Consider the following 144,179-nt stretch of genomic DNA (forward strand, 5'->3'; position numbering starts at 1 on the left):
CACGCCACACACTGCTGCACGCCGCACACTGCTGCACGCCGCTGCACGCCACACACTGCTGCACGCCACACACTGCTGCACGCCACACACTGCTGCACGCCTAACACTGCTGCATGCCGCACACTGCTGCACGCCGCACACTGCTGCATGCCGCTGCACGCCGCACACTGCTGCACGCCGCACACTGCTGCATGCCACACACTGCTGCACGCCACACAGTGCTGCACGCCACACACTGCTGCATGCCGCTGCACGCCGCACACTGCTGCACGCCGCACACTGCTGCACGCCACACACTGCTGCACACCACATACTGCTGCACGCCACACACTGCTGAACAGCGCACAATGCTACATGAAACACTGCTGCACGCCACACACTGCTGCACTCCACACACTGCTGCACGCTGCACACTGCTGCACGCCGCACACTACCGCACGCCGCACACTGCTGCACGCCGCACACTACCGCACGCCGCACAATGCTGCACACACTGCTGCATTACATACTGCTACACGAAACACTGCTGCATGCCACACACTGCTGCACGCCGCACACTGCTGCACGCCGCACACTGCTGCACGCCACACACTGCTGCACGCCGCTGCACGCCACACACTGCTGCACACCACACACTGCTGCACACCACACACTGCTGCATGCCGCACACTGCTGCATGCCGCACACTGCTGCACGCCACACACTGCTGCATGCCTCACACTGCTGCATGCCTCACACTGCTGCATGCCACACACTGCTGCACGCCGCACACTGCTGCACGCCACACACTGCTGCATGCCGCTGCACGCCGCACACTGCTGCACACCGCACACTGCTGCACGCCACACACTGCTGCATGCCTCACACTGCTGCATGCCTCTCACTGCTGCATGCCACACACTGCTGCACGCCGCACACTGCTGCACGCCACACACTGCTGCATGCCGCTGCACGCCGCACACTGCTGCACGCCACACACTGCTGCACGCCGCTGCACGCCACACACTGCTGCACACCACACACTGCTGCACACCACACACTGCTGCACACCACACACTGCTGCATGCCGCACACTGCTGCACGCCACACACTGCTGCATGCCTCACACTGCTGCATGCCTCACACTGCTGCATGCCACACACTGCTGCACGCCGCACACTGCTGCACGCCACACACTGCTGCATGCCGCTGCACGCCGCACACTGCTGCACACCGCACACTGCTGCACGCCACACACTGCTGCACGCCGCACACTGCTGCACGCCGCACACTGCTGCACGCCACACACTGCTGCACGCCACACACTGCTGCACGCCGCACACTGCTGCACGCCGCTGCACGCCACACACTGCTGCACGCCACACACTGCTGCACGCCACACACTGCTGCACGCCTAACACTGCTGCATGCCGCACACTGCTGCACGCCGCACACTGCTGCACGCCACACACTGCTGCACACCACACACTGCTGCACGCCACACACTGCTGAACAGCGCACAATGCTACATGAAACACTGCTGCACGCCACACACTGCTGCACTCCACACACTGCTGCACGCTGCACACTGCTGCACGCCGCACACTACCGCACGCCGCACACTGCTGCACGCCGCACACTACCGCACGCCGCACAATGCTGCACAAACTGCTGCATTACATACTGCTACACGAAACACTGCTGCATGCCACACACTGCTGCACGCCGCACACTGCTGCACGCCGCACACTGCTGCACGCCACACACTGCTGCACGCCGCTGCACGCCACACACTGCTGCACACCACACACTGCTGCACACCACACACTGCTGCATGCCGCACACTGCTGCATGCCGCACACTGCTGCACGCCACACACTGCTGCATGCCTCACACTGCTGCATGCCTCACACTGCTGCATGCCACACACTGCTGCACGCCGCACACTGCTGCACGCCACACACTGCTGCATGCCGCTGCACGCCGCACACTGCTGCACACCGCACACTGCTGCACGCCACACACTGCTGCATGCCTCACACTGCTGCATGCCTCACACTGCTGCATGCCACACACTGCTGCACGCCGCACACTGCTGCACGCCACACACTGCTGCATGCCGCTGCACGCCGCACACTGCTGCACGCCACACACTGCTGCACGCCGCTGCACGCCACACACTGCTGCACACCACACACTGCTGCACACCACACACTGCTGCATGCCGCACACTGCTGCACGCCACACACTGCTGCATGCCTCACACTGCTGCATGCCTCACACTGCTGCATGCCACACACTGCTGCACGCCGCACACTGCTGCACGCCACACACTGCTGCATGCCGCTGTACGCCGCACACTGCTGCACACCGCACACTGCTGCACACCGCACACTGCTGCACGCTGCACAATGCTGCACGCCGCACAATGCTGCACGCCACACAATGCCGCACACTGCTGCACGCCACACACTGCTGCACACTGCTGCATTACTCACTGCTGCATGCTGCACGACACTGCTGCACGCAGCACACTGCTGCATGCCGTACACTGCTGCATGCCGCACACCGCTGCAATCCGCTGCACGCCACACGCTGCTGCACGCCACACGCTGCTGCACGCAACACGCTGCTGCACGCCACACGCTGCTGCACGCCGCACACTGCTGCACGCCGCACACTGCTGCATGCACACACTGCTTTTATGCGAGTTTATGCTACTGACATTGTAAATGACAATGCCTTTTATTTGTTTTAAAACCAAAGCATAAATAAAAGGCATTGTAATTTTACAATGCCAATAGCTCAAACTCTTATAAATGCGAGACCTATTGCATTGCAAATGCTTGTTTTTAGTTGAAGCACAAAGAGTTAACTACTGGGCTGGGAAGTTCTTGCTTTTAAATCTAACTGCATTTACACAGCCCTTAGTGCCCCTAAAGAGGTGTTGAAGGGATAGTTATGTAAAAAACAGAAAACTGCATTACATACGCTCTGGCATTATTAAAACATACATTTTGAAAGCACCATTTTATTGTAAAACTATTCACACTTTTTGCAGCATTGTATCTTACCCTGTGTGTAATGCAAGTATAACAAATGTACTTACATATTCACAGTGCTTTCCGTCACAGGCTGTGAGTTTGTAGCACTAAAAATACACATCACTATTCTCCACTGCACCAATCAAGATTTAATTCTATGGTTCTCTGGTTACACACAGACCGCTGCAGTGCATTAACTAATAGATGTTTCAAAATGTACTACAGTCCATTTCCCACTGAGCAATAACTTATTATATTTATTTTTCATTTACACTGCCCATTATTTTATATGTAGGTACCTGAAGGTGAAAGACCTAAAAACTTACAGAATATTTTGGGCTTATTTATGAGAAGTTTGCATTGCCAGAGCATCACTTTTTGTTGATTCTCCGGTGGCGCAACCATCTCAACCATACCTATGAGGCAGTGCAAAGTCACCCTGCATGGCTTTGCATTGCCTTACCCTGCGTCAAGGATCACGTAAACCTGGGGCAGCTCCAAAAACTGACGCCTCTCCAGTGGAGGCGTAACGAGGAGAAATGTTTTAATTTCTCCTCGTTTTTTCCTCTTTCCATGTGTGCTGCATTCTGCAGCTCTCATAGAAATAGGAAAGCGCCCCTCAGCATTGTTTTGGTGAAGGAAGGTGCCTCTTCCCGTACAAAAACAATTCTGCCTACGTTGGTGCTAGGCAGCAATTTGGGAAGGGAAAAGGACTGGAATGCACCGTATTTCATAATTACAGTGTATTCCTGCCCTTTCACATTGGCTACACCCCTACACTCAATGACCTTTGGTTTGCTAAACACTGTTTAATACAATTTCCCCACCGTAAAAATATTTGCTGTGGTAATTGGGGGCTGTTAGAAATGGGGGTCTCTAGTTGGCAATGGTTTGCACCTTTGTCCAAGTAGGGACCCTTCCTTCTAGTCAGGGTAAGAGGGATATACTACTGAAATAACCCCTGCTCACCCCCTTGGTAGCTTGGCATGAGCAGTCAGGCTTATTTCAGAGGCAGTGTGTAAAGGATTTGCACATAACCAACAGCAATACACTGAAAACACTATGAAAGGACACCACACCAGTTTAGAAAAATATCCAATACTTTATATATTCAAAACAAGACTAAAATGTTACAAATCCAACATACAGTACTTAAAAATATGCACTTTGCGGGGAGCTGGCGTCGGTCGGTTGGTCCGGACTGCGGTGTGGGATGGGGCACCGTGTCGCAAGACTTGCGAGCAGTGCTCCAAGCCACGGTGTGGTCACAGTTGTCGAAGTCAGTGACTGCGTCGGTGAGACCAGGACGGCGAAGTGAATCGAGGCAGTGCGGAGTGCAGTGCCCACAGGTCACGGTGCAAGCAACAGCTTGGCGATTGTCATCAGTGAGACCAGGGTTGCGGTGCAAGATGCAGCGGTGCCCTCTGCGGTGCCTTCAGGGCATGGAGCCAGCGGCAGTGATGGAGTCGGTTGCTTTTCCCCCTCTGTCGCATCTGAAACCACGGTTCCAGAGGCGGTATTTTCGAACACAGAACATAAAAATCATCTTTTACTAAAAGATGCATTTTTATATTCTGAGTTCAGGCATGCTAAACCCCATTTCTCTATCTTGTCCCAATGGGAAGATATGCTCATAAGATGTTATAAGTAAACTCCCATTATCCTATGAGACAGATAGCCTTTCCATAGTGAAAAATTGAACTCACTGTAATTCACTACCAAGACATGTCTCACACACCAGTATATGACATACCCTTAATATACACGGCACCCTGCCCACAGGGTTACCTTGGGCCTACCTTAGGGGTGCCTTACATGTAAGAAAAGTGAAGATTAGGGCTTGGCAAGTGGGTGCACTTGCCAGGTCGACATGGCAGTTACAAACCGTGCAGACTCTGCAATGGCAGGTCTGATAACCCTTTTCAGGGCTGCATGGGTGAGTGGCACAATCAGTACTGCAGGCCCACCAGCAGCATTTGATTTACAGGCCCCGGCACCCTCAGTGCACTTTACTGGGACTTACTAGTAAGTCAAACATGCCAATCATGGAAACACCAATCCATAATACAATTTACAATAGGAGCACTTGCACTTTAACACTGAACAGCAGTGAGAAAGTGCACAGAGACACTGAACCAGCAAAAACAGAGCCAAAACTAGGTGAGAAAGGAAAAAAACAGGGGATACATGCCAAAAGATGGCAGGTATAACAGGGGCATTTATAGTTATCGATAGATTTTGATGATGAGGAGAACCAGTTTCTAGAAAATATTGTCCGAAGGGGTCCTTACACCTAAGAAGGTTTGACAAGGGGGTCTCGATATCAAAAAGTTTGAAGACCACTGGGGTAGGGGGACCGGGGAAGAAAATGAGGTGGGGTAGGTGCGGGACACCCAGGAGAGGGAGGCTGGGGAGCCCCACGTGGTTAGGGAGGAGGAGGAAGGGGAGGAGGGGCGGGGTCCGGGGATGTGGCGGGTGCGGTGCTGGACATCAGAGGGTGGTTAGACAGGGCCCCCTGGGGGATAGGTGGTCGGCCGAGGGGGGGTGGGCGCAAGTGACCCCAGGGGGTGCAGGGGTGGGCCTTGGGAGGGGTTTGACAGGAGAGAAGGTCTCCGGCCTGGCAGGCAGAAGGCTAGCTTCACTGCGAGAATGGAGCGAGGAGGAGGGGCCCAGGGAAAGGGGGGAGAGATCACTGCCAGCCCGGGCATTTGGTCGAAAGGGGAAGAGGTTGGGGGCAGGCCCGGCAAGAAGGGGGGCACTGAGCCGGTCTGGGCAGGGGAGGGGTCGGTCAGGTGGGGGGGTTGGGGGTGTAGCAGGGGTCCTCTCAGGCACCCACAGGTGTTCCTAGCTTGGGGGGTATTGGCAGTGGTGCCCGGACCAGGGGCCGGAAGGGACAGATAGGGACACTAACCACAGCCTGCCGGACCTTGAAAGCAAGGTCCAGGGCGGCCAGCTGGAACACGGGAGGGACCATGGTGGCAAAGATGATCAGAGGTCCGAAAGGGTCACGTCTGGGCGACGGCCCAGTGGGGCGGAGATGCCCTCTAGGGTGGCGGTGACAGTGTGCGGGCAAAAAAGGAAAGCTGAGGCAGGAAGCACTATAGAAAAATCAATACCAGAGGCAAGGCACTGGGTGGTACGAAAGAAAAAGGTCTTGTCTGGGCGACAGCCCGGTTGGGCAGAGGTGCCCTCCAGGGCGGCGGTGACAGAGTGCGGGCAAAGAAGGAAAGCTGAAGTGGAAGGCACTATAGGAACATTGTTACAAGAGGCAAGGCACACATGGGTCACAAGAGTAGAAAGAAGAGGGGGATTGGGAGGACATCCCATTATATTATGATGACGATTATGATGACGATAGCTTGGAGAAGGGGGAAATAGTGGATGAAGAAAAGTAATTTTGTGCCTAGTGCATTACAGGATGCGGGACAAGCTGGGGAGTGCACGGCTTAGCCTCAGACAACCCAACCCTCTGCGACACTGGTTAGGCGGTTGGATCCGGTGAGGACACCGACCTTGACGCCAGGTAAGAAAGGAGGGTGGTGTAGTGCTGTTAGCCCACAACGGAGGGTTTCCACGGGGACAGATGCCAGAGGTGACAAGGGACACAGTGAGATAAAATTATGCAAGGGAAGATACGTTAGGGACACAGGGTTGGGTACAGAAGGGCAGAAGACCGAAAAGGAGGTGGAGAAGGGCAAGAAAGGGGGAACAACGGATGACAAGGCACAGAAGGACTCGTAAGCGGGAAAGGGTTCAGGGGAGGGCAATGGTGAAGGGGGGACTGGTCAGTTGACGGAGGGCAAAGAAAGTAAAGAGGTCAGATTGCCGAAAATGGCGTACATGGGAGTGACAAAACCATTGGGAGCACACCTCATGTTAGCCACAAAAGAAAGGTGAGTATGTTGACATGTTGAAGCTCCTCCATAGGGAATTGCGATCCAAGGAGGGATTGAAAGAGGAGGAGCTAGAGTTATCGCGATGGCTAAGGGTGCCCATGACAATAGAGAACTGGACGACAGACTTGTTAATTTTCGCAAGTGTATACTGCGAAAAATATCCAGATAGGTTTGTGGCTTTGTTTAAATACATGGATGTAGTTAGGAGGGTGCAATTGACGTCTGGGGGTTACGAGTGGTCACACTACCATGAGGAGTTCTGCGCCAGGCTAACATGGGACCCCGAGACAAACTGGGGGGAGATCGACATGGATTTGTACCTACAGATAATGGGGGCAGCTAAATTCGGGAGGACAACATACACGGCCAGTGGGTTGCCTTTAGTCTATTACCCCTTTCACAGTCACAGGGGGGGGAATAATGCAGATTTTGGCACAAATGCCCATAATGCACAGGAAGGCATCCATTGGTTAAGTGTTTCGGGCCAGGGTACGCAGGACAGAGCCAGGCAGGGGGGCAGGGGCTGCAACACCAGAATGCCAATAGCGGACAGCAGGGGATGTGACTCAAGGGAGGTCGAGGGGCACAGAGTTACAGGGTTACATGTGCAAAGGCTAAAAAGGCTCATACACATTTAGCTGGATTGCTTAGAGGCCTTGCTAGCACAGTACCCACGGGAACAGGAAGCGCAAATTCTGAGTGTGGGTTTCAGGGAAGGTTTTAAATTGGGATACGAGGGACCAAGGTTGGCCAGGTTGGCAAGATAGGCAGAGAACCTGAAGTCAGTGGCGGAGCACAAATCAATCATTTGGGAGAAATTGCAAAAAGAGGTACAGGAAGAGTGCATGGAGGGGCCATTTGCAGTTAGCCCGCTAAAGGACTTAATTCTTTCTCCGTTGGGGGTGGTGCTAAAAAATGAGAGAGGCCAGTATCGTCTAATTCAGCACTTGTCATGACCGCAACGGGGGTCTGTAAACGATTTCATTCCTGATGACTTGATGTCAGTGTCGAACTCCTCAGTGGACGTAGCCAGGGCTCTGGTGGAAAGGGTAGCAAAAGGGGCCAAGATGTCAAAATGTGACATCAAGGCCACCTTCCGGCTGTTGCCAACATACCTGGAGGATTTTCATTTGCTGGGCATTCAAGTGAATGGGAACATCTTTGTGGATAAGGCTCTACCCATGGGCTGTTCGAAAAGTTCAGTTCATTCCTGCTGTGGGTTTTCTCTTGGAAAACTGGGAAAGAGACGGTGACACACAACCTTGATTAATTTTTCCTGGTGGGCCGGCCTGGTTCGATGGACTGCCAGCAGCAGCAGCTGGACACTTTCCAGAAGCTCATGGGGACACTGGGTGTCCCTTTAGCGCTGGGGAAGACCCAAGGTCCAAGCACTGTGTTGTCATTTCTGGGGATTGAACTAGACTCCGTGGCTATGGAGGGCAGGTTGCCGGAGGATGAAAAATTGCACATGAGGTTGTTGATTAATGACATTCTGGCCAAAAAGAAAGTGACAGTGAGGATGGTACAAGTGTTACTTGGGCATTTGAACTTTGCATGCTGAATAGTGAGAGCGGGACGGACATTTGTAAAAGACTGAGCAGGTCACTGGCAGGCCGCACGCTGCCACACCACCACTTGCCCCTGTTGGCAGGGACAAAGGAAGACTTAAGAATGTGGTGCAGGTTCAATGGGATACCAATGTCCGCACCAGAGGAGTGGGAATGGGATGTTCAGATATTCTCGCCGCCGCTGGAGCATGCGGGTTCAGTCTGTACTGGCAGGGCAAATGGTGTGTGGAAGAGTGGCCGCCTCATTGGAAGAGTGGGGGCAGGAGCATTGCTTTCTTAGAATTGTTTCCCCTAGTGGTAGCGGTCAGACTGTGGGGGCAGGGGCTAGCACACAAAAGGGTCACATTCAGGGTAGACAACATGGCAGTGGTACAGGTGGTCAGCAGGCAGTCCACAAGAGATGAGCAGGTCTTAAAGGTATCAAGAGTATTCATGTTAAGTTGCTTAAAGTACGACATTCAGTTCAGGGCAAAGCACGTCCCGGGTGTAGACAATGACATTGCGGGTGCTTTGTCTCGTTTGCAGTGGGAGAGGTTCCATGGGCTGGCCACAGAGGTGGAATCTCACAAGAAGCCGGTACCAGAAGGGATTTGGTCCGTAGGAGAAAAAGGATGCTGCAACTAGTGGTAGGGTCATTAGCACTTTACACGAGGAGGGCTTACGGACATGAGTTTCAGGAATTTCTACAGGGGGGTGTGAAGAGGAGCCCTGGGACGTGGGCCAGGGAAGAGGATGTTATTCAGTTAATTTTGGACTTGATTGAGAAGGGTTTGTCGAAGGTTACCATAGTGGCGAAGCTGGCAGGGATAGCGTTCATGGGAAAGTTAATGTGAGAATATGCCCCAACAGCACGCAAGCTAGGTAAGCGGTTGCTAGAGGGTTGGGCCCGGGAGTCGGGTAGGGGACAGCGAGTCAGGTTACCGGTGACTAAGGTGATGTTGGGCAGAATGATAGAGGTGTTGCCAAGTATATGCATCAGCCGGCAGGTGGCGGTCTTTTTTGCTGTGTTAATGTCTTGGTTGTATTGCAGAGCATTCAGAGTTTCGGAGTTGTTGGGAAGGAAAGGGGCTCCAGGGCTGCAATAGAAGGAAGTACAGGGGTGCGAAAAGTGGAGCGACGCAGTCTACATCTTCCTCAGGCACTCGAAGACGGATCAGAGGGAGGTGGGGAAGTCAGTGGTGCTTTGGGCTAGTGAGGATCCCCTGATATGCCCGGAGCAATGAGGGTGCGTTTTGCGGAGAGGAACAAGGAGGAAGGGAGGGACGTTGTTCACACAACCTCAGGGCGGGAAGTGACGGCGGCGCAGCTGCTATGGGTCATGAGGCGTGCATTAAAATCCCTGGGGGAGGTGCCAGAGGCATTAGTAACTCATTTCTTCAGGATAGGGGTGACTTCTGATGCAGCGAAGATGGGTTGGGACTCAGAGAGGCTGAAGCAGTTGGGACGTTGGTCACCAGACTGTTATAAACGCTATGTCAAAGCTGGGAGTGAGGGGGTTGGGAGGAATGGGGAGATGTGATCTTTTCTCAAATATGTGTCTTTTCAGGTGCAGTAGCAGGGCCAGAATCAGAGGTAGTATTAATCTGGATAGTCTGGCACTCTTTCGTGAAATGGGTGGAAAGACACGAACAGCGAAAAGGAAAAGGCGTAAATCTAGGATTGGACCCGGCATTGTTTAAAGTCAGTTGGCACAGCAAAGGGGGCATGCGTTGGCACAAGCTTTTCCCCCTTTTAAATAAGTTACTTTATCACCATGTTTGCCCGGATGTGCAGATAATTTATTTGGGAGAGAACGATATAGTGGTGTGTAAGGGTTGTCTCTTCTGAAACAGATGAAACGGGATTTGAAAGAGATTAGAAAGCAGTGGTCAGGGTGCTTCGTGGTTCGGAATGAATTTATTCCCAGAAGGCACTGGAGGGGGCCGAGAAGAAGGTAAACAGAGAAATTAGGGATTTTTGCTGAGAGGCAGGTGTTGGCAGGATAGAGCACCCAGGGCTAAAGTATTCATTGGTGTATTTTTTTAGGGATGATGGGGTACATTTGTCTCGCTTCGGGATGGAGCTGTACTTGATACAAATTAAGGAAGTCCTAGATGTGGCTCTGGATATACGACGGTACCCTAGAAGTGGCCTGGGGGTTGTGGGGTCAGAAAAGTCATAGGGACTGTTTCTGAGTGGCGTCGGGTAGCTATTTCTTCCAGTTTTGTGTTTCATTTTATGGTTGGGGACAAGCAAGTAATGAGGTTAGGATAGGATATACTTAATAGATAGATCTTTAGACCGGTAGAAAAGAGGTTACAGGGTTTAAAGGGTGAACAGTTATTGATCGAGTAGATAGATCTTCAGACGGGTTGAGAAGAGGTTACAAGGTTTTAAAAGGGAGAAAGTTATTGATCAAGTTGGGGTCTGTTAAATAAATTGCAACTGTGTTTGGGGGAAACCTTAGGGGTGGGGGGAGGAGGATACGTGAATGAAGCATGTATAGCTAGTTATAGTTTTTGTAAGGCGCACCTGTCTTCAATGAAGCGGCCTTTTTCACACATCTGGAGAGTCAATTGTGGTCTGTTCTGCGCCCTGCGGCCCAATGGGTTTTACTGTAGTTGGAAAGGAAGAAACCACAGCGACCCGAAGATAGAGTAAGAAAGAGCAGTGGTAGCTGCTATTTAATGCCGGTGGGGAGGGTCGCGGGGGACATGGGAGAGGGAATGAAAAAAAAATTAAACACTTACCTGTGTGTCGAGGCTGCCTCTCGGTACTCTTTGCCCGCCTCCAGGGCAGGCACAGAAAACACCAAGACTTCCAAGGTCCTCCAAGCCAATCACAATGCTGCAATGCAGCATTGTGATTGGTTTGAGTGCCGTGGTTCAGCACTTAGAAGGGCACAGGGAGCCTGGGCATGTTCTCCACCCAAGCGGTAATGCAGCATGGGTGGAGAACATGCAAAGTGCGCATGACGGTTTGGCCGTGCCGAGACTCCTCTTCCAGCTTCTCTGTCAGAGCCCAGCCCCGCCCCGCCACTAGCTGAGCAACAATGGGAAAATATAATGATAATAAGAATGAGTTATTTTCATTTAATTTTTTCCTTTTTGACCTGCTCAGTGGGGCGGCACTTCTCAGCCTTAGCAGAGAAGCCGCCCCAGAGAAAGAGTTCAACATCCTCAAAGATACCATCCATAAAATACCAGAGCATGCACATTGCACTCGCCCAGTGACTGGCATGAGACCGAAATACAACACTGTTAGTCATCCGGGGATAGAGAGACATGAATGAATGGGGAAAGCTCCCTCTCACCATGACGGGCAGAGGAGCACTGTTTAAAAGGTTAACGCTTCAACACTTTCTCTACATATTACAGAACTACCTGCATAATATGCCACTCTCCTTTTTCTGCTCCCTACCAACAGACATGGTAAAATGTATATGGGCAGGAGGACTGCCACAAATTTCTTTCTGCAAATGTGTACTCAACTCCTAAGATGAGGGACTGGGGCTTGCTGCTATAAAACTGTACTACTTGGCCAGTCATCAATTAACAATTAATGATTGGTTCTTCACAGGAAGACAGGAACACTCCACAGCAGAAGAAATACATGCCCTGGAGTGCCATGGCATTCTAAACCTATTATACGGTGCCACAAAACCCACATTGCTCCCATCAGCAATGCATACATCCTTAACTAGTTGACACCAAGCAGTGTAGAGTGTCAGATGGCATGGGGTACTGACGGCGGAAACCTCACTGTGGGCTGGAAACTGGTCGAGACACACCACCATACTTGAGGGCTTTCGGCATGGGATGACATTGGTATATCCAAATTAGGGGATGCCTGGACAGGCAACGCCATGTGCACATTCCAGTAACTCATAGATACCTATCCTATGCACAAGAGGCATTTCTAGTGTTACTTCCAACTGAAACACGCACTTGAGTCCTCCCACAACCCCACTCACATTCCTCCACATCGCTGTCCCATGGAGACACACATTACAGACTCCCAGATGGACAGGGTGAGCATCTCTACTCTATACAGCTCCTTGGTGAACAACATTCCTGATTCTATGGAACCTAGATGGCTCCCAGAACTCTAGCCATTTCCATGAAACTATGACGAATCCAACTCAAATACTTGCATTGTGTTTACTATAGCCTAACAAGGATGAGCAGGATGAAGGGACACTTAAACCCTCGCTGCCAGCGCTGTCATCACCCCTTGGGGACCTTCTTTCACATGATTTGGGACTATCCAGTCATGCAACTATACTGGAAGGCCATATGTAACACCCTATCTAGAGTGATGGGTAAGACTATGACGTTCAAACCTAAACTGATTATACAGGGGCCGGTAGATGAATGAGGAGGGAGCACTTATACAAGACTATTTGTTACCATGGGGTTTATTATTGCCAAAAGAGGCATTGCACGGCAGTGGAGAAAAGAACAAGCGCCTACCATGGCTGAATGGATACGTGGGATGGACTACTATACAGCTGCAGAAGGGCTAGTGTATACATTCCAAACTGACCTGAGAAACACCGCAGTGTGGCGGACCTAGATGGACACTGCAACGGACTCTACTGCATAGAGTTATCCTGGGGCGGTTGACACTATGCCGACAGACATTTCTTCCTACAGGGGTCTGATAGCTATGCAGCACTGTTATGTGCCAATGTTGTTCTTTTCTGATATGTATGAAAAATTAAATAAAAAGTACTATAAAAAAGAAAGAGTGCAACATATAGTCTTCCAGACAAATAAATCTTTTAGGAAATACAACTGTTGAAACAGAGCAAAAATAGTGTAAAAAGGCTTTTAAGGTGGGCAATTAACATGTCAGAAAATTGGGGATTCACAAACTTTGCATAGCATACCCTTTCAAACCAACACCCCCTTTTATGGGCATTAGACAGGAAATGAAATCATAGGAAAATGATTGGGCACCATCTTTGACAAAGAAGATCTGGTAACATAAACTAGAATGAAGACCAACTTGGTCAGAAGTGGATATAAGGCTAACCATACCTACCATTTTAGGAAAAGGAGGTTACACATATATGGCAAGCACAAGAAGGGATACCAACTCTTTGATATACTGCCCTTCAACCACCTGGCATCTCTGATCCTCCATACCCTTGTGCTGCTGTTTCTGATTCCAAAGTCCAGTGTCCTGGAGCATGTGCAGAACAGCCCACTACTAGAGGAAAACCTTTGAAGCTGCATGAACTGGCTGGTGGTCCAAGAGAGGCAGACAGGGAATCTCTCCTGTGTACAAGTCACAAGGAGCTTTCCGCAAGAGGTCAAGTGAATGAGAGATGGGCTGCTGTCCAGCCTAATGATACAAGTCTCAAAGAAACTGCCTGGTGAGTTCCTTATATAGGTATAACACATAGTGAGCCTATCATCTGTAATGTCTTGCCCAATTTGCCCCTTGCCTCACCTATGCTTTGCAAGCCCCGAAGGCTCCTTGAAACACAGAAATCTTAGGGCCTTTTCAGAACTTCAGATTTTCCTCCTTATTGTGGAAAGAAACCAATAGGGCATTTTATGACTGGTCGGTGAACTGCAAGGGTCCTGTCTTCATTGCTGGAGCATGAACAATAGAGGGCTCAAGCGGAAGGCCTCCATTGTTGTCTAGTTGGAATGTATATTTTCACTCGATTTCTTAGACACAAGAAAACATTATTCCATATCATTTCATTCTATTTTTTAAGTTCAAGAGGTCATTATTATTTATTTTTTCTGTGTGTAATGTAGATCTATTTTTTTTGTAAATTCTGTTTATTTGTTTTTCATTGCGTACATGCGAAGGACAACATCATTATCAGTTGAGGTTTACATAAGAGCGTATACATGCAGTTGGATACATTATCATATTAGCTGTAGACATTGCTATAGTTTAATGTTCTGTTCTGAGTTCTGCTCTCTGGTAGAGGATGTTGCTTCGGTTTGTATGTTGCAGCTGTGTCTGATTTGTGTCCTTGGTATTGATGGATTCAAGAATCAGTTATGCAGTGAGGAATATAACTGTGACTAAACTGGGGAGTGAACAGAACTGGGGTTACACTGTGTACGGAGCATTATTGAGAGTTTTAGTTTGTGGTTACTTTGAGAGGGCATCAAGGGGGTGTGCATCAGTGAGGGTTGAACCATAGTGTCTATAAATGCCCTGCAATCGCGACCTGTGTGCTGTGCCTGCTAGGGTGGCCATCTTGCTCGCGCTCTGGATGAGGGACTTGTGGGGAATTTGGCGATGACTGAGGGGACTTGGCGTGTTCTGTTGTTTGCTTGAAGGTGTGTAAGAGTGTCACCCACTGCATGGAGATGCAGCATTTACAGATGCCTCAGACTTCCTCATATCGTAGCGCCTCTTCCTCCGATGCTCCCCATTTTGCAACTGCTCCTTTCCAGGCGGCTAAACGGGGTCTCGCCGGGGTTCTCCAGTGCATGGCGATTCTCCGTTTGGCTAGTAGGATAGCCAAAGATGCAAATTGTGTTTCGACTATGTGTTGTTTGCGGCGCTTGAAGATGCCTAATGCGCTGGCTTCCTATGTTGCAGTATCTGTGAGCCCTATTACCTCATGCACTGCAGTGTGTATTATATTCCAGTAAGAATGTAGCATTGTCCAGCTCCAGAACATGTGTAGAAAGGTTCCGCTGGATTCTTGACATCTTGGTGTGTTAGGGTTGTATCGCTGAAGCCTTTCTGGCGTCAAATACGCTCAATGTAAGATAAAGTACTGTATGTTTTTGAATCAGTAGTTTCTTGATACATTTTTGGGATACTCTAATGCATGTTCCCATTCTTTGTCATGAAGTGGCCTCTGAAGTTCCATCTCCCATTTTTCCCACAGAGGGGCGAGTGTTACTGCATTGAGTTCTCAAATCGACTTGTATATCCATGTATCTATATGATGTCCTGGGCCCATTTGCAGGACTGGATTTGTAGCCGTCTCGCTATTGATTATGTGCAAGGCTTGGCAGAAATCCGCCACCAGCCGCCCGTACATAAGGAACTGAACACTAGGAAGGTTGGTGTCGGCCGTCAGTTTCTTTCCGTATTATAAACTTGATACAGCCTGAAAGAATATATGCTGAATACGTGGATTGGACTGACAAAACACTTATGTAAAGAAATTGGATTGAACATTGGCTGTAAAGAAATTGGATATTGTGGGACCCGAACTGAACTCTTGGATTAAAACTGGACTATAATTACACCTGTGCTTACTATATTATTGATTTTGGACTTCTCTTTGTGTGCTTGTATTAAAGTTTTGTTCTCTGCTTTGTCTCCTTCCTTGAAAGGCTAAACTGGGGTTGTATTGGCAACAGACCCTTCCTCTCCTAGCAGCACAGATTATTATTTGTTCTGTCTATTTTCGCCAAAACATTTGCTGAGCGCCCTGAGCTGTTCCTATTCCTGGCTAACAAGTGTGCTAACTAATAAAGTGGTGTTGTCTGTGACGTCTGATGAATGCGTTTCATGCAGGTGAGCGCTACTGTCACTTGCAATGGATAGGTTGACGTGGGTTTGGACCCTGGTAGCAGCATGCGTCAGATGGCAGGAGCAGATATTGGCCCGGTGCTAATGTGGGTCTCTCCTAATGAGCGTCCCGCAGTCCACTGCGACATCCACTGTAATTGAGCCGCTAGGAAGTATGCTTCAAATGAGGGGGCTCCCAGTCCGCCTCGGTTCATTGGTAGCTGCATTTTGGCCAGGGCTACCCATCTACGACCCTCACCTCATATTTGGGGGCTGAGAAAAGTATCTAGTTCCTGAAAGAAGGATCAGGGAGGGACTATCGGAAGATTAGCAAAATGGTAGAGCATTCGATGGACAAGAACCATTTTGGCCACTGCTATTTTCTCTATAGGGGTTAAGGGTTTTTTTTTTCAGAAACTGACAGAGGAGTGAATGCCTGTCAGTATTTTTTGGTGGTTACCCTCATAGATCTCTTGTGGGAAATGATACAAGCATACACCTAAATACCGTGGTGCTCACGCACGCCATGCAAGGTCAACTTCTCCAACGTGCACTATTTGTGGAGGGAGGTTGGCAGACAACGGATATAGTGTGGATTTAGCCCAGTTGACCTTTAGACCGGCTACTGTCTCAAAGTCTGCCAGGGTGGCAATGATCAGAGTGAGGTCTGAGGTGATGTCCCGTACATATAGGAGCAGATCATCTGCATACATTAATATGCTATGTGTCGTTCCCACGAGCAGGATACACCATTGCTCGCCCTCTTCTCAAAGACGGACTGTTAACGGTTCCATGGCCAGGGCGAAGAGCAGTTGGGAGAGCGGGCAGCCCTGCCTTGTGCCTCTCAACACCGAAAAAGAGAATGACACATGCCGTCCTAGCCTGACCCTGGACGTTGGTCTTGTGTATATTATTTTAGTGTATGCTCATAATCATGGCCCGACTCCCACTTTTCGGAGCACTGCAAATAGGTATGCCCATGACAGCATATCAAAGGCTTTTTCAAAGTCCAAGACCGGCATGCAGCGTGGGGAATCAGCCCTGTACCTGATCCTGTACATGGAACAACTGTCAAATGTAGTGGGAGGTACTTCTTCCCAGAACTAATCCACATTGGTCTGGGTGTATTAGTGTTGGAAGAATTGAGGTGTATAGCTCTGCTAATATTGTCTTGGTGCTGAATTTTATGTGGAACATTAGTCAGTATTTCTGGAATTTACGCAGGTGCTTCTCTCCTTGGAGCATTTTGCAAACATTGCTTTGCTTCAAGTGGACCTTGGTTTAATTGGAGGTGGCATTGTGGTTCACGGAACCCCAGTTACAAACCTTTGGATTACAGCCTTGCATCAGGTCCGATTCAGTCTTAGTGGGTGCATGGCGTGGACCATCACATCCGTGCCCCTGGATTAGGGTGTGTGAAGTGGATCTGGTCTGTGATCCTTCGTATTGGACGTAGAACTGAGCCCCGTACTGTGGCAGTAGGGCTGTGGAGCAGAACAGTTCGGAGAGGTCTCAGACCGTTGACAGCAGGCCGCCAGCTGAGAGCAGCAATGATTATCTACCCTGTTATCAGCCTGCTTCTTCTCTCAACATGCTTCATGATAATGGCCCATGCCAATATTTCAGAAGATGAATCTTAAGAGGACAACTTGCACCTGTACATTCCATGATGTCATACCCAGCTCCATACTGATCTCCTGGTCAGAGACCTGCTCTCCCCCCGCAGCTCTGCTGTCAAGTGCCCAAGTAAGTGTTGAGGCCCTCCTCCACCCGCAGGCTTCTGCCCGTGCCTCATCCTTGGTGGTCCAGTGGGAGAGCCTGTGGTCCAGTGGGAGAGCCTTGCTCTTCTGCTGGCCGCTGTTGTCTCTGATTGTCTTTGTGCCACCTAACTGTTTATTTCTCAGTGCCCGTGTCTGTCTTTGTGCCACTTTGCAGTTTTTCTGTATTTTTTTCTGTGTCTCTTGCGCCCGTGTCTGTCTTTGTGCCCCTTCTGTTTTTTCTGCCCCTCTTGTGCCCGTGCCTGCCTTGTGCCTTTTTCTATTCCTCTGTCTCTCTTGTGTCCGTTTCTGCCTCTGTGCCCTTCCCGCCGCTGCTGCCCCCACAGCCCCTACCCCCTTGCCGGTTCCCACTTCCCGCCTCCCAGCTGCACTTCGCTCCCCCTCCTCTACTTAAGGGCAGCCGTTGCGCGGCCGCGCGTAGCGGGCCCGCCGCTGATGCGCTGAAGGGACACCAAAGGCAAGCCCATCTGCACTTGTCCGTGACCTATCTGCGGCCAGCGCCAGGAACCCTGGATCTATGACCCCCCACCGCTACAACTCCGCACCCTCCTTGCACTCAACCCCGGAAGAAACATCAACTGCCAGAGATCGACGCCGAACACCACCCATGGCCAGTTCTCTTGCCTACACTGCAGACAATCCTTCAACAACAGCCCCCTCACGACCGACGAACCCACGCTGGACTTTCGCACCACCGAAGCCCTGACGTGCATCCTCCTCAATGTGCGCTCCCTCCACAGACACGCCACGGAGGTCTGGGACCTGCTCGACACCCTCTCGCCTGACGTCGCCTTTTTCACGGAAACATGAACCAACGCCACCTCCGCCCCAGACATCGCCACCATCATCCCTCATGGATACAAGATCCAAAGAAAGACCCGCCTCACCACCCAGGAGGAGGACTCGCCATCGCACTCAAGAGCTTCCTCCAGCTCCCCACCTCCATCACAAGCGACCCCCTATCCAACACAGAGCACCTCCACTTCCAGATCTAAACCAGCCCCAGATCCACGCTGCGCGGGACCCTAGTCTACAGACCCCCTGGACCTCGCACTACTTCCGCCACCACCATTGCCGACCTCGTCGCACCCCACGCCATCGCCTCCACGGACTACATTCTCATCGGAGACCTGAACTTCCACCTCGACAACTGCAGCGACCCCAACTCCACCACCCTCCTGGACCACCTCGCCAACCTCAGACTGAAGCAGCTCGTCACCACCCCCACTCACAGAGCCGGACACACCCTCGACCCCATCTTCACAGGAGGGACAAAATTCACTTCAGCTACACCACGCAGCCCCTCTGGACTGACCACTACTGCGTACACTTCACCTTCAACACCACCACCGCACCCAAACCCGCCCGGCACCCACCACGAAGGAACTGGAGCAAGATCACAGAGGAACACCTCAACACCACCCTCCTCCACGACCCTCGCTCCGCCATGACCGACGCCAACTCTGCAGCCAAAGAACTACACTGCTGGATCGCAGGCTGCGCCGAAAAGCTAGCACCCCTCTGCCACCCCATCAAACAACTCCCCCTGAAGGCCCCCTGGTTCACCACCGACCTCCAAGAAGCCAGGTGCCCCTGCAGAAACCTCAAAAAACTCTGGCGGAACAGGAAACCACCAAAGACCAGAACAACTACAGGAACGCCATGAATGAAAAGCACATAAGAGCCACCAAGCGGACCTTTATCAAGAACAAAATCCACACCAACGCAAGCAACACAAAAGAAGTATTCAACGTCATACAGCAGTTCACCAAACCCCCAAGCGAAGCCACGGACGTCACACCCTCTCAGAACCTCTGCAACAAGCTCAGCTCCTACATCCACTTGAAAATCAAGGCCCTCTATGACAACTTCAGCGAACAGACTCCAGACACCACCCCACTCTCCACCACCGACAACCAGCCTACCATCACCACTTGGAAACCTGCCACCCCTGAAGACACCACCATGGCCATGAAGAACACCCACTCAGGAGCTCCCACGGACTGCTGTCCACCGCACATCTACCACAGAGCCGCCGCCGCCATACCACCCTAACAAGGCTGGGTCATCAACGCCTCCTTCGAATCCAGCATATTACCCGACAAATGGAAGGGGGTAGAGATCAAGCCTCTTCTCAAGAAACCCTCGGCCGACCCATCGGACCTGCAAAACTACCAGCCCATCTCTCTCCTTCCCTTTGCAGCCAAAGTCACCGAGAGATTCATCAACACCCAGCTGACCTCCTTCATCGAAGAGAACTCCATCCTCGACCCATCCCAGTCTGGATTTCGCAGCAACCACAGCACCGAGACTGCCCTCCTCGCCACCACCGATGACATCCGCATGCTACTCGACCAGGGCCACACTTCGGCCCTCATCCAACTAGACCTCTCCTCAGCCTTCGACACAGTCTCACACCGCATTCATGCAGCCAGACAATTTAAAAAGATTAAATAGCAGTGGTGCAAGAACGCACCCTTGTTTTAGACCTCCCGTCGTAAGCATCTTGTTGGTTAATGTTTGCCCGTCACCAATTCTTACCCTAATCCAGGTATCAGTGTACAGAAGTTGTATCATTCTCAATAATAAGTTTGGAATGCCTTGGTCTTTAAGTTTTTTCCACAGATGATGCCTGTTCACACAATCAAAGGCCGATTTGAAGTCGACGAAACAAAAATACAAAGGCTGTTTAACTAAGAGTGCCTTATCCATTAATACAGATAAAATCAATATATTTGTGGAGGTTCCTAAACCTTTGATAAACCCAGTTTGGTTCGGTGGCAATATCCTTTTATCCTTTACCCAGTCTGTCAAACTGGATAATAAAAGCCCCGCAAACAATTTTGCATCAGTGTCTTGAAGGGTAATCAAGCGGTAATTCTCCGGTTGTTGCCAATTTCCTTTTTTAAAAATTGGAGATATTAAATAACCTCTCCATGATTTTGGAACCAGCCCCGTTCGTATGACTTCATTAAATACCTTTGTCAAATATATAGCCCAGTAATCTGGTTCTTCCTTATAAAGAGAAAACGGGATGCCATTGGGTCCCGGTGCTGCATTTTTTTGGTTCTTTATTAATTTTGCGACTTGGGTTTCTGTAATATAAAGTTCTGCGTCACATTCTACATCGGTCTTATCTGTCATTAAGTGTTTGTTTTCTTTAATATTCAATTTGGCTTCCTCAATATTCACTTCTATATTAGGGTTTAGGATTTTTATAAGATATATGAACCATTCATCTTCACTTAACGAGGATGTGACTACAGATTTATTTGGCCTAGTTAATCCATTAATCACTTTCCAAAACTCCCTTGAGTTCGCTTGATTATTGGCATAGAAGATTTTTGCACACAATTCCTGGTTAACTTTGTCTTTTGCATTCCAAATTAATTTTCTCAAATTATTGTTGGCATTTTTTTGTTTTATTTGTATATCTTCATTATTTGGGGACTTATTTAGCTGTTTCCTATGTCTATTACGGGTCCGTCTGATCTTTTTAACTGTGTATGGGAAATTGATAAAAGTATCGTTTTTTTCTCTTTGAACCGTGTGATTTTTTTTAACATGAAGAGAGATATCGTATGGTGCAACTATTTTTTGTGTAAAATGTTCCCATTGTTCAATTACAGACCATACAGTGCCATCTTTAAAACATTTATTAACTAGTTCTCGTGCCTTTTTCTTCGTGCTGTCCATATTATTTGTTTTCCATGTAAGTTTTCTATAATTAGCAGTGCAGATCTGACCGTGCATGGTTAAGTAATTTTGATGTTTCGAACCTAGCAATTTCACTTGTACTATTTGTTGACTATGGTCACTTTCAGATGCCTCTTTTAACTGATATGAGGTAATTTTGTCAAAGATATTTTTGGATACCATAGTATAGTCTATTCTAGATTTATACTGGTGAGACTGGAATTACCACGCTGGGGGTACATCTGACTCAAATCTACCATTTAACATTCTAAGACCCAAAGCTTCCATGTCCATCATGAAGTTCCTCCCAATTAAATTTTGTTTAACGTTTTTTGAGTGATCAAGTACTTGCTCTGGGATTAACCATTGGTGATTTTGGGATTGTATAAAATCATCCCATATGAATTGTATTAGTAGATTTATATTAAAATCTCCTGTAACTATAAAATCTACAGACGGATCTTCCATTATTTGGTCCAACAAAAAGATAGTAAGAGCAGCACACGTCTCCTTCTTTGATATCTGTTTAGGTGGTATATACATATTAATTAATATTAGATTTTTTGGTTTATTTTCCTTTCTTATTAGGTAGTTCAACTTCACAGCTTGGAAATTAGAATTATTTGTGTCTAGCTGCCTATGTTCTACTTTCAGGTCAATCAGTAAAAGTTTTGCCAGGCCCCCACACGGCCGTCCAAATTTATAATATCTTATTGCAGGAACAAAATATCCTTTATATCCTTGTAACATAAAAGGGTTCATTTCCCAAGTTTCCTGCAACAATATAATTTGATAACAATTTGTTAGTTACTCTATTTGAGCATTTTTTATCTTTTTACATAAACCATTTATATTCCATGAACAAACCACTATTGTGTTTGTTTCATCTGTTATATCTTGTGATTTGTTCTGTCATTGTTTGCTACTGCCATGTAAAGCCATCAAGATCCATTTCTCATTTACTCCTTTATTTTCTTTTATCTTTTCTTTATCTTTTCCCTGATCTACGGATTTTTCACCATCGCAGTTTGTTTTTCCCAGGGGATTTTTTAATATAGAATAGACTAAATCGTCTTTCATCCCGTTTGGTCTTTTCATTGGGCTTTCTTCTTTTATAAATGGAGTTGGATACACCTTTGGGGCTAGTTGGCTAATTATTATTCCCCAACTGTGAAAAACTTCATGTTCTTGCAAGATTTGGTCTACTATAGAGTCAGTATTTAGAGTTAACAATGTTATTGATTGTTTGCCATCAGAATTTTGTAAGAAGCTTACACAATCGATATCTTCTGTTGTCAATTTTTCCAATGATGGTATAGATTTGAAAAGTCGAAGAATATTTCCTCTATTCAGGGTATCATGATTGCCACGTGAGTCAAATAATGGTGTAAAAGTAATTTGGGAAGGTCTTTTCAAATTCAACGTTCCTTTCTTTTTTGCCTCCCAAGGTTCATTTTCTTTACATATAATTTGTTTACCTTGACAATTTCTTATGATTACTATGTCATCCCTTATAATTTTAAGGATGTTATCTTCAGTCGATTCTTTTGATTTCGTAAAGTTATTCTCTGTTTCCTCTATCCATTTTTTTCTTCTAGATAGACTTTCTTTTTGTTGTATCGGATTCCAACGTGTTTTTGATGTATTAGGTGTGTTGTTTTGGTTGTGAACGGGCTGCTTTTGTTCTTGATTTTGACTAATTAATGAAAAGGAGGATAGAGATCCTGTTTTTTCGATCGGATCGTTTTCAATTTCCCACGTAAGGTCTTTTGTTAGTACACATCCATTTTCTTTTAATCTAAATAGTTCATTTGTTTCCCCTGAACTTTCCTCCCCTCTTTTTGAACAGTATTTTCCGTTAATATACTTGTATATGTGTTTGTAGGGAGTGGTTTTAAGTCTGCATGATGTTTCCCAGACTTTGTGAATATGTCATAATATTTTCCATTTCTTTCCAATAGTTTTGTAAACTGACTGTTTAATACATCACAGTCTTTCTTTCCAACTTCTTTTTCTTTTTTTCCTTCTTGTATTATCAGATCATCCGGTATTTCTAGTATGGAATATGTTTTTAGTGTGTTTTCCTTTTTTCCTTTTTTCTTGCTTTACATAGTTTTTTTCTTTGTCTCTTTGTTATTCCAAAGGCCATAAGATCTTCATTATCCTTTCCTATGTCATTCAACTGTACTGGGTGATTGAGGCTATTTATTTCTTCTTGTTTCCTCTGCATTGCTTCCAAGTCTGGTTTGTTCACAATATTATAATCTATTATGCCACTGATTTTTTTCTTTTTCTTCAACTACAGATGGCAATGAAGTTTTTTTTTTCAATGCAACCTATCTCCGCTTTTTGATTTTCGTGTTTTTTTCGCACAGTGTTTTTAACATCTTCTAATATGCTGTTTACTACATCCGGAATAGTAGCCAGTTTATTTATTATAGGTGCACATGTGCACATGTGCAGTCGAAGTAATTTGAAGCTGCTTCTTTTTGAGCTTTATTTATTAAGTTGTTTAACTCAGCTAATTTGTGATCAATTCCGGTGACTGCTTTAGCCATAACTCCAAGTATTTCAATTTGGGTATCCATTTTATTTGATTGATATGTCAATGCTTCCAAAGTTAGTATTGATGTATGATAAAATATATCCTAGATCTTGATTACCTGTATTTTTAAAACCTTGCTTATTAAGTACCTCATTTTTTCTGATATGAGCGTTTATGCCATCCTGGGAATTTTCATGATTTTCTGTTTGAGTTTTTACTTTAACCCAATTATTATGTTTATCAATGTATTCAGCTTTTTCCATTTGCTCACTGCCTCCTCTGTTTTTATTAATCGCTTTTTTTGATTGATTGGAAGTGTCACACTCTTGTTTTTCATAAGTCAATTCCACATTTAGTTCTCCACTCATTACTAATGCCATATTCGACACAAATGCCATATTTATACTCTCCATAATTGGGGGTTGCGTTTCTTGGATGACTTGAATGACTTAATCGTCTTTATTAAGTGTGATATCATGTAATGTGTAGTCATTGGCTGGTTCATTTTTTTTTTTTCCTTATTTCAACTTTAATTTCTAATGGCAATGGGTCCCCTGAACTCGTAAGGTTCATAGGCTTATCAAGCTGTGGTAGATCTTTTATCCACGTTTTCATCCCTTCTGTATCCGAGTCCCTCTCTTCTGTTTGGAATAGCGAAACTGGGTTGTCCAAATCCATTTTTTGTTCAATTATTTGACCCTCTAATTCCTTATCTTTTGTATTGCTAACATAGTCGCACTCACATTCTATATCACATTCTATATCAACTACTGGTATATTTCTTTCCAGGATGTTAGTTGGTTTAATTGGTGTCTGTAATTGTTTTACTTCTAGATTTGATTCCATTGACATAAGTGCTCCTGTTGGATCTTTCATAAAATCAAATTTCTGTGGTATTTTTATAGATTTTTCGAACATCTGTGCTATTGGGGATATTAAAGTTTGACTTGGTCCTTTTAACCTCTTCAGTGCCCCGCCCTTTCCCCGCCCTGTGCCGGGCCTTTCATTAGCGGGCGGGGTTCATGCCGAGATAGTCTCGTCATGGGCACAGCGCAACCGCGCTCCATGACGAGACTATCTCGTCATGGGCACTGAAGGGGTTAACTGTGCTTTAGTTTTTTTTCACACATTAGGTGCTTGCATTTTACGTGCTCGTCTAGTGGGAGGGCCCAGTAATCTTTCCTTTCCTGAGCGCATTCCAAGAAATGTATCTTGTTTGTTTTATATTGTGGTTAGTTATACCTTAGCATTTTATAAGATTAGTATATTGTAATTATATTAATTATATTATATTATATTATAATTAATAATTAATAATGGCGGCTCTGGCCATGATTTTGGAAACCAACCCTCATGGTACCTGCAGCGATAAACTCTGCTGTGGTAAAGAATATTCTTAACTCCTGGCGCACTCATGGAGACTCGCAGGATCAGCTACGCTGGAAAACCCTTGCGGCTCCTGCCAGCGCTGGGGAAGGGTCCCGCTCCTGCTGGCGCTGGAGAACTTCTCACGGCTTCTGCCGCTGCTGAGGTTGACTCTCGGCTTCTGCCGCTTTAGATAAGAGTTTTGGCGGCTCCTGCCGCTGCTGGGACTGACTTGCGACTCCTGCCGCTGCTGAAAAACTTTTGCGACTCCTGCCGCTACGGAGAGGCACTCACAGTTTCCAGCAGCTTCTTGCGACTTCTGGGAGAGGCTTCCGCTACTGCAGAAAGGTTTTTGCGGCTACCTACCGCTACAGAAAGTCTCTTGCGGCTTCTGCTGCTTTAGAATGTTTTGGCTGCTCCTGCCGCTGCTGTAACTGACTCACGGCTCCCATCAGCATAGGGAAGGACTTTCGCTACGGAGAGGCACTCGCGGTTTCCAGCAGCCTCTTACGGCTTCTGGGAAAGGCTTCCGCGGCTCCTGCCACTACTGAAAGGTTTCCGCGGCTCTTGCCGCTGCGGGGAGGCACTCACGGCTTCTCACGGCTTTCCAGCAGTCTCTCGTCGATGCACTAGGTCAAGGAGTCGGACACTCACTCTTCTCAAGAGTGTAAACACGCACTGCTGCCCACCGCAATTCACCACGGCTGCATCCGACAGCCGACCCCCGCTGGACCCCCCGACCGTTAATGAAAGCAGGGGGCTGAAGCCGAGATCAAGGTTGAAACAATCCTGGAACGATGCCGTCGGCGGGAACAAAGGTGGGAGCGGCGTCTTCTTCGACCTCAAGCAGCCGGTCGTTTCTTGCGGGTGTGGCGAAAACACGAACTGGAGCCCAGTTCCGATTACCCAGGCAGAGGAGACTGCGTTGGTGTGGCTTTTCATGGTGAGCTTGCTGTCCAAGATGATGCCAAGGGTGCAAGCATGGTCTGTCAGAGTTGGTGAGGGTCCTGGGATGGCCTCCTGGAGTGGTTCCACGGGGAGGTGTTGTTCCTGAAGATCAGCACTTCCGTTTTGTCTGCGTTGAGTTTTAGTTTGTTGTCTTCCATTCAGTCGCCGATGCTCATCACGCACCTGCAGATGTTTGCCATCAGGGGGTAAATGTTTTCTGATACGAGAGAATGACCTGGGTGTCGTCGACATAGGGTATGATATCCATGGCTTCTGACGATGTTTGTTAAGGGGGTCATGTAGGTGTTGAACAGTGTGGGGCTGAGCGACGAGCCTTGAGCACCGCCGCAGATGTTCTTAGGTTCCAAGGTAAAAGGTGGCAGGTGGGCTCTCTGGGTGCTTCCAGGGAGGAAGGAGGCAATTCATTTGAGGGCATCTCCTTGGATTCCAATGATGGCTGTTGTATTTTTTTAAGCCTTTAAAGTCATGAACCATCCATAATCCAGATTAAAAGGATACAAAGTAACTCTTTTTTGTAAGAAAGATTGTGATCCTCTGTTTAACTACAGAGTTTGTTTAAAGATTTGCAGATATTAGACTTTTGCAAGCCTTATACCTATGTACCCCTCCTGCATTGAATTCATTCTGTGACCTTCACTTCCAGGTACGTTCAGTGCTTCACGAACATTCTAGCTTTGCAAACATTACAAAGAGGAGAGAGCCAGGGGCCCTAATTACACTCTTGTCTAGTGTGATTACAATCTATTTAATTGTATTATTGGTTTCTGCATTAGATTTCCATTCTTATTGTGAGATAATCAGTTATTTGCATCATTTTTGGATTACACTTGTACATTCCATATATATGTGGATCCTTGGATGTGAATTCTTACTCAATTGAAACCGTGATATTGGGTTCCACTGCACCTAGACACACCCCACACTTCTTCCTTAGATTAGGCCCTGGCTTCTCACCCTTGTTTCCTTGGACATTGGTCATATGGGACCCTCAGCTTCTGCCCTTTAGAAGACCTCTGTGAAACTGTGATTACATGTCTTTGAGAACCCGACCTTACAATCCAATTTGACCTTCATTGAAGTTGGCTAGACTTTTGGTCACCGGGCAGCTAAACAGAGCAACGGCACAATTAAACAACTGACCTGCCACTAGAACCTCAGAGGTTGTGATCTGCCTGGCATTAGTGTTTCTTCCGCGCATAACCAATCCAAATGCACCATCAGACAGGCCTTGTACCTACCTGGTGACTCGGAGGTCAGCAGGCACCAAACTTATGCAGGTTAGGAAAGGTTCTTTTGCCCAAGACATGACTAATCATACAACACTATGACAGGGTTGTAGACCTGTTCCCCTCTCCAACCAGATAATCTCCCTGATATACCTGTGAGAAATCCATACGCACTCACCCTTCAGCCAGGTATAGAATGGTCCAACAATAGGAAATAGCACCGCCCACCTCAGTGCCAACATCACATTTACATGGAGGTATGGGCCCGGGAGGACTGTTACAGGGAACAGACTAATCGGGGGGGGGGGGGGGGGGAGGGTTGAGTAGGAGAGGTTCCTTGTAGAAGGCCTATAGGTCAGAGGAAGGAGCCAAACACAAGGAGGAAGATGCAGTGTATGCCTTTGGAGGGTATGAAGAAGAAGAACTGGCAGCTGCAGAACTAAGGAAGAAAACCAGACAAGACAGATGGCAGGAGAGAAAAGAGAGAGAAGCTATATAGTCGCAAAGCCAAGTCGGAACTGTTGTATCAAAGACTCATCGACGTCATCAGTGCTCGCAGAGATCGCCATCAAACTGACCTGCCAAGCGGAGTAGATTACTAAGTCTCTAGAAACTGGGACCCAAAGTGAAGGTCATGGTTTAAGGTAAGTATTCATGTTGGTGAGGGTGTTTAAGGGGGGACAGGAATAACTGGGGTGGTCCCGCATAACAGGGGACAAACCCCTCCTCCTTGCATTATCTCACTTCCCAAGTACCTTGTTGCAATTTATAAAGAAGTAATGTAAATTCTGAGTATGCATATTAAGGAAATGTCTTCGACTGCGTGACCAAATTTTTTTTTCCACATTTCCTCAATCCTAACCTATGTATAGCCATGGACTACTGACATTGATTCATGTTTGTTTTTGACCAACGAAATATGTCACAAATCCCTTGAATTCTTCCAAGCAGTTTAGGAAGGGTGATCTAGAAAGGATGTATCTCTGGATCTTAATCTTTTTTTTATTTTTTATACATAATTAACTTAATAAATCAGTAAAAAGTCTCACCACTTCACTGTCCCTTTTTCTGCACTCCCATCACAGACACAAAAAACCTGAGTATGCTGAGAGAGCGGGATTCAGGGATGCGAGTGCTGTGGGATTCTCATCTCATCCAGCCCTGAGGAGTCAGGAGGGAGCACCATGTACTTTTCTGACATATAGGATGTCATGTTGCAGATGAATATTGATCCTTGGTACTGAGTCAGATCCTGAGTAAGTGAAACAGTTCATGAGATTTTCTTTATAATTGGGAGCTTCAATGGCATTAGTGGCAATACATTTGCAAACTGCGTTGTTAAATAAATCGTTTAGCCTTCAGGCCTTGAGGAACACCTTTTGCAGATAGCAATTCGCGTGGTGCAATGTACAGCTAATATAAAATAATTTCCAGTGTCTTTACCTCCCATTTCTTTTCCCTCCTTTTTCTCAGGGCTGGGTGAACCTCTGGGATTCTCCCCCAGCTGGCCAAGCGTTTTGCAGCCTATCAAGGAGGCTTTCAGAAGAGTAAAAGACACGCAATTGATGGACAGAATGCAGAACAAATCAAAACATTCACCCCCAGTCAAGAGATCTGGGTTAAATCCATCATTCCGTTGCTCACCATGCCATTCCAGTTTGAACCCTGCCATATGCAAATCAGTCTTGACCCTGTGCCTCATGGGAACAGTCCAGCCCGAACTGCCAAGCCAGGTCCTCCCTGGACCGGAAACAAGCATCCTAGGACCGGTTCCGGGGTTTCAGCCAGGATAGCTTGACTCCAGTGGCACAGTGAGCCAGCCCTGAGGAGTTCCAGCCACCTGGCTATCAGATGGGCAGTAAGGGCAAAGGCAGTATCACCGTTCCTTTTATTCGGGTGGTTGCCACATGCACGTGCACGTGACCACCATTTGCAGCCTCCCAATTTTCACATGGTCTGTTATGCTTTAATATTTAAGCATTAGGGCATAACACTGGAATTTGCATGACCTAAGGTATGTCAGTAAGTAAAGTGTTATTTACGCACTGGATGCTTCTCTGTCCACCTTGGATGTATGACGTTACAACGCACACTTTTACAACGCATGCACTTACAACGCATTTTTTACAACGCATAATCCATTACAACGCATGACATTACAACGCATGACACTACAACGCATTTTTAAAAAATACCTTTACAACGCATTTCCATTACAACGCATACTACCTTTACAACGCATACCATTACAACGCATAATATTAAATTACATTTAAGGTAAGTATTAGATAGTATAGGGGTAAAAGTTACTTTTCTAACTCCAGGGGGTGCAACAGTAGGGTAAGTGTTGGATACTATAGGGGTAAAAATTACTATTCTAACTCCAGGGGGTGCAACAGTGGGGTAAGTGTTGGATAGTATAGGGGTAAAAATTACTATTCTAACTCCAGGGGGTGCAACAGTAGGGTAAGTGTTGGATAGTATAGGGGTAAAAATTACTATTCTAACTCCAGGGGGTGCAACAGTAGGGTAATTGTTGGATAGTATAGGGGTAAAAATTACTATTCTAACTCCAGGGGGTGCAACAGTAGGGTAAGTGTTGGATAGTATAGGGGTAAAAATTACTATTCTAACTCCAGGGGGTGCAACAGTAGGGTAAGTGTTGGATAGAATAGGGGTAAAAATTACTATTCTAACTCCAGGGAGTGCAACAGTAGGGTAAGTGTTGGATAGTATAGGGGTAAAAATTACTATTCTAACTCCAGGGGGTGCAACAGTAGGGTAAGTGTTGGATAGTATAGGGGTAAAAATTACTATTCTAACTCCAGGGGGTGCATCAGTAGGGTAAGTGTTGGATAGTATAGGGGTAAAAATTACTATTCTAACTCCAGGGGGTGCATCAGTAGGGTAAGTGTTGGATAGTATAGGGGTAAAAATTACTATTCTAACTCCAGGGGGTGCAACAGTAGGGTAAGTGTTGGATAGTGTAGTGTAATATTATGCGTTGTAATGGTATGCGTTGTAATGGTAGTATGCGTTGTAATGGAATGCGTTGTAAAGGTAGTTTTTAAAAATGCGTTGTAGTGTCATGCGTTGTAATGTCATGCGTTGTAATGGATTATGCGTTGTAAAAAATGCGTTGTAAAGGTAGTGCGTTGTAAAAGTTGCGTTGTAAAGGTTGTTCCCCGTCCACCTTGCACCACCCTCTCCACAGTACAGGGCTACATTACTATTGGTTGAACTTACCATCAAAAGAGTTTATAAAATCCTTGTCGGCCACTTTCTGAATGAAGGCCTAATTGCCATAATGTGATCAACGGACACACTGAGGAATTCCCACCCTTCAAATAACGTTTTGAAACAAGAATGGCTGCATTATTTCAAAATAAATGTGTCAATGTTTAATGGAGCTTAATAGGAACAAAATAACTATGGCACACATTCATCTGACCTTTCTATGATTACTCAGTTATTACTGACACATACCAAATGCTGTCCTTTCAAGTTCAGCTTCGGCGGAGCCTCTGTGACAAGGGGTCAAAGTGCTTTACACTTCACACACAAGAGTAAGGCACTGAGCACTGCAGTTCTGACGCTGAGAAGTGCAAACAAGAGACATTTTGATGGACGGGGAGAAAGACTGAAAATAGTTCACTGCAACTCGAGCCAATTGCCTGGAACAAATGCCCAGCAGGAAATGCTTCGAGAAGCCCTACACAACCAGAGGCATGCCATATGAGCAGAAATAAGATGTGTTCCCCTGTGCCTCAAGTATAGCTACAGCATGAATGCGTCGCACTGTGCTTGCAGATGTTTACAATATTCTAAATGCACTCGTGGTATTGTTTTAATACTGCGAGGCCCTCTGTATCGCCCAAGCATATATAATGGATCCCATTGGGAACAGTAATGTTCTTTGGAGCGTCTTCTATTCAACACCAGAATGCTGGGAAACATACCCAGGTTTAATGTCTGCTATTAAATTCCAAAAAATAGTCCGTCATCCTACTGTTCTGTATTATGACTACTTTTCAGGGCACACTGCCACACATACAGAATCGGTGTAACCTGAGCCTACTTTACAGTTCCCCTTGTTTAATGTACAAAAATGATAAATTGCGTCCAAATGTTTTCATTTCAGTCTGATTTATAAGCTGCAAATTTTGGAAAGTCAGCCAGTTCTTGTCTTTTCTCGTGGACCGAATAATTGATTGGGTATCCCCGAGCTTTTAACAAAAAAAGGTAAAATCGGAAATGAGTTTGAAGCGCTAGAGTCTGGTGGGTGGTAATCAGGCATCGGCTACACAATGAGGTTTTCCTCTCCACCATTTAGAATGCATTTAGATTAGAATGCATATGGCAGTGGTGGGTGGCATGTCCGGAGAGTGGTGAGGCTGGTGGGGAAAAACAAAATATTACATTAAATAAAATGAAACACTTACCTTCCTGCAACGAGGAGAAGTCCTCTGTCGTCTTCTCGCCTCTAGGCAGGCCCAAGCCAATTCTGGTGCTGCTCTCAGACTCATGAGAGCAGCGCCCTGATTGGAGGGAGCAACCTCTGTCAGCGCTCCCAAGGGCACTAGAGGCCTGCACTTACTCTCAACTCGGCTGTCTTAAGGCAACTGGGTTGAGAGGGTTAAATTGCGCACGTCTAGCCGGCCGTCGCAAGACGGTCAGCCAAAGAGACATGCACATTTTAAACAATTGCTAAAGACAGCCAACCCTCCTCCCTGCTGCTGCTGCTGCCGCCATTCAGCAGGCCTCGTCCCGTCCTGACACTCCGTTCGGCACGGTGTGACGAAAAAAACAATGGTAATGAATTAGCTTCATTACCATTTTATTTTTCATCCCTAGGGGCATTTCAATAGGGTGACGGTCCTCCACTATAATGGAGGAGCTGTCCATGGCATATGGGGACAACCTCCATATGGTCCTGACACTGACTGTAATAGCGGTGGAGGGACCTCCAATGTCATTTCCGCCCCACTAATGTCATTCTGTCCAGAACTAATTCTGAAAAAAAATGCAGAACTCCACAGAAAAGCTTCTTGGCTTGTTTCCAGTGCCTGCATGATATTAAATAAGCGGGTCCTGGGCTTGATCCTCACATTTGCACGACCATCTCAAGGAAATAGCTAGGTGACAGAACTTCCACCATGCATCGATGGCACTGTGGAACTTAGCTATTCACTCCAAACTGCTGTTGAAATGCATGTAGGAGCAATTAGAGAGGAATACTGTCCACATGAATGATGGTAGCTCTAGAGTCAGTGGGTCAGCGATCACCAGAAAGTGGAGGTTTTGGCGTCCAGGCTGTAGAATACTTAAATGAGCAGCCAGGTCTTGGAATTAAAGTCTCCAAAAGGAAGACAAAAGGCATTAGATGGTTTGACGATTGTCCAAGCTCAAAGAAGACAACAAAGTGTGATCAGATATCATTTGCATAAGGCGTATCATGCAACAGTTATTCACTTGTAATACAGAGAATATGTTAGCATACTCCTACTTGGTAACTTGGTAATCACTTTGGCAAGTAATGCTTCATTTGTCCTGGAAACAGAGTGTAAGAAAGTGCCTCTTTTTGCACGGTTAGCCCCCAATTTTTACCTGGGTTTGATGTGGTTTCAATTGTAGTGCACAGGATCCCTGCAAACCAGGCAAAAAACAAATCCCCAATTGTTACTTCTACCCAGTGTGAGTCCCTAGTAAATTGTGCCCTGGGTACCTAGGGCCTGGGAGCTGGAGAGGGTCTCCTTAGATACTCTCACTGGGACAATGCCACTGCTCCTGCAGCTTCCATACCCCTGTGAGGGAGAAAATTACTAAGTCGACATGGCACCCTGCCTGGGTGCCATGCGAGCCAACACTGCCTGAAGGCATAGGTATGTGGCCCCTCTAGCAGGCCTCACAGCCCTAAGGAAAGGGTGCACTATACCACAGGTGAGGGCATATGTGCATGAGCAGACATGCCCCTACAATATTTGGGTCTATTCCATTCCCCAATATTGTAAGTGCCATGTAAACCATGGAGAGTAAATGGGCTGGAAACTCAACAACTCGAGTTCCACATCATCATGATGGCTTTATTGAACACAGGAGTGTTTGGTACCAAACTACTCATTTCAATAAATCCAAACTGGTGCCCTTTGAAAATCTTCTTACCCTAGTGCGGTCTCTGACTGGCTTTAGGCAGCCAACCACCACCAGACATGTTTCTGGACGGCTAGAGAGCTGCTGCTCACATATGACCACTTAAGATTCAGTTGCCATGGCCACCCTTTTGAGTATGGTAACCGACTGCCCCACTCGTATTTTACCCAACATGGCGACCAAATCTAGCCACTCCCCCGAATGAACATTACATTCTAGACCAACTCGGACACATATGACTGCTCAAGATTCAGCTGCCTTGGCCACTTGTTCGAGTATAATAACCGATTGTCCCACTCGTACTTCACCTAATATGGCGGCAAATTCTAGCCACTCCCCCGAGTGAACATTACATCCTAGACTAACTCGGACAGTGACGCATATAAAACACACACGAGACCGTAGAACCACGCCCCCCAGTCCTGGTAGTGCGGGGTAGGTCTACGAGCGACACGGACTCGGCGTGTCAGTAAGTAAAACCCGGTTTTTACTAGTCTTTATACATGTTTTATGGTTGTCACCAGTTCCACTAGGTATCGCTAACTCTATCACGCACCTTGACTACCATATGGCCTTGCTATGCCTAGTCATTAGTTTTCTCGACTTCATTTTAGTTTGAGACCTGCCCATGTATACGGGAATCAACAGATTTACACCACGAGAACGACAAGGAGCATTTAAATGAAACACGCCCCTATTTTCCGTTTGGCGGGAGATCTTTATATTACACTAAGTATCGCTAACTCTATCACGCACCTTGACTACCATATGGCCTTGCTATACCTAGTCATTAGTTTTCTCTACTTCATTTTAGTTTGAGACCTGCCCATGTATACGGGAATCAACAGAGTTACACCACGAGAACGACAAGGAGCATTTAAATGAAACACGCCCCTATTTTCCGTTTGGCGGGAGATCTTCATATTACGCTTTCTTTGATTAATTCTTACTGAAAGCGGACTTCACTAATCACTTGTCCATTCATAGGTACTGATCAACATTGCAAGTGCCATATTTGATATCGATCCAAGAGAAGGGGTGTCAATGACCCTGGAGTGCTGCATTTACTCTTACATGTTTGTGAATTATGTGACATCTAAGAGAAGGGGTGTTAATGACCCTGGAGTACTGTTTTTACCTATAACCTTTTTTTAAATACTGCCCCCATACACTAAATACAGAACGCAAGGAACTCCTTGCGCAAGCCTACCAGGGACTGCAGTGGTTTATCCTATGGAATAGATAGGGTAAGTGCAACTACCGCTGTTATAACTCTCTTTAGAGTGATCACTTCACGTGGTTTTGTGTGTTTTTAATTCCCCTTCCCCTCCCTACACAGATTGTGCACTTTCATTGTAAATGCACGCTCCACCCGCACCATGTACGATAACTGTTTTGTGAATAAGCGTTTTTTTAACGAATTTTGGTCTCCCACTTTCTACACAGGTAGACCGAGACGCAGGTAACGATACCAGTTATACACATCAACGCTTGTTGTCTATCACTTTACCTGTCTGGATAGACGTGTAGATAGAATTTCAAGGTCCTGACGAATCACTTGAATACTATTCAGCTATAGTGAGAAACATGTTGACCATGAAGAGGCAGTGTAGATAACCCAGAACATAGACCTGAGTTTCTATCACTTTACCTCATGTTTTTTAACCAGGTGAGGAGACATCATAATAAAACAATTGAGATAGTACTCCCTCCCCTTTTTAACATTCATCTACATTATCACCAAGCCCCACACTTTTCAAGTTGAACAACCGGCTATCGTGGATATAGAAGATCTCCACAAGAGTGCTCTCTAAACAAGAGCCCGTCGGGTATTGCACCAGCCGACTCGACGTAGGAGCAGCCCGATGATGTTACGTTACATCCTGAAGGGTATGTGATTCACAATATCCCGATGGCTGTGTGAGGGCTCCAATATCCACAACAGATACCTTCCTACATGGTACATCCCTTCCCATTCCCTTCAGGAACAGCTCTGTCACTTGTTGTTTATATACTTTGGGCACACTTAGCTGGACCTTACCAAAAGCCCTTTTTGCCCCCCCCCTCTTGTTGATTTACCAGAAACAATGCACATCCTAGGCAGGGGTGTCACACCTCCCCCCTCAGGATGAGCCAGTACTCGAAGAGGGAAGCTTCAAAGACCTGCGGCCTTTCTAATGTGACTCCCCCGCCTCTGCTGCTAGCAGCAGATGGCAGCCCCTGGTTTACAACCCCACTTTAGGCGGGAAAACTTATAAAGGCTAGGAGGTGTGCCCACCTTCGCCAACTCCACCCCTCTGGTCGAAGAGGAAATGTTAAGCACACTTTCAGTCCCCTCCATCTTGCAGATGAGGGGACCACTCCAATCAGGGCTAGGCCTATGCCCCCTCCCACTAGAGGGTGGCATAATAGAGGGTGTAGTCACCCCATGTAAGGTACCCATTTGCCCTACCAACTACTCCCCTAAAACGCCTCCTAAATTTAGTATTTAGGTGGCACCCCCTGACCTAGAAACTAGATCTGCGATGACCTAAGAAGAAAGAAGACGACCCTGCACAGAAGACTGAAGTTACAACTGCCTTGGCTCCAGACCCAGAGGCCTGTCTCCAGCTTCTGCGCACATGCGACCAATCTTGCAGCCAGCTACTTTTGAAAACCCTAGGACTGCTACCTTAAAAAAAGACTCCAATCTCCCGGGGGCAGCGGACCTGTCCAGAGTGAAACCAACTCCAAAGTCTCCGGATCCAGCTGGAACCAAGATAACCACCCCCATGCACCCGATGCCCAAGGCCCGAGACTGAGTGGCTCACCTGTGCTGTGAAGTCTCCCCAGCTATCCTGAGATCATGTCTAGCGTTGGAGGACCTCTCCTGATCTCCATGACAGTGCCTGCAATGTGAACAGTGGCGCCTTACATGGATCAGGGGTGGCCGGGCAGTGAGCGGGAGGGTAAGGGGGTGAAGAAGAAAAATAAACTTACCTCCTTGCCACCTCTCTATTACATCATCTCTCTGCGTCTGGCCAGAACTGGAAGCACCCAGGTGCCCCTAAGCCAATCACAATGCTGCAATGTAGCGTTGTGATTGGTCTTAGTTGCATGGTTCGGCACTCAGACAGGGACTGGGAGCCTGGGCATGTTCTCCACCCAGGCTTTTATACTGCCTGGGTGGAGAGCATGTAAAGTGCTCATGACTGTTTGGCCGGCCCAAGGTGGCAGCCAAACATTCATGTGCACTTACAGAGTGCCCACTATGTCTCCCCCTGTTCTGTGAGCACAGCAGGCCCGCAAACCTTACACTGTGAAAAACAGTGGGGCAATGCTCCTCTGCCTTAGCAGAGGAGCTGCTACTGAGTATGAATCCACAGGCTCCCCCTGACCATGACTGGCTCTGGTAAGAAGACACTGACGTCGAAAGGCAATCCTACACCAGAAGTCCCTGGGCCTTAGTGAGGTGAACAGATGGTTTCCCTACGCCGCCTACATCCCTACTTACCTCAGCTGTTGTGGGTCTTCCTCCTGCAAGCTCCGGTGCCACGCTGCAGCCTCTTTTCCGAAAGAAGAATCCCCATTGAAAAGCATTAGGTGCCGGATGTCAAAATTGCTTCCTGCATCTGGCCACCCCTGTGCCGCTGATGGTGTGTGTTTGGTGCTTGTTTGTGGCTCCCACCTGTGCTTAACCCAACTCCATTAGCTTGTCCCCTGAAACTGATCTACTTACCTGCAAGCAGTGTAGCTCCAGGCACCCCCGTATCCATTGGAAAGCATTGGGCCGAACTCTGATTTTGACCTCTGCACCCAGCCGCCCCTGTGCCGCTGGTGGTGCAGTTTTGGTATTCACCTGACCCCTGGCACTTGCTCACATTTGAGTCTGAAGACTGGATTTGTAAGTGCTTTAATTACCTGGTTAACCGCAATATTGTTTCCCCATAGGATAACACTGAACTGTGCTGAAAAGTTTTTAAGTGTCGATTTTCCAAAGTGAAAAGTATTTATATTTAAAAATGCACTTACCTTATTATGAAGATCTTGGCCTGAAAATAAAGTACAAACAAAGTATATTTTTCAAAAATTGGTCTGGATCTCCTTTTAAAATCATGTGTTCATTATTGATCACTGTTATGCAATAAACGTCTTCCTCTGTGTTAGGCCTAAGGCTGCTCACCCACACTACCGCTAATAGAGCACTTTGGGTTTTACATTGAGCCCGGTACACTTTAGGGGAACCCCTGGACTCTGTGCATGGTATAAACACCTAGTGGTGATATCCTATGCAGAGCCAGCTTCCTACACAGAAAAGCCATATACTTTTGCAACATCACTGAATTGCCAAGTACATCCTTTTTAAGATTTTACCTTCAAAAGGTAGCAAGGATGAACAGCCAAAGCAAGCTTTTTGAGATTGGTGTGGTGTAGAACAATACATTTAGCTTTGCACATAGGCACTGTGCTTTTAATTTTCTGTCAATTAAGTGTTAATGTTGCTCAAATATGAATTTCCCTTTGAAAGAACTGAAAGACAAGACGAGTATGGCAAAACAGAAACAGTTGTTTAATTAAACACATCAGCCGGATGATAGGGCAAGAGTCAGGGTCTGAAGACTGTCTCGAAGCATATTGTTTTCGGCCGTGATTTTATACTTAAAAAAAAAAAATTCTTTATTAAACTTTTTTGTCAAACATTAAAGAAAAGACAGTCATAGTTCAGTTGATACAGCAGGTGTACAGCAGTAACATGAGCAGCCATTCAAGATCATGTTCCGAGTTACTTACAGATCTATGCAATGAACTACATTCAGACAGTGGTATCAATGATACATTATAAAAGGGTAACAATAGAGCAGGAGTGTAACATTGCATCATTACCTCATTAAATCAAGCACGGGATGCAGAGTGCTGCACAGACCCATAGGGTGCGTATAATCCATCAGGGAGACTGGGGAGGGGGGCGGTGAGGTCCCCATCTTATAGTAACTGGCGTATTTATGAGGAAGTGAGACCTGACTTCAGGGCGTGTCTGCAGTAGCGGCTGGGTGGTCCAGCAGATATGTCTGCAGTGGGTCCCAAATGTCACGAGGGCGTGAGGAAGTAGGTAGCAATTCAGCGTAAGTACAAAGTTGATCTTGCCATAGTATCATATCTCCTAGCCATTCTTTAAATGTGGGCACTTGTCCCCTACCCCATCTGCAAGCAACTCACCTTTTCGCCAGGACTAGACAAAATGACACAAATTTACGGTGTTTAGCAGGAATTTGTGCTGGGTACCCCAGAATGGCTACAAGGGGAGTCCTCGGGATGGGCATACAATCCATATCCAAGAGGACCCGTTGCCAGTAATTATGTATCACAGGACGCTCCCAAGCGAGGTGCAGGAAGTCGGCGTGTTCCGATTTGCACCCGTCACATCTGCTGGTGTCGCGTAGACCAAAGTTATGGAGCCTAGCTGGAGTATAGTAACTGCGATGTAAGAATCTATAGTGTATTATTCGGAGTCTGCTATTGGAGGAAATCTGCTCTCTCTGTTTGCAGCAGAAAAGCCACTGCGCGTCAGTGATGTCCTGACCCAATTCCGCCACCCACTTAGCCCGGGCTGCACATGGAGGGTAGTCAATGTCTACATATTGGGTGCGGTAAAGTGTGGAGACTAAATGTGAAGCAGTGGGTGCGCGCATAACTTGATGCAGAGGAACCAATGTCTCAGGCTCAGATGGGTATGTGGGGTTGCAGGCCTGAATGCCATGTCGAAGGTGAGCATATAAGAAAGTTTCCATGGTGGTGGGCGGGGGGTCAGGGCAGAATTCAGGGAGGGTACGAAATTTACCGTGTTTATATAAGTCTCCCCAGCATTGAATGTTCCATGTGCGTGCAACTTTCTTAAATATTCCTTCTTGCAATATTGGCATTTCTGGGTGGTAGGTGAGCGGAAGGAGTGGAGAATAGAGACAGGGACCATGTGTGCGGGCAAGTATGCGGAACCAAGCCCGTATCGTACAGTCTACAGAAGATGGCCAGCACTCACGAGGTGTGGCCCTAGGAAGCAGAACACCATCCAGAGGGATAGGTCTGCAAGCCAGTGTTCTGTGGCGACATGGAGAGTATAGCAAGGTGGGTGGAATCAAAAATGGGTATAATGTGCATGAGCGCATATGTAGTAGAGCTCAAAGTTAGGGATGTCGAAACCTCCATGTGAGTATGGCCGCATGAGTGTGTCCCACTGTATGCGCGGTTGTTTACCACCACATACCAGTCGGGACAATTCAGAGCGGAGGGAGACGAAGAAATGTCGTCCAGGGTCGTAAGGGATATTGAGGAATAGATACAAAAATGTGGGAAGTATTATCATTTTAATAGGGGATATGCGGCCAGCCATGGTCAAGGGGAGGGCCATCCACCGATCAATGTATCCTTTAATGTGCTCGAAGGCACATCCATAGTTGAGTCTCATTAACTCATCCCTGTCGGTTGTAACTCGGATCCCCAAATATTTAACTTCATCATCGCACCAGGCAATGGGAAAGTCTGTGTCAAACCGAGTGACGGAGCTGGTTAATGGAAAGATCTGTGATTTGGACCAATTAATATGAATTCCGGATTGACCTCCGAACTTAACAAACTCGCGGAGCAACGGATTACGATTTTGAAGGGGTTCTTTAATGTGTAAGGTGACATTATCAGCGTAAAGGGAAATTAGTATTGGGCGGAGGAGACACCGGAGACCCACATGATGGTAGTGTTGTCTGATTTTAGATGCCAAGGGTTCCATGACCAGAGCAAAAAGGAGAGGGGAAAGCGGGCACCCCTGGCGAGTGCCCCTCGAGAGAGATATCGGTGACGAAGTGTGGCCATTAATCATAACCTTCGCCGTTGGAGAAGTATATAATAGCTGAATCCATGATATAAAACCTACGGGAAGGCCCATACACTGCAAGACGGTGAAGAGGTAGTCCCACTCCACCGAATCGAAGGCCTTAGAGGCATCAAGAAACACTGCCACAAGCGCAAACTGTGGATCTACGGTCTGCAGGATAGAGAACAACGTCCGAAGGTTGTGGGAGGTGGGCCTGCCGGGGATAAAGCCTGACTGGTCTGGTAGCACCAGCTTGTCCATCAGTAGGCTGAGGCGATTCACCACCAGCTTGGCAAGGATTTGTGTATCCGTGTTTATGAGGGAGAGTTGCTGATAAGACTCGCACCGATCTGCAGGTTTATCCGGTTTTAGCAGGGATGTAATGAGCGCCTCCCTCATCGAATCTGTGCTTCCTGGGCCTCCAAAAACACCTCTTTCAGTACTGGAATCAGCTGATCAATGTAGGTTTTGTAGAATTTGATGGGGAGGCCATCGGATCCCGGCGCCTTCCCCGACTTCATTTGCATGATGGCTTCACGCAACTCATCATCCTCAAATGGGGCCGCTAAAAATTCACGTTGAGAATTCCCAACCATCCGAGCGCTATATCTTCGAGATAGGGAGTGAAGTCAGGGGGAGGGGGGATGTGCGTTTTGAGCTATATAGGTCTTCATGGTACGTACCAAAGGTGTGCAAAATGTCCAGACTATCCCTACGGCGTATCCCAGCGCTATCTATCACATCAAGGACATGATTAGAGGAGCAAGCTTGTTGGATACTGTTCGCCAGTGCCCAACCAGGCCTCTCACCTTCCCTGTATCTACGAGGGATTGAATATTTGCCCCGGAACTTCACTTCACGATCTGCAGTAGCAGTATAGTCCGTGAGTTTTTCACGAAGTTCGGCATTCTGAGCACCCGAAGAAGTACGCCACATGGCTGTTTCGAGTTGTTTGATTTCAGCTTCCAGGCGTCTCAGATTTCTCCTAATATCGCGGAGAACCCCAAAGCTTCTGGAAATTCATATGTCCCTGACAGTTACTTTAAAAGCCTCCCAAAACGTGCCCATATGTTCAACAGAGCCTTTATTTCTAGCAAAGAAGTCCGCAATATCCTCCCCCAGTTCAGCCTGAAAAACCGTGTCTAGAAGCGCCTCTGACACCAGCCTCCAACAGCGTGGGCTGGCAATGGAGTCAGGGGGATCAGCTCAAGGTACAGCGGCGCATGATCGGCGTATGTGCGGGCCAGATGATTACCAGTCTGGATCCAAGAGACCACACCGCGAGAACAGATTCAGTAATCCAAGCGGGACCAGATCGTGTATCCTGCTGTATAATAAGTGCCCTCCCTAACTGCAGGGTGTATATAGCGCCACATATCTACTAGACCCTGTTCTGCGATCAGTCCCGCCAAGGTTTCGCGTGCATTGGTATAATGGTGCGGAAGGGAGCTGGACCGATCCATTGATGGGCATAGAGCAGTGTTGAAGTCCCCCGCCCCCATACAACATGCATGGAGCCTATTTGAAGAATGCGGCCCCAGAGGGCGGTGAAGTAGTCCGGATCATCTGTATTCGGCCCATAGCTGCAGGCAAGAGTGATTGATTGCATATCCAGCATTCCCCAAAGAATGCAACTGCGGCCGGAGGGGTCACTATGTATAACTACAAGGATTACCGAGGCCTCTTACATTCCACATGAGGAGCTTGATGCAGCTCCGATCAGCTGGTGTTGTAATTACCAGCATGGTGAGGCATGATGGCAAGTATATGGGTGCCTAAATGTAGCATATCTTCTCCTAAAATCACTGTCATGTTGAGCTGCGACTTTCCAACATGTGACAAAACAATGATACAAACATCTCTATTCCCTCCCACCTCCCCCAAAATCCCATTCTCTCCCCCACAAAACAGAGACGTATAAAAATAATCCCCAGAGCAGCCTATTGGTTCCCATACCACCCCCACCCACAACAGCACCCCAATTGTGCCAGCATTTTGTAACCCAACCACAGAGTCCAGAAAAGGCAGCCAAGCTAGTTCCTACAGCATAGTCTAGCACATCAAGAGCATGGCATTACAGTGAAAAACAAGAAATACCCAATAACATAGGGGAGCTCCCATAGGGGGGGGGGGCGCCAGGGGGGCAGAAATCCCTTCCCGTAGCCAGTCTCTAACTGCAACTCAGTCCCTTGGTGTTAGCCCATAATGGGGAACGAGCGGCAGAGAGGGGGAAGGGTGCTCGGCGAAGTGGCATGCACAACTACACACAGTGCAACAGGCATTACAAATATACAGTGTTGATCATAGGCAATGAGAGAAGCCCCCAGGGCACTTATCTGTCTATGAGTCTGTACAGGAGTGCCTGATCAGCTGAAGCACATCATTGATAGGTCGATCCACAGCCAGATAGTAGCGAGTGTGTTGATAGTGACCTTCCACATGGTGATAGCAAAATAATAAGAACAAAAAACAGTGTCTAACAGATATCCAGGCTGCTGCCAATCAGCCACAGGAAGGCGAGGGCGATCTGGGGGTGCGATCACGGCGTGGAGAGCGCTTCGAGATGCTTTTTAGGAAGTCGTCCACTTGTTGAGGAGTTGTGCAGAAGACATGTTTGCCATTAGCGTGATCCGGAGCCTCGCAGGATATAAAAGAGCGTATTCTATCCGGGCTTTTTGCAGTTTCTGCTTAACAGCGAGGAATTTTCGACGCGCCTCCTGCACCGCCATCATAAAATCTGGATATATGGTGAAGGCGTTCCCCTCGAATTGCAGCGGTTTGAGCCCACGGCCTTCTGAAGCGCAACATCGCGGTCTCGATAATTGAGAAGTCGAGCAATGATGGGTCTTGGGGTCTCCCCCGGCGGAGGCCGCGGGCCGAGGGTGCGTTGGGCACGTTCTACAACCAAGTGAGGGGAGAACGAATCTTCACCAAAGATGTAGTCCTCCATCTGCCCCGTGTTAGTGCTCTCAGGTATACCTAGTATGCATTACATTATTGCGACGACTCCTGGCTTCACTATCCTCATTTTTGGCCGCAATAACTCTCAGCAGTTTGTCAATTTGAGCTACCTGAGTTTGCATCTGGGTAGTGGTGTCTTCATTTTCGGATATAAGACGTTCCGCTTCCTTCAGTTGACCATCATGCTTATCCACTTTTTGTACCAGGAAATCCAGGCGATTGTTCGTGGCATCCATTTTCCCCGATAAATCCGATAAACTGTGTTGTACAGCAAGGAGCAATGTCTTGACATCATCCTCAGGAGTCTGCGAGGAAGGTAGTGCGGGATCCATGTTTACAGACGCGGGGTCAGCCGAGGTAGATCTTGTTACAGCTTTTTTGGTCTCAAATGTCAAACGGGGCTGACGGCTATCAGGTTTCCCCATCGCACCTCACCAACCCCCTATGCAGCTCAGCAGATGACAGTCAGGTCTAAATGAATCGTGGAGGGGGAGCCGCAGAAGTCACAGGAGCAAGCAGCAGGTTTGAGGCATCATATAGGATGGAGGCAGGGTCCGGAGGCGCGGAGACAAGGCGGGAGAGGCCACCGGCAGGCCAATGTGCGTGTCCCCCTGCAAAGCTATGTCTCCCCAAAGCAGGTTGCAGCCTGAAACTACTCCTATAAAGGCGATGGCGCAGGCCTCCATGTACCTCAGATGTCAGTGTTCGGTGGGCTGCGACGTGGCAAAACACAGAGCCAGGAGCGGGCGTGCAGGCAGCAGCACCGTCAGTCCCCCGCAGCACAGAAGATCGGGAGGCGCGTTGAACTAAACCAGGGCCGGCACGCTGAATATAAAGACAAGGCGGAAGCAACGCCAGCCGGTCGCAACGGTCCAGAGGGGAGGAGAGGCCAAGGACTGGCAAGTAGTCTAACGTCAAAGCCCTGGGTGTCGGGCCTTGGAGGCAGATATCGAGGAGGCGAAAAGGTGAAGGGGGGTCCCATGCGCTAAAAATTCACGCACTCACCGCCGCCATAGGGGGTCCTCGGAAATGGCGCGTCTCGTACCCAGGCATATCAGTCTCCCAACCGCCACTCACCGCGTCTCCCCGATGTCAGTGAGTGTCGCAGGCCCCGAAGGTGAATGAAGCAGTGGCCGGGCCGGCGCAAATTCAGCAGGTGTGGAGAGTGAACTGGGCGACTAGGCCCAACTCAGCTCACAGAGGCCCCGGGTATGCAGGGAAGACTGGAGAACCAAGAGCAGGCAGGCGAGTAGCAGGCTGGCCCTCCGGGCGTAGCGCAGCGTGATGTATCCCTCCGGTGGTGAGGGAGGACCAAGGGAAGCAGCAGCAACCACGTCCCCGTCACTGTGATGGCGCACCCCCCTCCCGAGGATCAGTGCTCCGAAGCTCACACGCCGCTCCGTCGCACCAAGGGGGCACAGGTTTCCGTGGATGGTGCGAGTAGTGACAGTGGCCAGTGCGAAGACCAGGGGAGAGTTGATGTGCAGCGGTGGCCGCAAAGTAGGTCAGGCAGCGCTGGGGCCCAGTACCTCGTGGTGCGCCACGGGCTAGAGTAGTCGTGGCAGCCGTCCAGACCTCCAGCGGGGACGTCCGCCGCAGCGCGCTCAGCACACACCTCCTCACAACGGGAGTGGGAAATCCGCAGGAGACTCAGTTTTTTACTTGGACGTAGCGGATACCTCAGGGATCAGATAGACAACAGCGAATCAGTCGCCCCTGCAGTAGAAGTGAGGATTAATGTAGAATTTTGTCGCCGAGCTGCCCGAGCCTCACAGGTGTGCAGTCATCTTGGATGTGTGCCACCTAGCGCCCCCCCCGCCATTTTATACTTTGCATGAACGACAATAAAACGATTTATGTATTCCTTTGGTGACAGAAGTTTGGGCCTCTTCACAGGGCCATAAATTAGGGGTTTGATTAGAAGCGCAGGCGGCCTCGTTCTCGTGTGAACAAACTGAGGGCCAGTGGGTACGTGTCCAGATTTCCAGCATGAAGAGCGCATGATGACTGCTTGTAATGTACATGCTGTGTCCTGATTGGCTGTGTGTTGCTTAGTGTGGCATCTGACTTAATGGTGTTTTGAGAATGCGCACCCCTCCGGTCAAACGTATTTTCAGCCGCGCCTGCTGCAGATAAGAGTGGTGGGGCAGGCTGGGGGGGGATTTTGAGAGACGACCACAAGGGAAAACTAAATAAATAATTATTTTTCCCTTGTCGTAGTCTCTTGAAATACTCCCTCAGTGTGCCCCACCACTCTCTAACCTGCAGCGGCCACAGCTGCATGATTTACTGGGGCCAATCTCCTGAGACCATTGTATTGTTGCTGCCTAACTGTGGGATCGATCTGGGTCTTGCTGTTTGCGCGTTCTGTCTAAGGGTTACGTGTCCCCTCCACCTGTGATCTGTCAATCAGTTGCTTCAGGACTAGGTCGCAGAGCCTCCCTAACCATGTATTTCAGACTCAGGGTTGAGGAAGAGGTCACATTGGGTAGAGATGTGAGTTCGTTTTTATACGTACATATTATTGTTCAATATTAATATTAACACGTAGGTTACCGATATTACTTTCACTTCTATTAAATTTAGATGCTAGATACGCATCCGAAGCAGCAATGCCTGAATCCATATAATCACTATAATTGTGCATGACATCACATAACAATTATCTGCAGTAAAAGTCCACTAACCTTTAAGCATCTCTGAACCCTGACAGTGCGAAGACTATGAGCAGGAATCCTGAGGGCAGAGTGCAGTGAGATTATGTGTACAGGCGGCCCCCATCTGCTCAACGCGACAGGCCATAGACCACGCTTCATAAGCGGATGTCCACATATCTGGTGCAAATGAATGATCATATTGAACAGTGCTGAAGGGGAAGTCCCACAATTACCTGAGAGAATCATGCCTGACATAATTCTAATGACGGTTACTGAGAGTGTTGTGCCTTGCATTATACCTAACACATAACGCTGTGTCCTACAACTCCACTGAGAGCGGACCTGCCTCAAAGTACCTCTAGGTGCACCATACCTGACAGCGCATGATAACCAAGCCGTGCCTCTGCTTCACGGCAGAGACGCATCGCTAGAAGGCGCTGCTCAAGAGCATTCAAAAGCTGGGGACACAGTGGACAGCACACTGAAACTAGAAGAACAAACAAGAAAAACTCACACAAGTTGAAGCGCCAGTACCAGGCAAGCCGACAGGCTGACTCACAAGCAACAGGAACCATATATTTCACTGAACCTCAACTGATAACGACTGATGCCCATCCAGTGTGCGGAAATATTGGATGATCTAGAAGAGAAGAGTTCATAATGAGCTAGAAACAATACTATCACTCCATCATCGACAACACGCAGGATACTGTGCCCAACGGCAATATCTGAAACCTCTGTGACAAGTGGTAGGTGAAGACGGCATCTCATAGCTAAAGACAGTTCCGCACACGCTAATATCCACCCATGTCCTTGAGTGCACAGTTGTATCCAACGATAGGATCACTGGTGATGCTGACAGGTTGCTGGACTCACAACGGTGTCTCTCCTGTCTCGCAATCCCTAATACAATTTAAGTTATCACCCTGTGCTGATCGAGTGCCCAAGGTGGCGGAAAAGGACACAAAGTCAGCCATTAAAAGAACAAAATCAGAACCACCAGCACTAGAGTCACCCATTAAAAATAAGAAAGAGCTCAAAGACGCAATGGGTACTATCCTGAAAAAAATTATGATGTACTTCAGTTTGCTCAAACTACTAAAATCATTATGGACATCATGCTACAAGATGTGGCAGGCATGAGATCAGACACCAAGCAAGTAACAGATAAACTCTCATTTGCGGAACCACGCAAAAGCAACCAGGAAGATAAATCACTGTCTAAAAAAAAAAAAACTCAGCTCGCCCCACAAATCCTTCGCATCAATTTAACAAGCTATAAACTATCTAGAAGATAGAAACAGGAGGGGCAATATCCGGCTTTTTGGACTTCCAAAAAATTGTGAATGATAACACGACTCCTGCATAAGTTTTCTAGACGACTAGATACCACATGTGACCAACATCTCCTTCAGCAAATGCATCGAAGTGGAAAGAGCGTGTCACATTCTGACAAGGCAGAATAACCACATGGATCAGGGGGCCCACCAAGACCAATGTTCTGCAACCCCTACGATACCAACATGTTAAGATGATTCTGGAATTCATCCACAAAAACAAATACATTACCTGGGAAGGAAATCAGATCACCATCTCTCAGGACTACTCCAAGAACACGGTCCAAACAAGAAAAGGCTTCCTTTACGTCATAGGCAGACTACGGAATATGAACATCCCTTTTTCCTTCTCTTGCCCAGCCAAGTTTTGCGTTACCTACAGAGGGACTACCCACCTATTTCAGGACCACAGGGGCCTGGCTACTGTTGTGTAGTTCCCACTAATGCATATGATCTGTGCGTTTGTTGAACAACATCAACTTTGGGTGAGGTGCTCAAACTGATTCCAAGCACCACAATAGGATATTTTGGGATAGAGACCAGCTAGCTCACAGTGCCACCATAAGCTCCCCTAACCCTACTAGGGAGCGAATGGTTTCTGGCAACCACCTCAGGGATCGCGGTAACAGATCAGAATCTTTCGCTCAGTCACTCGTGCTTACTTGTGCTCAGAGAAATATACATAGAATACACAGTGGGATGTTTTCAATATATTTATTGAACCAACGTTATTCTTGTATAGAATGTATGTGCTGCAATAATTAGTAGACAGAAGTAGATGAAAATGATTGCAGGCACCAAAAAAGTAAATAATAGATACAGTTCTACCATGGTGCTAAAACAGTGTTTATATGCAGGTATATGATACAAGGCAGCAATCAGACGTACTCCCACAATACAGACCCTACTCTGCGTGTACCTAGATTGTGTGCAGGTGTAAAGCTAAGGATCCCCCCAAGGGATGATCCAACCTCACTACCTGGCAGGAGAAAATGTAGGAGCCTGTCTTGGTCACAAACTGGAAACCCCCGCATGGAGATGTCAGACCACTGCGTGGTGATGTCTCAGCATGCAGGGACCCTCTGTGTCAGCTGAAGTGCCTCCTCTGCTAATCTTTCGGGATGCTAATTATTTATAATAGAAAGCTTCCTTGTGATGTATGTATAAATTAGCAATGTTATGGATATGCAGACAGCCCTTTCGCCCCGTGGATAAAGATAGAATGACATTTGTACATTGTGCATAAAAAGGCCTTGTACATGGTGTTCGAGGCATCATAATAATGTTAAGCAAAGGTAGATGTGTAAAAAGAAGAAGTTTCATACAAACTAATACAACATTGTCACATACGTGAATACTTGCAAAAGTTAACTGTAGAAAATGTTATTGTGCAAAATTAGGACAATATAAGAAAAATGTGATGCTTCGTTACTTGGGCCCAACCCCTACACATAACTCTCACACCTCATACTAAGGGTCGATATATAAAAACTATCTAAAAAAGGCAGCATGCCATATGAAATGCAAACAAAGGTCTAAAATCACTGTTTAAACGCATCTAAAAGCAAGCTTTCGTTTAAAATTTAAATAAAAGCCATTAAAAGTCATTTTACTGTTTAAAACTCCAAGCTCTCAGAAAGCCATGGTGCCTAGAAAAGCAAAGAAAATATTGTTTTGAATCATTTTGTTTAAAAACGGTCCAAATCATTGTCACCACACGGAAAAGCCAATTGTTTATGTGTTCTGAGTGGTAGTCACAACATTGCTATTGCAGGCAACTGCAGACGATGCTCCAAGAGGCGCACCTCAAAGCATGTTTATGGAGAAAAGCTGATTCCATCCAGTTCTCACAGCAGCCGCCGAGGGAGGGACTGGATCTTGTAAGCGTATCGTGGTTCTGGTATCCAGTTCACTAGGAGCCAAAGCATCCCAGGGTGGCTCAAAGAATGCATTCATCAGCAATGGAATATGCTGGGGGCAACAATACCTATGGTCCTTTAAGGGGTCCATCAGTAGTTCAATGTCCAATGGCCCAACCGATTGTGATCCGAGGCATAGATCCAATACACATTCATGACTGCAAAGCAGCCAGCGGAATACAAGTTGTACGCAGTGAAGCCAAACCAGCCTGAAAGACAAGAACCAGCGTTCATTCAGTTCTCAAAGCCGAGGTGTGGCGAAGCAGTGTATCATGCACTCATGGCACCGTAGCATAGCCAGTGCTGCCTCCATTCCAGGTTGCACTGAGACGTCCATTGCAAAGCAGAACAGTTAAAGTCAGGATTCCAGTCACAAGTAGTAGGACAAGCAGGAGACATCCAAAAACGCTTTCCAACACGGAGTGTATGAAAGACGGTATAACTCCGAAAATCGTCTGAAAGGTGCTAACCAGTCCAGAGCCAATAATTTTTTTTTAAAGTGTGCTATTCCCTTCATATCAGACAAATTAATCATACGGTGGACCAGCTCCCCAAAAAGCAGCGGGAAGTTAGTATGGAGTAGCGTCTGTATCTCGGACAAGGACCTTGTAACCTTGAGATCAAACATCTCTTTGGCTGACGTTAGGGTCACATCTTTTTGAAAAAACATAGCTTTCAGTTTGCTCAGAAAATCAAAGTGTATTTTGTAAACATGTATTGAAGGCCATAGCGTTGCCTCCCTAACTGTGCAGGCAGGTGGTAACAGCACTTATGTGAAACAAGTGACTATGGAATTAACCGTTACCAGATAAGCAATGCCTAGCTCCATTCTGCAGCAACCTTGATTATTTAGTATTAAATAGCTCATATTCAAGAGCAGCTTGAAAACCGGATGAATCAGCCGAGCTGGTGAACCCTTCAGATAATAAGACACATTTGTGACCGAAGCATTGCATGCCCCATGAAGTGAAATTGTCCTTGCATACTAAGGATTCGCTCAAAGCATTCTCACAGTTGGAACCGCTAAGAAAAACATCAGTGGTAATTCGCAGTTTTTGTGCACATAGCCTTCCCATAGCACTTCATATCGGCCTACTTGGTGATATTGTAGACAATATTGGAATTGGAAAGTCGTGACTGGCAGCGTGATGTAACCATGGATTATCCAGTCTGTGGATGGTGTCTCCGCCACTGAGAAAAGTATTAGTCTATGTGCAACATGGTATATTTTGCATCTCTTCGTACCATTACTATCTGTGTTTCAGTCAGCTCCTATGCCGAAAACAAACTCGTGCTGTTGAAATAACACCACAGCACGTGGCCAGAACGTAAAGTTTGCAACGTCCACCTTAATAATACAATGTATCGTACTTGTGATTGTCCATGTTGTAAAACAGACATATCTTGTTGTATTATGTCAATTGCAGGAGATACTGTGTTGCCCAATTAATAAATTCTGGATGATAATGGGGTCATACTGTTGTCAACCACAGCCAAAGCCTTTTCTAAATTAACCCTATCAATCTCGCGCAGTCTCTCAGCAGCCTCCTGTTGAGAAACTTTTCACAGTTTGTTGTATATTGCATATGAGAAGCGCTTTTGATGTGGGTTCCGGGGACCTAATAAGAAATCCCTGAGATCCATGTCAGAAAGAAGGGACAAGTGTTTTTTCACCTGTGGTAAATAATTTAATTACCGGGACTTAATTTGATACAGAAACATAATAAAAATAGCTCAATAAATAAGAGGCAGAATCCGTGGTATTAGAGGTTCGGAATGGGCTTTATTCCAATGGATGATTCGAATCGGTGACTCCAAGTTCCATCACCACGGAGGTTCAGGAAGTGAAGCACACTTTATTGATAAGTAATTACTTTTATACAATAGGCATTACAGTGAAGCAAATGCAGGAGGCGTAACAATTGATAGTGTAGATAAAACATACATACGTAGCAAAAATAGGCGTAACTGGGTGTGACTAAAGAACGTCATCAGGTGTGATGTCATAATAGGGTGGTTCCATGAAAGAATTTCGCAACATTAGCAGAATTACTTGGCAGAAATGCGCGCGCAGCAGCATGACGTGTGATTGACGTGCAACTAGGGGGTGAAGGGGACTTGACATTTAGCTCTACATGTGGCGACAGATGTCTGGAGGGTCAAGTCAACCTAATCCCAAATCATATCTAACATCCTATGTTTAAAGAACTATGTTATCCAAAAGAGAGGTCTCTTAGAGTAGAATCTTATTCTATACTGCCTATACTGACTGTTAGTGCGTGTACAAGCGTCTAAGTGTCTACACTAGATGCGAGGGCAGAAGTCTTCCATAATAATAAGGCTATGAATTACTTGCATAAAGACAGAGAAGCCGGGCCTTTGCTCGGTAGCTGGAAGAATGTTTACTTAAACTACTAGACAGGAATGCATTGGGCAGGGAGCGGAGCAGATAATTTCGAAGGTGAAATACAGTTTCTTGGCAGGCAACAGGCTGATGTCAGGCATCGTGAGCCGCGCAGGGAATGAGACAAAGTTCATGGATACAGATGCAGGCTCAGACTGGAGCTTCAGAGGCAGAAAGCAAGAAAAGCTTGATGACAGAATCAGGGCCTACTTGCCTGGACTGTAAAATGGCATAAGTGAACCATATAAAGCCGGTGGCCTTTCGTACTTAGGAATGGAATATCCGGCCCATTCATGGCGGATCTGAAAGAGGACATGTTAACGGTGGACGCACATGTATTTGCGTCTTCATAACTGGAACTGGAGGGAACATACATGTACTTGTGATTTATACATGAAACCGTTGGGGTCCAAGATAGGGGACATAACTGATCATAAAAATCCATATTTCCACATTCCCTCCTTGTCCCCTACTTGCCCGTCAAGAGATATCAATCTTCATCAATCCATTGATCTGTTCATATAGCATCATTTGTTCTTCTTTTTTCTTCTGGGACGAACGAAATCTTGGTGGTGGAATACACGATGTGGCACACAGACCACAAATCGCTGGTCCACATTGTAGGCATAAGCAGCAACTGAATAGTATGAGAAAGCCAATACCTAGGAAGGATAGGACCCTCCATCCAAAGGTAGATAATACACTCCAAAACCAACCGGACCAAGTCCAGGTGCCTGGATTCTGGTGTATCTGGCTTACAATCTTATGAAGGCGGGTTATGGCTTTATATACAGATGGCGAATTTTCTGGTATGAAAATGCAACAACTTGATCCGATGACCCTACAAGCTCCGCCCCTATCGGCCAGGATGACGTCAAGGACAAGACGATTCTGAAGCACAACAATCCGCATAGCAGACTGTTCTTCTGTTAAATTGCCTAAGGCGGAAATAGTTTCGTTCACTACTGCTTCAAGGGTTCTAGTTAATCTACGTATCAACTTACTATTAGTAACGGTACCTATATAGGGAAAGAGACCTTTATTGAAATCTGTGTATTTTTCCCATGCTGTTTCAGTGTAATCGACTATTGGGAGATCTCTCCTTTCTCTATTGTGTACTAAATGAGTATTTCTGTGATAATCGGGAGGAGCTAGGAAAACAGGTGGCAAAAGGAATCCAATGTAGCAGGTACCATCCCAATCTAGAGGCAAACGTACATATGCCGTCTGACCACATACGAAATAGGAATGGCGGGAAGCTCTAAATGTCGACTTGCCTTGATCACTGAATTCTATTACAGTGGTGCATCTACTATGGCCCATATGTATGGAACCATTCTTTCTTACACATAATTCACCTTTTACTGGAAATACTGACATGGCGGGCAAAATTGGAGTAGCTTCGGATTCGATATTTAGGATCATAAGATTAGGCGTAAAATTACCTAATCCATAAACTTCATTTTCTAGATCAGTTCCTGTTCTCTTGGGAAGTCCCTCCTTGTTAGGGTAGCAGACTTTAAGTAAAACTAAGTTTAAATTTCCCCATACCCAGTTATCTTGATAAACTGCAGAATTTGAATCTAGGGAATTAATTAAACTAAACCATGCTCCACAGGAGCCGTTGTGTGTGAATGGGTATGGAAAAAGAGGTAGAATTCCTTTATAATTCTGATAGGGAGGGAGTCGGCCACATATCCAACAATTTGTAGCATTGCTAACCTGATGGAAATGATGTAACATACTAATAAACGTATTATTGCGCAGCGCAAATCTATAAGACAACTCATGCGGAGGTAATTCACTAAAAGAATGTTCAGCAGTAACATTATAAACATGTCTAGAAATAGGATAATATATGTGCAACAATATACTTGCAGTAATTATTAAAAGACTTAAGAAAAACAAAATTAATAACGTCACTGTGCAATGACTACGTAGTGATTTACAGTATGTATGTCGTTTCAACATTTTTCGGGTTTTTTCTCTATTCAGGTCTAAGGGATACATGTCAGAGACAAATTCAACCGCTTCACCTTGGAGAGGACTTAAACAATCAAATTGCCTGACTGGTTAGACCTGAGTTTTAGTTTATATTGTTCGTGATTACTCATTTCAACCAAAGGAAGCTTTGAGTCAATGGGTGAAGACACACGAGGTGTGGTATTTACATCCGATGGTAGTCCATGAAATTTCTTGATATGACTTGAATGTATCCAGCCTTTCCTGCCTTCGATCTTCACGGCTGTCCTTGTGGTGAGCAAGACCAGTTGCGGCGACCTCCACCTAGGATCCAGCTGAGTCTTTCGATCAAAGTTCCTCACCAAGACCAGGTCCCCCGGAACTACGTCATGGGGTTTCACCTCAGTGTTGTCAGGAAAAGCTGCAGCTACCTGTGAACGACAAGATTGTAGTGTAGACATCAAGGAAGCCAAGTAATCTGTCAGCATATTACAGTCAATATCAGTTATTTTACGTGGTATAGGCGTCCCCCACATATTTGGTGGTCTACCGAAGATCACCTCATACGGGGATAGCCCTGTTCGAGAGTGTGCTACCATTCTCATGTAAAAGAGTGCAACTGGTAATGCTACTACCCAGTCGACACCTTTCTCTCTGCATATTTTGGACAATCTAATTTTCAGGGTCTGATTATGTCTTTCCACGAGACCTGCTGCCTCGGGGTGTCGGACACAGTGAAACTTCCACTGATAACCTAACAAAAGTGAAACGTGTTTCATTAGTTCGGATGAGAACGGCTGGCCGTTATCTGAGTAGACAACACGTGGTAAACCGTATCGTGGGAAGAATTCTCGAACTAACTGTTTGGCAGTAGTCGGGGCAGTGTAATCTGAAACCGGGTATGCCTCTGTCCAACGGGAAAGAGCACAGACAACTACGAGAACATATTTGAATCCTCGACATCGTTCCATCTGGATATAATCCATCTGGAGGACTTCAAAAGGGTGATCAGGAGGCTGAAATCCACCCTGTTCTACGGGAATGCTTTTTCCTGGGTTGAACTGACAACAGATCATACAGGTACGAACTTTTTGTTTGGCTGCTGCTCGTAAATGTTTGTTGAACCAAATGTGTTGAATGCTGTCTAGCATAGCTTTCTCTCCTAGATGCGCTGGACTATGTATAGTGTTAATAATAACTTGGACCATTGAATCAGGAAGGAACCACACAGATTTTTCCTTCGTCATCCATCCTTGGTCCGTTTGAATCCCTCCTAATTCAGTCCATTTCTTTATTTCGTCTGGTGTAGCATGTGTCTGTATGTCAATTACGTCAAGAGTGGGATCCTTGAGGAGGAGCCTAGCGCGCAACCAAGATGGCCGCATAGGTGCGAGGCTCCCGAGGACCTCCGCGACCTCCTGAATTAATCCTGGCGATATCCTGTCCTTGTTGAGGGGACTGTGTCGGGGAACCCGAGCTGAGGCGCCGCCCGTTTTTTGGGCTCGAATCGGACCCCGAACACCGGTGGGAGCATCGATCGAAGGTTGCGGCCTTCTCCTCGCCGGCCCCCCGGATTGGAGTAGTGGGGCGATCCGGGGACAAAGTGAATAACAGCGGCGAGCGGGGCTGGGCGGCTCGCGTACCCCGCACTTTCACTTTCGCTTTTGCGCCCTCCTTGCTTCAAGCGGGGTCGGGCTGCGGAGCGGGGTGCGGTGGTGTGGCCTTGTCCAGGTGCCCGGCTGACCCGCCGGCGGTGGGTTGACCCGCGGCCCGGTGGTCGCCCCCGCCCCCCCCCTGACACCCGTGATTTGGTGTGGCGGCCCGTTTGGAGATCTTGGCACGACGGTGGAAGAGCCAGCATGTCCACCAAACAAGATGGCGACCGGGCGAAGATGAAGACAACTCGCCGTGGCACGGCGCACCAGGCCAATAGTATGGATCGCTACACGCTCCAGAAGGGTTCTCCGGAGACATCGCGGACATCCCCGGTGGGCCCGACGGAGGCACCTGCCCATCCGGCAGATCTGACCCTCCAGGACGTCATGGGCGCCATCGCGGAGATGAAGGCCTCAGTGGACCAGCGTTTCGATACCTTGGCGCAAAAAATTGACTCGGTCCTGGTGGATGTGGGCCTTGTGAGGGCAGACTTGTCAAAAACAAACGACCGAGTCGACTCCCTGGCCCACACCACAACGAGCCTCACGACGGACGTGGTGGCCCTCCAGAGGGAGGTGCGCCGGCTTGGCCAGGTGAGCGCCCTGATGGACCGGCGACTAGAGGATTCCGAGGGTCGGGCCCGGAGGAATAATGTCCGTATTATTGGTGTGCCGGAGGGCCGAGAGGCGGAGGCGGCGGATCTCTTCGTGGAAGAATTGATCCTGACCCATCTCCAGCCCCGGGGGCTGAGTAAGCTTTTTGCGGTGGAGCGTGCCCACCGGGTCCCCGGGGGCCGCCCTAAGACCGGTGCCCCGCCGCGGCCTCTTATTGCCCGGATTTTTAATTTTCGGGACAGAGATGCCATCCTCCAGACCTCCAGGCAACAGGGACCGGTCAGGCTGGACAACATGGACGTACACTTCTACCCAGACTTTACTCCGGCGGTCCAGAAGCAGCGACAGAGCTTTCTTGGTGTTAAACGTCGCCTAAGGGACCTAAACCTCAAGTACTCAATGCTCTTTCCGGCTAAGCTGAGGGTGGAGGTGGATGGCCGTACGCACTTCTTCGACCGGCCCGAGGCGGCTGGGGACTGGTTAGACACTTTGCCTGGGGATCGGGGCGGGGGGGGCGCGGCTGGCGAGGAGGGCCCGCCGGATCAGAATTGAGGGGTGACTGTATAGGCCTTGCTCTGGATGTTGTTCCTTTACCATATATTGCTTTCGTATGTTCCCCTCCCATGGAGGTCGGGTGGGGTCTGCTGGGGGCTTCCCTCCTCATCTGGGGGACTAGTTAGTATTTAGCTATGGGGCGACAGGCACACTGCACTTTGGGGGGGCTGTCTGGGCTCATGCAGGGGTGCAGGGAGGGGGGAGTTCTGTTGGGACCGGGGGGTGGGGGGGGTGTGTTGTTTGTTAGCACCGCAAGGCAAACCCGCAACTGTTTTGTCGTTTTTAAGATGCTCGGTGGGGGACGACCGATTGTTTCGACGTATGATGGGGGGTAGGGATTTGACTGTGTTGTCATGGAATGTTAACGGCCTGGGGGATAGGATTAAGCGTGGTGTGGTCCTGCAGTATTTAAAACGTATTTCACCAGATGTTGTCTTCCTGCAGGAGACGCACCTTATAGGTAACACCTTTCATGCAATGAATCGGCGGGGATATCGTTTGGCGGCCCACTCCGGCTTCACTTCGGGCTCGCGGGGGGTGGGTATTATGGTCAAGAACTCGCTCCCGTTGGAGATTGACGAGATGCGTCATGATGAGAGGGGACGCTACACTGTTCTGGTGGGACGAATGGAGGGTAGAGTGTTTATCTTTATATCAGTGTACGTCCCGCCTGGGTTACAAGCCACTACATTTGCAGACCTGGGGCGCCTCCTTCTGGACCTTCCGAGTGGCCTGTTGGTGGTTGGAGGGGACTTTAATGCGGTTGCCTCCGGGTCTATGGATCGCCATCCCCCTAGGGACCTCCCCCGGGCACAGGCATGGCTGCCCGGCCTTTTAGACACGCTGGGCCTGGTGGACTGCTGGCGCTTAAAGCATCCTGGATTGCTACAGTACACCTTCCACTCGGGGGCCCATGGTAGCCTCTCGCGGCTTGATTACATCCTTGTCCCGGCGGCCCATGCAGGGAGGGTGGGGGAGGTGCGCCATTTGGCACGGGGTATCTCAGACCACTCCCCATTGTTGTTGCATTTCGATGTCTTCCCGAGGGGGGATGGCAGGGTGGCCCCGATTAATGCATGGTATTTGCGCGACCCCACCATTCGTGCCGACTTGATCAAATCCTTACAGCGCTATTTTGATGAGAATGTGGGGTCGGTTCCGTCTGCCATCTCCCTGTGGGAGGCTTTCAAGGTGGTTCTTAGAGGGGAGGCCCTCTCCGTTATTTCCAATGCCCGGCGGCGCGAGCGGGAGGAGGTGGCCCGGGTTGAGGCCGAAATTGCAGAACTGGAGGGTGACCTGGGGAGCGGGGTAACAGACGCCAAGTTGCATGTGTTGCATTTAAAGCAGGCGGCCTATCGGGCCCTCGTCACGGAGGCGGCCAGGGGCCTCAGTAGAGAGCAGCAGGGGCGATTGTATGATGTGGGTGACAAGGCTGGCAAACTGATTGCGTGGTTGGATAAGAGGGAGAGAGCGAGCCGCGTGGTGCCTTTGATTGAGAGCGTGGATGGAGTGTGTGTCACCGAGCCGGAAGCCATTGTCTCCTGCTTCGCGGACTATTTCCGCGAAGTTTACTCCCCGGTTTCTCCCTGCTCGGAGGAAGATTCCCATGCCTTGCTTCGGGACATCGCACTGCCCTCCCTTACGGTGGAGGACAGGGATTCGCTGGATGCCCCGCCCACCTCGGACGAAATTGCCTCGGCTATTCGCTCGGTTGCATCCGGCAAGGCCATGGGCCCCAATGGTATTCCCATTGAGCTATACAAGCTACGCCCGGATGTGTTGGCGCCCCACCTGCGTGCGATGTTCCTTGCGGCCCACTCGCAGGGCTCCCTCCCGCCGGACCAGCGTCTGGCTACAATTGTGGTGATCCATAAGGAGGGGAAGCCCCGTGAACGGGTCACATCCTATAGGCCGATTTCGCTTTTGAACGCGGAGCCCAAAATCCTCGCCAAGGTGTTGGCCAACCGGTTGGTTGGCGTGGTGGGCGATTTGGTCCACCAAGACCAATCGGGCTTTATACCACACCGCAACACGGCGCTTAATCTGCGGCGCTTACATGGGGTGCTCGCGCGTGTTCCATTTGTGCGGGAGCCGGCCATCTTGGCGTCCTTGGACGCCACCATGGCGTTTGATATGCTCGAATGGCCATATATCTGGGCGATGCTGGCGAAGTTTGGGTTCGGCCCGGGTTTCGTCAGCTGGGTCAAATTGCTATATTCGGGCCCGTTGGCGCAGGTGGTGGTGAATGGGCGAGTATCAGCCCCATTCGCGCTGGGGCGGGGCACGCGACAGGGTTGTCCCCTGTCGCCTCTCCTGTTCGCCCTGGCCATGGAGCCCCTGGCGGAGTGGCTGCGGTGGCACCCTTCTATCCGTGGTCTCCGCTGGACCCCCGAGCATGAGGACCGCGTGTCCCTCTATGCTGACGATATCCTTTTGTATCTCGCCTCCCCGCGCAAATCACTGATCGTCCTGGTTGATGTTTTGCGCTCCTTCGGTCGCAACTCAGGCCTGGTCATCAACTGGGCGAAATCCTGTGTCTATGTGCTTTCCGGGGAGGCTCCGGTCCTGCCACGGGACTGTCCGATCCAGATTGCCTCCCAGGGTTTCCGGTACCTGGGTATATATATCACTCTTGACCCGGAGGCCCGCTATGAGCGGAACTTGCTGCCCCCCCTCCAGCGTTTGAGGGAGGACGTGGTGCGCTGGCGGCGTTTGCCGCTCTCGCCGCTCGGCCGAGCGGCCTTATTTAAAATGATGTCCCTGCCGCGCTTCCTCTACGCCCTCCAGAATACCATGGACTTGGTCCCGGCACGCTACTTTCGCGAGGTGGAGGGCCTCCAGCGGCGCCTGTTCTGGGACGGGAGGCCGCGTATTGCTCTGGCTAAATTGACGCTCCCGTGGTACGATGGAGGGGTCGCCCTCCCGGACATCAAACGGTATTACTGGGCCTCCCAACTAGCTGCAATTAATCATGGCCTTTACGGGCCCGCCCTGAACCCGGCATTTGAGATGGACAGGATGCTTCTGCCCGGTGGCGATTATAATCGAGCGCTCTACTCTGGCGCGCCCGACTCCCGTTTGACGGGACCGACGCGTGTCATGGTGCGTGTCTGGCACGCGGCTAATGCAGCTATGGGGTGGAAGGACCGTTTGACCCGAGCGTCTCCGCTGTATGCATCTGAGAGGTTGGGCTCCCTGTGGATGTCGAAGGGCTTCGAGAAGTGGGACACGATCGGAATCAGCACGGTGGGAGATCTCTGGACGAGGGGGGGATTCAAAACTTTTGAGACGCTGCAGGCGGAGTTTCAGCTGCAGGGCAGTGAGTACTTTCGGTACCTACAGGTCCGCCATGCGCTGGGCTCCGTCTTCCCGGATGTCGCATCCATTCCGGAGTCTTCCCCCCTGGAGGACAGAGTGCTAGATGGCCATGTCCCGGACAGCACGATCTCCCTCATATACAAAAAATTGATCAACGATAGATCGTGCCTGCTGACTAGTCTCCGCGCGGCTTGGGTTGCCGACGGGCTGGAGCTGGACGACGAGGATTGGATTTCTGCGGTGGCCTCTCCGAAAGAGGTGGCCATCCCGGCTCGCCTTCGTTTCGTCCAGCTCAAGATCCTTCACCGGGTCTACGTGACGGGGCCAAGGCTTCTACGTATGGGTTTTGCCGGTGATGGAATGTGTAAGCGTGGCTGTGGTGCGTTGGCGACTTTCATGCATATACTGTGGGAGTGCCCGAAGGTGGAGCGATTCTGGCGTGGTGTGCATGAGGTTCTACGAGTGGTTACGCGTGTCGCGCTGCTGCCTGAAGCGAGGAGATGCTTGCTGAATGTCTGGGAACCTAATGACTATTCGGTCCCCCAGACACGGTGGGTGACTCTGGGATACATGATAGCTAAGCGTGATATTGCTCAATTGTGGGGATCCCAGAGGCCCCCTGCGGTGTCGGCCTGGAAAGAGCATATGGATTGGTGTATGTTTCGTGAAAAGGTGGTGTATGTGGCGAGGGGTAAGCCTGGGGCGTGGATGAAACTCTGGGGCCCCTGGAACGCCTACCGCGGGGGTATTTGTGAGCCGCCACTGCTACCGGCTGCCTCGCCTGCTCCGTCTCCCTAGATGGCCCCCCTCCCTCGGCCGCGGGCGCGCGGTCCCCCAGTCCCTGATCTACTCCCGTCCCCCTCTTCAGAGTTTTGCTGCTGTTTGGATCCCCCACTTATGGAGCACGTGTTGTCACTTTGGATCGCGGGTTGCCTTGCGGTTGTGGTTTGTTGATGTTGTTTTGTTTTAAGAAAATGGAACCGTATTGTGGGCATGGAGCTATGTGGCCTGCACCATTGATTACCCCTGTTTTCCTACTGTGCACCGCTGAGAGACTTTTTGCTGTATGTATGTAATATGCTTCTGATGCTCTAGCGGCCGGCCGTGTGGTTGTAGGCCCATACCTGTAACTTTTATAAACTGTAATAAACGGTTTCAAAAAAAAAAAAAAAAAAAAAAAAAGAGTGGGATCCTTAACCGTCATACAATGTGTTGGCGTCGGGACTATTGTCTTTGTCATGTCGGATGTTTGAGTTTGAGCAGTCTGTTTAGCTGTTCTGTCAGCTAGATCATTGCCTTGAGAAATGATATCAGTAACTTTCGTATGAGTTTTACATTTCATAATTGATATTGCAGTGGGTAGATGTATTGCATCTAATAAGGCATGAATGAGGGGTCCGTGCTGAATGTGGGCACCGTGAGAAGTTAAATAACCTCTCTCTCGCCACAGCACGCCGAAGTCATGTACAACTCCGAATGCATAACGTGAATCAGTGTATATGTTGACTCTTTTATTTGTGGCTTGAATACAGGCTTGTGTCAGAGCGACGAGCTCTGCTGCTTGAGCGGACAAGGTATTTATGCAATTTGTTTTAATGATTTCAGTGTCTGTTGTGACTGCGTAAGCGGCCACTAACTCTCCTGTACTTGTTCTCATACATGAACCATCTACATACAACGTCAGGTCTGGGTCTGACAATGGGACATCTGTCAAGTCTTGTCTGGGTTTCGTCGTGATTGTAATAACTTCAATACAGTCATGAGCTAGTGGGTCTGTTCCGATTACGGGTAAAAGTGTGGCAGGATTCAATGTGTTACAACGTCTGATTTCTATATGTGGCTGAAACAATGTTAATTCATACCCTGTAAGTCGCGCTATAGTCAAATGTTGTGTTTGCGTTCGATTCACAAGAACCTCTACTGCATGTGGTACTTGAACTGTCAATGGATGTCCTAACACTATGGCATCGCTTTGTCTGATTGCTAAAGCTGTTGCTGCCACTGATTTCAGGCATGCAGGCAAAGCCTGAGCTACGGGATCTAATGTACTAGAAAAATAAGCACATGGTTTGTGGGATCCTGCCTGTTCCTGTGTGAGTACTGACAAGGCAGTACCTTCGCGTTCTGTAACAAAGAGTGTAAACTGTTTATTGTAACATGGTGTTGCTAAAACCGGTGCTTGGCATAAGGCTTTCTTTAGGCTTTCAAAAGCTTGTGCATGTTCCTGAGTCCAAGGGAGAACAGTCGATGTGGCTGCCTCCTGTGTTGTCAAATGAATGAGTGGTTTTGCTAGAAATGCATACTGAGGGATCCACTGCCTACAATATGAAGTGAGGCCTATAAAAGCCCGCACCTCCTTTTGTGTCTTGGGTATTGGCATGTTAGCTATTAACTGAATGCGGTCGGGTGTAAGCTGCCTTCCCTCCTTGGACAGCGAGTGTCCAAGATAAACAACTCGCTGGACACAGAATTGCAGCTTAGAAGGGGACACCTTGTGCCCTTTTTCGGCTAGAAATTGTAAAACTGTCAGTGATGCTTTCTCACATTCAGGTTCGCTTCTAGCGGTGATCAGCAGATCATCGACATATTGAAGCAGGGCAGTGTTTACTGGCATGTGGATACTGTCGAGTTCTCGTTTCAGTGCTTGGCTATAGATGCTGGGGCTTTCTGTAAATCCTTGAGGTGCGCGTGTGAATTTAAAGCTACGTCCATTTAAACTAAATCCGAACAAGTATTGGCTTTCCGGATCTATAGGGACGCTGAAAAAGGCATTCTTGAGATCAATTACAGTAAAGAACGTTGCTTCAGAATCAATAGCTGTCAGTAATGACGAGATATCTGGGACCACAGGGAATTGTGGCACAATGCATTTGTTCAATTCGCGCAGATCAATAACCAATCGATATACTGGCGGGGCCTTTGGATCTGTTCGTTTAAGAATCGGAATTATCGGGGAATTACATACCTTGGAGTCTGTTTCCACAACCACTCCTTGGGCAATGAGCTCGTCAATGATTTGTAGTAAAGCCACTACAGCATCTGGTGGTAACTTGTATTGTCGCATTCGTGGTAATACCACTCCTGCCCTTAGTGTAACTCGATATGGTGTAATATTCATGCAACCAACATCAGTAGGGCCTTGTGCCCATAAATGTGTAGGTAAAGTCTGCAGTCGGGGATCCATGTCTCGAGACACATAGTGACCTTTGAAATCACGTAAAAACAATCTTACTCCTTCCGGAGAACAACATATTATAGCTCCTAGAGCTTTCAGTGTTTTTATCCCTAACAAGTTTTCTGGACATGATTTAGTAAGCAATAAATCTGTAGTTCTGGTCAAGGGTCCTATCGTAAGTGGAAGAGGCTGTGATACTTCATTAACAATAGGTTTTCCTGAAAAACCAAGGGAAATATTCTGTGAGCCTGAGAGGGGTGCCCCTGGAACTTCACTGTGTTTTATTGTTGTTCGACTTGCCCCTGTATCAAGTAAAAATTTTCTATCTTGGCCTAATAATTCACTATGTACATAAGGTCCTTCTTGGTCTACAGGGACCTCGATAAGGGGTAAGTCAACTTCCCTCTCTAGGCTGGTTCATGCATATCGTTGATAATCAGGATAGTCATACTGTGCGGTCTGGTACAGCTGTCGTGTCGTGGTTTGTGTGGCAGCAACCGGCAGCGCTGGTGCAGCTGGCACAAACTGTATAGACTGTTGTGGAGCTGGCATGGACTGTGCATGCTGCGGGGCTCCTTGTTCATTCTGATCCTGTCTAGGTGGCCGTGGTCTTTCCTGTGTTTTACCTGTGGCGATATTACGCTTCAGGACTGGGCAATCGTGTATGTAATGTCCTGGCTGTTTACAATAGTTGCATGTCCCTTTTACAGGTCCTGCTGACTCACCGGAATGTGTCGTACCCTTTTTATGTCCTTCAGCTGGAACTGTCTGAGAGACTAGCATTTTCATTTTCGTGTCTTTCATGCGTCTTTGTTCATGTTCTTGTTCCTCTCTAATTCTATTGTGATGGTACTGTAACATTTGTAACATTTGTGATGGGGTATTACCTTGCCAGGTACTCTCGAATTTTAATACTCTATTCTTCACTTGGGGCAAGGAATTTTCAACTAATTTTGTCACAAACAGATGTGGGTATGATTCGCTACTTGCTTTTATGCCACTATTTATACCAAAACATTTTTCAAATCGGGCATAGAAATCACTAGTGTCTTCATCTTGCTTTTGTTTACAAGCTGAGATTGCACCCCAGTCTTCCTTTTTCGTAGTTAATAAACGCGGCAGTACCTGTACTAGTAAACCTGGTAGTGCTTTAGTTTTGTCCCCAAGCCCCGAACCTGGACCTCGGGCCTTTTCTTCATTTTCTAATGCTGTCCAGTCTATCTTTTGGTCTCCCACCTCCCACTCTTTTTCCTTGAGTTTTTCATAAATGCCAGCAGGCATTAATACCTTTAATATTGTCATAATGTCGGGATAGGTATACTCTCCCATGAGTAACATGTCTTTAATTTCTCGGTGGAAACCCGCTGGGTCTTTGTCATGACTGGGTACCACTTTCTTCATTTCTAACAATTCTATTTTCGATATGGGCGTATATACAAATACACGTTTAAACTGATTGTCCTCGCCCTTTATTGGGTGTACTTCTCGTAAGGGATTCTGTCTGTCCATGTAATATATCGGTCTTTCCTTGATGGGCAGTGAGACATGTTCTGGGCATACAAAAAGAATGTACTGCTTTCTTGATTCTAGTATTTCTTTAATTAGCTTAGTACCTGAACCTCTCCATCTATTCGTGAGTAATTCAGTCAATATATCAGGTAAGGGACCAGGATCTGAATGTTGGCTTTTATATAGTATAAGAAGTTGTTGAATCATATAAATCCCAGCTAAACGCTGTTCATCTGGGGTGAGGTTCAAAAATGTGTGTGCTACTGTATCATCACCATATTTTCCGGGACTGTCAACCCAATGAACGGCTGACCTGGCTAATTCTTGTTCATCCATAGAATCGAGTAAATGATAACCCCTTCGTTCTCGCAGTAATTTGTCAGCGGCTTGGAACGAATGCTCGGGGGACCTTATATTTATTATAGGTGTTTGGAAATTCCTGTTATTATCTGGACATATCGGACGTATCGGGTCAGTAAAACATCTAGTACTATTACAAGATCTTCCTCTACCTACATAGGCTATGGTTTCTGACTGTCCTGTGGACAGTCCTGATCCTTCCTCCTCCTCGTTTTGTTCAAACTGGTCTACCACTAATCTCTCTTCGTGTAGGCGTTCTATTTCTTTACGGATCTTTCGGCACATGGCTATTATACATTTTTGCCTATCATGTCTCCCTTCTGATATATTCTGGCTCCATCTGGTAAGAGTTTCCATTGTTTCCGGGTCTACCCCCGGTCGGTCTTGATTTCTGATCACACAATTTATGAGGAAACGTAACAGTTCCCCCTGTATTTCCACTTTCTGGTATTCCATAGCTCTGTTAATACATTCAGAATCTCGCCCTGTTTGGACAAAATGGTATATATTATCTAGATGCACAGTCATTCCTGGTAACTTCCCTAAATACACCGCGGCTCGTCTGATACGTAATGATGCCATGATCATTTCGTCCTCTTTGCCGGGCACAGGGTCATATCTACAATCTATAAGAAGTTCCTTAAGCGTGCGGGCATTTATGAGTTTGGGGGTACGTGGATGTGCTGACTCTTGAAAGGTAAGTTTATTTACTCTGGGTGGCGTAGAAAAAATGTTGGTAGCACCTCTGGTAGCCCCGTCTGGGGTATCGGGCGTGAAAGGATTCGTAGAACGCGATACAGCAACTATAGGTGTGGACACAGCTATAGAAGTAGCTGTAGGAACAGATGTGGAAACAGGTGTGCTTGCCGGAACTTGTGTCAGGATTTGTTGTTGTAGAGATACAGATACAGGATCTTGGCGTTGAACCTCCCCGGCCGACGGTCTATGTGGGGCGGGGTTAGCATACTCGGGAGCTGCGTCATCTAAATATGAGGAAAGAAAAACATCTTCTGCGGTTCTAGGATGCCCCTTAGGATGTACTTTTATTGGAAATAATGGGGGTGGCAAGTCTTTTGGTATCCCCGGAGTAGCCTTAGGTAATCCCTCGGCCAGAAGGGGATACATACCCTTCATAAGGGCATTTCTTTGTCTGTCTACTTGTTCTGATTTCACTCGTGTACCTTCTTCAATTAATAGATTTTCTCGGACTTTATTTGAATTCTCTTTATTTTTCTCTTCCTGTCGGAGTGCTTTTTCTGTACGTCTATGAGATTCTTTGCGCCATAACTCAACGGCGTCTTTCTGTGACTGTCTGGCTTTCCTTTTCCATAACTCTTCCTCTACTTTCATGATGCACTCTGCATCCCAGGTCCCAGCTGCGGGCCACCTCTGACTTTCTGGTAATTCCTTGGTGTAGTCTACCCACAAATCAAGAAATAGTATAGCGTCTAAGCCGTGCTTATGATACATGAAGTACCCTGGAGTGTCCCTAGGAGGAATAGGAACGGCTTCTTCGAGTACCCCTTTTCTAGTTGTGATCTGTCTTAATTTCGAAAAGAGCGGCATATTGAGAACTGGTCTGATACTTGATCTTGAACAAACTTAATACAATAAACACAGTGATGAACAGTCATTCACACCACAATATGCAGGACGTATTAACACATTTAACATTTAACATTTAAATGAGCAACAATGATGATGACGATTCTAAGGAAACTTAATCACTATTAACTGAATTATTCTGAATTTATATACTTGATATACTAGATATACTGCTAAACAGTACAGATACACTGCTAAAACAGTGCAGACCGGATTTGTGTACCCAAACCCGTCTTGACCGGCACAACCTATGTGCACGTCAGAACGCCTCCCCAGTAATGGTACTCACCGGGTAGCTCGGAACGGAAGGCCTCGGAACGGAACTGAACTGAACTGGACCGGACTGGACTCGACTCGAAAACTTCGGACACTTCTGAGCTTCGGAAACCTGGTGGGCCTCTGTATACCTCGGATCTTGCTCTCTCAGCTAGGCTCTGGTCGGGATACTTCGCACTTCTCACCGCCTCGTCTGGGTGTTGATCGCAGCCTCAGTCGCCCCCGCTTGACCGGAGGGAGATACAGGAAATCCTGCTGGTACGCGTTGTTGTCCGTCCAGCTGTGGCAGGAGACCGGGCCTGCAACGCACCGCCGGCGCGAGAGATGAGAAAGTGTCCCCGTTCGGGCGCCATTCATGTGGTAAATAATTTAATTACCGGGACTTAATTTGATACAGAAACATAATAAAAATAGCTCAATAAATAAGAGGCAGAATCCGTGGTATTAGAGGTTCGGAATGGGCTTTATTCCAATGGATGATTCGAATCGGTGACTCCAAGTTCCATCACCACGGAGGTTCAGGAAGTGAAGCACACTTTATTGATAAGTAATTACTTTTATACAATAGGCTTTACAGTGAAGCAAATGCAGGAGGCGTAACAATTGATAGTGTAGATAAAACATACATACGTAGCAAAAATAGGCGTAACTGGGTGTGACTAAAGAACGTCATCAGGTGTGATGTCATAATAGGGTGGTTCCATGAAAGAATTTCGCAACGTTAGCAGAATTACTTGGCAGAAATGCGCGCGCAGCAGCATGACGTGTGATTGACGTGCAACTAGGGGGTGAAGGGGACTTGACATTTAGCTCTACATGTGGCGACAGATGTCTGGAGGGTCAAGTCAACCTAATCCCAAATCATATCTAACATCCTATGTTTAAAGAACTATGTTATCCAAAAGAGAGGTCTCTTAGAGTAGAATCTTATTCTATACTGCCTATACTGACTGTTAGTGCGTGTACAAGCGTCTAAGTGTCTACACTAGATGCGAGGGCAGAAGTCTTCCATAATAATAAGGCTATGAATTACTTGCATAAAGACAGAGAAGCCGGGCCTTTGCTCGGTAGCTGGAAGAATGTTTACTTAAACTACTAGACAGGAATGCATTGGGCAGGGAGCGGAGCAGATAATTTCGAAGGTGAAATACAGTTTCTTGGCAGGCAACAGGCTGATGTCAGGCATCGTGAGCCGCGCAGGGAATGAGACAAAGTTCATGGATACAGATGCAGGCTCAGACTGGAGCTTCAGAGGCAGAAAGCAAGAAAAGCTTGATGACAGAATCAGGGCCTACTTGCCTGGACTGTAAAATGGCATAAGTGAACCATATAAAGCCGGTGGCCTTTCGTACTTAGGAATGGAATATCCGGCCCATTCATGGCGGATCTGAAAGAGGACATGTTAACGGTGGACGCACATGTATTTGCGTCTTCATAACTGGAACTGGAGGGAACATACATGTACTTGTGATTTATACATGAAACCGTTGGGGTCCAAGATAGGGGACATAACTGATCATAAAAATCCATATTTCCACAATGAGAAGCGCTTTTGATGTGGGTTCCGGGGACCTAATAAGAAATCCCTGAGATCCATGTCAGAAAGAAGGGACAAGTGTTTTTTCACCTGAGAGAGTGTTGAGGTTTTTAGCCAATTAAGGCACAACTTCCCAACACTATATGATGTCACCACCCGAGTGTTCTGACTAAACGTATCGCAGATCAGGCCCATTGATTCTAAACCCTTCAGTGTCACCCAAGAATCTGGATTGAACCCATTTGTGTCCAAAGGCCAAACAAACCATCCCTTCCAATTGGGGTCTGATGAATTGTAAGAACTGTATCCTCACTGTATTGTGTGTAATGTTGCCAGTTCTCAAAGCGTGAGCATGCGGGAATATGAGTTGTGTTTAAACCCTTCATCTTAGCTATTCCAAGACAGGAAATTAGTTGCACTGTTTTCAGTGCCTGACTCGCATAGGGCGTTCTGCGGGGCGGTGGGTGGGCGGGGGAGGGTCAGGGTTAGAAAACTCGGACATACGACGGAACGGAGGAACGTAATAATTACTTCCTTCCGTTCCATCCTATGTCTGTGTTTGCTACCCCCCCATCCTGACCCTCCCCCGCCCCGCCTCACCGCCCCGCAGCATGCCCTATGCAAGCCGCCACTGACTGTTTTGTTCAGGAAAATCATTTGATGTGGTATGAGGCATGCTCTGAACAAGGTACAAGGTCTCCGTTCCCTGAACCTGCCAGTCTTTTGTCCCCCCGACAGATTGTGTGTCTATGGTGTCTTTCCAAAAGTCAAAACCCTATACAGACAGTTGGAAAATAAAGGAAGCAGAGTATATTAGCTTGGTGTTCGTAAGCATATTTTTCTTTGTAGGTGTAGGTGTAAGCCTATAGTAGTAAGAGGCTGGGTCTGATGTGTCAAAACCAGAAAAATAAGCAAACATTTTGTGCAAATGTTTTTGGACTACCTTTCGGTGGTGTTGGGCAGTGTTCCCATTGAGTGCAATTATAGACAGCACATGGGATACTAGCTTTGTATAAGAAGGGGCTGACCATAATGTTGATAGCAAAACATGTCACCGAAATTAGATGTACCGTCATACAAGGCATCAGATGAAAATGCAGCTGATTGCTCTAGATCTGCAAGGAAATTGTGCACAGTTTCAATGCCTCAATCATCAGAGAAAGTACTATAGGTGATGATGTCATTTAAGGACATTTTAAACAAATATGGTATTTGTAAAAGTTCAGTAGAACCATGCACATCATATGATACCCTGTCCTGCACTATTCGTTCCATACCTGGAACTGCTGTAATGTTCACCAGGGACAGGTCCTTTAGTTCATGGTGCGATGATGCATGTGGTTTCAGACCCAAGTTCACAGGTTGTGCTGCAGACCATTCTGAGAGATTGTGTCTATTCACAAGTAGGAAAAAGACGGTCACCAAACAAATCCAGAGTACCAGGAATAGTAATACGATTGTAATCCAGAGATGTAACCAGGGAGTAACAAAGTATGTATTTTTCAGCCAAAGACAGAGAGCATGCACCTTTAGCTTGAAAGGAAGAGGCAGTGGGATCTCAGGTTCACTCGAATCTGATGAAAGTTGTCATAATGCACGAAGTATCTAGAAACTGCCCGGTCTATTTTTAGCAGCTCTGCAGGTTTTGTAGAACTGGGAGATGACTCAATCTGTGGCTTATTCACGTAAATGTCTGCAAATTTATTGAATTGAAATTCGTGTTTCTGTACTTGTTGACTTACAGTTGTAGCTGTTTCAACAGTTAGATGTGATACTGCATTGTTGTTTACTCTTTCTCTTTGGGGAAGGGAATCTTCTGTAGTTATTAAAGCTTACATCTGAACTTCCTGAACGGTTGCGTAGAGAAGTGCAGCGGTTACACAGGAACCCACACGTTGAGAATCGGCCACTTAGTGTGGTTTGATCAGATCAATTGTGACAAACCTTTTGTCTCAGCAGCCAGCAAGAGGAGGAAGAAGTACAGTTCTGGTACCCTCGGCAGCCAAGGCAGGTACAGGCCAAGGTAAGATGGGCCAAATTATTTTTTGTCCACAATTGTTTAAATGACCAAATCCCCGATCTTTGTACAACCTTCACTCCCCCAGTGGTGGTGGGTTTTACTTGAATGTTACTTGGATGTTGCTTTGTGTGCCCAGTAAATCACTGAGTTCCTGTAAAACAGACAAACGTTCATTGATGTGAAACAGTGTTTCCGCCGCCACTGTGCTGACATTACTGAGGTCTGGTACCCACATTCTAACACCAAACAGGATTTCATATGGAGTATGATCCCCGAAGGATTTTCTTGGCATGTTACTGAGTACCCAATGGACCCTATATAGGTGATTGACCCCACTGCCAACCAAGCCTAATACGCTTGCTGTTAAGGGCTGCTTTAAGTCACGGTTTTTCCTCTCAACTATCGAATTTCCATAAGGATGATAGGGGAAGGAGAACCACAAGGCCACACATAAATTTCCCATGTCTTCATTGTAAGCCCAAGAGCTAAACACTGGGCCCTGGTCAAAATGTGCCATTTGCGCATGTCCCGATAAAGACGCACAAATCCTTTATAACCAATCAATAAGCTTTATTCGACAGTTTAGTCATAAAAGCACATTACAATCATAACACAGAAACATATAAATTACCTAAAATTTATAAAACTAGGATTAAATTCATAATACAACCGTCGCTAAAAGCTAAAATCCGCATAAATTTTCTCAATTTAGGGTATCACATATGTACAAATTACTATTAAAATTCCCTACCTTGGGGCTAGCATTTGGTGAAACTTTAACAATTTGCAGTTGATCACTATACATTACCATCACAACTCATGGCTTTAGCCCGTATACCCCAGGCCCACCCTAGGAACTTGGCCAATGCTATACAGATAAGGGGAGCAGTATCGGTACTCAGAATACGAAAGGCTATACGATAGTTCCTAGTACCCAATAACTTACAAACGGGTTTTATCCAGATCTTCCGGGGTATCATATACATTGGGCAAAAAAATAGCAGGTGTTCTACGGATTCACAAACCTCGGTGCATCTATAGCACTTGTCACTTTTGTTTTGGGCACTCCCCCATCCCGCTGTAAATTCTGCAACCGGTAGGGTACCCACCCGTAGCTGGAAGTATAGCTTGCGGTCCGAGGGCCTCTCTATTATATCCCAATACCTCTCAAGCAATGGACTAACTTTTAGGTCTAAAAAACGACCTGTTAGGTGAGAAGAAAGTCCTTGAGTTGTTTCTATCGTAAAAACCCATTCCCAGTATATAGCTTTCAGCTTGTCTTTACTAGGGAAAGTAGCATTTAGTGGGTCATTCCATAATTCGATCAAACCTAAACTACCCAAAAGAAGTTTAATACTACGTAGCCAGTGTATGTTATGTGATTAATCATTTTTTAGTATATCACTGAAGCTACTCTGGTAATGTGCAAGTTCATCAGTGCACCAGAGTCGGCGCCAATAGAGTAATGGACGAAGCTTTGTAAGGTAGGCCAGGGGCTTTTTCCCTAGGTCTAGCAGTAGAGGACGCAATGGAGTGCTAGCAGGAAGGCTTGTAATTTTGCGTAGAAATACATTTTCAAGCAACGTCAATTTATTCAGGTTGCTAAAGTCCCAGAGTTCAGACCCATATAAGCATGAACTCAGTACCATTGTCCCATATACTTCAAGGACTGGTGAAATTGGTTTTGTATATGAGCTTTTGAAACTAGTTAGAAGAGCACCTGATTTTTGTTTGTGTAGTAGTATAGCGCGGTCCATTTGAGAGTCCCAGCGCATATCCTTCTGTAATGTAATGCCCAAATACGTGAAGGAGGATACCTCCTCCAGGGGCAAGTCGTTCATAAGAATTTTCCCCTGAATGATTTATGTGCGTTGAAGGACATGAACTTAGTTTTTTCTGTGTTGACCACCAATCCCCTTATTTTACAGAATTCTTCGAAGCGTCCGAGAGCCTTCTGCAGACCGCTTGGGGTCTTAGAGATAATCAGCGTATCATCCGCAAACATGAGGATTGGAACACGGGTTCCAGCCAAAACAGGAGCATCAGTGGGGGTCTGTGAGAGAAAGTCGACCACCCCGTTGACAAAGAGCGAGAACAGGGTTGGTGCCAAGACACAACCCTGCCTCACACCCCTGCCAACCGGGAAGTGTTCCGTCACCTCTCCCACGTCCCCCCAGCGAACCCGAGCTACATTACCCTCATGGAAGCGAATGATTACGGAAAGAAGTTCTGATTCAAGTCCCATTTCTCGCAAAATTTCCCAAAGTTTTTTCTGTGGAACCAAATCAAAAGCCGCTTTAGGGTCCACGAAAACCGCATATAGTGCGCCCTTGCCTAGAGTTACCGTCTTCCAATATAGGATGACAAATCGGAAAATTTGATCTATTGTGCTTGTTTTCCGACGAAAGCCTGCCTGCATTGGACTTAAGATATCCTGCTCCTCGATCCATAATAGGATCTTCTGTAGGAATAAGCGGGCCACAATCTTCTGCATCGAGTCTATTAGGCTAATTGGCCTATAGTTGGCCGCAATAGACTTGTCCCCCTTTTTAAATACGGGGACAATTTCTGCACTTTTCCACGAGTCAGGGATATCAGCACCCTGTGCAATTGCATTTGCAAGGCGCATAATATACCTGCACCATAGTGGTCTGTTGCCGATAAACACGTCTGCAGGGATACCATCCATACCGGGAGCTTTACCCTTAATCACCTTATCTAAAGCCTGGTCCACATCTTTTACAAGAAATATTGCTTCCTCATAGTAGGTGTGGCGGTAGGTGACATCTGTGTTTACTTCGTCACTTGGTACTGCATACTGTGGTTTAAAATGATCAACCCACGCCTTCTTGGCCACATTATTCTGGGGTCGCTCTGGTAGCCCCCCCCTGTCCCATTTATATATGTTCCAGAATTGCTTGCTATTCCTGGACTTGCTGGCATCTAAGAGGTCTTTCCACTTTTCATTATCCCACATCCCTTTTGCATCTTTCAGTGTCTTCCTATAGTGGGTCCTGGCCAATCTTACCAAAGGTACGTCTTTCAACCTTAGGGCACTGCCAAGTTCAGCTCGTGCCTGCTTACAATCATTGTTATACCAACCCGCAGTGTTACCTTGCTTGGAACAGCTTTTGGAGGTGGTTTTAACAAAATATTTTTTCAAGCCCTCAAAAAGTTTGTTGTGTGCTACCACCACTGCCTGGTGGGAACTCGTATTTCCTACCATTGTTCCAGAGGGTTGTAAAGCATCAGTGACTTCTTTATTCAATGCAATCATGGTTATTGGGTCTTCTTTAATCCTGTCCCATTTTAAGTGACGCAGATTATTAGCCAGAAATTGATCCGCTACATGAGTCACTTGCTGAGATAGTTGTCTACCTTGAAAGGGTAAGTCGAATTGTGCTACTAGTGGATGGTGGTCGCTCTCGATTCGGTTAATTACATCCATATCAATAAGATGTGCCCAGAGTTTTACATGGACAAGTAGATAATCTATACGACTCACCCTGCGACCATTATCAAAGGTGTTCTTTGCAAGTTTGTCAGACTTACTTCTGCCATTTGTGGCCCTCAGCTGATTAGTAAGACACAGACCTTTTAATTGGATTGCTGCATCTGTCCATCTTTTTATAGGGGCAATCTCTAAGGGGGGAATTCCCCAGCTCGAGTCTTCCTCTACAGTAAACTGTGGTATGTCATGGCTAAGGGGCTCATAGGTGGTGTTAAAATCACCTGCTACTACTGGTAATATATTAGAGGGGAGGAGATCCAGGGTGTCTTCAAGTTCTTGTACTACTGGAGATTTTTTCCCCCCCGGAAGGCCACGTGCGTACACATTAAAAATTTCCATTTTGAGACCGAGCTGTGAGGTTATTCGTATCAAAAGTATGTCATTGCTGGATCTAAGTCCTACTTTTATATGACACCTCATGTCTTGTTTTACCCATATGGTTAATCCGCCCGAAGGGCGGCCTCTTGTGCTTTTTAGCGCAGGAACATAAAAATGTAGGTAACCATTACAGTGGATAGGGTCTATTGACCAGGTCTCTTGAAAGAGGCAAACGTCATGTTTTGTCAAAAAGTCCAACCAATCTGGGTTATACATTTTTGTGCCCAGTCCTGCAATGTTCCATGATAAAATTGTCACAATACCATTTTCCCTAATTACCCCCAGGTTACTAACTGGGCTCTCAAATGGAGTGTTTGTACTACCTTTCTTAGCGGGGTTCACACTATCATTCATACTAGCGACCATGCTGGGCTTGGAGTTCACTTTGGCAACGTTTCTTAGAACACTTACACCACGCGGGGAGTATGTCAAGCAACCAAATTTATCACCTATGAATTTTTGGCGTACCACCCCCGGCTGTTTCATGTCAGTCGATAAAGATCCAATATGCAGATTTACTTTTTTACTATAACAGCAATCACTGTCATGTACATTTATATTTGTACAATTGCATATATGATCTTTCTTAAGGAAAACATTGCCTGGCCTAGGTGGCTTTTCCCCAACCCCGAGACATCGTCAATCGCAGTCTTCTAACCCGGAAGACCTAGCAGGCCCATGCTGTACATTCTGATGGCTATATGGCCTGTCTTCATTATCTGGATCTGTTTGCCCACGTATATCTAAGTTGGACTGTTGGTAACCACAGTAAAAAAAGGACAGAGGTAATGAGAGGATAGGTGTGCTAGAATTCGACCTCTGCCAGTTGCAAATATGTTTGACTGCCCTCTTGTCTCTGAAATTAATAACAATGCAATCTCCCTTAATCGATTTGCTCTTGGGACCTACCCAATCCACTCTTCTAGCAAAAAGTATCTCCGTTGAAACATTCTGGGGTAGGGGGCGATTTAGATTAAGCCAATAGATGCACTTATTTTTCAATTCACAGTAATCCTCCCTTCTATCTGAATCTAGTGGTTTAACCCCCGCCAGAATCACTACATAAGGAGAGGACTGTGGCGGGAGGTGTAATTTGGTGTTTTCTTTTACCGGCCCACTTGGTAAATCCCTCTTTTTGAATGTGCCTACTAGGCTTTTATTGGTAGCTCTCCCCCTTACATACGACGGGTTACTAGCGGTATCCCTACTTGGGGCCCGAACTTCCTGCCCTGGAGTTAGTGGAATAGAACTAGTTAAAATCGGGATGGGGGTAGGAGCGATATTCGCTGTGTTGGGGCATTGTGTTGGCAATTTAGCGGGGATTGTGGCAGACTCTTGGCAAGTACCAACATTTTTTTGCTTAGGCAGTACTGAGGCATAGGACAACTCTAAGCAAACCAGTCTATTTTCAATAGCGTCCAGTCTATCATAGATTGGAAGACAGGTCTTGTAGAAGATGGATTCAATTTTTCCCCAAAAGTCCACATCTCGATCTTGCAGCAGTTGTGAGGATGGGGTCGAGAAAGAATGTACTATTTCTTTGTCTTGTGCGACGGAGATGGATTTCCCGATAGGGACTTGACTCTCCATGCAGTTGGCATCCGGAATTGTCCGCCTAGTCTTTGATTTTTGGCCACCGTTTGGCGGGTCGCCGCATTTCCTCTTCGATCTTAGGTTCTTATTAGTTCCCCTATTATTTGCCATTGCATTTTTCCTTATGGAGTTATTGGCGGAACGGGTCTTAACACAGGAAGGAACACTATCATTTTGGTTATGATTACCTTGACCTACTCTTGGTCTTGAATTTAGGTCTAGTCCTTCAGATTGAGGTAGGCAACGGAAAGACTCCTCATCATGAACAGAGACATTTGCAGACTCTCTAGGCACCGGGATAACCTCATTTCCTGATCTCGCTATTATGGTAGGCCCCGGGGATTTGGCATTACTTAGATGTCCCAGGGAAGAGCGTTTGTCAACCACAGATCCCAGAGATAGTCGTTTCTCCGTCAGATCAATTTCTTTGTCCAGTATTGAGGATACTCTCACCAGGAATTGGTCGAGCGTTCCCACTATAGATTTCGTAGCCGTCATTTTGTAGCAAAAAGATTTACAATGGAGCAGTTTAGCAGCAGCCACTAACACTTCGCACTCGCATGTGTGCTAGCGCACAAAATTGTTACAATGTCACTGACCTTTGTCTTAGATGTACGGGGGGTGTCCCATCCCAGCCTCGTCCGGCCTCTAACGGGCTCAAACGGGCCCGCCCTTGGCCCGGGCTTTGCCCGGGCGCCTCCCACGCTGCGGTGACACCTGGCGGCCTATGTACTGGTCCGGCGCTGCCAGATGTCGTCACCGCGAGCGCCGCTCGCCATTGATGCCGGGAAATGAAGTTCCGGTGCGCCGTTCCCCTCACGGCGGTGGCGGAGGCGTCCGCAAGCAGGGCGAAGGCAAAAGAGAAAGGGTATCCCCGCAGGACTAGCCGTTCCCCTCACGGCAGGTGAGTCAGCAGGGCTGCAGGCAGGTCTGTCACGAAGCGTCCCGCGCTGCGGTGACACCTGGCGGCCTATGTACTGGTCCGGCGCTGCCAGGTGTCGTCACCGCGAGCGCCGCTCGCCAGTGATGCCGGGAAATGAAGTTCCGGTGCGCCGTTCCCCTCACGGCGGTGGCGGAGGCGTCCGGAAGCAGGGCGAAGGCAAAAGAGAAAGGGTATCCCCGCAGGACTAGCTGTTCCCCTCACGGCAGGTGAGTCAGCAGGGCTGCAGGCAGGTCTGTCACGAAGCGTCCTTTATAACAGTTCGAGCATCAGCCGAGCGATGTGGCCAAACCCACAGGAATCTGGAGCATAAATCCACTGCCACCAAGATGTACTTGTAAGCCCCATCCGAGTGTAAGGGGCTGCAGTGATCCAAATAAACAGCTTCTAGAAGCTTGTCTGAGATCAATAGAGGTGTCTGTGGTGGACGTGCTATGGTTGAGCCTTTCATCCGCTGGCAGATGTCATATCTGAGGACAAAGTCCTTGGTCTGTTTAGTTAGACCTGCCCAGCAATAGCTCTGCTTTAGTAGTAAGACTGGAGCAGTAACCCCTGTGTGTGCTGACCCCAGACATCTCGTGTGCAGATAGTATTAATCCCAATCTGCGATCAGTGTTTGATATTACTATATACCCCACTTCTGGAATCTGAGCACACAGAATGTTTTGTGCATCTAACTTGTAGGAGTACTTGAGTGGAAAGCCTTTCGGCAGGTGTGTGTCATTGCGAGCAGTATTGACAGCCACCATGATATCTCTGTCTAATCTCGTACTAGAACGAGTGATTGCAGCAACAGTAGAAGTGCAAACTGTTGTTTTAGTGGGTTCATCAGCTATTGAATTCCCTGCAACGTGAACGCCAACATGTTGATAACATTGGCAAGCATTGTTTCAGCTTTGCATCTTGTTCCCAAAGCAGCTTGTGCTTGACAGTGCAACGCTTGGAATCCCAAAATCCATTCTAGCTCCAATATTGAAAGTATTTATTATAGGACTGGACACATTAATATGAATCACACACTATAAGTGTGGTAAATCTGTGATATGTATTTTGTAGTAACATAATCAGGGCCTTGAGTTTTGCCAGCTGTTCTGTACAATTCCCTAGTGACTGTGTGTGTTTTTTTTCAGGACAGAACTTTCTGTCATGCATGCGCCCCTTTACGATTGCACATGCCGTGGAATATTGGTGTCTTGTCACTACGGCAGGCTGAGCATATCCATCAGTGTAGATGATATAACTATATCGATCTATAGGCATTATTTCATTCAGTAGAGGATATTCTTGTTCTTACTGCAAAAATGCGTGTGTTTGTAATGTAGTGTAGAACTGTAATCTACATCTGTTTCATGAGAGAGTTAGCCCATTGTAATGCTCTCTCAACAAGTCTGTTGCTAAGGGGATGGTACAGTGATGTCCTTATATGTTTGATACCATTGGACATTAAGAAATTACTCATCTCGCTGGATATAAATTGGCTACCATTATTTGTCGCTATTTCCTTGGGAAATACCTCTCTGATGAAAGTGTCTTGGAAAAAATCAATGATTGTCCTAAAATTGCCATTAGTGAAAAAATGTATTTCCATCTACTTAGACGTAGTCAACTAATACCAAAGCTTACTTGGGCAAACTACCCGAAACCCCAAAATGGCCAGACACATCAATGTCTAACTTGTGCCAATGTACTCCATTGATGACTACAGGAGTGATAGGAGACGATACGGTGACCTGCCACTTGTCACTTAAGACACATGCACTACACTGCCTCACACATTGTTCAACTGCTTTGTCCATTCCAGGCCACCAATAGTCCAATCTCACACAGTGCTTCATTGCACGCATGCCCAAATGCCCCTCATGTGCCAACTCTATCATTTTTGATCTCGTCTCCTTAGTAACCACCATACGTTCACATCTCCACAATAGACCATTAATGATAGATAATTTGTTGGCAGACCTCCAATACGGAACCAAATCCTCCTTCATGCCATGTGCATTGGGCCATTTGTCAGTGACACATTTTCTCACTTCTCGCAACACTTTGTCTTTGGAGGAAGCTGCACGCCATTCTTCTTCAGACAATACTCCAGAAGTGGCCATGCCTACAACACAGACAAATTCTATATCATTATTTCCCTCTTCCTCTCCTCCCTCACTTTCCACTGCAGGGAATCTAGAAAGTCAGTCAGAGGCAAAGTTTGGGAACCCTGGCACATGCTGCAACTTGTAGTGGTACTCTTGCATGCTGTACTGCCATTTCGTAATACATGGAGTTGCCCTCCCTCCATTAAGAGTACTAAACAATTCTACTAAGGCTTAAGGTCTGTACATAGGATGAATTGGCCCCAGAATAAAATTCCTAAAATAATGCACACCCCACCATAAACCAAGAGTATTTTTTTCGATGGTGGAATAGGTGGTTTCTGCTCCACAAAGTGCCCTTAATGCAAATGCAATCATTTCTTCCTTACCATTTTCTCTCTTTTGCATCAGGACAGCACCCAAACCATGGTTGCTAGCATCAGTTGTGATGATGCATTGATCACGAGCATCGAACGGTTTGAGGTGTTGGGCAGACACAGTGTCTTTCTTAATTGACTCTAACACTGTGTCACACTGATCGTTTCACACTTACTTTGCATTTTTTTTCTTTAACAGATCCCGCAAACCTGCTGCTTTGGATGCAAAAGTCTTCACAAATTTTACATAGTACTTGATCAGTCCTAAAAAGGACCTGACCTGATCCTTATTTCTGAGAGCAGGTCCCTGTTCAATAGCCATGAACGTTTTCATTTTAGGTTCAACTCCTTAGCTAGACACATGGAGGCACATGCATCAAGATAAGGAATTGCGATTCCTTAATAGCGTTTTTTTTGTTGTTTTTTTTAATAAATCTTTTTATTGAATTAATAGCGATTTTTCAGGAATCGCTATTTAGGAGTTCCAATTCCTTATGCATGTAGGTTTTGCAAAAATATTAGCGATTCCAACACATTCCGTAATAGCGAACTGCAAATTGCGATTCGCTATTAGGGAATGATTTCCCATTCATTCCTATGGGTCTAGAGGCCGATAGGAATGAATGGGAAAGCATTTGCAATTTGCGTTTACCAAATAGGTAATCACAAATTGCAAAAGCAATTGCAAGGAAGCTAGGGGGCCTAAGGCCCCCCTGATGCAATCCCCAAAAAGGTAAGTGTCCACATGTGGCGCACACACATGCCCTAAGGGCATGTGTGTGCACCAGATGGCTCTTGAAGTTGATGTTAATTTGCGATTCCTTAATGCAAAATCGCATTTTGAAAATGCTTCTTGCATTGCTTTTAGGGAATTGCAAATTGTGATTCCATAAAAGCATTCGTAAAATAGGTCATTGCAAAAATTGCGATGACCTATTTTGCGAATGCATTTTGGGTTGATGCATTGGAAATGGCTTTTTACCAGTTGCAAACGAGCAGATTCTGTGAATCTTCCCGTTTGTGACCGGTAAAATGTTTGATGCATGTGCCTCATGGTGCACTAAATATTCAACCCCTTAACATCAACACCTGATTTTATATTTTCTTAAAGTCAAACCTGAACTTTTGAAGATTTCCAAAACTCTCTCTAGCTTTTGGCCATGTTCACATTCAGTTTTCTCAGAAATCAACATGTCATCCTGGAAACATGTCACTTCAGGCACACTTGCAAATAAACTATTAATCTTAGGAAAATTGAAGATGCAGAAGGTAGCTTGAATGTCAAGCATTTATAACGGAACGCCCCTTTAGGAGTCACAAAAGAAGTCAGATGTCTCGATTCATCCCATAAATCTATCTGATGGTATGCCGCCGACATGTCTAGTGTGGTAAAGATGACAGCTCCCTTCAAAGTGAACAATAACTCATTGATATTAGGGAGTGGCAGGCAGGGTACCCAGATGCTGGAATTCAGGTCGCACAAATTGATACACAAACGCAGGGACTTATCAGGTTTATGTGCCAACACATCTGGGGCAAACCATTCCGAACGTTTGAGGAGTTTTATGATACCTAGATCACATAGCTTTTTTTAATTCCATCTCACATTCCTCACTACCCTCTGGCAGCACACTATAACACGACTCATATAGACACCGAAGTCCTTAACATTAAATTTCATGGTATTGCCGTGGTGGAGGATGATCCACGGGGAGGAGACAAGACTTCTGCACATAGAAAACCTGAGGCCAAATGGCTTATTAAATTGAGATCTGTGGACCTAGGACTCACTATAGATCGAGAATTACATGTGTTTCTTCGAGATTAATAAATGGTGCCATTGATATCACAGTTTCTCCATGCTGTTTGAACATGTATTGGGTTTGCAACATGTGTTCATAATTTCTGATTACTATTCTGGGTTATGTTGTTTAGCATTGATATTACTACAGTGTTTAGAGATCTAGATGTTCAGATTCATCTACCATCTGTGCTCCAGATGAAAATGTGCAATCAATCAACTGTATGATATCTACAAACGGTGTATTGGATAAATGTCCTAATTGCATTTCTGTTTATTGCACATTGATATGTGGTATGTCCTTTCTTTCTTTTTCCTTTACTTTCTGGGACTGATTGGACTTAGTTGCACCTTTTTTCATGTGCCTAATACATTATCTCAATATGGCGCCACTTGTCGTCATTGCCTGGTGGTTGACACTGATTATTGCTTCTTCCTTCAGCACCTTCTTATGATCTAGAGATGCTTTAAAAAAAAAATTAGGCAACACCCCACTGATTAGTATTTGTCCTTATAGTTATCTGGGCATACTCGTAGAGATATTCACGATCACAACCGGGACTTTGGATTTTAGATGACTTTAGATGTTTCACGGGATAACGTGGTCTTTGTGTTTCTTCGTGCCGATTTAACACACTGGGTGAGCGGATGCTTCTCAGAATTATTAGAATAATTTCCTTTCCCCCTTAAATATTTGCAAGTCCTTTTCTGCTCCCGAAATTTACTGGGTGTTCATTATAAACAATTTTGGCTCACCTTCTTAAAGATGGCGGATACATTTTCCGGACCTTGTTTCAAGCATATTCTTGTGGGGTGAGCCACGGGTCACATGGTAATTATTAACGTGACCTAAAACAACGGCGCTTAATTTAAACGTCAATGGCCTCCGCACTGTGTTCCGTATTACAGGTAGTTGCAACACGCAAGTTTTCGTATGACGGATACTGCTTGTTCGAGGTAAGCACTTTGTAGTACGATTGAATGGCAATAGGTTTACGTGAGATCGGGGTATGCTTATACTTAAAGCTTTTATGACATTGTTTTTTAGGTGGCATACTTATCATGGACGTGCTCCCATATTGAATTGACTGCTTTGCCATTGTTGCCACACTTGTGGATCTGGACTAAACAGCTTGTTTATTTCTGTATGACCTAATCTGGGATTATACATTTCTTTGCGGGATACCATATAGGGTGAGTAGCCTCGATGTGGAATAGGGAATTTTCTGCTTGGACTTCATATATGTCATTGTGAGGAGACAACAAATTTAATGTTATTTTTTTGCAGACTCCATACTCATTAGGTTGTACAGCAGTACGGACCCTTTTGGAAGACCCATTTGGACTCACTATTGTTTTGTTTGGGTGAGAATCGGCATATTTATTTATCTGGGAAGTTGTAGAAACATATGATTGTGGAACCGTGTAGGGTGCACCATATTTTGGTTAGGATGGTTTCTGTTATTTGGACAAATCTACTATGAGAATATTTTTTCAGGGTACCAGCCCATAAGGCTGCAAATGACACGGAGTATTATCCGTTTATTCATTGCCATTTGCAGGAATATTAATAGAGGACAGATTCTTGATCCGCTCTGTGACAGCACATTAATTAACCCCAAGAAGAACATTTGCTGCCCATATATCATGTCAGTGGAATTTTGGTGGACATTTTATGCTTTTCAATTTTCAATTTTGCAAAACTTCTACTTATACTATATATCAATGTGTTATTCATTGATTTGGGCAGATTGGCAGTTTTATTTCCATAGTGTGTACAAGTTTTGTATGTTCTAATGTGTTCTTTCGATGATTATATAAAGGATAGGTATCATTCTTCTTTGCTTCTGCTATGTTTCATGATGGTTTGTGATTAGTCACCCAACCCCTCAACACGTCTTATTTCTTCATATTATTCTTTCCAGGCAGACTTTGCTGTTATCTATACGGTATTGGCCTTTGAGTGTAACAAATGGACTACGACTTATGATTTATTTGCATTGGACCACATTGCGACGATTTTCCCAATTTGGTGGGTTTTTATATTTTATAACAAATTTTTATTAGTATGCCTTGGGTTCATTCTATTGACTCTCTTCACGCTTTTTTTCATCATCAAATTGTGTTTATGTTAACACCTTGCGAAGTAGGTTTTCATTGTCTCACATTCCCTTTTCTACATCACGCGGGTCTATTTTCCTTATGGTGATGTGGTCACTGTAGATTTTCTTGTTTCTTCACTGAATCTTCTTTTTCTTCTTGAATCTTTGGGCGTATGTATATGGTCAGTCTTTGGATTTTTTGTGAGGTTTTATCTGCAGTTGTTATAAAGGAATTAGTATGCTAAATATAAAGATTATCATAAGTTTATTCTCATTTAACTTTTTAATTTTTGCATGAATATAGATTTTCTAATATATGATGTTTAACTTTCCAGCCTTGATAAAGTCTAAGATAGACAAAACACGTGTCGGCAAGTCTGTGCGCTGAGAAAACTGTTAAAGAGAAATAATAAAAAGAACTTGACAAATCAACAGATGACTGTTTTGGATCACTCATTGTGTGCCAGACACCTTATTAGATTGCACGTATGAACTGGTGTTTACTTCCGCACTGAAATATTGTTTAATTTTGAACTTATCCAATACTGTATTTGGATCATTATTAACTATAAAGGGCTTGCCGTATTAGCTTTATTTTTTGTTTCATTGACATGCATGTTAGGTTATAATAAGCTAATAACACTTTTTTGGTAGTAGGTAGTAGGTGTTTTAAGCTACCTTAGCACCCGATCGGATTTTAAGGCCTTGACTGACTCACACCTAAACTGGTTATAGCCTACAATATACCTTAGATTGATTGTGTCACAGGAGACAGGACGCACGCCTGAGCTCTTCTTCGAGTAATTCGAGTAATTTGAAACTCTGGATCTAATTAAGAGAAGTGATTAACACGCCTGGAGGAAACAGGACTAATGCCTGCGCCCCTCCATTAGTATCCTGAGACTTTTAAGAAACCTGACTGAAGAATTAGAATACAACCACATTTCAACACTAGAATTAGTGTGGTACAGGAGCTTCTTGCTCCTTTTGAAGATTTGCCAAACGAAGAGTTTTGAAGACGTCCTATAAGCAACATTGGGCCTTCTTAGGCTGTTACCTCCTTTCTAAGTCCTGATGAAGACCCGCATTGACTAGACAGTAGTGCGCTTCCAGGGTTGAAACGTCGACAAACAGCCCCCGTATCAGTTGAAAGACTCTGCATAAAGACTTATTCACTCAACCTGCAGAACTATTCGATTACCTGTTTTTCTGGCCTTTTTGAATCGTCGAAATTCTCACAGTCACTTTGTATATATTACACACCACCACCACATCACTGAGCACCATATGTCACCTTGTCACAAAAAAATTCTTTATTTGTTTTCGTATTTTGACAGCCATGCAATTCAATTTGGGTATTTATAAATGAAGTAATTTATAAAACCTTGAATACCCTTTATGGTCTCATTGTGTGTATTTTTTCTGATTGAATTGCTTTCCCTTGTAAACAATTCAAGGAATGCTTCAACAGTTTAAAGAAATTATTCATACCCGACAGAACCAACTGTTACCTTTGTATTGTTTTTTAGGTGTCATACTTATCATGGACGTGCCCCCATATTCAGTTGACTGCTTTGCCATTGTTGCCACACTTGTGGATCCGGACTAAACAGCTTGTTTATTTCTGTATGACCTAATCTGGGACTATATATTTCTTTACGGGATATCATATAGGGTGAGTGGCCTCGTTGTGGAATAGGGAATTTTCTGCTCGGACTTCATATATGTCAAAGTGAGGAGACAACAAATTCAATGTTATTTTTTTTGCAGACTCCATACTCAGGTTGTACAGCAGTACGGACCCTTTTGGAAGACCCATTTGGACTCACTATTGTTTCGTTTGGGTGAGAATCGGCTTATTTATTTATCTGGGAAGTTATAGAAACATATGATTGTGGAACCGTGTAGGGTGCACCATATTTTGGTTAGGATGGTTTCTGATACTTGGACGAATCTACTATGAGAGTATTTTTTCAGGGTACCAGCCCATAAGGCTGCGAATGACACAGAGTATTATCCGTATATTCATTGCCATTTGCAGCAGCATTAATAGAGGACAGATTCTTGATCTGCTCTGTGACAGCACATTAATAGACCCCCAGAAGAACCTTCGCTGCCCATATCATGTCAGTGGAATTTTGGTGGACATTTTATGCTTTTCAATTTTGCGAAACTTATACTATATATCAATGTGTTATTCATTGATTTGGGCAGATTGGCAGTTTTATTCCCTTAGTATGTACAAGTTTTGTATGTTCTAATATGTTATTTTGGTGATTATATAAAGGATCGGTTTCATTGTTCTTAGCTTCCGCTATGTTTCATGATGGTTTGTGATTAGTCACCCAACCCCTCAACATGTCTTATTTCTTCATATTATTCTTTCCGGGCAGACTTTCCTATTATCTATACGAGATTGGCCTTTGAGTGTAACAAATGGACTACGATTTATGATTTATTCGCATTGGACAACATTGCGACCATTTTCCCAATTTGGTGGGTTTTTATATTTTATAACACATTTTTATTAGTATGTCTTGGGTTCATGATATTGACTCACGGCTTCTGCCTCTCTTCAAGCTTTTTTTCATCATCTAATTGTGCTTATGTGAACACCTTGCGAAGTAGGTTTTCATTGTCTCACATTCACTTTTCTATATCACGCGGGTCTATTTCCCTTATGGTGATGCGGTCACTGTAGATTTTCTTGTTTCTACACTGAATCTTCTTTTTCTTCTTGATTCTTTGGGCGTATGTATATGGTCACTCTTTGGATTTTTTGTGAGGTTTTATCTGCAATTATAAAGGAATTAGTATGCTAAATATAAAGATTATCATGAGTTTATTCTCATTTAACTTTTTATTTTTTGTATGAATATAGATTTTCGAATATATGATGTTTAACTTTCCAGCCTTGATAAAGTCTAAGATAGACGAAACACGTGTCGGCAAGTCTGTGCGATGGGAAAACTGTTAAACAGAAATAATAAAAAGAACTTGACAAATCAACAGATGACCGTTTTTTTAATTTAGAACTTATCCAATACTGTATTTGGATCATTATTAACTATAAAGGGCATGCTGTATTAGCTTTGTTTTTTGTTTCATTGACATGCATGTTAGGTTCTAATATGCTAAAAACACTTTTGTGGTAGTAGGTGTTTTAAGCTACCTTAGCACCCCGATCGGATTTTAAGGCCTAGACTGACTCGCACCTAAACTGGTTATAGCCTACAATATACCTTGGATTGATTGTGCGGTTCCCTCACTTTTAGGGAACACTACTACCTACTCTTCTCTTTTTTCTAAACATTTATGTGCTTACCAGCACTCAATTTCTTTTGAAAGTGTGATCTGATTGAGAACCTCAGCAGACATACTGTTGTTCAATTATTTTTCATAATTGCAGGGTTTGAGGACGACAGGGATAAAGTATTTAACGATATTTTTTCAGGAACTGGCATACAGTGCAAGAGAGCGAACTTAACAGAAGGTAAACCTCAGGGACTCATACAACTATTAATTAAACTAGAGAGGTTACGTAAATTGGAACTTTCACGATGGTGGGACCTCACAACACTCAAAAAGTATATAGAGACCAGACAAGTACCACGAGGACTCAGGGTTATCATTTTTCCCACCTTTGAGGACCTGGATCCTGATCTCCTCAATGAATGGGAAAATTTGATATCATCATCGTCATTTGGGATGATGGATTTATTATTACGACATGCGGAGAGGAAGAGAGCCAAACTATTATATGAAATAGAATTAATAGAAGAAGAGATCAAGAGACTTAATCTTAAGGAGGCTACGGACAAAAATTATAAAATACTTAAGGAGGTAATTAGCTCCCATCAAACATACATCAGGTACAAAAAAAATACGTAAACTCAAAAGAGATTCTAATGATTACAAGAACGGCAGAATATTTACATTTGCCAAGAGGTTTGATGAATTCAAACCAAGAGGGGGGTGGGGGGGTCAATGCCCTCAATGACAACAGAACAGAAACTCTAACATCAGCAAGTGAATCGGATATGTCTAGCATTGCTAGCGGAATGAGTGAGGCTAAGAGTGACGCCCAGCCATCTGCAGCGGGCAATACCAGCAGTGCCACAGGTTCATCTTTTTTATCAAAACTAGAGAGATACAGGAAAGGGACCAGATCGGGGTTCTACAAAAAAAATGTAGAAGGAAAAGAACAAGGCGGGGGAAGAAAATACAGACTCAGAACAGGATAAGAGAGTGACAAGCTCAGTATCACGTACTCAAAAGAATTGATGGTTGGTGAGAGGGAAGAATCCAATGATGTTTCTGTATCAACAATGACTACTGTCAACAATAGAAATGAAAATGTGTCTATTGTGAATCTGTCACAACATATGTTATCAAATGCTGGAATTGATCTACTCACAAAGGGTTTGAGTTTTTGTCGCTTGTCAGGACCCAATTTCACACAAATCCATATTGACCTCTTTAAATTTGTCCAACATTTGAAGTTCAAGAATATTTTGATGCTAAACATAAATTATGTCCAGTACCTGTATACACTGTTGACAAGGGAGTAAATCAATAAAGGACATACAAGATATTCAATTGCTGTTATCACTTGATGAGAGAATGGACTCTATCCCCAGTATTGGTGAAATTATAAAAGATCTGGATATAGAAACCAACTTACAAACAGACAGTAGGCTCAGAACCAAATCAATATTCATACCGGTTCTACCGTCTGATAATATGATTGATTGTTTCTACAAAGATGTCACTAAAGATCTTTACAAATTGGAGGACAAGATGCAATGTGCTCATACTAGACTTTAAGATAATCTTACCAGAGCACAAAGATCAGCTCTACACAAATTGACAGACTACTCCAATCTGGTTATTAAAGAAGCTGACAAAGGGGGCAACATTGTCCTGATGGATACTGATTATTATATTACAGAAATTGATAATCAATTAATGGACAAAGGTTCATATACTAAGATCGCCAAGAACACCCTTAAGGATGTTACTCTTTTGATTGAGAACACATTGAGTTATTGGTTGAGTTTAGGTCTTTTATCAGATATGGAGTTTAAATATATGTTCAATTTAACACCACAAACAGCTTACATATACACCCTACCAAAAATACATAAAAACCAAACAGCTCCTCCGGGTAGACCCATGATTTCGGGGATAGGGGGTTGTACTGAACGCATTTCGGAATACATTGACCTATTTCAGCAGCCGATTGCATGTAATTTACCGGCCTTCATTGAATATTCAAAAGATCTATTAAACAAATTGGAGGACCTCATCTGGACAGATGAGTTCACTTTTGTTACTCTTGACATTAGTGCACTCTATACCAGTATCCCCTGTGACAAAGGTATGGAAGCACTCACTTACTTTTTATCCAAACGGGATGCCACTCTTTATGAGCACACTGAGATGATACTTGAGCTCACCCGGTTGACTTTGAACAACAACTATTTCTTCCATAACGACACCTGGTATAGCCAATATTCCGGGGTGGCCATGGGGTCTAAATTTTCCCCCTCTTTTGCCAACATATACATGGGCTTCTTTGAGGAACAAAACATTTGGAGACTGGGTCCACCTAACCTAACATGCCCCATTGTTTATTGGGAGCGTTTCATCGATAACGTCTTTATGATTTGGGGTGGTGATAGTCAGTCTCTTGATGAATTTATAAGTCACTCTTTGTATTTTTTGTGAGGTTTTATCTGCAGTTGTTATAAAGGAATTAGTATGCTAAATATAAAGATTATCATGATTTTATTCTCATTTAACTTTTTAATTTTTGTATAAATATAGGTTTTCTAATATAAGATGTTTAACTTTGCAGCCTTGATAAAGTCTAAGATAGACGAAACATGTGTCGGCAAGTCTGTGCGCTGGGAAAACTGTTAAAGAGAAATAATAAAAAGAACTTGACAAATCAACAGATGACCGTTTTGGATCACTCATTGTGTGGTAGACACCTTATTAGATTGCACGTATGAACTGATGTTGACTTCCACATTGAAATATTGTTTAATTTAGAACTTATCCAATACTGTATTTGGATCAGTATTAACTATTAAGGGCGAGATGTATTAGCTTTGTTATTTGTTTCATGTTCCTCCCTCAGAACTGATGGTCACGCCCACACTTTGTGTGTATTCTCCTTCAAATGTATGCAATGTTTGAAACGCTTCAAACTCCCAAGGCAATCCATAATGATTTCTGGATACCTACTGGTCCATCTACTCTCAACCACATTGCATATCTTCTCGCTGCTTATCTCAAAAAAATAATGTCTGGATAAATCTAACTGAGGATGATTTGGATCAAGAATTATATCTAGATCTCCTTGCTCATTCCAGCCTAACAGGTTGGACCCCCCTTTTTTCTACATATACAATGCCATTTCATGTTTTTTTGTCGAAGCTTAAACTGGCATCAAAGTGTCCTACCAACTCCACCCTTTTTGCACCATACGCAAATATTTTGACATGTGACTCCTGAATACTGGGAATATTCAATTTGGCAAATTCTGACTCACCAAAGTGAATGGCGAGTCAGAATCCGCCATAACCTTCACCTTGGACACATTAATGGTAACATCACACAATGGAGGTTTCCTCTGTCATGTGTCTTAGTTAGGCCCAATTAGAGACGATTCCATCTAACACCATGAACACGTTTCTTAAGTTGCCTTCCCTTTCACACAATAACCTTTTATTCACATTAGCATGTGTTACAATGCTGGATGAGTTTATCTGAAACTGCTTCGTTTACAGATTCCAGTTCATGAGAACATTATCAAGACTCATTGTACCCCATGTACAAGGCCTCGACATACATTGTGCAAATGTCGTTCCATTTTTCATCCACGGGGCGGAACGGCTAGCTATAGACCATAAATATATGGGCTTGCACAGGACTCGCAAGGATGCTTTTCACTATAAATAAACAATCATTTCCAGGATTCATTAGAGAAGCACTTTGCTGTCATTGACGAGGTCTCTACATGTTGAAGGTTTGGCCCAGCAGCTTGCCGATATCTGGCGAAGGGTGTCCAGCTTGTGACCTAGACGGGCACAGACATTCTTTCCCCGTCAGGTAACCGGGGTTGGATCATCCAGTACGGGGATTCTTGGCAGATCACAAACACACACCCCCGGACACTTAGGTTAGGGACCTGCACAGGAGGAGTACGTCAGATTTTCTATATTGTTTTATATGCTTGCATAAATACATTGCTTCAGCACAATGGTGGAACTTTTTATCCTGTTCACTGTCCTGGAACTTCTAATACCTTTTATCTGCTTCTGGCTATTGATCACTCCAGCACATACAAGAATCATGTTGGTTCAAAAAACATTGAAAACTTCCCACTGAGAAATTCTTGCATATTTCTCTGAGAATAAGAGAGCACAAATAACTGAGCAAAACAGTTTTAGATCTGTTACACAGTTACCCAACTTCACTCTGATCCTCTCGACTCCTGCGAATATCTTGCACTTTCCATAAGTAACGACTCTAACCATTTGTGTAAACTGCACACCTTCTACTACCCCCTGGGTAAGAATGACCCATTCATCGATCACCTCATGGAAATCATTACTACAAATGTCTCCCCCCACTTCAATGATATATTCCTAGGGGACTTTAATCTTCATTGGAACAACCTTAATGACAATCAGATCAATACCTTTAATGATTTCCTAGTGGACCAAACACTTACTCAAGCCTGCATCCTGCCAATTCACACGAAAGGCTCTACATTGGATTGGATTATCTCAATGGAAAAGGCGGTCAGTTTAACCTCACACCTTGCGACTGGTCAGACCACCATGCTATTACCTTCCTTATACCAGGCGTGCTTTAGAAAAGACCAGTGAAATCAGTGAGACCGAAATTATGGCTTAGGGACACAAAAGCTTAGACTATGAGAAACTGGCAGCACGCTGCGAGAAGGATCTCCTCCCAAGCTATCAAATGTCAGCGAACTTACAAAGCACTACAACTCATCAATGTCTGATATAATCCACTCACTAACACTGTTAACACTAAAAAGAATTCAGGTTAAAGACAAGGGTCCCTAAACAATGAAAGGAGAAATCTTCGACTAACAGAACGGAAATGGAGACAACACCCCTCCTCCCCCCAGCTAAAACTTCTTAGAAAGACAAGAAATGCGTACAACAAATGCATTCTCAAATCAAGTCAAGTCAAGTCAAGTCATGGGTATTTATATCGCGCACATATCACTCTCGCGAGTCTCATGGCGCTTGCAGTCTGCAGAGAGCAGGATGGAAAAGGAACCCACGGCTCTTATACGAACAGCCAGGTCTTCAATCTTTTTCGGAAACAGTTGTGGTCTGGCATGCTGCGAAGTTCAAATGGCATTTTGTTCCAGGATGCAGGGGCCAGAAAAGAGAAGGCACGCCCACCCTGTCTGACCGTGTGGATCTTAAGAGGGGTGAGCAGAGCAGAGTCACTTGAGCGCAGAGCCCTAGATGGTTTATACCATCGAAGTTTTTGCATCCAGTATTTAGGACCCTTATGATACATTTGCTTATGTGTAAGACACAAGGTCTTAAAAAGGGTGCGTTTTCTCACAGGAAGCCAGTGTAGAGTTTTAAGACAGGGTGCCGACGGTGATCTGTGAGGGCGGTCGAGGACCAGCCTCGCTGCGGTATTCTGTAGGACCTGAAGTCTGTCGAGAAGATCGGAATTGATAGATACCAGTAAGGCGTTACCGTAGTCCATTCTATTAATTATAAGACCCTTTATTAAGGGTCTACGGGCTTCAAGGGGGAGCCATTTAAAAACTTTGCGGAGGCTCCGCATAACACCAAAACAGGTGCCAATAATGTGGTTCACATGTCCCTTCATGGACAGACTGCAGTCCAGGTGGACGCCTAGGTTACGAAACAGATTCTTGTGGGGAGGACATGGGCCAAGTCTGGATGGCCACCAGTCCTGCGACCAGTGGTTGAGCGCTTTGCCGAAAAGCATAATCTCCGACTTGGTCCCATTTAACTGAAGATGGTTCGCTGTCATCCATTTGTCCACATGTGTCAGACAATCCTTAAAACGCTTCTTGGTTTCACTGGGATCCGAGTCCAGTGTGACCAGAATTTGGGTATCATCTGCGTAAGACAGGACATCGAAACCATAGTTTCGGATCACTGCAGCTAGGGGGTCCATATAGATATTAAAAAGAGTAGGGCTCAAAATAGAGCCCTGAGGCACACCCATAGTTACGGGTCGCTCCCTGGAAGTGATGTTACCCATCTGGACAATAGTTTTGCGGTCCTTCAGATAGCTAATAAACCAATTCAAGGCCAGCCCTCTGACACCAATCTCCCAGAGACGTCGTTCAAGGATACGATGGGAGATGGTGTCAAAGGCCGCCGACAAGTCAAGCAGCACGAGGATCGCAGACTGGTGTTTGTCCAGAGCTAGTCTGATGTTGTCGGTAACCTCTACCAGGGCGGTCTCGGTGCTGTGAGCCGCCCAAAACCCGATTGCGAGGGGTCCAAGAGTCCATGGCTTTCGAGGTGGCACACCAACTGTTTATTGACCAGTGACTCCAGTATTTTCCCGAAATAGGGTAAGAGAGAGATTGGCCGATAGTTCAGGAGAGTCTTTGGGTCTGCCGAAGGCTTCTTCAGGATTGGTCTAATTCTGGCGGTCTTCCAGCATAAAGGGAACTCAGATTTAGCCAAGGATTTGTTAAATAGGCTAACTAGCCTAGGTAGGACTGTAGGGGCCATCAAAGGAAAATGTTTTGAAGGGAAAGGATCCGCGGGGGAGCCAGATTTTATTTTGTTCATGACCATAGAGACGGATTTAAGGTCACACTCCATGAAGTCGGTCAGGAAGTTACATTGGTCCAGTACAGGGCACGAGGATTCAGTTTTCCCGTCCGTAGGAATGGGGGGAAAGGTTTTATGAATCTTCATAACTTTTTCCTCAAAGAATTCTGATAGCGAATCTGTCCAATTTTGAGAGGCAGAAACCGTATGCTCGTCAGCAACCGCGGTAAATTCTTTAAGGATGTGATATAGTTCCCTAGAGGAGTTTTCGGCTTTAGTTATCCGACTTACCAGGTGAGTTTTTTTTGCTTGCTTAATTTCATGCATGTAGCTGTGGTGAAGTCTTTGATAACTTTCACGGTCTATTGGGCGTTTAGTTTTCCGCCACACTTTTTCTGCGGTGCGACACAATTTTTTTGAAATTTTTAGATGGTCAGTGTACCAGAAAGAGGTTCGGTTCCTCGACCTAATGGTCTGTGTCGGGGCAATAAGGTCTAGTGTGGACAATATTGCCTTATTTAGCTGCACAGCGTCCTCATTAACACTCGCCTCGGTATTTGGGGAGTAGGAACAGAACTTGTCTTGGAACTGTAGTGCCGTTACTTTTCGCCAAGGCCTGCAACATATTTGATTGCTGTCAGAGTGTGGTTTCTTTCTAAAGGCAGTGGGAATGGTGAATTCCAACAAGAAATGGTCGGTCCATAGTAGGGGCTCCGGGGATTTAATAATTAATTCTGGTGCATTAGAAAACAGGAGGTCAAGCGTGTGTCGTACTTTAATATTCGGGACTGCGTAGGGGACAGGGCCCTACCCCTGTCTATCTTGGTATTAGCGAACCGCAAATGGTAAATGCGGCATGTACGAGTGCTTTATATATCGTTCTAGCTATGAATGCACTGTGTACACGTTATTCAGCTTCACTACGCGGGTTCCATTTTGGAAGCAGTGGCCATCTTGTCATTGCCCTCACATAGGCTATGATGGAGTTAATACGGGCCTCACAGTACATGGGCTTTCCCTCTGACTTCTCTGTGACCTGGGCAGCTGGCTCTGCTGCCCCCGGGTCAAACCGGTCTCACGAGCTCCCCTTCCTCCGTCCACCTGTGATTAGCATCAGGGTTTGACCCGTCATAAAGCCCTTTCATTCTATACAATCCCCCGGCTAATCTCTTCTACACCTGCTTGTTCCTGCTTTATGACTTGTTTCCCAAAACAGGAGATGCTCATGTTTATTGGGGGGTCTCTTTACATCAAACGTGGGATCTGAACCTTACTGTGTAAATCATTGTGGGCTGGCCGAACTGGAATGTGGGATGGTCATCATGACTCTGCTTTTTCGTTTGTAATGTATACCTTTATATGACCATATCGTAAACCAAGGAATGTGTGCCTGGAGCATGATATTTTGTACTTAAGGAGAAGTCCGTTCCTATGATTTGCAGCAGTCTCCTGAGAACATACACGCTGTTGTACTTCTAGGATACCTGTCATTGGTCTGCAGCCAATAAACGATTCTTTGACTTCACCCAGAAGACTCTGTGTTTCTGTAGGTCCGGAACAGGGTGAACCCAGAAGTCATAGGGTGTGTGCCCCTGCACCGCTGGGACTAAAATACCCAGTACTTCAGTTTGGCGCCCAACTCGGGACGATTTCAGCGGTACCAGTCCAAGCCAGAGGTTCGTGAGGAGCTTCGTGTGGAAATTCCGGAGGAAGGCCGCCACTTCATCGACCCCTGCATGTCGACGTGGTCCGAAAGTCTTTTCTGCGAGGTTCTCCGTGTCCCGACGGCTACGAAGGACTGCTGCCCTGATTAATCGACCTGTTTTGGACCCTTGACGAGTTTGAGAGAGCGAAACAATCGAGAGAGTCTTCTGGTGACGCCATCGATCAGCAATATTCAGTTAAGTATAAGTGGAGCGTCTCCCATTTGTTTTGGTATCCTTCGGGATCATTTGAATTGGTACTTTGGAGTTTGCAAACGCCAAAACCAGAGGACTCGTGTATTCACGAGGCTATCGTAATCGATAATCCTTTGACGTTTGGATCTAGACTAGTGAGCGAAGATGCCTGGTTCTGGACTATTTGGTAGATTATTCTGTTTGGGTTGTGGAAAAGATTTCCAGCTAGAGGAATCATGTCCGGTTCCTCCGGTTGGAACTCCAACTTATGAGCTCTATGTAAAACATGGCGTAGGCCCCATTGCATATAACGAAGTGTGGATCCACTACACCAGGAAAGATGGTGTTTTAAAATGGCCCCAAAATGGTAGTTTTGATACTGATATTTTAGATAATCTGGAAATTAAATTGTTTAAGAAGAAAGCCCGGCCGGCGATGTTTGACTCTTTCCGCTTATGGCGAAAGGAAGCCAAACAGAAGGAAATTAAGTTAGCGAAAAAGAATAAGAGAGAGAGGGGTATGTCAGTAATGCAAGCAGCTGTACAATTTAAAGACAATGAAGAGGAGCAAATGAATGAGCAATTGCACAGGCAGCGTAAGTTAGGGATTGACAAATGTTACCCAGCTTTGCCACATTCTAAGCAGAATGAGTCAGAAGAAAAGGAGAAAGATCCCCTGATGTCACATTTGTTGAGTTCGCCACCCCCGTATGCTCAAACTGCCACGGCGCCTCCCCAGCTTGTAAATATGCCGCCTCCAGTGCATGTACTGCAAGCCTTGCCGCAACCGCCAGTTGCTTTGCAGCCAGTTCCTATTCCTGTAGCGCAGCCCTCTCAAGCGCCGCCAGTTGTGCTCCCAACTGCCCCCGCACTTCCTGCGACTTTGCCTAATCCAGTAACTGCCTCCCCTAACACTCTTCCTTCCACCACTCCAGTACCTGTCTCTACATCCTCTTTTCTTCCCTCTGTTTTTCCCCCTGTTCTCGCCTCAGCTTCTCCTTCAGCGCGACAGCGCTTAGCTAATGTGGTTACTACATTAATGTCTCCTCTCTTTGGGTCATCTGGTGCAACTCCTGGTGTACAGCGTAAGCAGTTGCGCAGCCAATTGCCTAACCCCGATGAGAAAAAGGTAATAGATCACATGGCGCGTAGATGGATCGTTTTTCCTTCACTGTATGATGTGGAATCAGTTGTCAACATTTTCCATCAATGGGATGCCCCTAAACAGAGATATGTGTTTGAGAAAATGTGCGAAATTCTCTGTGAAGAATTGGAGGATAGTGGTAGAAATCCAAACCCGCAGGAATTGTGTAGAGTGAGGTTCGATTTTGGAACTGGTATAATTGTGGACCGCGAAGTAGATAAAGCAGTTGCGGTTGTATTGTCCTTTAGGAATGACGATTGCCAACAGTCATTGTTTGAACAAGAGGTCCTTGTGGGGAAAAAGGCAAAAGCGCGACAATACCCTATGAGAGAAGTTCCCCCGGTATGGAAGGAAGCGGTTGCAGCTGTCGGTGGTAACCCCGCTGTGGCAGCGCATTTCCAGCGTGTTTGGGTGCATGTTCCATGGAAGCGCTCTGAGGTGTTAGCGCTTAAGCAGTCCTTGCCTGATCCCCGTAAAAACCCAGCAGGTTATTATAAAGAGTTGTCACAGACGGCAGGGTCATGCATTATGAATCTGGCCGATATAGATATGTTGTTTGGCAATGTTGTTCCACAGCCTCTATGGGGATCAATTCGTAATGTAGATCACAATGCAGAACTAGGGGATACATGGACTAACATTGTTGCTGCTGATGCTAGACAAACTGGTGGTGCGAAACCAGAACCTTTAGTAGCTGAATTGCCTGGTAGAATCATCACGTATATGAAGACAATAATGCCTGCGATGCGCGTAAATTGGGACAAGTTATCTGCATGCAAGCAGAAGAAAGATGAGACAGTGTCAGACTTCTTTACTAGGTTTGAAGAAACGTTTATTGACCACAGTGGGCAGGATATGAGTACTGAGGGTGGACAACGGCTGTTTGTGGATAAGTTTGTGCAGAATTTACTTCCTGACCTGTGTAAAAAGTTAAAAGATTCAGAAAGTTCTTGGGCTGTTTCTTCTTCAGCGCAAATACTGGCTACTGCACAGTATTATGAAAATAGAGATAAAGACGAGAAAGATAGAACGGAGAAGAAAACGAAGGAACTAAAGACAAAGGTCCTTTTACAGCAGGCCTATCCGCCACGTGGAGGTGGTAATAATTATAGGCAACCCCAAGGTGTCTATCACCAACCCCAACAGTTTCAGACAAACCAGCAAATGAACGGGTATTACCAACCACGTGTCCCTGTAGGTCCCAACCAATGTTCATACTGTAAAGAGGAAGGTCATTTTAAATACAGTTGCCCTAAATTAATGCAGCGGAACGGTAATATGTATGGCGCAAGAGGTAGGGGTGGTCAGCAAGCTCCTAGAGGCCGAGGGCGTGGAAGTGTTCCCCAGAACGCGCGTCCTCTGCCGCCTCAAAGTACCATCAATAGCTTTGATCAGCAAGCTAACGCGACTAGTAATACGGCACAGTATTATAATAATGATTATTATGCAGAGGACGGTGATGCAGAGAGTAATGATTACTAGGACAGCCATAGACAGAGAGAGGGAGTTGTTTCAGTGCCAGTGGATCAGAGTGGACCGTATGTTGAGGTGACTACAGCAAATGTAACGGAGCCTTTTCTGCTAGACACTGGTGCTGCAAAGAGTTCAATCATGCATTCAAAACTCCCTGGCGCACCTTTGTCTGGCGATATAAATGTTTCAGTAGGTTTTTCTGGCGCCCCAGTTAGGAACCCGATTTCCAGTCCCATGTCACTTTCTGTTGGACCTTGCGAGCTGAAAGCGCCCCTGATTCTGACAACAGGTTGTGGTGAGAATTTGCTGGGATTAGATTTGTTGAAAAGATTGCACGCTACACTGTATTGTTCTCCTTCAGGAGTACAACTTACATTAGGCAAGAAAGTGGTTTCCCCAATGTATTTGTCTAAAAACACGATGCCACCTGAATTGTCGTCCCTTCCGGATGCCCTTTGGGCTACTGGTCCCAATGATGTGGGCCTCTTGGAAATACCGCCATATGTGGTGACTCTAAAGGCTAATGTCAGACTGCCACGTATTCCCCAGTACAAGATCTCTAATGAAGGGCAGAAAGCATTGTTAGACATTGTCAGCGACTTGATTAATAAGGGTGTGATAGAAGAGACAAGAGGCAACGTTTGCAATAGTCCGATTTTACCTGTCTTAAAACGAACGGATCCTTCACAGCCACCTGTTTACAGATTTGTGATTGATCTTAGAGAGGTTAATAAGATTGTTGTGCCACAGTTTCCGGTTGTCCCCGATATAACCGCCTTGTTAACGATGATTCCAGCCTCTGCTGCATGGTTTTCAGTGATCGATTTGAAGAATGCTTTCTTCAGCATCCCAATTGCAGAAGAGAGCAGAGATATTTTTGGTTTTAGTCTGGGAGGCCGAAGCTTCCGCTTCAAACGCGCTCCCCAGGGCTACTGTGAGAGTCCATCCATATATAGTCAGGCTTTGAAAGCGCAGCTTGATGCACTTGTTTTACCTAGTGGCGCTATCCTGATTCAGTACGTGGACGATTTATTGATCGCCGCGGATACTGAGAAGATCTGTAAAGAAGCCACATTGTCACTGTTGCGCCATTTATCCGCTTTCCATCACAAAGTGTCTCTCTCTAAGCTGCAATATTGTCGACAAGAAGTGACCTACTTAGGTCATCTCTTATCGAAGGAGGGAAGGAAACTGACCCCAGAAAGAATTCAAGCCATTGCACAGTTGAGTGTGCCGAAAACACAGAGAGAAGTGCGTGCTTTCTTGGGCATTACCTCATACTGTAGGCATTGGATCCCTAGTTTTTCTTTATTGGCAAAACCTTTGTTAGCCTTAACATGCAAAGACACACCGATCCTATCCCATGGTCTGAAGAGTGCCAGAAAAGTTTTGTGGAATTGCGTAATGCATTATGTTCAGCACCTGTGTTGGGTACTCCCGACTACAGTAAGCCTTTTACATTGTATGTTCACGAGAAAGATGGATGTGCGTTGTCAGTGTTAACACAGCCTTTTGGCGACAGACCGCGCCCATGCGCATATTTTTCATCCACCTTGGACCCTGTAGCAAGGGCATTGCCAAGCTGTCTGAGAGCGACAGCTGCTGCAGCGATGTCTATCCGATAATCTGCTGGTTTGGTAATGGACAACACATTAATTGTCATGGTTCCACACGCTGTAGACACATTATTAAAATAGGACTAAGACACAACACTTGACTAGTGCACGATTATCGGGCTACGAACTCACACTGTTAGCTAATCACATACACATAAGAAGATGCAATACGCTGAATCCAGCTACATTGTTGCCAATTCCAGCAGACTCAGATGAGATTGAGCAACATGACTGTCTGTTCAGAACAGAAGAAGAGACGAAAGGGAGAGTAGATCTAAAAGATACTCCCCTGACTGGGTGTGATGGCACTTTATGGGTAGATGGGTCCTGTTTTAAGCTCCCTAATGGTGACACGACTGCTGCATATGCTATCACGACTTTACACACAGTCGTGGAAACTGCACGAGTGCCACATAATTCGGCCCAAGCAGCAGAATTAATCGCCCTCACGAGAGCATGTGTGTTGTCTGAAGGAATGAGAGTGAACATATACACAGATAGCCAGTACGCCTTTGGCGTGGCTCATAATTTTGGGCGACTGTGGAAGGAGCGTGGGTTCCTGACGTCGCATGGAGCTAAAATTCAGAATGGCAAGTTAGTGAATGATCTCCTTGAGTCACTGACCCTACCGTTGCAAGTTGCGATCATGAAATGCAGTGCGCACAGGAAAGTCACAGATGATGTTGGACGTGGGAATGCGTTTGCTGATGAGACCGCGAAAGAAACTGCACAGAATGTGAAGACTAGAATGTATGTTGCAGGTCCCGCAAGATGGGTTAATGATGTTGGAATGTGTGAGAACACAATAGAGAGTGTGAAGTCGCTTCAAGCTGAAGCCACAGAGGAAGAGTTAAGCAAGTGGAGAGAAAGTATGGGTAAGTTGGATGAGAATGGTTGTTGGATTGATCTGACAGAACATAGGCGATGGTTGTTGCCTGATGCATATGTGCTTCCAGTGGTTACTATGGCACATGGAATGGCACATATCAGTACGAAAGGTATATGCAAGTTGTTGGCTCCAGTATGGCAGAATGCTGGGATTCCCAAGTGTGCAGAGAACGTGGTCAAGAATTGCATAGTATGCTTGAAGTATAACCCTGGTAGGGGAACCCCAACTCCGGCTGGTCACTTTGCACCCCCATCATGTCCATTTGAAGTTTTGCAGCTGGACTTTATTCATATGGAAAGATGCAACAACCTGAAATATGTACTGGTGGTTGTTTGTGCTTTCTCAAAATGGATTGAGGCTTATCCTCTGAAAGATAACACTGCCCTATCCACAGCCAAAGCCCTTGTGAAGGAGTTTTTCCCTAGGTTTGGGATGCCAAGAATGGTGTGGTGTGATAACGGAAGTGAGTTTGTGGGTAAAGTGATGAAGAATGTATGTGAAGGGCTAGGGATAAAGCAGAAGTTCCACGCTGCAAATCACCCCCAATCAGCTGGATTAGTAGAACGCTACAATGGAGCCTTAAAGCTCAAGCTGGCTAAAATCCAGGCGAGCACCGGTCTTAAATGGCCTGACGCTCTGCCCCTAGCACTCCTGTCCACCAGAATGACCATACACTCACGAGTGGGACTTAGCCCTTATGAGGTCGTCTTTGGCCGCCCGGCTAATGTATGGGGCGTGCCAAGACCGGCGAAATTTAGCGAAATAGAACATCCAGTACTGCTCGATTACCTGTATGATTTGACTGTTAAACTGCGTGTTTTGCACCAACAGGTACATGATACCCTTCCCCAAGCCTCTGAACCTCCTGGACACCCTATCAACCCTGGTACGTGGGTGCTAGTCCGAAATTTCCAGCGCAAGTGCAACGACGAGCCTCGCTGGATCGGCCCTCATCTTGTTCTTCTTTCAACAAGATCAGCAGTGCGAGTGAAAGGGAAGAAGCACTGGATTCATGGTACCCACTGCAAAGTAGTCCCCTTGCCTCTGCCATATGACCAGTGGGTCAAGGAGGGTATCGCCGACTCAGAGACAGACATTGTACCTCGCTTCGTACCATTCAGTGACGCACGCATAAGAGGCACAGTTTCAGACCAAGAGAGTGACAATATTCTGCAGAAAGCTGTGCCACCATCAAGTCGACTGGACACCACTGAGCCTGAACTTTTGTTTCAAGACCAAACAGCACCTGGCCGTCTCCGCTATAATTTGAGACCTAGGCCCATGGACAAATAAAGATTTCCTCATTATTTCCCTTTTGACATTTTTACTCTCCCATCTGAAGGACTTTCTTGATTTTTGTTTTTCGAACCACCATCCGGGTTCTGCCGCAGGGTCGCGGTGCCAAGACTTTGGGGTACAGGCCGAAGACGCTAGGTCGACGGTTCTGGTTGGTCTAGGGCGTTTCCCTGGACTGACAGGCGTACTCTTTAGCAGAAGAAACTCATCCACCGCGAGCGGCCCGAGTAGAGGATGGAGTTTTTTAAGATGGAGAGACCGATTGAGGAAATGAACTTTAACGCAAGGATGTGCAGAACTGTAAAAAGTAAATGTTTTGTCTTTTTGTGCCTTTTTACACTGTGTAGCATAATAATGTTTATTGTAGGATTTGTGTTTTTTTCCGCTCAAAAGCCCATTGCACCCACTCAACAGCCTATATCTCTTTCTACTGCCTCCTCTCACTCTTTTCACCCTTTGCCTGAGCACGAACAGACCAGACGATCAGAGTTCGTAAATAACTCGTTTATCCAGCTCTTGCACCAGCACCAACTAGTAATGAATACGACCAATTGCTGGGTGTGTGGGTTAATGCCCCATACCATTAACAAGGGTATTCCCTACCTGGTGCTGCCGTACAGTTACAATGGATCGTCATGGGCATTCCAAACCATGTTTCTCTATGCTCTAGATACATACTCCCCTCGCCAACCGCGTTCCATCAGACCTATCACCAATAATAAGGCTTTGATGAAAGGAGTGGCCGATATGAGTAGGGATATTAATGCATACTCATCTATTCCCAAAGAAGAGTTGAGACCTTATGTAGGATGGAACGCGACGGGGTATAGTATTAGTCTGGGTGAAAGACAGCGAAAAATCTCATCTCCAATCTGGGTCGTACCCCACATGGGTCGGTTCTGCTTACAGGGTAATGGTCAGAATCCTAGAGCTCAACTGGGAAGAAGTGACTGTACTGAAACGTACACCTTCCCGTCACAGTTTTCCCCTGCGTTTTTGGCTGCTAAGGGCACATATTTCATCTGTCATGACCGAGCATATACATGGCTGCCCCCTGATTTCTCGGGCACATGTTATATTGCGAACTTGCTACCGCCGACATTTACTGCTGCCTCTGACTATCACAAGACCAGAGTTGTGAGAGGTGTGATTAGTAAGGAGGATACTGCCGGTCAAGAAGCAGGAGACTTCTTCTTGGGTTTCCTGCCGTTTTGGGGACCTATGGTCAATAGTAGGAACCTGAGACAGCTGACTCGTGTGGTTGAATCCACTGTCAATGTAACGGCTGGTGCCCTTAGTAATCTGACAGCTGAGCTCCAAGCGGATCGCCTTATGACTCTGCAGAACCGCATGGTTCTAGACGTTATTCTTGCAGACCGCGGTGGGGTATGCAAGGTCATCCAATCCAGTTGCTGCATTTTCATACCAGATAATGCTCCAACAGTGTATCAAGCCATCTCCAAACTCCATAAAATATCTGAATCCATACACGTGGATAAGGGAGATTGGTCACTGGTGGGGTGGTTCTGGGAATTGATATCTGCCTGGGGATGGAAAGTTCTGATGGTCATTGGAATGATCTTAGCCATTCTTTTCCTGTTCTGTCTGTGTATACAGTGTGCTCCCGCGATATGTGGTCTCTGTACTACCTTATGTGTAAGGAAACCTGTATCGAGGGACGAGCTGAGTAATAGGATGATGCTACAGCAACATCTCCATGACTTCGTGAACATTGACCTAGACTCTGATTAAGATGAGTATAGTGATTGCCTATGTAAGGGCAAAAGGAGGGTCTGTCGTACTTTAATATTCGGGACCGCGTAGGGGACAGGGCCCTACCCCTGTCTATCTTGGTATTAGCGAACCGCAAATGGTAAATGCGGCATGTACGAGTGCTTTATATATCGTTCTAGCTATGAATGCACTGTGTACACGTTATTCAGCTTCACTACGCGGGTTCCATTTTGGAAGCAGTGGCCATCTTGTCATTGCCCTCACATAGGCTATGATGGAGTTAATACGGGCCTCACAGTACATGGGCTTTCCCTCTGACTTCTCTGTGACCTGGGCAGCTGGCTCTGCTGCCCCCGGGTCAAACCGGTCTCACGAGCTCCCCTTCCTCCGTCCACCTGTGATTAGCATCAGGGTTTGACCCGTCATAAAGCCCTTTCATTCTATACAATCCCCCGGCTAATCTCTTCTACACCTGCTTGTTCCTGCTTTATGACTTGTTTCCCAAAACAGGAGATGCTCATGTTTATTGGGGGGTCTCTTTACATCAAACGTGGGATCTGAACCTTACTGTGTAAATCATTGTGGGCTGGCCGAACTGGAATGTGGGATGGTCATCATGACTCTGCTTTTTCGTTTGTAATGTATACCTTTATATGACCATATCGTAAACCAAGGAATGTGTGCCTGGAGCATGATATTTTGTACTTAAGGAGAAGTCCGTTCCTATGATTTGCAGCAGTCTCCTGAGAACATACACGCTGTTGTACTTCTAGGATACCTGTCATTGGTCTGCAGCCAATAAACGATTCTTTGACTTCACCCAGAAGACTCTGTGTTTCTGTAGGTCCGGAACAGGGTGAACCCAGAAGTCATAGGGTGTGTGCCCCTGCACCGCTGGGACTAAAATACCCAGTACTTCACGTGTGGCCTGCCTTGTGGGTAGGCCCTGCCACCATTTGGACCAGACCCAGGGAGTTAGTGTTTGAAAATAGTTTATCCGTATCCTGATTATGTAACAGTTCCGCATGGTGGTTAAAATCACCAAGGAGAAGGAAATTGTCGGAGGTTATAACATGTGGGGCGATGGTTTCAACTAGTATGTCCGAGAAGTCCCCTTTCATACCGGGGGGACGGTAAACCAGGGCTCCTCTCCAAGAACCACTTAAAAGACCTGTAATTTTAAAGATGCATATTTCCATGAGATTTCCCGATATATTTTCCAAAGCATTGATTGTTAGAGTGCTTTTATGGGCAATTAGGAGACCTCCCCCCCTTTTCTATTTCCTATCAACACGAATAATTTTATAGGCAGAAGGGAAGGCTACTTGCAGGTCAGGATCAGTGTGTTCATGAAGCCAAGTTTCGGTAATAAAACATACATCCGGGTCGGTTTGGTCCAGTAAGTCCCATATCTCCAATGAATGTTTGGAGATCGAGCGGGCGTTAAAGTAGATAGCTTTAAGTGCAGGGAGGGGGGCTTCGTTTTTCCTCTGCAGCCTAGGACTAGCGAGTGATGATGGGTTAATTAGACTGGATGGGAGCATAATTTCAGGGCATTTGAGAAGGCCATTTTGAAATAAACAGGTGTCGTTTGTAGAGAAAGTATTTAAATCTTTAAGTTGGGTGCTCGAGTATTGGAGAAACCCCATTGTCATCTCGTCTTATAGCCAGAAGATCGGGAACGCTTTAGGACCAAAGGGACGGGAGAAAGTCCTAAACTAAAAAACCAGTAGCGAATAATGGTCGCTGGAATGCTGGGCGCTGCTAGGCGCGGACGGGCGCAGACGGGCTTGCCTTTAGCGCGCCTTCGGCGCGCCGCCGGCACGCCGCTGCGCGCGTCCGCGCCCTCAGCCCGCTGAAATAGCAGTGGTGAGGGAAAAACACTAGAAAGCACACCTATGTTTCCGGCAAAAGACCGGAAGTTGTAGAAACCCCTAAGCGACCCTCCGTGCAATCGGCACACGCCGTGACGGACCGGGGTCAGGGGTGAGGATTTTTAAGGCACTGGCGGACTAAGGTGAGCAGTGTATTTACATAAATCACAATAACACTAAGTAAAATCAATGTTTACAAGCAATTTTTAAAAGCACTATAAAACATTTAAAATCAGTAAGGTTTCCGTTGTGCAAAAAGAGCGTTAGGTGCAAGGAGGCATCAATGTCATTCCTACATACAGCAAAAGAAAGATCAGCAGCTGTTACCGTGTAGCACACGCAGAGCTGCGCGCGTCCAAAGAATTATTTCGATTGAAACTGGAGAACGCTAAGAATAGACCTCGTAAGCTCTTTCAACTGGCCAAAACCTCTACAGAAGCAACAAAATCCTTAATAAACTGTGATGAATTCTCCTCCTTCTTTTCAGCCAAAATCAACTCTTTGGAAAACAAGCTGAATTCCACCGCTATCGTCCGTTCTCATACTTCGGTGATACAAATCAACATATCGACACACACCCGCCAGGCAGTACCCAAAAATGAAGCTCACTAGACTATCTTCAATTTCATTGAATGGCTGAAAAGCTTTCTCCTTAATCGTTCCCAGAGAGTTATCATGGACTCCTACCGCTCAGCGGAGATTGAGATCTCTAAGGGAGTGCACCAGGGCTCTTGTTTGAGCCCAACCCTTTTTAATATATACGTGGCACCATTGGCTAGAGTGATGCGAAGATATGGTTTTATTCCGGTATCGTACGCTGATGACACCCAGCTCCTCTTTCCTTTTAAAACTCTCTCCGCTGAAGTGAAAAATTCCTTTTCTGCTGGCATGAAGGCAGTGGCTCGCTGGATGTCTTCCAACTTTCTCCAGTGTAATGTCAGTAAAACGGAAGTAATGTTGTTTGGTGAGGCAAAAATGTTGTGTACCCCTGACTGGTGGCCGCCTGATCTAGGAATAGTTCCTGAACCTAAACAGGTTGTGAAGAACCTTGGGATTCGTTTGGATCAAGACTTGCTTTTTAAACAACATGTCAATTACACTTCAGGAATCTGTTTTCATACCATTAGTTTGTTACGGAAAATCTTTCCCCTCCTGCCAGATTCCTGTAAGAGAACCTTGGTTCAGACCTTGGTTTTAAGTAGGATTGACTACTGTAATGGGCTGCTTCTTTCTGCCAACGAAAGTGTTTTGAATAAACTGCAGGTCATTCAAAACACGGCAGCTCGCCTTGTCCTTAATGTTCCCCCCAGAACTGCTTCTAAACCCCTCCTGGATCAGCTACACTGGCTGTCGATCCGTCAGAGGATAAAATTTAAGATATGCTGCCTTATCCACAAATGCATAAATGGCCAAGGGCCCGTTTATCTACAAAATAAATGTGTTCCCTACATTCCGCTTCGATCATTAAGATCTAGCAATAACCTCCTCCTGGTGATCCCTCGTGCAAAAAAAGCCAGACATAGGAATAAAGCTTTATCTATTACAGGCCCCACATTGTGGAATAAACTTCCTTTATCATTAAGACAATGCAAGGAACATCTTACCTACAGGAAACTCCTTAAAACTGTGCTGTTTAGGAATGAGATCTAGCCCCTCTTTCATCTTATCCTTGCTTTACCGATTACTGAAAAGCGCAGAGATACTCCATTGGAGTCGATTCTAGCGCTATATAAACCAATAAATAAATAAATAAATAAATATGACGACAACAACATCTCAAAAATTCTATCATCCATAAAACCGAATAACTGCTTTAATGACTCGCTCCCATCCAAATGTCTGCCCGCAACCAACCAATTTATCATACCCATCTCTACTACAATAATGAATGATTCCCTAACGCATGGGTCCATAACTGACTCTCTAAAATCTGGTCAAGTCATCCCCATTTTGAAAAAACCTACACTGAACCCTGCTGAACCGGATAATTTCAGACCAGTATCAAATATTTCTCTACTAGTGAAAGTGCTTGAGAAATGTGTGCAACATCAACTTAGACAACACATCGCCAAATTCAATCTGATAAACAAATGCCAATCTGGTTTCAGGCCAGTTCACAGTACTGAAACTACTATTCTCGGGGGGAGGAGCCTAGCGCGCAACCAAGATGGCCGCGTAGGTGCGAGGCTCCCGAGGACCACCACGACCTCCTGAATTAATCCTGGCTATATCCTGTCCTTGTTGAGGGGACTGCATCGGTGAACCCGAGCTGAGGCGCCATCCGTTTTTCCTTTTCGAATCGGACCCCGGACACCGGTGGGAGCACCGATTGAAGGTTGCGGCCTTCTCCGCGCTGGCCCCCCGGATTGGAGTAGTGGGGCGATCCGGGGACAAAGCGAACAACAGCGGCGGGAAGGGCTGGGCGACTCGCGTATCCCGTGCTTTCACTTTCGCTTTTGCGCTCTCCTTGCCCTCAAGCGAGGTAGGGTTGCGGAGCGGGGTGCGGTGGTGTGGCCTTGTCCAGGTGCCCGGCTGACCCGCCGGCCGCGAGTCGTCCCGCGGCCCAGTGGTCGCCCTCCCCCCCCCCGGAACCCGTGAACTGGTTTATCGGCCCTTTCGAGGAGATTGGCACGACGGTGGGAGAGCAGGCATGTCCACCAAACAAGATGGCGACCGGGCGAAGGTGAAGACGACCCGCCGCGGCCCGGCGCCTCAATCCAACAGTATGGACCGCTACACCCTCCAGAAGGGATCTCCGGAGACATCGCGCACACCCCCGGCGGGCCCGACGGAGGCATCTGCTCAACCGATGGATCTGACCCTCCGGGACGTCATGGGCGCCATCGCAGAGATGAAGGCCTCGGTGGACCAGCGTTTCGACACCCTAGCGCAAAAGATAGACTCGGTCCTGGTGGATGTTAGCCTTGTGAGGGCTGACTTGTCCAAAACCAACGACCGGGTCGATTCCCTGGCCCACACCACAACGAGCCTCACGACGGACGTGGTGGCCCTCCAAAAGGAGGTGCGCCGGCTTGGCCAGGCGAGCGCCCTGATGGACCGGCGACTGGAGGATTCCGAGGGTCGGGCCCGGAGGAATAACGTTCGCATTGTGGGAGTGCCGGAGGGACGAGAGGCGGAGGCGGCAGATCTTTTTGTGGAAGAATTGATCCTTACCCATCTCCAGCCCCGGGGGCTGAGTAAGCTTTTTGCGGTGGAACGTGCTCACCGGGTCCCTGGGGGCAGACCTAAGGCCGGTGCCCCGCCGCGGCCTCTCATTGCCCGGATTTTTAATTTTCGGGACAGAGACGCTATCCTGCAGACCTCCAGGCAACAGGGACCGGTCAAGCTTGATAACATGGATGTGCATTTCTACCCAGACTTTACTCCGGCGGTCCAAAAACTGAGATTGAGTTTTCTCGGAGTTAAACGTCGCCTACGGGACCTGAACCTTAAGTACTCAATGCTTTTTCCAGCTAAGCTAAGGGTGGAGGTGGATGGACGCACGCACTTTTTTGACCGACCCGAGGCGGCTGGGGACTGGTTGGACACTCTGCCTGGAGATCGGGGCCGAGGGGGTGGGGGGGGTGCGGTTGGCGGGGAGGGCCCGCCGGATCAGAACTGAGGGGTGAAGAATAGGCCTTGCTCTGGACAACATTCCTTTACCATTTACTGATCGTTTAGGTTCCCCTCCGATGGAGGTCGTGTGGGGTCTGTTGGGGGCTTCCCTCCTCCTCTGGGGGACTAGTTAGTTTTCATCTATGGGGCGACAGGCACACTGCACTTTGGGGGGGCTGTCTGGGCTCATGCAGGGGTGCAGGGAGGGGGGAGTTCTGTTGGGATGGGGTGTGTTGTTTGTTTGCACCGCAAGGCAAGCCCTTTACTGTATTGTTGCTCTAGAGATGCTCTGTGGGGGACGACTGATTGCTTCTACCTATGATGGGGGGTAGGGATTTGACTGTGTTGTCATGGAATGTTAACGGCCTGGGGGACAGGATTAAGCGTGGTGTGGTCCTGCAGTACCTGAAACGTATCTCACCAGATGTTATCTTCCTGCAGGAGACACACCTTATAGGTAACTCCTTTCATGCCATGAATCGGCGAGGCTATCGTTTGGTGGCCCACTCGGGCTTTACCTCGGGCTCGCGGGGGGTGGGTATCATGATTAAGAACTCGCTCCCGTTGGAGATTGATGAGGTGCGCCATGATGAGAGGGGACGCTACACTGTTCTGGTGGGTAGAATGGAGGGTAGAGTGTTTGTTTTTATATCAGTGTACGTCCCGCCTGGGTTACAATCTACTACATTTGCGGATTTGGGGCGCCTCCTCCTGGACCTCCCGGGTGGCCTGCTGGTGGTTGGGGGGGACTTTAATGCGGTAGTTTCTGGGTCCACGGATCGCCATCCCCCTAGGGACCTCCCCCGGGCACAGGCCTGGCTGTCCGGCCTTTTAGATACTCTGGGCCTGGTGGATTGCTGGCGACTAAAGCATCCCGCACAGCGGCAATACACCTTCCACTCGGGTGCCCATGGTAGCCTCTCGCGGCTTGATTACATCCTTGTCCCGGCGGCCTATGCTGGGAGGGTGGGAGAGGTGTGCCATCTGGCGCGGGGCATTTCAGATCACTCCCCAGTACTGTTACATCTCGATGTCTTCCCTAGGGGGGAGGGCAGGGTGGCTCCAATCAATGCTTGGTACTTGCGTGACCCCACTATTCGTGCCGACTTGATCAAATCCTTACAGCGATACTTTGATGAGAATGTGGGGTCTGTCCCTTCGGCCATCTCCCTGTGGGAGGCTTTTAAGGTAGTTCTCAGAGGGGAGGCCCTCTCCTCTATCTCCCATGCCCGGAGGCGCGAGCGGGAGGAGGTAACCCGGGTGGAGGCCGAAATTGCGGAACTGGAGGGTGACCTGGGGAGCGGGGTAACAGACGCCAAGTTGCATGTTCTGCACCTCAAGCAGGCGGCCTATAGGGCCCTCGTCACGGAGGCGGCCAGGGGCCTCAGTAGAGAGCAACAGGGGCGACTGTATGATGTGGGTGATAAGGCTGGTAAATTGATTGCGTGGTTGGACAAGAGGGAGAGAGCGAGTCGTGTGGTTCCTTTGATTGAGGGGATGGATGGTGTGCCTGTCACCGAGCCGGAAGCCATTGTCTCCTGCTTCGCGGATTACTTTCGCGAGGTGTACTCCCCGGTTTCTCCCTGCTCGGAGGAAGATTCCCATGCCCTGCTTCGGGACATCGCGCTGCCCTCCCTTACGGTGGAGGACAGGGATTTGTTGGACGCTCCTCCCACCTCGGATGAAATTGCCCTGGCTATTCGCTCGGTCGCATCCGGAAAGGCCATGGGCCCCAATGGTATCCCCATCGAGCTTTACAAGCTGCGACCGGATGTACTAGCGCCCCACCTGCGCGCCATGTTCCTGGCGGCCCACTCGCAGGGTTCCCTCCCGCCGGACCAGCGTCTGGCCACAATCGTGGTGATCCACAAGGAGGGGAGACCCCGTGAGCGGGTTACATCCTATAGGCCTATCTCGCTCTTGAACGCGGAACCCAAAATCCTCGCCAAGGTACTGGCCAACCGGCTGGTTGACGTGGTGGGCGATTTGGTCCACCAAGACCAATCTGGCTTTATACCCCATCGCAACACGGCTCTTAATCTGCGACGCTTGCATGGGGTGCTCGCGCGTGTCCCGTTTGTGCGGGAGCCGGCCATCTTGGCGTCCTTGGACGCCACCATGGCGTTTGACACGCTTGAATGGCCATACATCTGGGCGATGCTGGCGAAATTTGGATTTGGACCGGGATTCATCAGCTGGGTCAAATTGTTGTATTCGGGCCCATTGGCGCAGGTGGTGGTGAATGGGCGAGTCTCGGCCCCCTTTGCGCTGGGGCGGGGCACGCGTCAGGGTTGCCCCTTGTCACCGCTCCTGTTTGCATTGGCCTTGGAGCCATTGGCGGAGTGGCTGCGGTGGCACCCCTCCATCCGTGGTCTCCGCTGGACCCCCGAGCATGAGGACCGCGTGTCCCTCTACGCCGATGATATCCTTTTGTATCTCGCCTCCCCGCGTAACTCGCTGATTGTCCTGGTTGATGTTTTGCGCTCCTTCGGTCGTAACTCAGGCCTTGTCATCAACTGGGCGAAATCCTGCGTGTATGTGCTCTCCGGGGAGGCTCCGGCCCTACCACGGGACTGCCCGATCCAGATTGCCTCCCAGGGGTTCCGGTACCTGGGTATATATATTACTCTAGACCCGGAGGCCCGCTACGAGCGGAACTTGCTACCCCCCCTCCAGCGCTTGCGGGAGGACGTTGCGCGCTGGCGGCGTCTTCCGCTTTCGCCGCTTGGCCGAGCGGCCTTGTTTAAGATGATGTCCTTGCCGCGCTTTCTGTATGCGCTTCAGAACACTATGGACTTGGTTCCGGCGCGCTACTTCCGTGAGGTGGAGAGCCTGCAGCGGCGCCTGTTCTGGGACGGGAGGCCGCGTATTGCTTTGGCTAAATTGACGCTCCCGTGGTACGATGGGGGGGTTGCCCTCCCGGACATTAAACGGTATTACTGGGCCTCCCAGCTAGCTGCGATTAATCATGGCCTTTACGGGCCCGCCCTGAACCCGGCATTTGAAATGGACAAGATGCTCCTGCCCGGTGGCGACTACAATCGAGCGCTCTACTCTGGCGCGCCCGACTCCCGTCTGACGGGACCGACGCGTGTCATGGTGCGTGTCTGGCACGCGGCTAATGCAGCGATGGGGTGGAAGGACCGTTTGACCCGGGCGACACCGCTATATGCGTCTGAGAGGTTGGGCTCCCTGTGGACATCGAAGGGCTTCGAGAAGTGGGACACGATCGGAATCAGCACAGTGGGAGACCTCTGGACAAGGGGTGGATTCAAAACTTTTGAGACGCTGCGGACGGAATTTCAGCTGCAAGGCAGTGAGTACTTTCGGTACTTACAAGTCCGCCACGCGCTGGGCTCCGTCTTCCCTGATGTCGCGTCCATTCCGGAGTCTTCCCCCCTGGAGGACAGAGTGCTGGATGGCCATGTCCCAGACAGCACGATCTCCCTTATATATAAAAAACTGATCAACGACAGATCGTGCCTGCTGACTAGTCTCCGCGAGGCCTGGGTTGCCGACGGGCTGGAACTGGACGACGAGGACTGGATTTCCGCGGTGGCCTCTCCGAAGGAGGTGGCCATCCCGGCTCGCCTTCGCTTCGTCCAGCTTAAGATCCTCCACCGGGTTTACGTGACGGGGCCAAGGCTTCTACGTATGGGCTTTGTTGGTGACGGATTGTGTAAGCGTGGCTGTGGTGCCTTGGCAACTTTTATGCATATTCTGTGGGAATGCCCACAGGTGGAGCGATTCTGGCGTGGTGTGCATGAGGTCCTGCGTGTGGTAACGCGTGTTGCGCTGTTGCCTGAAGCGAGGAGATGCTTGCTGAATGTGTGGGAACCAAATGACTATTCGGTCCCGCAGACGCGGTGGGTGACTCTGGGATACATGATAGCTAAGCGTGACATTGCTCAATTGTGGGGATCCCAGAGGCCCCCGGCGGTGTCGGCCTGGAAAGAACACATGGATTGGTGTATGTTTCGTGAAAAGGTGGTGTATGTTGCGAGGGGTAAGCCTGGGGCGTGGGTGAAAATCTGGGGCCCCTGGAACGCCTATCGCGGGGGTATTTGTGAGCCGCCACTGCTACCGGCCGCCTCACCAGCTCCGTCCCCTTAGCCGACCCCCTCCCCCAGCCGCGGGCATGTGGTTCCCCTGTCCCTGATCTATTCCCATTCCCCTCTTCAGAGTTTGGCTGCTGGTTGGGATCCCCCACTTAAGGAGCACGTGCCGTCACTTTGGATGGCGGGTTGCCTTGCGGGTGTGGTTTTTTGTGTGGTTCTGTTTTGAAAAAAGGAAACCGTATTGTGGGCTTGGAGTTATGGGGCCTGCGCTATTGATATCTCCTGATTTACCAATCTGCACCGCCAAGAGACTCTTACTGTAGGTATGTCATATGCTTCTGCCACTCTAGCGGCCGGCCGGATGGTTGTAGGCCCATACTTGTAACCTTTTTTAACATGTAATAAACAGTTTCAAAAAAAAAAAAAAAAAGAAACTACTATTCTCCACATAATAGATGACGCCCTTCAAGCTCTACAGGAAGACAAAACGTGTCTCTTAATTCTTTTGGACCCATCATCGGCATTCGACACAGTTAACCATGAGAAGTTACTAGATTGTCTCGAAAACAGGATAGGATTGGGGAAACCATTCTCAAATGGTTTAAATCCTTCTTATGGAACTGCTCTCAAAGATTCTTAGTTAATTGAAATCTATCCTCTCCTTCCCCGATTACGATCGGAGTCCCGCAAGGCTCAACTCTCTCAACCAACTCTTTTTAACCTCGATCTGGAACCTTTAACTGAAATACTGCGTACCGCCAACATCTCTTTTCATATGTCTGCAGATGACACAAAGATCTTCATCAAAATGTCATCCCTAAAGGAGATCAAAACAATGAACGAGGCTCTAAAGCTGACTGTACAATGGCTAGCTAACAACCAGCTCAAACTTAATGCACAAAAAACTGAATTCTTACTAATTTCCACTCCTTAAAGGACATCTGACATACTTAAATGGACCAAATTGATCACCGTGCTGAAGTGCACCACGATCATAGTGGAAAAATCAATAGGAATTACACTGAACAAGAACCTGAACATGCAAGCCCACATCAACACACTGGCCAAAAATGACAGGTTTCACCTGAGCTACCTTGGAAAACTTAAACGATTCCTAGATACATCTGACCTTAAAATGGCAGTACAGGCATTAGTTATCTCTAGGATCGAATACGGATGATCAACGTCTCTGGTCTGCCCAAGATCTCAACGGCTCCCCTAAAAGCTTGTCTCAACGCAGCCGCAAGACTCTTAACAGGTTCAAAAAGAATTTGACCACATCTCACTGCACCTGAAGGCACTGAATTGGCTTTCTCATGAACCCAGAATCTAACTCAAATTGGCCTGTATCACACACAAAGCATTACACACTAATTCACCTTCATATCTTGCTCATAACATCATGGTATCCGGAGCAGGAAAGGCACTACCGCAGTGCCAGGGATTTTGTGCTAAAACCACCCCTCTTCTGGAAGATGGAAACCTACAACAGAGTTTTCTCTGGGGCCGCACCTAGAATCTGGAACTCGCTGCTGCCAAACATCAGGAGAATACCATCTTTGTCAAGATTCAAAAAGGAAGCTAAGACTTTCCTAATGGGCTAATTCCTTCCATGAACTCTCTCAGAGCATATATAGATCAGCGCCTTAGCGATACTCTATTGCACTTTACATTAACACTACCCGTTTAAGCCTCTCTAGACTTCGTAGATATAACTTACGTGATTCTTGTATCATGGACGAGGTTTAGCATATTGCATAACTCATACTTCATTTGTCACTTTAATGGGCAGAGGCTGGTGTTGTGCAGTCTTCCTCTGCTCCTGCTGACGTTTGTATTATCTCCCTCAAGTGTACTCATGATCGCTTGTTCCTAATCTTTATAAATAGCTTATCGCTGTAAAGCGCTGATACCCTACGTTCACGCTCTATAAAACACCAAATAAATAAATAAATGAAATGAGGACTGGAACGATGACTGGCCTATCCTCAACACACAGCAACAGTATAAAAGTCACATACGTAGCACTAGAAGGATTTCAATGTATTAATGAATGCCTAATTAGTTTACACTCAAAGATGTAATCAGAGAAGAGCCGATTATTCCAGAAGCTGTACATGCGTTTATCAGAGGCCGATATCTTGCCATTAGGAACGGTAGAGTTAGCATTTAATTGATTACTCATAAATCATTGTTTAATTTTCAGGAAACACTCACTATGAAGTCTAAGACAGAGAGTTGGTTACACAGGATGTTTTGAGGGTGTATTGCTTAACTGTTTGTGTTCGATGCAGGATATTTATGAATAGATTAGTAATAGTTTCCTATTTACCATGAGATATTCATCCCAAATCTGCAGCCATATGTGCCCAACAGAGTGGGGAAGAATAGGGCAAACTCCAATGTCCCACTTTTCTCTCCTATCGCATTCTGATGTCGTTTAGGGCCCAGTTTTCCCAATAGAATAAAAACAAAGTCAAAAAGAATACTATCAAGCTGTCCCGTTATGCCATTTGAAAAGTCCAACTGGGCAAGTACACAAAATGTCGGTAAAAGAGTGGCCATTAAATGCTTTTGCCCTTCCAAATCATTAACTCAATCCTAAACCTTTGAATGCATATTAGTACTACCATTTCATGTTACAAGACAAGTGTTAAAAGATTGTGAGTTAAGATTCACCTTTTCTACCAGGAAAATAGGACTGTTGATTGTTACTTATGAAGATGTTTTTACATTTAAAGTACTTGGAAAGATTAGGCCAAAAAGAAAACGGTATTCACATATTAACTCGGTTGCAAGGTCCAGGAGAATCTGAAATGGATGTTTAGACAATACTTATCCACAAATTAATCAAAACTATTTAAAAATGTATAAAGTGTGGCTTCATTTTCTATGAATACTCAAAAAAGGAGCCAGAGCCAAACTATAATTTGTTACATCTTTTATGAGCCATTGTTTGGCTTGTGTCACTCCAGCCATGACCAGCTTAGCCATCACACTTAATTGTAAAAAGACAGATGGCAATTTCTGAACCTCTTTGCCTCATTTATAGTGAGACATCATAGCTAAGGTGTGTACATTTCATGCAAGTGTACCTAAAGGTGGACTGTCACACAAAAGCAAACTTTGCAATTGTGGAGGAAATTTGCCTAACTAGTCTACACCCACCAGCATCTTCTATGCTAAGGTCTGATTTCAGTGCTATCCACCATGCTACCCACCATGTACTTACACCACAGCATGGCACCTTCTGCAACCCTCCTCCACCCTCACTTGAGAGCTCATGCCCAGGGATTCCGCCACCTCTGTTGAGCAGCCTTGAAGTACACTTAACTCAGACCAACACACGAGACACGATTCCCCTCTGTCTCTCATAACCTTTGATCAAATACCCAGCAGGTGGGTAGGTATGTATGTATATGTATAGTGCTAACTTAGCCAAAAGGTGGATTAAGGTTAAAGGCAAGCATACAGTCAATTATTGGAAAGGTAAAAATAACAATTGATGGACAGAATGCAGAACAATGTCATACATTCACCCCAGTACAGAGATCTGGGCCTAAATCCATCGTTTTTTTGCTCACCATGCCATTCCAGTTTGAACCCAGCCATATGCAAATCAGTCTTGACCCTGTGCCCCATGGGAACAGTCCAGCCCGAACTGCCAAGCCAGGTCCTCCCTGGACTGGAAACAAGCATCCTAGGACCGGTTTCGGGCTTATTATTGGAAAGGTAGCTGAGTTCTGGATGCAGAAAAGTACTCTTACTGCATTGTGATGTGGTGTTCTTTAAAGACGTGCATTCCAACGCTTTCCTAAATTGGAGCAACACTGAGGAGGTGCTGATGGATATGGGGGGTATTGTTCCACATCATGGGTGCACAGATGGAAAATGCCTACTGTTTTGTTTTTTTGTACAATTCAGTTTGATGGTATCCTGACCGTGCGAGAGCCGACAGCCACCAGAGATGGTGAGCTTGTCTGTAAAATAAGCAGGGATGCAGGTTGTGATGGCTTTGTAAATGATGCGGCTGGTTTTGAAGATTGTGAAGGCCTGCAAGTGAAGTCAATGGAGTTCCTTCAGACTGGTGGTGACATGATCATATTCCACCCGGCCCTGGTGAGACATGCTGCGGTGTGTAGAAAGCCCTTGGGGCATGTAATGTGACATTTTTTATGCCATGAAGCAGGGTGGCACCACCATCCAAAATGCAATAGTACAAGGACTAGAACAACAGTCCTGAAGTTGCTAGTGGAAGAAATGGTCTCACTTGCTTTAGAAGAGCCCTGACCAGGCCATCTTTGTTTAAGGCAATGTGTTCCTTGAGTGTGAGGTTGGTTTTCAGGGCAAAGCCAAGTGGCTTGGCATTTGATGAAAGTTGGGGTTTTAAGCAATCAAAGTTCATGTCACTGAGTCTGGTTTGTACTATTTCTTGATTCTTCTTTTTGGAAAATAGTGGGAATTCTGTCTTAGGTGGGTGGAGCTTCAGGTAGGCGATGGGCATCCAGGTCTAGATATGGGGCATGCAGATTGAGGTCTTGTCTGGAGCGGAAGAGACTTTCAAGTAGAGTTGTGTATCATCTGCATATTGGTGAATTTTGATATTATCTGTGAGTAGAGTCCCAATGGGCTCCATGGGGAACAACCTTTACAACGCAACTTTTACAGCGCACTACACTTACAACGCATTTTTTACAACGCAACATCCACTACAACGCATTCCATCACATAGCATGACACTACAACGCATTTTTAAAAACTACCTTTACAACGCATTCCATTACATCGCATACTACCTTTACAACGCATACCATTACAACGCATAATATTACACTACACTATCCAACACTTACCCTACTGTTGCACCCCCTGGAGTTAGAATAGTAATTTTTACCCCTATACTATCCAACACTTACCCTACTGTTGCACCCCCTGGAGTTAGAATAGTAATTTTTACCCCTATACTATCCAACACTTTCCCTACTGTTGCACCCCCTGGAGTTAGAATAGTAATTTTTACCCCTATACTATCCAACACTTACCCTACTGTTGCACTCCCTGGAGTTAGAATAGCAATTTTTACCCCTATACTATCCAACACTTACCCTACTGTTGCACCCCCTGGAGTTAGAATAGTAATTTTTACCCCTATACTATCCAACACTTACCCTACTGTTGCACCCCCTGGAGTTAGAATAGTAATTTTTACCCCTATACTATCCAACACTTACCCTACTGTTGCACCCCCTGGAGTTAGAATAGTAATTTTTACCCCTATACTATCCAACACTTTCCCTACTGTTGCACCCCCTGGAGTTAGAATAGTAATTTTTACCCCTATACTATCCAACACTTACCCTACTGTTGCACCCCCTGGAGTTAGAATAGCAATTTTTACCCCTATACTATCCAACACTTACCCTACTGTTGCACCCCCTGGAGTTAGAATAGTAATTTTTACCCCTATACTATCCAACACTTACCCTACTGTTGCACCCCCTGGAGTTAGAATAGTAATTTTTACCCCTATACTATCCAACACTTACCCTACTGTTGCACCCCCTGGAGTTAGAATAGTTATTTTTACCCCTATACTATGCAATACTTACCTTAAATGCAATTTAATATTATGCGTTGTAATGGTATGCGTTGTAAAGGTAGTATGCGATGTAATGGAATGCGTTGTAAAGGTAGTTTTTAAAAATGCGTTGTAGTGTCATGCTATGTAATGGAATGCGTTGTAGTGGATGTTGCGTTGTAAAAAATGCGTTGTAAGTGCATGCGTTGTAAAAGTGTGCGTTGTAACGACATACATCCGGCTCCATGCATAGGTGTAGGTGGACATGGTACAGTATGGAACCCTGGGGGTTTCTCATGGGTTGGTCTACCCTTACCACCCTCACCGGCCTCTTCTTGCATTGCTCTCTCCTTTACTCCGTGCTACTGCTCCCCCTTTGGACCTTATGCTGCTTTCACCACATTAGCAGACAAGGCTGCCCCTTTAAATCATGGATTACTCCCCTTAAAAAACCAGCTCTGCTAAACCTAAGACTACCACCAAGTGATGCCATGGCATCAGGGACACAACATTCCTGGGCTTTTCTTTTACAAATCAAGATGTTGAAGTGGCGGGATCTGACATACCCATACATTTTCAATTTACCTATACTTTATGTTAAGGGGCACCCTTCCCAGGATGGTTAACTCTGACATTTGAGATGCCTCAGTTTAAGTGGTAGATGAGAGTTACCTGTGCTGTGAAACTGAGGGAGGGAAAACTAAACAAGAAATAGGTTTTCTTGCCAGGGTGTCTGCTGCCTGAAAGACATGTAAATGTGCCCATTTGGTTAATATGCAAATGTAAAGTCTGCTTGTGAGCCGGTTTGCCTTGAATTGATAAAGTCACTTGAAGAGAATTCTTTTTGAGCGCCATTGTAAGGTGGTCTGATGAGCTCTGGAGCGTGTGCTTTTAATCAACAGTTATAAAAAAAAATTGCACTAGGTACAGACTGCACATTACCCAGATATATATTTTGGAAGCACTTTTATCTTTAACCTAAATCTTTTTGTGCTCTTCGTAGTAGCCTCTCTTATGCTGTGTTTAATAGTTTACATCTTCACAGTGCTTTCTGTCATAGGCGGGAACCTCATACCACTAACAACTCGCAAGTCACTATTCCCCACTTGACCAACCAGAAATCAATTCTGTGATTCTGGTTACAGACACAGATATCTACAGTGATCACATTAAGCACTAGAGGTTTTACAATATAAAAAAGTGCATCTCTGATTCGTTTAACTTGCATTTATTATTAGTTTTAGGTGTAGGTTATTTGATATTACTTGAAGGTGAAAAACCAAATAAATTGTTACAGAATATGTTATTCTTTTTGTCCCTGCCTTTGATCCCACCCCATGCTCTCTGACTCCTTCCCCCACTGCACTCAAACTCACGGTTCCCATACTTTTTTTAATGCACTTCAACCAATATAAAAATCAATGTTTTACTGCGTTAGCTTCATTCGATCTACTTGTGTAAATCTAAGCTACACCTACCAGAACACATTAGTTCAGAGCCTGAGACTAGGGGCAGGAGCAATGGAGCAGCAATAAAGCAGGGGCAGGAGCGATGGAGCAGCGATAGAGCCCCTCATCACCCCACACGGGGAGCCTCGAGGACAGACCCTGCAGCGTGGAGGTCAGGGCCCAGGGGCAGTTGTGGGTGCTTGAGCCCGGTGGAAAGACAGACTTTGAGGCACGGGTCCGCCTGCCCCTTTGGCCATGGATCCCTCCAGGCCCAAGATCACTGCCCGTGAGAGCTGGGTGACCGAGCACCGCAAGAACCCCAGCAATGGCGAGAAGATCATGCTCTGTAAATATGTAATATATCACTGTTCAACCCTAATCGCTTCAAGTCTTCTTAAAATGTAGTCTTGAGTGAATTTGCAACTTCTATAAATGTAATTCTAACCACGAGTATCTGTAGTCGACTTATGTACTTACTACCATTCTTATATGGTTTTAGAGTAAAAAATTTGCTAGCATTCGCGTAACATTTTTTCAATTCTATTAAGGACACGGAGGCGAAAATTATGCTCTCTCTATACTACAAAATTAACAGCAGTCAATAAGAACATTCATAACATAGTGAAAGTACAACATTCCCAGAATTCTTAACATCACATTGTAAACACCATAGAGACTAGCCCTATAAGTAACTGTCCACACCGGAACACCTCCTCTTTCTTTGCCCAACGAGCAGAGTCCAACTTGAACAAAATTATAGTTCCAAACAACAAACATATCTTGATCACAACGGACCGGAGATCCAACAGGAACTGTAGAACGTGCAGGTGAAGGTCGAAGACCCTTCCATTCCAACAGACCACCAGAATATTTTAAACGCCTTTCTGGTCATTGCCTGAAAGGAAAAAGGTATACTCGTAACAACCGTTTTAATTTGCATCTCGGGGAGGGTAACATGACAGCTATGCATTATAATCAGTACCCTGGGCGGGATAATCTTCGCCTCTGTGTCCTTAATATAATTGAAAATTCTTGGCGCGAATGCTATCAAATTTTTTATTCTATTACAGGACCGGAGGCTTCAGATTATGCTAGTTTAACGCTTATCCAAAACAACAGAAGCAACATCACCCACAGGTTTGTAATAAAACTGTTTGAAGGTGGAACTAGAAGACCAATCAGCTGCTTTCATGATATCTTGTACACTAGTACCCAGCATAAATGATTTGGAGGCCATAGCATCTCTGACTGAATGCGCTCCAAATAAATCAGTGTCAATACCGGCCTCTGACATTACATATCTAAGCCACCTGGCAATCGTAGCAGAGGTAACCGGTTTGAAAGGTTTTTGCAAAGCGATTAGCAACCTTGAACAACCATCTGGTCTGAGTGACCGTGTAGACTCTTCATATACTTTAAGGCATCTGACAACACAGAGTTTTTCATTTAATGGAAAAGCATTGTAATCAATACATTTTGAAAACATTTTAGTGTGAGCAGTTATCACAAACAATACACCTTCAGGAGAAAATATCCTAACCTCCACGTCTAACACTTTAATGTCAGAAACCCTGCGACATGCAGACAAACATAACAACATGGCCAACTTAGCGGACAATTGTGTTCTTGACAGTAATTCATTACTAGGTCATTGTTCAAATAACTGCAATACCTTAAAGAGGTATACTTAGCCTTAGGAAGGTTTGCTAAACGTATCCCTTTGAGGAGTTTACACACTATCGGATGCATACCGATAGGCCTGCCTTCTAGATGCGCATGACCCGCGGAAATAGCTGACCGGAAATTGTTCACCGATCTATAGGATAAACCATCTGCGGCTTTTTGTGATAAAAAATTTAAAATGTGAGAGATATCTGCATCCACGAGATCAGGTGCCTCACCGAGCACCAACCCAACCAAGCCTTCCATGCGGAACTGTATCTCTTCCTGGTAGATGGGGCCCAGGCTTGTTGGTTAAAACTGGAAGCTTGCTCCGAAATTCCTGGCAACGACCACTGTTGCCAGAAAGCTTCCAGGCCATCAGGGACAGCTGTCCCGCGAGGATTAACGGGTGGAGCTCCCCCTGAGGACCCTGGAGTATCCTCGGGAAGCACGGGAGCTGAACTGGAGAGTTGCACGCCATCTCCAAAAGGACAGGGAACCATGGCTGTGACTTCCAAATCGGAGTGACCAGCACAATCTCCGCTTCTTGTCAAACCACTTGACTCGCAACCCTGGGTATTAGGATGAACGGGGGAAATGCATACTGGGTGCTCTGAGACCAGTCCTGAGTGAAGGCATTGGTCGCTCTCGCTAGATGATCTGGCCTCCAACTGAAGAAGAACTCTAGTTGGTGATTCAGCTGAGAGGCAAAGAGATCTATTTGGAACGGACCCCACAGCGACTGGAGCTGGCAAAACAGGGACGGATGAAGTTTCCAGTCACTGTAATCTTTCAGATGACGGGATTGCCAGTCCGCTATTGCATTGTCTCGACCCGGAAGGTACTCCGCAATCACTGTATTCTGATGTGCTAGGCAATAGTGCCAGAAGTCCTTGGCGATCTCCGCCAGCATCAGGGATCTGGTACCCCCCAGTTTGTTTATATAACTCCCAGCGGAGATATTGACCATTCGTAACAGAATACAACACAATACCTTCCTGGGTGAGAGAGTGCGAATCGCAAATGTACCCGCCAGGAGCTCAAGGCAATTGATATGCAACTCCAACTCCTGGAGAGACCATCTGCCCCCAGTGGTCAATTCCCCGCAGCGGGCTCCCCAACCCGTCCTGCTGGCATCGGACTCTATGATCACTTCCGGGAGAGATCTGAAGATCGCCCGACCATTCCATGCATCGACGTGCGCCAACCACCATTGAATCTTCGCTCGGGCATCGTCTGGCAGCGGGACTAGATCCGAGTAAGACAGGCCCTTTTGTAGGTGCCTGATCTTGAGACGCTGAAGGGCTCGGTAATGTAAAGGTCCTGGGAAAATCGCCTGTATGGATGATGCCAGTAGGCCCACCAATCGAGCGATCGCCCGTAAGGACATCATTTGTGTGTCTAGAGTTTTCCTCAATTCTTACATCTGACAGCTCCTTTCACTAGTCGACTTTCCCGAGGACCGCAGAGACGTCTTTTCTACTCTCACAGGAAGACTGTGTTGATTAATATTCACCGCCTTGAAAAAGCCCACGGCCAATGGGCCACTAGGGCGAAACACGTGTCGGCTTTTGTTTTTCTCTTCACAATTTGAAATTTTTGCGCTCCTTTGATAAAAAGATAAATAAAAACAACACAAATGATCTTCATTCGAGCAATGTCTCTGATATTGATTATCCACTGACGTGGACCAATTAAGAAGGCACTACCCTCCATCGTTTTCTTCACCATTGAATCTTCGCTCGGGCATCGTCTGGCAGCGGGACTAGATCCGAGTAAGACAGGCCCTTTTGTAGGTGCCTGATCTTGAGACGTTGAAGGGCTCGGTAATGTAAAGGTCCTGGGAAAATCGCCTGTATGGATGATGCCAGTAGGCCCACCAATCGAGCGATCGCCCGTAAGGACATCATTTGTGTGTCTAGAGTTTTCCTCAATTCTTTCTTCAGGTCCCTCAGCTTCTGCTTGGGCAACTGAAGCTGGGCTGACTAAGAGTTGATCACAAATCCCAAAAACTCCAAGCACTGTGTCGGAACCAGAACTGACTTCGACCTGTTTATGTCAAATCCCAGACCCTCTAACAATGTCATTGTTATCTGCAGGTGAAGGGTCACAAGGGAAGCCGACGACGCCATGCTCAGGACCAGTGGCGGCTGGTGACATTTGAAAATGGCGGGGCGTAAAAGTGCCCCGTAACAAAGTCGCGTCAAAACGCACTCTCAAACTAGGACCAAAACACCCCTTCCCCTCCATGGATTTTCTTCAAAACCCTTGCAATCAAAATTAGACCTTCCCAACTCTGATCCCAGCTAAGTACATATCCCGCCATTTTCAAATGTCACCAGCCGCCCCTGTGTTACTGTAGGTTCAATGTTCAAATCAGTTTGAGGACGGGGAGGACGTACGCGTTGAAAAAGAGGGGTGATGAGGCTGATCCTTCGGGTCAGTCATATTTCGAAATGAGCAATATGACGTTGTCACATACTGCCCACCTCCAAAGGCGAGTTAGCCTGTCTACATAAAGGCAAGCCCTCCAGGCTCCACTTGGCCCAGCCTTGGCAACAACGTCTCATGCTCTCCACTATCAAACGCTGTGCTGGGCACTGAGAATTGGTAGTCCTGGTTCTGCAGGAGCCGCCTATAACACCGCCACCACTCAGTCCATTAGAAGGCATGAGAACATGTCCGCCTGCCATAGTCAGTCAGCAGCAAAGTTATTGTACAGAACTGAGAATACCCAATACAGGCGCCGTAATACCGTTTTAGATTCAACTTTAGATGCAATTTTAATTCATTAAAGCAAAACACTCAAGTCACATACGGCTACAATATCCATTCCAATGAAAAATGTTATATATATTTTATAGTTCTCATTTTACTATTGGTCCTCACCAAGCTCCAGTTAAAACCTAGGAGAACCCAAATGCCACAGGGTTCTTGATCTGAACAGATAGTGCACCAGCTCTCCGTTCACACTGAATACCTCTGCGTTTCTACCAGAGTCTCCAAAGGCGATAAGAGGGTAAACGAGAAGAAGCATTGGCAAAGCCGATAGGTCTCACCTTTTGTGGAGAGGTGTGGCTCACTAGTTAGAGGCGGCAGACCCGTAAGCAGAGAATCGGCCAGGGACCAGGGTTCAATTCCCGACGCGGCAGGGTCGTGGACCAGGGTCAAAACGGACTCGATAATTCTCGCCTCGGTACCTACTCTAACCAGGAACACACTCGGCAACTCTGGGCATTAAGCTTGCCTCATCTCTACAACGGCCCCCCACAGACGCCGGGGATGCCTGGTTTCACCTTGGAGATACCCAGAAAGGGACCATCTCACAGGGATAGCCAGGACGGGTTCCCCAGCGGTCTACAGCGCCGGGACGCCCCGTTGCTGGGGCAGCTGTGCGCTTTACAAGTCTACAACATTCATTTTTCACTCTGTCAATGCAGACCTATTGTCTTTGTTTTTTGCCGATGCTGGCCAGCAGTGCCAAAAAGGAAGCATACTAGACAGCACTGCAAAAACAGAAACCCTAAACCACCATAATGTGTATGTGCAAATGCGTCATCACGCAAGTGCGCGTATGCATAGTGATGTTACTGCGGCCTGGTGCGATGCATGATTCATGACGCAGCACTGTTTCTAGCTTTAGTGGTTATGGAAATGTTCTTACAATGATATATTTTGCTGTGTCAGGTTAGGGCAGTATTAGAGACTGCGCTTGCTCTGCTCGAAAGCACCCAGTCATGTTCTTGCTGCTATAGCGTCTGGAGGATTGACCATCAGTAGTGTGAACCAACCGGTTGTATTCTTTAAGAACAGCTGTGAATACTAGTCCAGAAAAAATCTGCTTTTTCAGCCTACATAGAGAGCAGTTGGGAAATAATACCTTTAACTTTAAAGAGTTTAGTGGGTTTGCTCACGTCACCGTCTGCATCACGGTGTCTTCTGTTACTAAGCCGCCGTGGCGTAAATACATAGCATTGAGTTGCACCTTTGGCTAGGTTAGCTCTGCTCTAAGTGGCTTCAAGCAAATTAACAATACAAACAATTGCCACAGAACTGTAGGCTGCTATGACACTGACAGCAGCTATAGATCACTCAGCAAGGCAACAAAACAACCATCGTATATACACACAAACATCCAACAGAGCAGAATGGGAGAGGAGCTAAACTTAATTGCTAAGGGAATGCCAAGTGGAATTAAAATAACTCAAAAGCCCAGAATGAAGCACAACAGAAGAAAACGGAAGAAAAAGGAAAGGACTATAACAGAACAGAACATAAATGATAGGCTTTCTTTCACTTATGATGCTGATCAACAGCACAAGGAACAGGAATCCTCAAACCGCAGCGATTATGACTCATGTGCCCTAAAACTAAAATTAAAAAACACTTACCTGACCGCCTCTTCTCCTGGTCCGCGTTGGCGCCTCTCTGCCCCTTCAAACGGTCCGGATCACCACGTCCACGTGACGTGACGCAAGTGACTGCAACCCGGCTCTCAGCCAATCCTGGCGCTGCAGCAGCGCCAGGATTGGCTGACGGCACCGCCTACTCCTCGCCCGCCGCCTGCCCATTAGGAGACCGAGGGGCTCCTAATGGGCATGCGCAAGGCAGCAAAAACACAAGTACGCATGACTGGGCACGGAGTAAAAATTAAGCTCCATGCCCACTCATGCGCACTTGTGCTGCCTTTTCCAAAGGCGTCTGACAATGATGTCAGTCAACATGACGCCAGACCGCCCACGGTCCGACGTCATGCTGACTGACATTCACAGAGGAGGGAGCTAGGAGGGAGCTGCGGGCGCGGGAGGGGGGCTACGCCCCCACGCCCCAATGGACGCACCGCGCCTGATCAGGACGTCGTTAAGCTAAACTATTAAGCGTATTCCTTGCTACCGAAGATGTGCAATCACCGGTTTCAATAACTTGGTGAAGCACCAAGGAGCCGAGGAGAGACCGAAAGGCAGGACCAAATATTCCAGGCATCTGCCGCGCCATTGAAACTGAAGGAACCTGCGATGAGGCGGGAAGATGGGAACTGTCAGGTACGCGTCTTTGAGATCGAGACGCACCAACCAATCTGCTTGTCTTAGGATGTTCGCTAGGAGATGGATCCCCTTCATCTTGAAGTGACAGTAAAGCACAAAGGAATTGAAGTCTTTCAGGTTTAACACCAACCTGTAACCGCCGCCCCTCTTCTGCATCAGAAAGACGTTGCTGCAGAAGCCCGCAGGCCCCCTTTCTCAGTAGGCGACTGCTTGCTTCTCCAGCAAGTCTCCTATCTCGCGATCTATCAAAAGTTTGTCTTGTTGGGAAAAATACAGAGGGGGTGGGAGATACTCTTGCAAGGGGGTTTGAAAGAAATCTATCTGAAACCCCTGCACTGTCTGGAGAACCCAGGCGTCCTGAGTAATGGCGCGCCAATTGTGCAGAAAGTGGTGAATCCGACCCCCCAAAGGATAGAGGGACAGAGACAGAGGGCTTACCTGTTGTAATTTGAGGCTGGAAATGTCCCCTTCGGCCTCCTCGCTGGAAACGACGCCGGTGGAAACGCCTTGTTGGATAACATGTGCCTCCTCTGGTGGGATCTTGGTAGTCGCCGCAACCGCGGCCGTAACCCCCCCTGGGGGGACCTTGCTGGTATTGACGGCCTGGCGAGCGGCCCCTGCCTCGCCCGGCCCTTCCAAAAAGGCCTGTGTGAATCACCCTTCTGATATTTGTCTGGGCCTTGTCCAATGATGTAAAAGTCCCTACATATTTGGAGACATCTTTTACAAAACGCTCCCCGAACAAGAGAGCGTCCGCTAAGGGACCTGGTTCAGCAGATGCTAACTCGGTTAAGTTGGTATCCATGCGCATCAGAAGAGACTTCCTGCGCTCTGCTGATATAGCGCAATTCGCGTTGCCCAAAAAACAGATGGCAAGCTGCGTCCAACCAGCGAGGATATCCAGGTCAATAGGATCGCTGGGCTCCTTGGCTAACAGGGCTAACTCAAGGATCTTGGACAGGGGACCGATGGTATCCAATAACTTATCCTGGCATACCCGCCAGGTCCGATCGATGCCTTTCTTAGGATCTTTCTGGAATTTCTTAAGGAAAGCCAGCATATTTTGGTCAATATCGGGAGTTTCTGCGTCTTTGTCAGGTACATCCGGGCGCGGACATTCCGACTGAAGTTGGTTCCTGACTTCTCTGTCGAAGGAGCGCCTCAAATTCTGGTGTATGTAATCCGCGACCTCCGGAGGAGGTACCCAATCAGATGACCTCGGATGTATGATCTCTTGTGGGTTGAAATCAAAGGGAGTGGAGGGCTGATAGACTGGGGGGAATTGGGGCGGATAGAGGACCTCTTGGCCTTCTTCTTCTTGGGAGAAGCTGTGTGACCAGTTGAGTCAGTGTCAGTACCAGTAACAGTATCAGTAAATACCTTAGACGATGAAGGTAACGGGTTGGAGGGTCCAGCATAAGGATGATCACGTGTAGAAGGTGGAGGGAGCTTGGACAAAGCCTGTGCGTGCGGCCAACTGGACAACTTGGTATTAGCGGCGCTACCTCCCTGGGAGGACATCGATAAACTCCCAGCATCCTGCTGGAGCATGCCATGTCGTTTGGCAAAATTCTCCAATTGTGCCGTAATCGGCTTCAAAGCTGCCGCAAGCGCCTTGTTAACTGTCTTAGGGACCGCTGCTTCCACCGCCTTACTGACGGGGTCTTGAACGGAAGCATCAAGGGCATTCACAAGGTTGTCCTCCAGGAGGGGTTCATGCTCCTCCTCATAGTACCCATATTCATCCTCCTCGAAATAGGCCCAGTCTTCCATCGCGATCCTTAAGGCGAGAGACTTTATGTAAAATCAGCAAGATCCCAAAGGAGTCAGTCAAGGGGAGCAGCCCTGGTGCAATAATACATTTAGCAGTTTAAATTGCTCCTCAGCAAAGGTGTAGTCAAAGGAAGCCCACAGGGCAGCAAGAGCCAAAATTCAATATAATAGCCTGCACACAGCTGAGGCCTGCCTTATTCTCCAGCCCAGGGTAGGCGTCAGTCAGGGTAGCAGAAGGACAAGCTTGAGCTCCGGACCGCGTTTGAAAAAACGCGCGGAGCGAGATAGTGAGCGTCGCGTAGCCCAAAAGGAGCCCAAAACCTGCCCAACTGGGCTACGCGACGCGAGGCTGTCCAACAATGCGGGCCCGATGAGGGGAGGCTCCGCGCACCACCAGGAAGACGCGTGGTGAATTTTGACGAAGGGTAAAGGCAATCGGAGGGTGAGAGCATGTCTAGAAACTAACCGCCACCCTCCGAGAGCCCGGTGCAAGCGCTAGCGCGATACTGTAAGCCACAGTCTTTGAGGAAATTTGCGCGTAATAACTACACAGTGCATTCATTTAAATTCAGAATACAATATACTGAATACAGTATAGAATAGCCAATATTGTTGAGGCAATTACAGCAATGCATATCAATTGAACAATCACGAGTTATGGCAAGAATGTTATCGAGCACTTAACTATGGGAGGAGCAGCAAAGAAAGAGAAGGTGTTCCGGTGTGGACAGTTACTTATAGGGCTAGTTTCTATGGTGTTTACAATGTGTCGCTAAGCATTCTGAGAATGTTTTACTTTCACTATGTTATGAATGTTCTTATTGGCTGCTGTTAATTTTGCAGTAAAGAGAGAGAGAGCATAATTAAAAATTTGCGAACATTCGTGACAAGAATTTTCAGTTCTATTAAGGACAACGGAGGCGAGGATTATGCTTCTCATTTTCCTTGCTTCATTACAGCAGCAATAAAAAACGATCTTTTTTATTAAACATACTATAGTAAACCACAAATCCCATGAGCACTTTGTACACCCTAACCATAGAGACTGAGCCCATATAATGTCCAACCGAGGCACATACGTCCTCTCTCTTTGCAAAACTGCAACAGATAAGTCCAACATTGTCCACTTAGTACTTTCTTACATGCAGACCGTGATGAGACACTTTAGAAGAACCAAAGCTCCCTGAGACTAACAGGAAAACTTGCGATGCGACGGACCAACTTCTGTCCGAGAACTCTGAGGAGGAAACACCACCTTCGAGGAAGAGGATCACTCTCCGTGATAGACCGAAGCCAACACGAGAGAGCCTCACTTGCCATCCGAATCTGAAACAAAAGAAGAAAAAACCCGTAATAACGGTCATCCCCGAACTATGTGCCAACAGCAAATCATGCCATGGGGGGGGGGGAAAGAATGACCAACATAATGACATTAGAGTATAACACATACATTAATCGTACTTTCACATTTATGAATCACATAAGTAAAACCATAACTGCCGGATGGGATAATCTTCGCCTCTGTTGTCCTTAATAGAATTGAAATTTCTTGTCACGAATGTTCGCAAATTTTTAATTCTATGTCAGGACCGGAGACTCCGATTATGCTTGTTTAAAGCTGAGCCACCACCACTGATGCAACATCCACAATTGGTTTATAATAGAAAGATTTAAACGTAGATTCCATTGACCAATCGGCCATATTCATGATGGCAGAGAGGCTTACTCCCAATGAAAAGGATTTTGAGGCCATTGTGCCTCGAACAGAATGGGCACCAAATTTAGATATATCAATGCCTGCTTAATTCATGAGCCAACGCACCCATCTTGATAAGGTAGCTGGAGTCACTGGCCTGAAAGGCTTTTGCAATGCAATAAACAGTTGACCTTGCATATCAGAACGGAATTCAGAGGTACTTACCTCGTACGCCTTTAGGCATTGCACCACACATAATTTGGGGTTCTCTGGAAACATTGGATAAGACACCGAGGCAGAATTACATTTGGTGCGCCTAGAAATGACAAAAGTGACCCGTTCCGGGGAAAATCGACGACCAGCCAGATCTAAAGCTCTGATGTCGGAAACTCTTTTGCAAGAGACTAGACATAAAAGCATAGCCAACTTGGCTGAAAGCTGCTTACGCAATAGATACTTGTTCGCCGGCCAGGTTTCTAAGAACCGAACAACAACTGACTCGTCCCACAGGAATGAATATTTTGGACATGGTGGTTTGACCATCCTAATACCTCTAAGTAATTTACAAACCAAGGGGTGTTCCCCCACCGGTTTGCCCTCAAGCTGAGCATGCCCTGCCGAAATCGCTGACCGAAAGTTATTGACTGTCCTATACGCAGAGCCCGAGGAAACCAAAGAGGCTAGGAAATTCATGACCATGGAGACATCTGCTGTAGTGGGATCAATATCCCGTCAAACACACCAGCTACACCATTTGTTCCATGCTGACGAATACCGCTTGTGGGTATTGGATGACCATGCTTGTTTGATGAATTCAGCAGCGTCCGCCGAAAGGTCAGGGACGCTCCATCTGTCCCGGAAACTCACCACGCCACTAGTGGCAGCTGACCCGCGTCCATTAAAGGATGAGGGGTCTTGTGAGGATCCAGCAACAGATTCCATCTGGAAGGGAGGAGGACCGGTACAGCACAAGACATTCCCAACACCATCGGGAACCATGCCTGAGCTCTTCACAAAGGTGTTACTAACACCAGTTCCTCCCGTTGTCGCCTGGTTTGGGCCAGGACCCTGGTGATCATGACAAAAGGCGAAAACGCATAACAAAGGACTTGGGGCCATGTCTGAAGAAACGCATCCAGGCCAGAGCCTCCGGGTCTGGGCGCCAGCTGTAGAACTCCGGAAGTTGTTTGTTCAGACGTGACGCAAATAGGTCCAACTGACAAGGACCCCATAGGAGGTTCAGTATCTGGAAAACTCGAGGGTGTAACCGCCAATCGCTGTAATCCCATTGGTAACGGGAGTGCCAATCGGCCACTTCGTTCTTGCGCCCCGGGAGATACTCCGTCACCACCGACAGTCTGTGATGCAGACAGTAGTGCCAAAAATCCTTGGCGATTTCTGCTAGAATACGAGACCTCGTACCTCCCAGCTTGTTCACGTATCGAACCGCCGACACATTGTCCATCCGCAAGAGGATGCAACAGTCCGTCTTCTGTGGGGAAAGACTGCGTATGCGAACGACCCTGCCAGCAACTCCAGGCAATTGATATGGAAGCTCCTCCGGAGACCAGCGGCCCCCCATCGAGACCGGACTGCAGCGGGCTCCCCAACCCCACCGGCTGGCGTCTGACTCGATCACCACCTCGGGTTTTGAGCCGAAGATGGCTCTCCCATTCTACGACTCCATGTGATCTTACCACCATAAAATGTCCCACCTCGCGTCCTCTGAAAGGGGAATCTGTTGGGCATAACCGAGGCCTTTGCGGAGATGCTGAATCTTCAAGCGTTGGAGCGCGCGGTAGTAAAGGGGGCCTGGGAAGATTGCCTGGATCGAAGAGGCCAGTAACCCCACTACTCGGGCAATGGACCTCAAGGACACAATCTGCCTGCTCACAATCAATTTCAACTCTCTCTTGATCGCTCTGATCTTGTAGAAGGGCAGGAGAAGCTGGCAGCTGCGGGAATCCACTTGAAACCCCAGAAATTCTATGGATTGCGTAGGGATCAGGACTGATTTCTGGGAATTTACTACAAATCCCAGGCTCTGCAGAAGAAGAATAGACCACTCCAGATGCGTCAACGCCAGTTGAGGGGACTGCGCCATAAAAATGATGTCGTCTAGATAGACGATTAGTCGTACCCCTCGCGCACGCAGGGATTCTACTACAGGTCAAAGGAGTTTCGTGAAGCACCAGGGTGCTGACGAAAGTCCGAAGGCAAGGACCGTATATTCGTAATACACGCCTTGCCAGAGAAATTGGAGGAAACGCCAATGTGAGGTGTAAATGGGAACGGACAGGTACGCGTCTTTCAGATCTAACCGGACCATCCAGTCCCCTTCTTGTAATAGATCGCGTAGCAGGTGGATGCCCTCCATTTTGAAATGGCGATAGACGATCCACCCATTGAACTCCTTGAGATTCAGGACCAACCTGGACCCGCCCCCTTTCTTTTCGACCAGGAATACATTGCTGAGGAAACCCTGAGGGTGACATTAAGTGATCGCGATCGCCCCTTTTTGCAGGAGGGCATTTATCTCTTCGGAGATAAAAGTCTGATCTGGTTGGGAAAAACTTAGGGGAGGGGGGCAGAGTGTCTGTGAGGGTGTCTCGTACATCTCCAGCTTGTATCCATGCACCGTCTCCAAGACACAAGAATCCTGCGAGAGGGCGCGCCATTGTTGCAGAAATAACTGAACACGACCCCCCAATACCACTTCTGAACATGGAATGATTCTCACCTGTAGATCCTGTGTCCTGGTGATTTCCATGGTTGCCCCCGAAACTACCCCTGCTGAACTGATTCCTGGCCCTCCGAGAAGGGTAGAAGTTTGGGTTGCTGGAATTGTCGTGGTAACCACCTCTGTGGTGTTGCTGGCCACGTGCGGCACTTTGGTTGTTTCCTCGGCCGAACGACCACCCTCGACTTCGTCCGGCCCTGGTGAAAACCGGTTTGAATGCTCGACAAAGAGACTCATGAGCCTTGTCCAAACCACTAAAAGTGGCCACAAATGTGGTTAATTCCTTTAGGAAAGGCTGGCCGAAGAGGAGAGCTTGGGCCACAGGACCTGCCTCTGATGAGGATAGTTCAGCAAATTTAGGGTCCAGCTTGAGGAGAATAGACCTCCTCCTCTCGATGGACATGGCGCAATTGGCGTTGCCTAACAGGCACACCGCCCTTTGCGCCCACCCAATGAGGGCATCCGGGCTGATCGGTGCTCCGGATTCTTTGGCCTGGTATCCTATCTCCAGGATTTTTGTTAGGGGCCCTGAGAGATCCAACAACTTATCTTGGCATGACCGCCAAGCGCGGTCTATGCCTTTCTTAGGGTCCTTTGCGTATTTTCTGAGGTACGTGAGCAACGTTGGATCCACCTCAGGTGTTTCCGCGACATGCGCCGCCAGATCCGGTCTGGGGCACTCTGACCACAGCCGGGCCCTGACGTCCTTATCAAAAGGTTGGAGGAGGTGGGACTGGACATAGTCCGCCACCTCCTGCGGCGGGAGCCATGCCGTAGAGTTGGGGTGGACAATATCGTTGGTTCAACGGACAACACCTTGGGTGGTGACGGTTCAGTATGGTGCTCCTTCCTGAGCTTCTTCGCCGGTTTAGGACTCACTTCCTCATCTGAATCCGTATCAGTGTTGGGAGAGGGTGAGGTGTCACCTTGATCGCCATGGGTAGACTCCGATGGAGCCGCTTTGGAGACATACGCATGATCATTGGCGAAAGCCTTGGAGAGCCTTGCAAAATCCTCTGCGTGAGGATTGGCCGCTTTGGCCTCTTTAACCTTCTTGCGCCCGGACGCGGCCGGGATCCATCCCTGTTGAATGGCATATTTATTGAGGTGCCGCTTAAGGGGAGCAATAGCTCGCGCCAGGGCAGAATTCAGGGACTGCTGTACACCAGCATCCAAGGCCTCCACAAGGTCCTGTTCAAAGGAGCCGGACGGCTCTTCATAGTACTCATCATCCTCATAGCAGTACTCCGCCATAGTAATATGGGTGATTTTGATGAACTGCTTGAAATATTACTGAGGAGTATGGGGGGAGGCACAACCCCAGGCAAGCCAGGCTAAACAGCCAAAGTGAAAATTCAGGAGTGGAGGGAGGGCCTACCTGTACAAAGAAAACCTCTCTAGGCAGTGCCTATACAGAGTTATACAGCCCGTAGCATCACCAACCTTGGGCGTCACTGGGGCACAACTGTACGGGCTTGGGAGATTCAAATAGTGTGTGTTTCCCGCTCTGATCGCTAGTGAAACGATCGCGGGGAAAGTTTTGACCTCCAAAATGGCCGCCGCGCATGCGGGGTGTCGGCCGCCCGTCAATAATAGAAATAGGACCCAGCGCGATCCTAACGCGTGGTCCCTGATCCCCCAAACTCCCGCTCCATTTAATTGAAGACGCGGGCGACTCGCGCCTGGCCAGGGAGGCTGACGCGCTCCCTTCCGATTGCGCCTCGAGCGGAGGCGGCACTGTGGGGAAAAGCGGACGAGCGGGCTTGGAGCTGCAAGTACCACCAGGCTCAGATACGAGTCAGCAGCGAGCCTGCAAGAGCACTAACGCGCGAAACCAACCACACTACACAGCGGGGCAACGGTAATAAAACATCATCAAAGAATCTTTAACCCACGCATAAATGCGCCAAACAAATCGCGGTGCCCTCAACCCATACACCACTAACAAACAAAAGTAGTAAGGGAGAGGCACTTAACTGGCTGCGGAGCAGCAAAGAAAGAGGGCGTATGTGCCTCGGTTGGACATTATATGGGCTCAGTCTCAATGGTTAGGGAGTACAAGGTGCTCATGGGATTTGTGGTTTACTATAATATGTTTAATAAAGATCGTTTTTTATTGGCTGCTGTAATAAAGCAAGGAAAATGAGAAGCATAATGGGATCCTCCGGTCCTAACATAGAATCTGAAGCCTCCGGTCCTGTAATAGAATTTATCTGTTTGTATCTGTTATGTTAATCATGTACTCTGAAGTCCTTGTCATGTAACTGTGTGGTATCCTGCTGCTCAGCTAGAATGATTGCATGAGAGAATGTTGGGATGTGGAATGTTGGAGTGCCTGAGTCAGTTGGTGTATGGGCTGTGCAGCAGGGAAGCTGCTCCTGGTGAGGCTCTTATTATACTCTTATTCTTCTTTTCCATGTAACCTGCTAATCAATAAACCTTCATGGAAATTACTTGGACTCGTTGTCTTCCAGTATACTACATTTTGGTACCAGGAGTGGGGTCTCTACAGTCTGAAAAAGAAGAGGCTGAAGGACAAAAACCCACGATCAAGGATTTCCGTTGAAACTTAAGAGGAGCACTTCAATTTAACTGGCACCAACGAGCCCCAGCAGTGACCTTCCACCGGTCGCCCACAACTCAACCGTGCCAGTTATAATTTAATTCTACCAGCTCCTCCTTACTACTATTGACATGCTGTCTGCCATTTCCTGCCTACGGTTCCTGCCCGAAGATCCTCCTGCCTACCTCACCTGCTGACCGCCAGTTTCTGCTACATCGCTCTTTTCTTTATGGTTTGTGCTCGGCTTGCATGGCGGGTGAAGAGGGCCAGGACCGGCAGAGGTCTAGATGTCGACTGGGTCAGTGAGCCCTGTTCTTGGTGTAGGGGTTTGGAACTGGCGGAGGGAAGCTGGAGCGGAAAGTGAGACCAAGAACCGGAGTATTAAAACGAGGTCCGTCAGTGTTTTATAAGCTTTAAGAGGTCAGGGGTCAAGAGCCGAGTAACTTTACTTTTCTTCTATTTAACTGGTTTTGCTGTTGTTACAAGCGGGAGTGGATGAATATTTGCTGCCATGTACTGGAGATCAGTGGGACTTTTATTTGCCTGCATTTTCGTTTTCTTAAAGAATAACGTTTCCCGAGCACACTTTCAGGCCTTGCCGTCTGTGACAATTATTCGAGAGCTGCAGTGAATTGGGGGTCTCTACTGTCTCCTCTCTGCTACCTGACATTGCTCCACAGCAACATACCAACCCTGCCAGCCCTGCTGTGCCTTTTCAACTTATTGACACCCTAGAGTTAGCAAAGACATCGGACATGCGATTGTCCAGTTCTTTATTTGCATGGGAAGGTCTTATGCCGGTATTTTGAACATGACCTGTGAGTAATTTTATTGTTTTCTAACTTGCGCATTGCCTCTCTGTGTGTACCTCCTCCGTGTTAGTTGAACTGCTGCCATACATTTAAAACTTTGCCTCAAGCACATACGTCGCACGCAGTCTTACCTGTGCTCAGCTATCTTCATTGTATCTATGACGTTGTTTTCCTGCCAGCTACAACATTTAGGAGCACCGTAATGCCGGGAGCCATCCGGGGCGGCGTCACTATCCGTGCCGCCATTATGAACTTGCCACAACTTCTTTGCCAACCAGTTCGCCTTTGCCAACCACGTTTTCCGCTAAAATAAAGCTATCGTATCGTGAGGCTGTAGAAGTACTTTTGCGCCTCCACCTGTTACAGTTTTTTCTTTTTCCAACGTGTGCTTTGTTTACCACGACATCGTATCGCCAAAGCGTGGTTGTATTTCAATGCAGGTACTGTTTTAAACTTGCTGCCCTTCCTGCGCTGAGCTTTTATTCAAGCCTTCTTTTCTGGGAATGACTCTGGATGTGAAGCAATTCTATCAGTTTCATTAATGTGTGCCATCTAGTTCTTTAACTTTGCCTGCTGCGCTACAAGGATTCACCCTGCTGCGCTACAAGGATTGTTCATTTTTATCTAATTTTCTGCTTTACAATACTTTAACCTGCTGCGCTACAAGGATTGTTCATTTTTATCTAATTTTCTGCTTTACAATACTTTAACCTGCTGCGCTGCAATACTTCAACCTGCTGCGCTACAAGGATTCAACCTGCTGCGCTACAAGGATTATTCTTTTACAATACTGCAAGTTTTCTTTTACATGCTGTTGTTTTTCTAGGGAACCTTTCTTTGCGTAACATTGCTATTTATTGTATTGTACTGTGTGGTGCCTGCCCATACCTTCTTGCGTTTGTAGTAGTTTTACAGTTCCTATTAGGACTGTGTGGTTATATCCACACCTCCACTTGCATAGTTTTGCTGTACGTTGCCGTGTGGCGTACTCCACATCTATTTTCACAGTTCTTTCAATTTACATTATTACAAGTGGAATTTTATGCCATACCTTGTGTATGTGTAATGTGTTTTACTGTATGGTATTTTACGCCATACCGTGTGTTATTGTGATATTTTATGTCACACCGGTTTTACATTCTGTATGGCATTGTACTGTGTGGTTCTTCCCACACCTATTTTTGTTTTTGCATTTACTTATTGCAATGTTCCGTGTGGCATTTTCTGCCATGCCCAGGATTTGCTGTCTTTCTGGGGACTATCCTTTTGTGTTCTATCTATAGCTGTCTTCCACCCTTTCACTGTATTTGCTTCTGTTTTTTCTCTCCTTCACCTTGTTGCTTATACCCTTGTATATTTATTATGTTTGCCTGGCCAGCTTTCATATCTTTGTACATAGGTTTTGTTTTGTTATTTATGTGAGGGAGGATGTGGGTTTGTCTTTCTGTGAGAAAGGGTGTTGGTGCATTAGTCACTGTTTTCTTTTCATCTTTTCTTGTTTGCGGTTCCTATTTTTTCACTTTTCATTTCATGTTTTTCCGGAGTATTTTCTTCTCTATTTTTCTTGCTTATTTTCTGATGTATTTTAGTCTTCCTTCTTTTCCATTGTAAAGGAGGGAGATATGTGGTATCCTGCTGCTCAGCCAGAATGATTGCATGAGAGAATGTTGGGATGTGGAATGTTGGAGTGCCTGAGTCAGTTGGTGTATGGGCTGAGCAGCAGGGAAGCTGCTCCTGGTGGGGCTCTCATTATACTCTTATTCTTCTTATCCATGTAACCTGCTAATCAATAAACCTTCATGGAAATTACTTGGACTCGTTGTCTTCCAATAAACTACAAACTGGTTCTATTGTAAAGCGCTCTGACACCTTCGGGTAAAGTTTGTGTTGTGTTTACTTATTTCTGTCCTCGCGACTTGCCTCGCGCTACCTTCTGCCTCGAGCCTTCGCCCAAGGTTCCATGACGTTTCCCCGTTCTATCCTGGAACCTTGGGCGAGGGTGACGGTTGGAAGGACAGTTGACAGCTTGCCAGTGAGATTGTTAGACGCCTCTTGGTGTCAGGGCTTTACCGGATTAAACTTCACTATTTCAACCTTACCTGTTTCCAGATTTCATCTTTACAAATTGGCGACGAGGATGGGATACGAACCCACGCGTGCAAAGCACAATGGATGTTGTGTTTACTTATTTCTGTCCTCGCGACTTGCCTCGCGCTACCTTCTGCCTCGAGCCTTCGCCCAAGGTTCCATGACGTTTCCCCGTTCTATCCTGGAACCTTGGGCGAGGGTGACGGTTGGAAGGACAGTTGACAGCTTGCCAGTGAGATTGTTAGACGCCTCTTGGTGTCAGGGCTTTACCGGATTAAACTTCACTATTTCAACCTTTCCTGTTTCCGGATTTCATCTTTACAAATTGGCGACGAGTGCCCTGACGCCACTGCGGACCTGCGTGTGAGTTTGTGTCCTTATTCCTTCACGACCCTCGTAGACCTTCTAGACGGCGTCGAATTCTGCTACGTTGGTGCTGGACGGCGACCCTCGTGGACCTCATTCGTGACCAGATAATTATGCGTTCTGCGAATCGTGAGATCCAGGAGAAACTGTGGGCTAAAGGAGAAGCTCCTCTCCAAGAAATCATTGACATGGTCAAGAGAACAGAATTGACAGGTAGATGCGCCAAGGCTGTTCTTTCCGAAAAGAAAAGTCAACATTCTGAGGAGGATCAGACTATTGTAGCCAAAGTGAAACACTTTAGAAATACTACCAAGACATCTTCTCATGAACCAAAAACTAGGAATGAATCTTCGTCGAAGGTCATGTTGACTGGAAACAAAAGATGTTTTAGATGTGGTAGCAAATTCCATTTGGCGAACGACAAAAACTGCTCTGCCCTGAAACAGAAATGTACCAAGTGTGGAATTGTTGGTCACTTTGCAAAAATGTGTCATAGCAAGCAAAGGAAGAACTCTAACGTGAAAGTAGTCGTACCTGATGGATATGACATGTCGGATTCCTCTGATGAGGATGACATGAATCTTTTTGTGCTACTTGTTGATGATGACGTTCTGAATGTGAAGGGCAAAAGCAAAAAACCTATCTGCCATATGGAGATTGGTGGAGTGAACATTGCCATTGTAGCTGATTCGGGATCACCCTATACAATTGTTAACAGAAGTGTCTGGGAGGAAAAATTCATTCCTGTGTTAGGCCGTAAGCTTGCCAGTCCTGACATTTCACCTAAGACTTTCACAGGAGAACCTATCGATATTTTGGGTTACAGGGAACTGCCTTTCCTGTTCAACGACAGACAAACAGTTAGCAAATTGTACATTTCTGCCGTTGGTCCTTCTGTACTGGGGTGGAGGGACCAAGGTAAGCTGGGCATATTCCTGGATCCCAACAGCCCTGATCCCGTCTTGTCTGTGCAATCGGAGGATGCATATACAATAAATATCAAAGAGAAGTTTCAAACTGTATTTTCTGGGAAAATAGGGAAGCTTAAAGGATTTCATCATAAAATTGAGCTAAAAAAAGATGCCGTTCCGTGTATCCATAAATGCAGGAACATCCCTTTCTCCATCAGGGATGAAGTAAAATCAGAACTCGTTAAGCTACAAAAAGGTGGTATTATCGAACCCGTGGAGTCTGCAGAATGGGTCGCACCTTTGGTTTGCGCTAAAAAATCCAACGGCAAGCTCCGTTTATGTGTGGACCTCAGGGACCTTAATAAGAATATCCTTATTGATCAATACCCTTTGCCTAGAATCAGTGAGATGTTTTCTCGTACTAATGGAATTAAATGGTTCTCGACTGTTGACCTTACTGCAGCGTACCACCAGGTTGCATTACATCCTGACAGCAGAAGCCTCACTACATTTGTGACTCCATTTGGATGTTTTAGGTTTAAGAGAGTCCCTTTTGGACTTGCCTCTGCTGCAGCTATGTTTCAGAGGCTCATGCATATGCTATTTAAAGATGAGCCCAACCTGTTAATTTTTCAGGATGACATTATGATCATGGGTACCACCAGGGAGGAACATGATGAGAATTTGTTTAGGGTTCTTAAGACTTTGGAACAGTATGGTCTTACCGCTGACATTCTGAAGTGCAAATTTGCTGAGACCAGTGTTACCTATTTAGGTCATGAAATTTGCGGTGAAGGCATCAAACCAAAAAAAGAGTTGTTGTCAGCCATCAAGGATGCCCCTTCCCCAAAAAACAAAGACGAAGTGAAGGCTTTTTTGGGGTTGTCTGAATTTTATGCGAAATTTGTAAAAGACTTTTCTTCTAAGACCTTTCCTCTTAGACAGCTTGTTAAACAAGGATGCAAATTCGTGTGGTCTGATGAGTGTGAGAGGGCTTTTGGGGATATAAAAGATGACATTTGCAGAGCCCCACCTTTGCAAGGTTTTAATCCCTCATTACATTCCATTGTCACCGCTGATGCCAGCGGGAAAGGTTTGGGGGCGGTTTTGAGCCAAATTGACAGCCTGGGAGTTGAGAGGACTGTTGATTTTGCCTCACGCTCCATTACACCTACTGAGGAAAGATACTCCGTTATAGAGCGTGAGGCTTTGGCATGTGCATGGGGTTTGGGACATTTTCGGCAGTATGTCTGGGGTTTTAACATTACCCTGAGAAGTGACCATAAACCCCTGGTCAAAGTACTTACTACTAAGGGTTTACAAACTGCCTCTCCCCGTCTTGCACGGATTTCGGTGAGAATGTTGGATTATAATTACAATGTACAATATGTTCCTGGGTCAAAAAATGTGGTTGCTGACTGTTTGAGTCGTTTACCTTTGCCTTGTACAGATGACTCCGTAGGAGAAATCGAATCTTTTTGTGTTGCTAAAATTCTGGATGACATTTCTTGTATTTCGCAACATGAATGGTTATCAGCACAAGCTGGAGACACTACTTTGTGCCAGATTGGGAAGTATATTGTTGAGGGCTGGCCCATAAAGAAAGACTTACCCCACAGTTTACGTGCTTTCTGGGAATTGAGGCACGAGTTGTCATTGGAAGATGGTCTTATCCTCAGAAATGGCAGAGTCATACCCCCCACTTCCCTTCGATCCAAATTGCTTGATATCTGTCATGAGGGGCATCTTGGTATTGGGAAGACTAAGAGTAGGGTTAAAACCTCTTACTGGTGGCCGGGGTTGGACCTGGAAATAGAAAGGAGAGTGAGAAACTGTCTGGCTTGTGAAAACTCTGATAAGTCACAGCATACCTTGAAACCACCCCTTCAACCACTGTCCAATCCTTGTATGCCATGGACAAGACTGGAAGTTGACATTTTTGGGCCCATTTGGGAAAATGGAGAGCAGGTTTATCTCATTGTCTTGGTGGATCATTTTTCTAAATGGCCAGAAGTGGAAATTGTACAATCTGCTGATGCTAAAGCCATCATCAAGTTCTTAAAGAGTGTGTTCATGAGAGAAGGGTTGCCCAAGTGTATTGTAACCGACAATGGTCCACAGTTCGTTTCTGACAGCTTTAAGCGGTTAGTCAAAACAATGGCATTTCTCACAAGACTACCTCCATGTACCACCCTGCTGGTAATGGTGCAGTGGAGAGGTTTAACCGTGTTGTGAAGGGGATTGTGCAATTGGCCAATCATAATGATCTCTCGTGGAGGAAGGAATTGACTCACACCTTGTGGGCTTTCCGTGTGACACCCTGCGAGTCTACTGGCTCTAGTCCTTTTGTGTTATTAAGAGGCAGAATACCTATCGTTTCGTTTCAAAAATCTTTATTTCGATCACAGATCATAAAAGATACATAACAAAATATACACAGTTATAAACGTATTAAACATGATGTGATCCAATAGTTAAGACATTAAAATACATTAAAAGGAGAACAGAGGGTACAGTGTACTGTGCTAAAGTCTATCAGGGGATCTGTTATACAAGTCTTTTCAGCACGCGACTACGAGTAAACCACAGGGAGGTTAAAAATTTTGAAAGTGCAAAGACAACAATAGGAGAAAGATCTGTCTTTAAGACTCTATAGGCAGGTTGGAAGGATCTGAAGCCCAAGTTCCTGAGTAACGGGACTAACCAACGTTTCCTGCTCCTCTCGTAGCCCTTGCAGAAGAAAACAGCGTGAACTTCATCCTCCTTCGGATGAGCACAGACAGGGCAAGTTGCTATGGTGGAGCGAGGAGACCAAGACGCTGTAAAAAATGCTAGAGGGAGGCATCCGTATCTCCATTGAAAGAATAGTTTCCTCGTTAGCAGAGGGGAGATCGCATCAAGAGTACTTTCGAGACAGTAAGAGTCTTTCGCTTTCAGGAATAAGTGTGTCAGGGATCCTTCACGGCTGTCGTTGATAGCTCTTGTGAGCATCAGTTCGTAGTATGCTCTCGCGAGTACCTTCTTTGAAATCTTTGTACAGGAGTTGGAAGGATCCGTCCATAGTTCCGGGTAGCCCAGATCCTCAAGCCTTCCCTTGACATAGGTCAGCCACGGGATCCTCGTGGCATTCCGCAGCTGCAAGAATTCCTGGAGTTCCTCTCTGTATTTTAAGAGATCGGGGCTGCACCACAAACGCCTCCAAAAGGTTAGGGGTTTAAGACCCAACTCCTCTGTTATTGGTCTTACTCCCAGATCTAATCTGAGGGGGAGTAATGGAGTGCTCTGGGGGAGGGCAGTGACCTGTCTCAGGAATTTATTTTCGGTGGACTGTAACTTTGGGAGATGAGTGTGACCCCAGAGCTCACCCCCATATGTGACACCCGCCCGTGCTTGAGTTTTATATATGTGAATAATTGGGGTTAGTGGACGATAAAAGGATTTGTTCGCCAGGCGCATAGTGCCACCCGCCAACTGTGCCAGTTTGATGGTCACTTTGGCCTGATGAGACGTCCACGATAGATGTTCGTTTAACGTGATCCCCAAATATTCAATATTGTGCACACGTTCCAGTTGTGTTGTGCCTAGCCTGGGTGGGGCTCGATTCTGGGGGTTGGGGTTCAGGATCATGAACTTAGTTTTTTGGGGGTTGATTTCCAATCCCCGATCATTACAAAAGTCTAGAAAACCGTCCAAAATGCGCTGAATCCCCATGGGGGATTTAGACAGCAGCAGGGTGTCGTCTGCAAACATGATTGCAGGCACCCTGCTGCCGGTCAGTTTTAGGGCATCGGAGTTGGGGATCCTGTTTAGGTGGGCAACAACCCCGTTCACAAAGATGCAGAACAGGGTCGGTGCGAGCACGCAACCCTGTCTCACACCTCTGCGAACGGGGAACCTTTCGGTTAGTTTGCCACCTTTGCCACACCTTACGCGAGCGTAGTTGTTGTGGTGGAGTCTCATCAGGATTGTCAGGATGTCAGTAGGGACATTCAACTCTTCCATGACTCTCCATAGCCTCGCTCTGGGAACCAAATCAAAGGCGGCACGTAGGTCTACAAAGATGGTATATAGACTGCCGCCCTCGATTGCAGCTGTTCTCCAGTAGAGGAGATTTAACCTGAAGATTTGGTCTATGGTTGATACACCCTCCCTGAATCCTGCCTGGTAAGGGGACAAAATTTCCATTTCTTCGGTCCAGGCCTGCAGTCGATTCAGAATCAGTCTACCGAACAATTTTTGGGATATGTCGATTAGACTGATAGGACGATAGTTGGAAGGGAGCAAGGGGGATCCCTTTTTGTAAATTGGGACCACCTCTGCTCCCCTCCAAGTATCGGGCACCTCCAGTCCCCCCGCAATGGCATTGAATATTAGTGTAAGATAGGGTGCCCATATCCCGGGTTCCTGCTTAAACAGGTCACCGGGCACCCCATCAAGTCCTGGGGCTTTTCCGGCAGCTAGCCCTTTAATGGCGTCCCTCACTTCTTTTTCGGTGAAAACAACCCTAGTGGGACAGAATGAAATTGTGGGACCATCTCTGTTCTGTTCACCCCCACCCTCTGCGTACAGGGCCTCAAAGTGGGTCTGCCATACCGTAGGGGCTATATTGGGCTCTATTGCGGAGGATAAATCCTCCGTGCCGTTCGCCACTACGCGCCAAAATTTACGGGAATCTCTAGCTGTTAATGCATTAGTGAGGTTTTCCCAGTAATCGTGGTCCCATTCTGCCCTTGCGTTCTCCAGGAGGATTTTATATGATCTTCTCCTGGCGCGGATTTCATCTTTGTTATAGTGTTCCTTTATAGCAAGTAGCAAGTGGGCCTTGGCTTCCCTGCAAGCGGCATTATACCAAGATGTCTTCGGTTTAGGGCCATTCCTTTGCCT

The sequence above is a fragment of the Triturus cristatus genome, chromosome 3_2, assembly GCF_964204655.1.
Source record: "Triturus cristatus chromosome 3_2, aTriCri1.1, whole genome shotgun sequence".
In the NCBI taxonomy this organism is placed as follows: Eukaryota; Metazoa; Chordata; class Amphibia; order Caudata; family Salamandridae; genus Triturus; species Triturus cristatus.